This window comes from Ranitomeya variabilis, chromosome 2 (assembly GCF_051348905.1).
Source record: "Ranitomeya variabilis isolate aRanVar5 chromosome 2, aRanVar5.hap1, whole genome shotgun sequence".
NCBI lineage: Eukaryota > Metazoa > Chordata > Amphibia > Anura > Dendrobatidae > Ranitomeya > Ranitomeya variabilis.
The window spans coordinates 542,950,317-543,094,495 of NC_135233.1; the positions used below are offsets into that span (position 1 = coordinate 542,950,317).

The 144,179-nt window shown below is 46.5% G+C and overlaps 2 long non-coding RNA genes across 2 annotated transcripts; one reads left to right on the forward strand and one right to left on the reverse strand.

Annotated features, from left to right (window-relative positions):
• Window positions 1–11,492: 11,492 nt before the first annotated feature.
• Window positions 11,493–66,997, reverse strand: LOC143807009 (uncharacterized). The gene is made up of 2 exons (XR_013221615.1): window positions 66,770–66,997; window positions 11,493–13,635 (listed from the first exon to the last, which is right to left on the reverse strand). It is a non-coding gene; the product is annotated as an uncharacterized LOC143807009 (long non-coding RNA).
• A 3,158-nt stretch (window positions 66,998–70,155) lies between these two features.
• Window positions 70,156–75,992, forward strand: LOC143807010 (uncharacterized). Its single transcript, XR_013221616.1, has 2 exons — window positions 70,156–73,091; window positions 74,320–75,992. It is a non-coding gene; the product is annotated as an uncharacterized LOC143807010 (long non-coding RNA).
• The last annotated feature ends 68,187 nt before the right edge of the window (window positions 75,993–144,179 follow it).

Below are 144,179 nucleotides of genomic sequence, written 5' to 3' on the forward strand. Positions count from 1 at the left end.
ATAGATTCTCCAAAAAAAAGTGACTTATATTACTTTATACAGGCAAACATCTATCTGCATACAGAGAAACAGCAATATGAAACAAAGCACAACATGCCTAACTACCCACTCTGCTACCCAGTGGCTGCATAAGTGTTCTAACATAACACACATGTAAGTACATATGTGCCTCACCGGAATCCACTTATCAAGAGCAATTATCTGCAGGAAGAGAGCCAGGAACATGTGTGTAAGACTCAATGTCCGGAGGAAAATGTCTACTCTTGCCCGGGAGACCAGTGGGGCGGTTCTAGTCAGAACACAGGCTTAAAGCGATAAGCTCCTGTCTGAATACAGAACAGGATAAATGTGTACCTAATGACCTCTAATGGTGACAACTGGTACCACATTGTGAATTAACTTGCTGCAGATTAATGGGCGGAACACCATGAATGGCGTTCTGGAACGAGGCTCGCATAACCTATAGTTCTCGGGTTTATCTGTGAACTTTACAAGTCCTTTTGTAACCAGTTCTCAGCAGGCAAAGAACTTTGTAAAGTCCATGGTGGCTTGGTCAGTGCTGGCAAAAGCCGGTGTGTTATAGTCATGTCTAGTGTGGGGTGAATCACCATACCTGTGGGAAGCTCCTGACTTCGGAGAGTACCTTTCTGGTGAAGAATGTGTCTCTTTAAGGCAGGACGGGAGCTGTACCTTCTGATTGGTGGAACAGTAGCTGTGGTCGACATCTCTGTGCTGGACGTCTCCTTCTTTGTAGTAGTGTAGTTCGGGGTTGGATCGCTGGTAATCGGTGTAGGCTGGTCAATGTACTCTCCGCCTCTTACTCTGCCTGCAAACGTACAGCTTCGGATTCTCGCTCTCCCTACAAATGTGCGGTTTTTGTATCTTGGACTGCCTGCAGATGCACCTTTGCTGCTTCGAGCTCTGCTTGTCTCAGCTTTAGATGCATTTCTTGTTCGGCAAAGGAGGACCACGCTTTGGCCGCTTCGGCATGGGCGACAGCAGCAAGCTCTGCTATTGACGACTTGCTAGAGCTTGCACTTGACTTCGCTTTGAGTGAGGATGTGCTGCTTCGAGACATTGTGCGCTTAGCTGCGTACTGCTGAGTATTTTGGTGGGAAACTGAGTCTATGCATGGGCAGGCTGCCGTGTGGCGGGAACGGTGTAGCACCTGTTGGCGGGCTGCACTCTCGTTCTTCGCCTGTATGGCGGCTGTTGTAATACCCGTATGCAGAGCAGTGTGGGTGGTAGCGGTCCCACACAGTCTGTGGAATCACTGCTTGCGACCGGGCTATCAGTTTCACTGAAGGTGACTAATTGGTACTTACTGGGCCCTGGACTCTTGTTCCCTGCGGCTGTATGGTGGCAGCTGTAATACCTGTATGCGGTGCAGTCTGGGTGGTAGCGGTCCCACACAGTCTGTGGAATCACTGCTTGCAACCGGCAGCCCGTTTTTACTGTTCTGCCTTCCTCGATGTACAGTATGATGCTGTGTGGATTCCAGCATACAGTTAAACCCTTCATCCACTTCTCAATAAACAGACTGTGTGGATTCTTCAGTCTATATTTACTGAGACGATAATGTGAACGATAACGGATGATAATGGATGATAGTGGATGACAACCGGTAAAAACTACAAAGAAATAAACTGTGTATCAGTACTGCCACATCACACAAACAGCATGATACAGAGTGCAATTACATCAGTAACTGGGACATTATAGAGGCTGCAGAGATACAGTACAACACAGGAATGCAGTTATGATGGCAAAGATCATGCTGCTAGCACTACTCTATTCTATACAGAAATGCATCTATCTGTATGCAGTGCAAAAAGCATTGTAAGGATACAGAGCACAATATACACTACACGGTGGCTGCATAATGGCTAGCATGTACAGATTCTGCATTAGACTCTCACCGGGAACCACTGCAATTTGCATATGGTAAGGAGGAGTGATAGTAGTGAAGAGAGAGAGCCAGGAACACACCTGTATCTCTTCAGAAAGCCCGGGACAATATGTCTGCAAAACTCTTTCTCCTTGGAGAGCTGGGGGCGGTTATAACAAGGACACACTGTTTACTTAAAGGAGAAAATACTCATGTATGTAGAAACAGAATAAATGGCACACTAATGACCTCTAAGGCATGTAACTGGTGCTACGCTATGAGTTTTTCTTGCTGCTCATGAATGGGCAGAACAAGAGGATTTACAAGATCTTTACAAGATGGTATTGGGCAGGGCCGGACTGGCCATCGGGCAGTTCTGGCATTTGCCAGAGGGGCCACCCCCTGCCGTGGGCCACTCCCCCTGCAGGATCACCATTGATGTGACAGGACAGAAGCCGCTCAGGAGCAGCAGAAGGAGGCCCGGCCTCAACTGCTCTGTTCATGTGAGCAGCAGCAGTGAGACACAGGAGTCGGCAGTGAAGAGGAAGGGCAGAGGCAAGGTGGAGGGGGGGAAGGGAGGCATTTATTCTCAGACCAGCTCCCAGCTCCTGCTCATGACCAGCGGTGATAATTTACATACCTCTCTAGGTGCCACCAGATCCATATCGCCAGCACAGCTGCTGTCTAGCACCCAGCCAATGAAAACAAGCAGGGGAGCTACAGAAACCAATGAGGAAGTGGGTGTGGCCAGTGCTGTGAGGAGTAAAAGACTGGAAGATCCCAGCACTGAGCTCCTCCAATAGCAGCTCCAGCGTTCCCTCCTCCTGTGCTTGTTGCCAACTTGCCACATGGTGCTGCAGCCGCAGTATAAGGTAAGCAATGCCTTGTGTGGGGTCAGGAGGTGTACAGTGTGGATGTAGCAGAGCCGTGTGTGTACGATGTGTATGGAGTAGAGCCGTGTGTGTGCGCAAGGTGTATGGAGCGGAGCCGTGTGTGTACGAGGTGTATGGAGCAGAGCCGTTTGGGTACGAGGTGTATGGAGCGGATCCGTGTGTGTGTGTGAGGTGTATGGAGCAGAGCCGTGTGTGTGCGGGGTGTATGGAGTGGAGCCATGTGTGTGCGAGGTGTATGGAGCGGAGCCGTGTGTGCGAGGTGTATGGAGCGGAGCTGTGTGTGTGCGAGGTGTATGGAGCGGAGCCGTGTGTGTACGAGGTGTATGGAGCGGAGCCGTGTGTGTACGAGGTGTATGGAGCGGAGCCGTGTGTGTACGAGGTGTATGGAGCGGAGCCGTGTGTGTACGAGGTGTATGGAGCAGAGCCGTGTGTGTTCGAGGTGTATGGAGCGGAGCCGTGTGTGTACGAGGTGTATGGAGCAGAGCCGTGTGTGTATGAGGTGTATGGAGCGGAGCCATGTGTGTATGAGGTGTATGGAGCGGAGCCATGTGTGTATGAGGTGTATGGAGCGGAGCCGTGTGTGTGCGAGGTGTATGGAGCGGAGCCATGTGTGTACGAGGTGTATGGAGCGGAGCCATGTGTGTGCGAGGTGTATGGAGCGGAGCCATGTGTGTACGAGGTGTATGGAGCAGAGCCGTTTGGGTACGACGTGTATGGAGCGGAGCCGTGTGTGTGCGAGGTGTATGGAGCAGAGCCATGTGTGTGCGAGGTGTATGGAGCAGAGCCATGTGTGTGCGAGGTGTATGGAGCGGAGCCGTGTGTGCAAAGTGTACGGAGCGCAGACGCGTGTGTAGGAGTAGCTATGTGTGGCCATTATATGGTACGAAGTATCATGTGCGGTCATTATACAGTATTGAGCTTCATGTGGGGTCATTATACAGTATGGACCATCATGCGCAGCCAATATACAGTATGGAGCATCATGTGCGGTCATTATACAGTATGGAGCATCATGTGCGGTCATTATACAGTATGGATCATCATGCGCAGCCAATATACAGTATGGAACATCATGTGCAGTCATTATATAGTATGGAGCATCATGTGCAGTCATTATACAGTATAGAGCATCATGTGCGGTCATTATACAGTATGGAGCATCATGTGTGGCCATTATAAAGTGTGGAGCATCATGTGCAGTCATTATACAGTATGGAGCATCATGTGTGGCCATTATACAGTATGGAGCATCATGTGTGGCCATTATACAGTATGGAGCATCATGTGCGGTCATTATACAGTATTGAGCACTGTGTGGCCATATTTTTTTGTTTATAATTATTGTATATGAAACAGTGGTATCAGCAGTGCTAAATGGGTGTGGTTGGGATGTGGATATGGGTGTGACTAATTATGAATGGGTGTGGTCAGAGGCGTGGCCTAAAATTTGCCGCGGCGCACGTTGCGTGCCGCAAACTTTGTCCCTCTTTCCCATCTTCAAAAGTTGGGAGGTATGCTGTATATGCACCTTGTGTGTCTGTATATGTACTGTAAGTGAGTGTGTCTGTATATGTACTATATATATGTGTGTGTGTATATTGTAGGGATTTCACTCACTCATGTGCGATGGCTGACACTCAGGAGGCACGTTCTTTAAAAAGTTCACAGGGTTTATCACCTCATAAACCACATGGCAAAATAACAGCAAACAAATAGCCTTTAGTTCAGGAAAAGAAAAACAAAGTGTCCAGTCATTCAGGCTCAGACCTTGTGCCTTAACACTCTCTGGAGGCTAGCACCTCCACACATCTCCTGTGTTAAGCATTTGCCTGTCTTATATAGAGCTAACCACACCCAGTAACCCATCACATGATTAGCCATGTGGTCTGACATCACCACAGGTCCTGGAACACACATATATACAACAAAGAAATACTCCGGGCTACATTACAGCAACAAGGCACTTATGTGGCACATACCTCCCGTCGACTACACACCCTTTAGCCATGCTACATACCTCCCCCCTCTGCCTAAAGCCGTGGGGCTTGACACTTTTCCCTACTAAACAAGGGATTCTTGATAGGGCATCCGCATTACCGTGCAGCTTTCCGGCCCTATGTTCCACATGGAAACTGAAGTCCTGCAGGGCTAAGAACCAACGGGTGACCCTAGCATTTCTACCCTTTGTTTCCCTCATCCATCTTAGTGGGGCATGGTCAGATATCAATCTGAATTTACGACCCAGCAGATAGTACCGTAACGTGTCCACCGCCCACTTTATGGCCAAACACTCTTTTTCCACGACTGAGTAGTTCTTCTCAGATGAGGACAGCTTTCTACTCAGAGAACAGGATGCTCCTCCCCATGTAGCTCTTGGGAAAGGACTGCTCCTACCCCAACATCTGAGGCATCTGTCTGAAGAATAAATTCTTTATTAAAGTCTGGGGCCATCAGAACGGGCTGCTTACATAGAGCCCCTTTCAACTCTTGGAAGGCTGACTCTGTCTCTTCGGACCATTTAACCATCACCGATTTTGTCCCCTTTAGCAGATCAGTCAGAGGCGCAACCACTGTGGCGAAGTTCGGGATGAACCTCCTGTAATATCCCACGATTCCCAGAAAGGCTTTAACTTGCTTTTTGGAGAGTGGTTTCGGCCATGTTTGGATTGCCTCCACTTTCCTGATTTGGGGCTTTATTTCTCCACGACCCACTATATAGCCTAGGTATTTAGCTTCTTCCTTACCCAAGGCACACTTCTTCGGGTTTATTGTAAACCCCGCCTCTCTTAGAGCATCAAACACCGCTTGGACTTTCTCCAGATGACTCTCCCAGTCCGGGCTAAAGATGACGATATCATCTAGGTACGCAGCAGCGTAGGCCTTATGGGGTGCAAGGACTCTATCCATAGCCCTCTGGAAGGTCGCCGGAGCTCCCTGTAGGCCAAACGGCATCCGGACATACTGGAAGCATCCATCAGGTGTCGAAAAGGCCGTCTTCTCCTTGGCTTCCTGTGCCATGGGGATCTGCCAATACCCCTTTGTCAAATCCAAGGTGGATATATATCTGGCAGGCCCAAGCCTTTCGATGAGCTCATCAACGCGGGGCATGGGATAAGCGTCAAACTTGGAGACCTCATTCAACTTCCGATAGTCGTTGCAAAACCTCCACTCTCCATCAGGTTTTGGGACCAGGACAATTGGGCTTGACCAACCGCTCTTGGATTCCTCAATGACTCCAAGCTTCAACATACGCTCCACTTCCTTGGAGATAACTTCTTGACGAGCCTCAGGAATACGATAGGGCTTCACGTTCACCCGCACATGTGGCTCTGTTAGGACCTCGTGCTCTATAACCTTCGTGTGTCCTGGCAACTCTGAAAACAGGTCCCTGTTTTTCTGGAGTAACTCCCGGCACTGCTGTTTCTGGGTCTTCGATAGCGTCTCCGCTATAGTAACCGCTCCAACCTCACCTTCTGGGTTGCTTAACAACGATGGAGTTACTGTCGGCTCTCTCTCTTGCCATGGCTTGATGAGGTTGACATGGTATACTTGGAATGGTTTCCGTCTTCCTGGTTGGTGAATTTTATAATTTACTTCACCAAGTTTCTCGACAACCTCATATGGCCCTTGCCATTTGGCCAAGAACTTGCTCTCCACCGTCGGAACTAACACAAGAACTCGGTCTCCCGGATTGAACTGCCCCACTCTTGCAGACCGGTTGTAGACTCTGGCCTGAGCTTCTTGTGCCTGGAGGAGGTGTTCTTTCACAATAGGCATCACCTTTGCAATCCTCTGCTGCATCAGGGCCACATGCTCAATGACGCTTCTGTGGGGCGTGACTTCGGCTTCCCAGGTTTCCTTGGCTATATCCAGGAGTCCTCATGGATGTCGGCCATATAGAAGCTTAAACGGTGAGAATCCTGTGGAGGCCTGTGGAACTTCACGAATGGAAAATATCAGGTAGGGTAAGAGACAATCCCAGTCTCTACCATCTTTCTCTATAGCTTTTCTCAGCATGCTCTTCAGTGTCTTGTTAAATCTCTCAACAAGGCCATCTTGACTGGGGATGGTACACCGAGGTCCTCAACTGGGAGATTTTCAGGGCTTTGCACAACTCCCTCATCACTTTGCTCATGAAAGGTGTCCCCTGGTCAGTCAGGATCTCCTTCGGCAGACCTGTCCGGGAAAAGACATGGACCAACTCGCGGGCTATACTCTTTGAGGAAGAATTTCTCAGAGGAATTGCCTCAGGATAGCGTGTGGCATAGTCCAGGATGACTAATATATTCTGATGGCCCCGGGCTGATTTAACTAAGGGACCGACCAAGTCCATGGCAATTCTCTCGAACGGCACCTCAATCATGGGCAGGGGCACAAGGGGGTTCCGGAAATGAGGAGTGGGAGCAGTTAGCTGACATGTAGGGCAGGACCTGCAGTAGTTCACTATTTCCCGGTGACACCCAGGCCAATAGAAGCTCTGCACAACCCGTTCCTGCGTTTTTTCCACCCCTAGGTGTCCACCCAAGATGTGTGAATGGGCCATGTCCAACACCTTCCGTCTATATGGACCCGGCACTACCAACTGCTCTACCAACTCCTCCCTTATTTTCGTGACCCGGTACAACAACTCCCCACTTATCAGAAAATGGGGAAATCTTGTGTCTGCCCCCGGCTCCTGTACCACCCCATCAATAACTGTGACATTATTAAAGGCTTCCCTCAGAGTGGGGTCCCTATGTTGGGCAGTCCCAAAATTTTCACCGGTTACCTCTAACTCCAGAATGTCAGATGCAGGGGACACTTCCTCCTCATCCCCAACCAGAACACAAAAAGGAAACCTGTCTGACTCCGGGTGTGGCGACACCCTTCCAGGGTTCATTGGTTCCCTACTCATGCTAGGGAGCTCAGAACCTTTTCCCCACAAATCCCAAAACAAACAGAAATCCCGGACAATAATTATAGGGTGCAACAAGTCCTGCACGACGCCGACTATGTGGGACTCAGTGCCACATGCCGTTTCAATGTCCACCCTGGCCAAAGGGTAGTCCTTTGCATCACCATGTATGCACCGCACTCCAACCTTCTTTCCCGGGAGCAGGTGGAGAGGAAAAGTGGCCCGCACCAGGGTCACTAGGCTCCCCGAGTCTAACAGTGCCGTTACTGCTCGACCGTTCACCTTTACGGGGCACGCTTGAGATCCCTCGTTGGGCGGAGAGTTCACACTGCAGGCTGGATACGCATAGTATGAACAACGGCGTCCCATGCTGCAGTCCATCTGCTCAGTGGTCCTCCAACAAATAATATCACCCGTAGGGACCTTGGGCACCACCTCCCCCGCCCTTTGTGACCTTGGACGTGCCACCCCTTTTTGGGACTCAGCTCCCTTCTGGGACCCCCAGTACGGCATGGGTTGCCTCCCGGAGGAGCCTTCCAACCCTTGGTATCTCTCAACCAGTCCAATCAGCTCGTCGGCATTCTGGGGATCACCCTGGGCAACCCAAGTCTGTATGGACCTCGGGAGGGAATGCACAAACCAATCCATCATCACCCGTTCCACCATCTGTGCAGGTGTACACGACTCTGGCTGCAGCCATTTCTGGACCAGGTGCAACAGATCAAACATTTGAGAGCGAGGCGGTTTGTCCCGGTGATAGGCCCAGCTGTGAACTCGCTGTGCCCTGACAGTCAGTGTCACCCCCAAACATGCGAGAATCTCGACTTTCAATTTGTGATACTCTTTGGCATCCTGCAAGGTCAAATCATAGTACGCCTTCTGGGGTTCTCCCGTCAGGTATGGCGCCAGTACCTCTGCTCACTGCTCTGACGGGAGTTTTTCCCTCTCAGCGACCCTCTTAAACACCGTCAGGAAGGCCTCAACATCATCCCCGGGGGTCATTTTCTGCAATGCGCGTCTTACCGTCTTCCGGACGTGGGTGTCATCAGCCAAACCTGGGGTTGGGGCACTCGTCTTGCCCTGGATGGCGGTTGCCAGAAGCTGCATCTGCTGCCGTTGCTCCTGCTGGTTCTGTTGCATCTGCTGCATCAACAGCCTGTTGGTCTCTTGCTACCGTTGCTCCTGCTGTGACTGCAACTGGACCAAGTGTTTCAGCAGGTCCCCCATTTTCCCCGGCAATGCTTGCTGGCTTACACCAGACTTGACCCAGGACATCCAATAACAGACTCTTCGTCTCCGCTGGGAACGCTGCCCGCACGTCTACCACCAATTGTAGGGATATCACTCACTCAGGTGCGATGGCTGACACTCAGGAGGCACGTTCTTTAAAAAGTTCACAGGGTTTATTACCTCATAAACCACATGGCAAAATAACAGCAAACAAATAGCCTTTAGTTCAGGAAAAGAAAAACAAAGTGTCCAGTCATTCAGGCTCAGACCTTGTGCCTTAACACACTCTGGAGGCTAGCACCTCCACACATCTCCTGTGTTAAGCATTTGCCTGTCTTATATAGAGCTAACCACACCCAGTAACCCATCACATGATTAGCCATGTGGTCTGACATCACCACAGGTCCTGGAACACACATATATACATGGTTATATACAACAAAGAAATACTCCGGGCTACATTACAGCAACAAGGCACTTATGTGGCACATACCTCCCGTCGACCACACACCCTTTAGCCATGCTACAATATGTAATGCTGCAGAATCATGACCCCCCCCCAGGCTGCCCACCCTGTATGTCTGTGACTTACATTTTACTGCCCTGTGTTGCAGATTTGTGGACACAAATATATATTTTTAAAGGGAACATATTACCAGTGTTTTAGTCTTTCAACAAATGCAGCTGCCTTTATCTGCTCTGTGCTGCATTAGGGTATGTTTCCACGTGGCGTATTTGGTCTGGATTTACTGTGGATTGAACGCTGCGTACAGCAGCAGCGTTCAGATGTTACAGCATAGTGGAGAGGATTTTATGAAATCCCATCTCCACTATGCGTACATGGATGCGGGTGACACATCCAAAATTACGCACATGCAATGTGTCTTTATAGACCCCAGCATGTCTATCTTGCGGAGATAATCAGTCTCCACAAGATAAATATCCCTGTCCTATGTATAGGTACGATGCGGTATCACCACATGTACAAAAGGTGGCAGTGTTTTTGGCGGAGCCGGGATCCACTGCGTCCAAAGCGCTGCCAGTACGCAGCGTGGAAACATACCCTTACACCGACATGCATATTGACTCCTGACCCCCTGCTTACCCCCAAACAAATCATTTTGAGTTGCTCCCACGCTGTATTTAAAGGGAACCTGTCACCTCCCCAGGCGCTTAACTAAAATAGCCACTTGTGCAGCACTAATGCTGCATTCTGTCAAGGTGGCTCTTTTATTTGTGGTCCCTTTCAATGCTAAAATAATCATTTTTATAATTTGTCCCTGATACCTAGAATTTGTCCAGGGGGGCAAGTCTTTTCCCCCCGGACACAAATGCCTCCCAGCCGTCACTCAATACTCTGCGCACCGGGCTCCGCCTCCTCTGCCTTCATTAATGTCCCACTGGGGCTCCCGGATTTACCGCCTTGTCAGTGACCACCGCGGTGCATCCCTTGCTTCCCAGACAACCTTCCGCGGTCGAAGCAGTAGCCGCAACAGCGACCACTTTGAGGAAGTCAACACGCAGCAGTCGCCCATGTGTTCTGCTGCGGCCCCAGCGCCTGCGCTGTAAGTTCAAAGGGCAACGCAAACTGCTGATTCTCTCAGATGAGAGAATATACATTGCCATCTGCATTGGCCCTTAGACCGGGGTCACACTTGCGAGTGCAATGCGAGAAACTCACTCGAGTCTCTCGCTTCAATACCCGGCACTGCCGTCAGCACTTGGGAGCGGAGCTTTCAGCTGCATAGAAATACACGCAGCCGCACGCTCCAGTCCCGAGTGCCAGCAGCAGTGCCGGGTATTGATGTGAAAAACTCACATCACACTCGCAAGTGTGTCCCCGGCCTTAGAATGATTCTTGTATTCAGCGTCTGCAGGGTGCTGTAGCCTAGTGTTTGTATCTGCGGTACATGCACACAGCATTTTATTTCAGGTGGCAAAGCTGCTTCAGGAAAGCATCTCAAGTCTGTTACCTGAAGGCGCCATGTTTTTTATGCCACCGACATCTTTTCACGATGGCTTCTGTTATAGTTGCAAGCAACACTGTGCTACTTCTTTTAATGGCCTCAGTTTCCAAGCACTGAAGCAGTTAAAAGAAGTAACAACATATGGAGCAGGTAAAGCAATGTCCTTTTACATTGCTGTGCACCAAGTTCATGTTTAGCGGCAGGTTTGTGGCGCTTTTTCAGGTTGGGGGTGCCTGCCGCAATCCGCCTGAAAAAGATGTGTGCACATATCCTATCCTTACCTTGGTTCTGCAGCACAAAATACATGCATCCCAACATGAAAACGATCTGTCCAGTCTCGTTTTTTAAAAGTTACCTCTGCTGCTTCTGTAAGGAAGGCAAGGCAGCGGTAAACTGGTTAATGAGTCACTACACATGGGCCGGTAATGTGTCCTTGCCCCCAGACTGAAACTTGAGTGATTTTCACTTATGAAAAAAATTAATTAAAAGCTTCTCCTATACATTACAATGCTAATCACGGGCCACGCAGAGTGTACACTGGTGCTATCTGTCAGGATCACACTCAATCGGAGCAGCCTTTGGAAGTGGGGAATCACCAGAAATAATACACAAGACACGTCTTGTATAGTGTATCACTGGGAAGTCTCTGAAGCACGCCTGCCTTCAAGGTGCTATCCCTTCTTTATATAGTTGTATCAGTAGGTTCAGTGGTTATACAAGTTTTGCATGTTTAAACAAAGAGACAAAACAGAAAAGAAAGAAAAAAACAGTTTCGTGGGCGGCAGTTTCACAACAAACAGTACAAAGGCAATTCCACAGACAAGAAAAACAGGATTTCATACTATAGCTAAAATGTCCTTGAATGGACAGGTCAATATTTATCACAAATTCTTTTTAAAATGGTTCATTGAGGTAATCATTTTTGTTCTGCTCTTCACAATCCCCCCTTTGACATATTCCATTCAAAACCTTGTCATATAGACGATCATTTTAGTCATTCTTTTTGTGATATTACAACAAAAAAAAAAAAAAAAACTTTATATTCTCGCATCCATTACACAAAATTTATTTGTGCATACCGAGATACCCTTGAGTACAACCTTGAATAATACATATATAATTACAATAACCATAACTGTATGTATTAGGCTTTGCATAATCCCGGTAACCCACCCACCGATTCCCCTGAACCAATTGGCCGGGTTAAGAAAGGAAAAGGTATCTGACCACCAGCTATCCTTATTTTGGTCATTGTCTTTGTCATACTGATCCCTGAGTCGTTGTACGTCTTCTGATTTAAATCTCATACTCATAGTACTATTCGGGTCTATATAATGACAGCAGGTGGGTCCGATGATTTGACACATACCCCCTTGTGAGGCAGTTAGGTAATCCAATACCAGGGTATGTTGGTTAGTGACTATTATAAGCTGATTCTGTACAGCTATACTAGTATTTAATATGTCCAATATATCCCAAATCTGGTCATCTAGATAATCCGTGGCTCTAACTAATTTATCCCACATCTGTGTTAACATAGGATAAATAAAAATGGTACTAGCAATTTTGTTGGGAATTCCCATTTGTACTATATGCGGCCTCCCCGAGGGACGTGGTGAGTTATCTGCAGCTCTTTTATACAATGTGTGCTTGGGCACGGCTTGCATATTCACTTGTTTATTTGAAATTATGAAAGTAGCCGGGGTTAGGCGTCCTAATGTACAAGTACCCTTTATACCTACGGGAAGCCATTTATATGCTCCTTCTCCGCATATCCAAAATGTACCCTCAGGCAGATCCCACAAAGCTGAGTGCTGCAATACCAATCTGTGAGCCAAATCCACAAAACTAGATACATTCTGAAGCATACACCAAGAGGGTTTTTGTCCCAAGGGGCTACAGTACCCGGCTGCGGGATTCCCACATACATGCATTCCGTTGACATACTCATTGGATTCATTACAAACCAGGTTCCCCGGCTTACTTGTACAACTGTTTGCATCACCTTGGGGGAACAACTCGGAATGTTCCCATTTTCTATTATGTATGTATCTTTCCAATACTGTAGGTTTGAAAGCATCAGAGGAAGGGGTGGTTGTACTGAAACTGAGCTGTAGATTTTCAGTGGGGACCTGTACTAAATCAGTTAATCCAGTCTTATTCCTAGGTACCCATTTTCCTCCCTTGAATGCTAAATATTGTAAGTTGCCTATTTTTCCTGTAAGATTGCCCTGCCACCAAGGAAATTCTACCCATCCCACAACTGGTATGGTGATTGTAGTATTCCATAGTCTAGTATTGCCAGGTTGGTTGTTGGCCAGGTTGTCTGAACAATTAGGCCAAGCGAATATTTCTTCAGCTGACACGGGAACTGCTAGAAAAGGTATACTTGTGGCTGATACTGGTGAATGGGTACAGATCCAACAATCTGCCAGGGGTTGCGTATTATTTAACAAGTCATGCACTAATTTTCTATGATGTTGTACGAATCTATTGTTCAAAGGGGCTAGAGAATTCAGTCTTTCCCATGCCTCCGTTGAGGTTAACATTATTAACATCAATATCATGAGTCTTATACTGCTTTTTTGCAATGGCTTGCATGTATCCATGATGCCTTTCCTTCAAGCTTGACTGCTGTCGGAGTTGTTAACAGGACTTGGAAAGGTCCGTCAAACCTCGGTTCCAGAGTCTTTCTGGTGTGTCTTTTCACGTAGACTTGATCACCAGGTTCCAACTTGTGGCCTCCTTCGAGATTTTCTGGATCTGGAAGGGAAGCAAAAACTTGCGAATGCACTTTAGTTAAACGTTTTTGTAATTCTTGTACATAAGCAGTTAAAGTCTCAGTATTCAACATCAGTTGTTGTGGAAAATAACAACCCAAATTTGCTGCTCTACCAAAAAGAATCTCATGTGGTGACAGCTTAGCCTTCCCCCTTGGGGCGTTTCGGATGGAATACAGGGCAAGTGGTAGACACTCGGTCCAAGGCTTTCCTGTTTCTGCCATGGCCTTCTGGATTTTTAATTTTATTGTTCCATTTAATCTTTCCACTTTACCTGAACTCTGTGGGTGATACGGAGTGTGAAACTGGTTTTCTACTCCCAACATTTTCATAACATTCTGGAATATTTCCCCAGTAAAATGGGTACCCCTATCTGACTCGATCACCTCAGGCATGCCGTAACGGGGTATCAGTTCATGTGCTATTTTAATGGCAGTAGTTTTTGCTGAGGCTTTACGAACTGGATAAGCCTCTGGCCACCCTGAGAACATGTCCACACACACAAGCACATATTCGTATCCATTGTACCTAGGAAGTTGGATGTAGTCGATCTGGAGTCTTTGAAAGGGATACAGTGGTCTTACATGATGCTTGGTTGGGGTTTTAATGGTCTGACCTGGATTGTGTGCCAGGCATATAGCGCATGCAGCACACATGTTCCGAGCAAAATTACCAAAGCCTGGAGCCAACCACCTTTCTTTTACCTTGAGCGTCATACCGTTTGCCGATACATGCGTGGGTAGGTGGAGGTCACTTGCCACTGCGGGGTACCAGGCTCTGGGTAAACACAACAAAGTTCCTTTTTTCCATAATCCTTGCTGATCTTCTGCCCCTTTTTTCTGCCACTGCCCTCGTTCTTCGTCGTCTACCTGTTTCTGAGCTTCCTTCAATCTCTCCTCATCATCTTCAGAGCTATCTAGTGTGTGGGCATGATGTAAGGGTTTACGTGCTGCCTGTTTTGCTGCCTTGTCGGCTTTATCGTTACCCCTGGCTTCCTCGGTGTCGAGTCTCACATGTGCAGCTACCTTTATCACCGCTATTTCTTTAGTTTCTTGTGCTGCCTCCAGAATCTGTCTAATGAGGGAGGCATGTTTAACAGGTTGGCCTGAAGCAGTCATATAACCTCTGGCTCTCCATATTACGCCAAAATCGAAAATAATGCCATGTGCATATCTAGAATCAGTGTATATGTTTGCTGTCTGATCTTTGGCTATTTTTAGAGCTTCAACTAATGCCGTAAGTTCTGCTTCTTGTGCAGACTGATTAGCAGGGAGAGGTTCTGCTTTCAGCACTTCATGCTGAGTTACTACCGCATAACCTGTATGAAATTGTCCATTCATATCTGCATATCTACTGCCATCTATGAAAAGTTCAAATGTAGCATTACAGAGTGGCTTGTCACGTACATTACGTAAGCCCTGAGTCTCTTGTTCCATTAATTGTACACAATCATGCATTGACTCTGATGGGTCAAAGGAGTTGGAGAGTGCAGTTTCCTCAGGTATGGTACCCCCCTCAGACTCTAAAGGGAGCAAAGATGCGAGATTAAGAGTCTGAATCCTGGCAAAGGAAATGTTGGGCGGCAGTAGTAGGGAACATTGGAGACGGAGGTGTCTGGCCATTGAAATATGTTTAGGTTGGACCTGGTTAAGAATGCCATGTACATCATGAGTGGTCTGAACTAGAAGTGGGTGATCAAGAACAATCTCAGAAGCTTTATCTAATAACAGTGAAATTGCGGCTACTTAACACCCTAGGAAAACTAAACTTTTAGCTAAGGTACACTGACTCTAGTTGTATCCTGCATCAGGTGAACGAAACCATGTTGTCCGTCCAAACTTCAAGGTCAGCACACTGTATAACATGACACTCCATCGTGTACATCCGTTATCTGTCCATGCTTACTCGCCTATCTTAGCTCACGTAACAACACCCTTTATCTAATCTAAGATGCACAGGAAAACAAACAAACAAAGTCAGTTTTACAGCTGAACTTCAAAGCTTAGGTGAACACACACCTCCCTACCTATCTTACTTCAAGCAACAAATCAGAGCATCCATGGATGTGACTCTATTATCCTGTGATCTGTGTTACTCTTATCATTATGAATTCTATGGAAACCTGGAGTTAAAAACCACAGGGGGTCTGATAGAAAACAGCAAAAAAAAACAAACAAAAAAAAAAACAACAACTAACAAATCCTATTATCATTGTAATCACATTGCACCTCAGATAAGGCTCTTCTGCCTCCTGTCTAAACCACGCTGGTCTAAAGGCCCCGTCTCACTTAGCGATTTACCAACGATCACGACCAGCGATATGACCTGGCCGTGATCGTTGGTAAGTCGCTGTGTGGTCGCTGGGGAGCTGTCACACAGACCGCTCTCCCCAGCGACCAACGATCAGGGGAACGAGTTCGGCATCGTTGAAACTGTCTTCAATGATGCCGAAGTCCCCCTGCAGCACCCGGGTAACCAGGGTAAACATCGGGTTACTAAGCGCAGGGCCGCGCTTAGTAACCCGATGTTTACCCTGGTTACCAAAAAAAACAAACACTACATACTCGCCTTTCGGTGTCCAGGTCCCTTGCCGTCTGCTTCCTGCTCTGACTGACTGAGCCGCCGTACACTGAGAGCAGAGCGCAGCGGTGACGTCACTGCTGTGCTCTCACTTCTCACTGTACGGCCGGCAGTCAGTGAGAGCAGGAAGCAGACGGCAAGGGACCTGACGGACATCAGATAGTGAGTATGTATTGTTTGTTTTTTTTTTACATTTACGCTGGTAACCAGGGTAAACATCGGGTTACTAAGCGCGGCCCTGCGCTTAGTAACCCGATGTTTACCCTGGTTACCAGTGAAGACATCGCTGGATCGGTGTCACACACACCGATTCAGCGATGTCAGCGGGGCCTCAACGACCAAAAAAAGGTCCAGGCCATTCCGACACGACCAGCGATCTCGCAGCAGGGGCCTGATCGCTGGTACGTGTCACACATAGCGAGATCGCTATGGAGGTCGCTGTTGCGTCACAAAACTTGTGACTCAGCAGCGATCTCGCTAGCGATCTCGCTATGTGAGACGGGGCCTTAACAATTCATTTCAATAACAAAAGAGCAAACTTAGCAAATAGAAGAAGAATAAAAGGAGCTAAAACAAAAGAAACAATGAAAGACCAGAGACCAGATAGAAACTCTATAATCTGAGTTTACATCAAGACCTCACTATCCTCCCTGGTTGTAATTGGCCATTTTGAGGAGTTTGCCCGTGGCTTGGGACAGACTGAGAGAAAATGCCATTATGTCTGTGAAAATGCCTGTGCTCCCTGACATATTGCTAGGCCCTTCACAATTACTTGTGCAGTAACAGTTCCTTGCAATATGTCCAAAGTGACCACATTTAAAACATTTCACAGAATAATATTTCCTCTCCTTCATCGTACCCGGCCATTTGCAGTACCTGGCAATATGGCCGGAGCCAGCACAGGCATAACATGTAACACATGCCAAGCCTGATTTATGGGCCCGGACAGAACATACCTCCCTCTGTCTGGAACTTTTAAACTCTTCCATTACTAAGGATGCACTCTTAACAATGTCACGTTTGAACTTTCTTTGTAATTTAGACAGCACATATCTGTCATTACTTTTTATTATTGGATCAAAATTTGATAAAATATTTGATATATCACCTTTTCCATCACTCCCCCCTTTTTGCCCTGCACAGGGCACAATTGGTCGGGGATCTGACCTTGTGTTCAGAGACAAAGAGAAGGCCGGCACCACATTTGAAAAATCATTGATGATATTTTTCAGACTAGTAATCAGTTGGGAACTAGTATCCAGCTCCACACTGCACTGATTAACAATGGCATCACTGGCTGCTGCCATTTCCTTCACAGCTCTGACCTCAGCCCCAGACTGAATCAGCTGGGCTTCCATATCAACACAATGATTTTTCATTTTCAGCAGTTGTGATTCAAGACTAGCAATCTGCTTTTCTCTGTCTACATTATACTGTTCATTCTCTGCCAGTTGTGTCTGTAAGGCACACACTCTCTGCACATTAGTCACACAACACTGGCAGTGGAAATTTGGGGAATCTGCATTACACAGGGATTCCTCATACACACAGATCAGTTTAGCTAAATGCACATGCTGTCATGCCCACATGCTTGTTCCAATAGGGCAGACCACAGCATTTCTGCTACCCTAGAGACATCAATCAATGCTTGGATCTGATCTATCCATTTCTTGTCTCTGATTATGCCCTTTTTTTTTCTCCTGAATTCCTTCCCATTTTTTTCTACTAAAAGCTTCTGCCCTAGTAACTCCAAACTTACTAAAAATCTTTCTCAGCCCCTTAGTGGCATCTTCACCACTTCTCTCCTTTATGATAGTATAGATATCTAATTCTTCTGGTTCCGACTTTGTTTGCTTATTCCCCATTTTCTTATCCTGAGCTTTCTTGCCCTAGGTGGCGTTTGGGTATGAGAATACCTCGTTACCTTCTTCCTAAGGAGCTAGGATGTCTTTTCTTGCCCTAGGTGGCGTTTGGGTATGAGAATACCTCGTTACCTTCTTCCTAAGGAGCTAGGATGTCTTTTCTTGCCCTAGGTGGCGTTTGGGTATGAGAATACCTCGTTACCTTCTTCCTAAGGAGCTAGGATGTTTAAACTATGTTGATGTAAGAAAATCCTGATTCCTACACCTATAGCAAACAACACAAATGCAACCAGACAGAAAAAGAAAAAGAACATACAACGTATCTTGTCCCAGGCTAATTTATCTGTCCTGGGCTCATACTATCATACACAACGTATTCTTGTCCCAGGCTAATTTATCTGTCCTGGGCTCATACTATCATACACTTATCCGTCACCAGGTTTTTGTCAAAGACAGGGTCAGAGATTGAACCATAGACGCGGAGGTCTCCCCGAAAGGACGCAACCACGTTGCCCAGTGGGACAGTCACTTCTTCTGTTTCAACACCCTGGGCGGCTTATAGGGCTATTCCCAACTTCCACACACCTTTTATTCACACTCACTCTCATTCAATGCCGTACTCCGTGAGGTGATCAATTCCTAAATAGTTCAAGAACCCGAGCTATAGGTATCCTCCTCTACTAGAACTACCCGCTAAAGAACACGACACAGAAAATCTTACGGACAGTGCAGGGCAGATATAAGAGATTTAACAGTGTCTCTTACCTGGCCAGGTTTTTGTTCATCTGCCGTCCATTATCCCAGATTCTCTTTTCGTTCGTGTTCTGCCGGTGTTCTTGAAGGAATACACAGACCTCGGGTCCCCGTTCAGGCGCCAGGAAATGTCAGGATCACACTCAATCGGAGAAGCCTTTGGAAGTGGGGAATCACCAGAAATAATACACAAGACACGTCTTGTATAGTGTATCACTGGGAAGTCTCTGAAGCACGCCTGCCTTCAAGGTGCTATCCCTTCTTTATATAGTTGTATCAGTAGGTTCAGTGGTTATACAAGTTTTGCATGTTTAAACAAAGAGACAAAACAGAAAAGAAAGAAAAAAACAGTTTCGTGGGCGGCAGTTTCACAACAAACAGTACAAAGGCAATTCCACAGACAAGAAAAACAGGATTTCATACTATAGCTAAAATGTCCTTGAATGGACAGGTCAATATTTATCACAAATTCTTTTTAAAATGGTTCATTGAGGTAACCATTTTTGTTCTGCTCTTCACATATCTGTGTGCTGTCCGTGATTGACACAGGTTCATAGACCTGTATAGGTAATTTTGTCTGTGACAACGATAAAAAACAAAAATGTCTCTTATTTTTATTTGGGGACACAGTCTGCAAAAACATATGGGCTTGTGAGCAGCACCATAGACTATAATGGAAAAGAAATAATGAAAACCACAGATAGAACATGAACGTGAGAAACGGACATCTGAATGAGACTTTACTGTCATTACTGTTATAACATGTAAATGACCACTGACCAGCTATATACACCTCAGTCAGCATCCTACGCGGCCTATTCACACAGGAGGACGCACTTCTCTGTGCACACAGTGACTGTTAATATGTTCTGTGCACGTAGAATGTCCTGTTCTCAGGAGCACACGTCCTGTTTACCAGGGCAATATGCTACCAAGAACCTTGATTTTTAAGCCGGCTAAAAATCGTCTCACGTGACTAATAATCATTTTGCTCTTACATCAGGTGATTATTGACCTATTTAAATGAGCCAATAATCAGGAAGATGCACTCTTACAATCACACATTTCATGATTTTTGGCTCATCTAAATTGGCCATAATTCAGTGGCTGTTGGCTATGTAGGTCCGCAACACAAAATGTTTTGATTGTATGCTGCTGACCTGTACTTAGACTGACCTGTACTTAGACTATATAGAGAGCAAGATTACAGAAGTTACAAGACGTGGGCCTGTGAGCTTAAAAATGCCAGGGCTGAATTTCAGTCCCAGTCCGGCCCTGGTATCGGGTTCCAACAAAGCTACATGTGATCTTCCCTTCGGTGCTGGATGTGTGTTGGGGTTGTGGAACAGAGAGGGGCATGATGTTGCACATTTGGTGGGATTGTGACCAAATCAGACCTTTTTGGATGGGGTATTTAACGCATATTATAAGATCTCAGGGGAATTACTCTCTCCCCCCAGATTGCCCTTTTATCTATGCTCCCAGGCCCTATAGGTACACAGAAATGTAGTCTTTTGAGATTCTGCTTGGCAGTAGCTCGTACAATGATACCCAGACACTGGCGGACATCAGTCACTCCATCTATGTCAGAATGGCAGGACGAAATTTCATATATTTGTCATATGAAAGATCTATCAGCAGAAGCCACGGGTGACAACATAAAGATTGTTCGTAATCCTTGTGAGGAAAGCAATAAGGGCACTCACCAGTCTTCAAAAGTCACTTCTTTATTAATAACACCCGTAGAAGCGCAGGCACAGCGCGAAACGGCCGTCGTCCTCCCCTGCTCACACGAGCTTCGGCTCCCTCTCCCCCGGCCATGAATTTTATCTGGAGTTGTTATTAATAAAGAAGTCACTTTTGAAGACTGGTGAGTGCCCTTATTGCTTTCCTCACAAGGATTATGTACATAGAAGTCTTTTTTTCTGAAGGAGCACCCGAAGTCCTAAGTCAGCGGTATATGGATGAGTGGCATCTGGTGGCACACACTGAATAGAGTCTCGTTGATACCGTTGGATGAGGGATTGTGCCGCTCATATTTTGTTTTTCTTTTCGGTAGTATAAAGATTGTTCGGTTGTGTTAACCGTGGATTCTCTTTAGGAACTCCCCCGAATTATTTTCCTGAGAGAAAAGACTTCACAATAATTGCTAATTGGTCACCCCTCCTAGACATTTGTTTGATCCCCACTATTTATCCTTCTGAATAGGGAAAATATGGACTAAAAATTTCCACCACCACCCCTTACTCCTCCCACCCTGTCCTCCCTTTGTATGTCTTATTCCTTTGTATGATCTTTTTCTTCTTCTTCTCCTCCCTCTTCCTACTTTTAAATCTAATAGAATTTATATATCCTTCTTAGGTAGCTATATCACTGCGCAACAAATTTCAGGGAAGTTCTTGTACCCTGAGAAAATTTTATTGTATCTTATAGATTTTGATATGCTGAACACGAATATGTGCTCCAAAAGTCTGTATCATGTATGGTTTATAAGAAACAACAGTTTATAGTCTACATTATGACGTCCGAGACACTACATACATGTGCATCGATGTCAGTAGCAAAAGCAATTGTTCAAAAGTGTTTGGCAGATGACTTTCCTTTATAAATCCGTGTCAGATTCTTCTCTAATAAGATTCCATCAATAGTCAGCCAGCATTGACGTACTCCACTTTCCCTGGTACATTTTCTCAATCAGCGCAATGTCTTGGGGAAATCTTTCACCGTGTTCATCGCTAACGGCACCAAGATTGGCTGGAAGAAAGTCCAAGTTTGAATGTAGAAAATGCATTTTAGTGACATATTACATTTCATCAAATGATATGCTGTGAGCATGTTGTCCACGAGTTGTTCAAAGTTCGGTGCCCTGCTGTTGCCAAGGAAGTTGAAGGTCACATCTTTAAAGGCTCTCCATGCCACCTTGCAAAAGACCATCAAAGCTACTGTCAATCATTATATCTCTGATCAATGGGCCAATAAAAATACCCTCTTTAATCTTTGCATCACTTATTCTTGGAAATTTCTGTCGCAAGTAAGAAAAGGCTTCCGATTCTTTGTTCATTGCTTTGGCAAAATTCTTCATAAGCCCAAGTTTAATATGCAAAGGAGGGAGAAATATCTTTGCTGGATCAACGAGAGGATTATGTTTAACATTCTTCTGTCCAGCAACCAGGTTTTCGCGGAGTGGCCAGTCCTTTCTGAAATAGTGCATTTCTCGTACATGACTGTCCCACTCACAAATAAAACAACAATACTTGGTATATCCAAGCTGCAGTCCAAGAAGAAGTGCAACAACTTTTAGATCACCACATATGTTCCAGTTATAATTTCTATAATTAATGTGGGTCAACAGTAACTCCATATTCTCATATGTTTCGTTCATGTGTACGGCATGTCCAATAGGTATAGAAGGATAGATATTTCCGTTGTGTAGTAAAAGAGCCTTCAGACTTAAAACTGACGAGTCAATGATCAGTCGCCATTCCTTCGGGTCATGTTTGTGTAGCGCCCCCACTGCCGCAGGGCCGAGGGGTACCCGGTACCGGGCCTCTGAGTCTCTGCTCTGGGGTTGTCACGGTGGCTAGGCCCGATCCGTGACCCTGCCGAGGGGCGCACAGTGAATGATGTGACGGATGTAGATGGTGGTGGTGAGGCTGTAGTGGTGTGGTGCAGTAAATAACGAGGACACCAGGTTGCAGTCTCTTTACCTCTTTACTGAAGATCTCTGGGTCCTCAGTCCGGAATATGGTTCACCAGGCTGCGCAAGTCCGGCCGGTCCAATGGCACCTCCAGAGTTCTCTTAGCAGGTGGAAATCTGTGCCTTCCCTCTAGGGCTATGTGTTGCGGTCCTTCCCTGCTGTGCTTACGGAAAGTCCCCACAACTGTTGTGTCTATTTCTTAAGTTCCCTCACAACTCGATTAGATGATGTTCTGCTAATCCTCCGTCCCTCCCTGATGTTACGGTTAGGACGGCACCCGTTTGACGGGTAGGCTCGGAGCTCTTCCGGGACCCTAGAGTCGCCCCTCTCCACAAGTTGCCCCCCAAGACTGCATAGGTGATTTAAGTGAGACAGCCCGCCTTAGACTGACTGTCCTGCCGCTGTTTAGAGTATTGCTTGAAGCTGAATATTGTAATACTCCCTCGGCGTTCCGGCCACCGGTTGTGCGCCTCAGTAGGATGTTGCCTCGGTCTTACAGCACGACTCCTTCTGGTGTTCTCCTTATTGCCTTGATCTCGTTTCTCACTCAGCACAATCTATCTCGCTTCTGATCCTTCCTTGGGCACCGCCGCTATCCTGAGCAGGCACGGTCCCGTTACGTTCGCTCAAGTCGCCAAGCCTCTGTCAGGATCCCACCCCTGACAGAGACCCTACTGTATCTTCCCCCACAACACCCTCTGCCACAAGGTGTTGCCTGGTTCCAACCCAGTCAGCTTTCTGATCTAACTTCCTGCCTGACCCCCAGTTTACCCACTATGGTGGGGAGTGGCCTAGTGAATAGAACCCTTAGCTCCCCCCGGAGGCCCGACTGTGAAATGTATTGGTGTCTGTGATACCTGATCAGATGAACTCCTTCAGTGCCATCAGACGTACCACAGCTCCCCTTAGTGGCGGAGCCACAGTACTGCAACGACCAGGACTCTGGGGCGCTGCACTCCCCCCTGGTTAAACACAGTACTCCGGGACTGGGAAGAAAACAACAATACAAGTTAGCAAAAAGACATACAGTTTGGTTGAGTGCAATAGCAATAAGTATATTTGAACAAAGCTTCCCTTTATGGGAGGTGAGGACACTTGAACGTTACAAACATGGTTAACATTATAAATTACAGGCTATAAATAACTCCTGTTACCCAACCGAGTACTCTACTTAGTGCAAACTTTTGAATAATAAGTTAACGTTGTCCTTAAGGATGTACACTCTGAATCCGCTAAAGACCTTCTTATAATCACATTATAAGGCAATTTAACTTCTACATTCTCCTTCTTTAAATCTGCAGGACCGCCTGTCCTAACGGCACCAGACCTACTGCCTCTCCTTTCTTACAGGACCGCTCCTTTCAGCCCGAGCCTTCTGTCTTTTCAACTACTATACACAGTATAGAACATAACACTACTTTCAGTTTAAGAGCACTGAGCCATCTCTATATGGCTCCTAGGAGGACTCAGGGTTCACCTTCTGTCCTCGTTGTCTATCAACATTATCAAACATTTTCTATATAACATTAAACCTTCTCATTACTTTCTTATTAACACGTATGCAGGACACTACGTCTACCCCTACGGGCCCACTGCATCCTTCTTCTAGCTTTCACCTTCTTTCAGGGAACATTATCAGCATTTCTTTACAATTAACTAGTTGGATACATATAACTTTCTCATACAAACATTATCATCACTTTCTTTTCATCAAAACATTATTGCTACCTGTCTTAAAGCAATATCACCATTTAAGTGCAACAAATAAACATCCCCTTTAAGAGGGGACCAAGTCTCTATGAGGTAGCATATCTTCTCAAGCTACCAGTCCGTATTCAGCAAAGGTTCCAGTGTGGTATCTTCACAAAGAGTTCTTTTTGAAGTAAAACCAGTAGGGAGCACCTTTAATAAGGTGCAAACTATTTACAAAAAGTTTGTATCATGCACTGTTCATGATTGCGGCAGTTCTGAAAACTTGTGCAAAAACTTAAAAAACAAACCAAAAAGAAGCAGAAACAATAGGGATCCCGGGTCAACAAAGGGATCCCCTTTAAAAGTTAACCCTAGACGGGTTTAGCAGCAAAACAGTAAAACAGTAACTATGTACACATATTTAAGCATTCCTGCTTACTCATCTTTCGGTACAGAAGGTGGTTCCCCACCCCTGGCTGGGGCAGCACCCATGCTGGTAGTTGCTCTCTCAGGCGCCATCAGATCAGCCGGTGTCTGGATTTGAAGGCTAATCCTGCTTGCGAGTTCAGTAGCCGCTACAAGGCGTACGGTGGTGATAGGAACAAGGTCTGGCAAATCGGGATCAGTCATGATCGGGGCAACAGGGGGCGCTCTCTCAGGTTCACACCGTCGAACGTTCCGGGCGCACCATCCTTGTGCATTCCGATGACGGGTGTAGGTCACCTGATCCCCCCTTTGTAATGGGTCACCATCTCGACTGCAGCAGGGGGTTTTCACGTTATAACTAGTAACAAAGACATCAGTTGGTAGTCCCGGTTCCTGTATGGAGCCCCATCCCCTCTTCGGGTGGTAGGCCAGTACAGTTCCCCGTTTTACCACGTCTTTCCTGCCGTGCGCAGACTTTCTATGTTGTGTATCATGTTGTTCGGCCTCGTCTCGACCCTTCCAGTGGTGGATTAGACATTGCTTATATTGCTCCCAAGTAAGCACGGCAAGGGTGAGGCCATCCTCCCGGGTTCCATCTGGCCCGGTCCAGGGGGTGTCCCACCGGAGGATCACCCCGTCTAGGCCCACATCTATGGGTTCTCCCATCTTGGTTGGTAGCGGAGGCACTAGCTTCCCCATCGCGTTAGAGGTGAGGATCACCCGCTCCACCAAGAAGGAACGATTATTGCTGGGGTGAGGAGCGGTCACAGGAGCGGGATCAGTCAGGAGAGCAGATTCGGCCAGGGGAGTAGGGGTGCCGTCCATACCTGCGCCTGATGTGATTCCACCAATGTCGCTCCGGTCCGTTGACAAGGACACTGGAATCGGCTGCAGCCCGGACCGCGGCTCTTCCGGAGTCGTCTCTGGATGTGGCTCCGCCCTCCATGGCTCCGTGGCTGGGATAGGTAAGCTCGGCTCCTCCACCGGCGGCTCCGAGGAGTTCAGGTCCTTCACCGGCGGTGGACGCAAGTCCGTCTCTGATGGACAGGGGCAGGCCAGGATCACCTCGCTGTGGTTCGGGCACTTGCTGCTCATCGTCGCTGTCGGGCATTCGGCGGCAACGCATGCACCTGGCTCCGCCATTTCTCCAAGGTCGAGCTCCTCCTTCACCTCGTTCCCGCCGTTGCAAGTCAGGGGGCGGTTCTCCTCTGCTGTTGGGTAGATCGTCCTCTCGCAGCAGGAGTTGGAGGGGGTGGTCGCTACTTCTGGCGCCGCTTTGGTAGTCTCCTCCCATGGCACGCCCTCCTTCTCCTTTGGTGTAGCAATGGCGGCGGTTTTTGGCGGGAACTTCTGGCGGCAAATGGCAATACACAATCCTCTCAATAAAGCACAGTCCAAGCACAATTAATTACAGTTCCAAGGCACACATCACCTGATTCTTCAGGCTTAAGTAGATCCTGTTCGTGACGCCAAGTTTGTAGCACCCCCACTGCCGCAGGGCCGAGGGGTACCCGGTACCGGGCCTCTGAGTCTCTGCTCTGGGGTTGTCACGGTGGCTAGGCCCGATCTGTGACCCTGCCGAGGGGCGCACAGTGAATGATGTGACGGATGTAGATGGTGGTGGTGAGGCTGTAGTGGTGCGGTGCAGTAAATAACGAGGACACCAGGTTGCAGTCTCTTTACCTCTTTACTGAAGATCTCTGGGTCCTCAGTCCGGAATATGGTTCACCAGGCTGCGCAAGTCCGGCCGGTCCAATGGCACCTCCAGAGTTCTCTTAGCAGGTGGAAATCTGTGCCTTCCCTCTAGCGCTATGTGTTGCGGTCCTTCCCTGCTGTGCTTACGGAAAGTCCCCACAACTGTTGTATCTGTTTCTTAAGTTCCCTCACAACTCGATTAGATGATGTTCTGCTAATCCTCCGTCCCTCCCTGATGTTACGGTTAGGACGGCACCCGTTTGACGGGTAGGCTCGGAGCTCTTCCGGGACCCTAGAGTCGCCCCTCTCCACAAGTTGCCCCCCAAGACTGCATAGGTGATTTAAGTGAGACAGCCCGCCTTAGACTGACTGTCCTGCCGCTGTTTAGAGTATTGCTTGAAGCTGAATATTGTAATACTCCCTCGGCGTTCCGGCCACCGGTTGTGCGCCTCAGTAGGATGTTGCCTCGGTCTTACAGCACGACTCCTACTGGTGTTCTCCTTATTGCCTTGATCTCGTTTCTCACTCAGCACAATCTATCTCGCTTCTGATCCTTCCTTGGGCACCGCCGCTATCCTGAGCAGGCACGGTCCCGTTACGTTCGCTCAAGTCGCCAAGCCTCTGTCAGGATCCCACCCCTGACAGAGACCCTACTGTATCTTCCCCCACAACACCCTCTGCCACAAGGTGTTGCCTGGTTCCAACCCAGTCAGCTTTCTGATCTAACTTCCTGCCTGACCCCCAGTTTACCCACTATGGTGGGGAGTGGCCTAGTGAATAGAACCCTTAGCTCCCCCTGGAGGCCCGACTGTGAAATGTATTGGTGTCTGTGATACCTGATCAGATGAACTCCTTCAGTGCCATCAGACGTACCACAGCTCCCCTTAGTGGCGGAGCCACAGTACTGCAACGACCAGGACTCTGGGGCGCTGCACTTGCATCCAAGAGCACCAAACAACCCCAAGTTGTCGTTGCAAAAGGTTAAACTGTTGACATGGTTGAAAAATTGATTATGGTCTTCTTGACGACTGCGAAAAACAGAAACTCTTGTTCCTGGTAATAACAGATTCCATTTTTGTAGCCTTGATTCCAATAATTCTGCTACCTCTTTGACAATTTCAAATCTCTGACCAAGTCATTCAGATCAGCTTGACTGAACAGATGTGGATTAGATGCAGAAGGCTCAAAGTCTGGGTCTTTATTGTCCTCCATTGTCCATACTTTGGGCGGCTTTGGAGCATGAAGACTTTCATTGTGTGGCACTGGTCTTATGGCTGAAGGAAGATTAGGATATTCTATTGATTTCTTGTTCTTTGCTGAACATCCTGTTAAGGCAGAAGTAGCAATCTGTTACATGATGTCTCTGCTATCTAATTATCATTAGGATAGCGAACGGCATTGAAGGTCATGATCCATTCAGCCATGCTCTAATGCTTATTATATGCTAACAGCATATATGAGGTGCCCACTGTTTGTCCAGATCTCCAATTGAACATTCAAAGTATAGTTCATATGCTTTCTTAACAAGTGAAGTAATTTCCTTATTTTGTGCCTTCATTGTATATTCTCCGCATATGTAGCAGAAATTATCACTGCTGTTGAGACACCGACGCAACATTTCAAAATAAATCTTCAGTTTTTACAACGAAAAGTATTCAGGCGAATCACATATATGATAGTAACTAGATGGAGCTATCGCATCGGGAGGGTGGTAATGTCACGATTGGGGGCAGGCTTTGCAGGGTTGAGAATCTCTCCCCCCAATGTGCTCACAGGGGAGGGAGCAAAAGAAAATACTGACATTAGAGCAGGAGATTGCAGAGGATACATTTTGTGAGGTAAAATATTGTTTAAAAACAGTCAGTGAAATGTTTTACCTCACAAAATGGATCCTCTGTGATCCCCTGCTGTAATGTCAGTATTGTCTTTTGATTCCTCCCCTGCACAGGAGATGTGGTATGCTCTGTACACGGTCATCCAAATTATTCACTTCACCTGCACAGAATTTGCATAATAAGTTGCATATGTGTAGATCAGCGATTTATGTTATTTCAGTGGAAAATTCAGAAAAAGTTCATATATGAGCTTTTAGAATTATAACAGAATATTATAATATTTTGTATCATTTCTCAAAAACCTTACATGATAGGAAAAATCTGAAGTCATTTCTGAAATCAGCATGAAAAAAATCTATCAGGAACACTCAAAATTGTCTGGGGGACAAAACCTTGGTAACACAATGTATTCACCAATGTTGTGGTATGTTTCTTGTTTGTTTGTTTGTCTTTTTTTTTCTACTTACCGTATATACTCGAGTATAAGCCGAGAATTTCACCCCATTTTTTTAGGCTGCCCCTCTCGGCTTATACTCGAGTCATTCCCAGGGGTCGGCAGGGGAGGGAGAGCGGCAGCTGTCTAGTCATACTCACCTGCTCCTGGCGCGGTCCCTGCACATCCGTGGTTCTCCGGACGCCGGCAGCTTCTTCCAGCGTTGAACAGTCACATGGTACCACTCATTACAGTAATGAATATGGACCCAACTCCACTCCCATAGGGGTGGAGCCGCATATTCATTACTGTAATGAGCGGTACCATGTGACCGCTCAACACAGGAAGAAGCTGCCGGCGCCCGGAGAACCAGGGACGTGCAGGGACCGCACCAGGAGCAGGTGAGTATAACAGGGTCAATGCGCGATATTCACCTGTCCACGTTCCATCGCCGCTCCGTCTTCAGCATCCTCTGCTGTGACGCTCAGGTCAGAGGGCGCGATGACGTGGTTAGTGTAGTCTACCTGATCGTCAGTGCAGAAGACGCAGCGGCGCCCGGTGGTGGAATGGGGAAAGTTGACTATAGCAAGTGCCGGGGGTCTGAGCTATGAGAGGTGAGTATGTGATTTTTTTATTTTTTTTTTATCGCAGCAACAGCATATGGGGCAAATGTGTCTATTGAGCATCTTATGGGGTCATAATCAGCATTTGTGCAGCATTATATGGGGCAAATGTCTGTATGGAGCATCTTATGGGGCCATAATCAGCATTTCTGCAGCACTGTATGGGGCAAATGTCTGTATGGAGCATCTTATGGGGCCATAATCAGCATTTCTGCAGCACTGTATGGAACAAATGTCTGTATGGAGCATCTTATGGGCCCATAATCAGCATGTGCACAGCATTGTATGGGGCAAATGTCTGTATGGAGCATCTTATGGGGCCATAATCAGCATTTGTGCAGCATTATATGGGGCAAATGTCTGTATGGAGCATCTTATGGGGCCATAATCAGCATTTCTGCAGCACTGTATGGGGCAAATGTCTGTATGGAGCATCTTATGGGGCCATAATCAGCATTTCTGCAGCACTGTATGGAACAAATGTCTGTATGGAGCATCTTATGGGCCCATAATCAGCATGTGCACAGCATTGTATGGGGCAAATGTCTGTATGGAGCATCTTATGGGGCCATAATCAGCATTTGTGCAGCATTGTATGGGGCAAATGTGTCTATGGAGCATCTTATGGGGCCATAATCAGCATTTGTGAAGCATTGTATGGGGCAAATGTGTCTATGGAGCATCTTATTGGGCGATAATCAGCATTTGTGCAGCATTATATGGGGCAAATGTCTGTATGGAGCATCTTATGGGGTCATAATCAGCATTTGTGCAGCATTGTATGGGGCAAATGTCTGTATGGAGCATCTTATGGGGCCACAATCAGCATTTTTGCAGCATTGTATGGGGCAAATGTCTGTATAGAGCATCTTATGGGGCCATAATCAGCATTTCTGCAGCATTGTATGGGGCAAACGTCTGTATGGAGCATCTTATGGGCCATAATCAGCATTTCTGCAGCACTGTATGGGGCAAATGTCTGTATGGAGCATCTTATGGGGCCATAATCAGCATGTGCACAGCATTGTATGGGGCAAATGTCTGTATGGAGCATCTTATGGGGCTATAATCAGCATTTGTGCTGCATTATATGGGGAAAATGTCTGTATGGCGCATCTTATGGGGTCATAATCAACATTTGTGCAGCATTATATGAGGCATATTTTAATATGGAGCATCTTATGGGCGTATTTTGTATGGAGCATCTTATGGGGCCCATCATGAACTGTATGGAGCATTATATGGGGCTCCAGATTCAATATGCATATTCAAAAACACTTAACCTACTGATGTCTCAATTAATTTTACTTTTATTGGTATCTATTTTTATTTTTGAAATTTACCTGTAGCTGCTGCATTTTCCACCCTAGGCTTATACTCGAGTCATTAAGTTTTCCCAGTTTTTTGTGGCAAAATTAGGGGTCTCGGCTTATACTCGGGTCAGCTTATACTCGAGTATATACGGTATATCTCTTTAACATAATACAGAGAAAAGTGTATAAATTATCTTAAATGCATCTGTGATCAACTTGGATATACAAAAGCGGTATTATGATTCTCTGGCTTATTGTATGCAATGAGGTCCTGAGTGGCCAAAATGAAAATTTGTTTTTTATGTTATGTTTTGTTACGTAGAACCAATAAAATCTGATTAAACTTTCGGTCCCCAGGTTGACACACTGCACTACAATGTTGCCGACTTGAACTGTGGCTAATGTCCAAGCGACAAGCAATCCAGGGGGTATTTGGTCCATCACTGCTGGATCGATTAGCACCTCCACTCCCTCCAGAGGAGTACAAGCTCGCATTGGCAATATGAGCACTGTCTGGCCGGGAGGTAAAGTAATCTTAGCAGCCGCCGGTACCATCACTTTTCCCAAGACTCTTCTGTCTTCCGACGTTTCCTGGGCTTGAGCTGCTCAGATTAGCTTCTGGAACACCTTCCGTTGAGGGGTTTATGGGTTCCATTGGTTCAAGAAAGGTCCCTGTGGCTCACTAATCAGTAGTTGTCCCATCTTCTTCAACACGTTCATCCCCAGAGACATTACAGGTCCACAACCGACATCTCCTGTGACCAACACGACCCCCTTGTGGCCTATATCTTTCCCGCATACTTTAATCTCCATCCAGAACACTCCTGCAACTGGAATGGGCAACTGATTGGCCGCTGTTAGTCTTATTACTGGTCCCCACTCTGGTCATGAGACCTCTGGAAAGTGTCGTCTGAAGTAGGCTTCCGGCAGAGTAGTCTCTTGTGACCCAGTGTCGATCAAGCAGTAAACAGCCCGCCTATTCACGTTGGCCCAGACTGTAGGGCTCGCAAGAAACTATATTTTCGGGACTTCCTTTCCCCTTCTTCCATCTTCCCCGCTCTGGGCTGCGTCCCTCTGTTAGGGTGGGCCAAAGCGGTAGTCATGGCTGAGAGCAATCCCTGTACCACACCCTGGCCTCCCATCACAATACAATAATGTCTATCGGTCTCGGCGCCATCAGGGTCCACCCTGGGCTGCCACTGGCTCTTTGTAGATGGTACCGCACAAAGGAAGACACAGTCCAGCTCAACTTTAACAACAACAGCTTTACTTGATTCTGTACGCAGCATATCCACCTTCTTTCCTGCACAAACATCAGGTTTTACAACGTGCAACTTCTCTTCTGTCTATGTCCTTCTCTCTGTCACTAAGCTCACTTCTGGGATGGACCGTACCTTTCGATTCCTCAGTGTCCTCTCTGTTCAGCCTTACACCATTTGGGTGCTCCCTCAGCCATTCCACCCCAGTTCTGAGAGCATCTTCCCACGCAATAAGCTGCCACATGATGAGCGACCTGTCCGTACTGCTTAGCCTTTTCTAGCAACTGCATAGCTCCTGTTATGACCTGGTGGTTAAGAGGCCACACTGATATGATCTGGTGGCTAAAACGCAACATGGGACGAGCTCTGAGGAGGTGGTATCTCTACTGACCGCAGTCCCTAATCCTAACAACAACACTAGTAATAGCCGTGGGATGTTCAAGACTCTCCCTAGACACCTCTTCACAGCCTAAGAATTAACTACCCCTAAGGAATGAAATAGAAAGCTATCTTGCCTCAGAGAAAACCCCAAAAGGAAAGATAGCTCCCCACAAATATTGACTGTGAGTGGAGAGGGAAATGACATACACAGAAATGAAATCAGTTTTCAGCAAAGGAGGCCAATACTAAACTTGATAGACAGAGAGAAAAGGATACTGTGCGGTCAGTATTAAAAACTACAAAAATCCACGCAGAGTTTACAAAAATGAACTCCACACTGACTCACGGTGTGGAGGGGCAAGTCTGCTTCCCAGGGCTTCCAGCTAGCCTGAATATGACATAATGACAAGCTGGACAAAAAGAGACATATTTGCAAAGCAATAGTGTCCAAAGAAAATGGACAAACAAGAACTAGCAGAAACTTATCTTTTGCTGACAAGGACAGGCCATATGAGAAATCCAAGGAGAGAACCAAATCCAACCTAAGACATTGACAGCTGGCATGAACTAAAGCCCAGAGCAGGTTTAAATAACAAACCCAGGCAAGGCGATCAGTGATGGCAGCTGCTACAGCTACCTAACGGAGCAGCAGTTCCACTCGAAACCACCAGAGGGAGCCCAAGGGCAGAACTCACAAAAATACCATTAGCAACCACAGGAGGGAGCTCCAGAACGGAATTCACAACAGTACCCCCCCCTTGAGGAGGGGTCACCGAACCCTCACCAGAGCTCCCAGGCCGATCAGGACGAGCCAAATGGAAAGCACGAACCAAATCGGCAGCATGAACATCGGAGGCAACAACCCAAGAATTATCCTCCTGGCCATAACCCTTCCACTTGACCAGATACTGAAGCTTCCGTCTCGAAAAACGAGAATCCAAAATCTTCTCCACCACATATTCCAATTCCCCCTCAACCAACACTGGAGCAGGAGGATCAACGGAGGGAACCATAGGTACCACATATCTCCGCAACAAGGATCTATGGAACACATTATGAATGGAAAAAGAAGCTGGAAGGGCCAAACGAAAAGACACCGGATTGATAATTTCAGAAATCTTATAAGGCCCAATAAAGCGAGGCTTGAACTTAGGGGAAGAAACCTTCATAGGAACATGACGAGAAGACAACCAGACCAAATCCCCCACACGAAGCCGGGGACCAACACACCGACGACGGTTAGCAAAACGTTGAGCCTTTTCCTGAGACAACGTCAAATTGTCCACCACATGAGTCCAAATTTGCTGCAACCTGTCTACCACAGAATCCACACCAGGACAGTCAGAAGGCTCAAGCTGCCCTGAAGAAAAACGAGGATGAAAACCAAAGTTACAAAAGAAAGGCGAAACCAAGGTAGCAGAACTAGCCCGATTATTAAGGGCAAACTCGGCCAACGGCAAAAAGGTCACCCAATCATCCTGATCAGCAGACACGAAGCATCTCAAATAGGTTTCCAAGGTCTGATTGGTTCGCTCCATTTGGCCATTTGTCTGAGGATGGAATGCTGAAGAAAAAGACAAATCAATGCCCATTCTAGCACAAAAGGACCGCCAAAACCTAGAAACGAACTGGGAACCTCTGTCAGACACAATATTCTCCGGAATACCATGCAAACGAACCACATGCTGAAAAAATAATGGAACCAAATCAGAGGAGGAAGGCAACTTAGGCAACGGTACCAAATCTTAGAAAACCGGTCACAAACCATCCAGATGACAGACATCTTCTGAGAAACAGGAAGATCAGAAATAAAATCCATGGAAATATGCGTCCAGGGCCTCTCAGGAATAGGCAAAGGCAAAAGCAACCCACTGGCACGGGAACAGCAAGGCTTAGCCCGAGCACAGGTCCCACAGGACTGCACAAACGAACGCACATCCCGCGACGAGGAAGGCCACCAAAAGGACCTAGCCACCAAATCTCTGGTACCGAAAATCCCAGGGTGACCAGCCAACACCGAACAATGAACCTCAGAAATTACCCTGCTAGTCCATCTATCAGGAACAAACAGTTTTCCCACTGGACAGCGGTCAGGTTTATCAGCCTGAAACTCCTGAAGTACCCGCCGCAAATCAGGGGAGATGGCAGAAAGAATCAACCCCTCCTTGAGAATCTCAGCCGGCTCAAGAACTCCTGGAGAATGAGGCAAAAAACTCCTAGAAAGGGCATCAGCCGTCACATTCTTAGATCCCGGAATATATGAGACCACAAAATCAAAACGGGAGAAAAACAGAGACCACCGAGCTTGTCTAGGATTCAACCGCTTAGCAGACTCGAGGTAAATCAAATTTTTATGATCAGTCAAGACCACCACGCGATGCTTGGCTCCCTCAAGCCAATGTCGCCACTCCTCAAATGCCCACTTCATGACCAACAACTCCCGATTGCCGACATCATAATTACGCTCAGCAGGCGAAAACTTTCTGGAGAAGAAAGCACATGGTTTTATCAAAGAGCCATCAGAATTTCTCTCAGACAAAACGGCCCCTGCCCCAATCTCAGAAGCATCAACCTCAACCTGAAAAGGGAGAGAAACATCTGGCTGACGCAACACAGGGGCAGAAGTAAAACGACGTTTAAGCTCCTGAAAGGCCTCAACAGCCGCAGAGGACCAATTCATCACATCAGCGCCTTTCTTAGTCAAATCGGTCAGAGGCTTCACCACACTAGAAAAATTAGCAATAAAGCGGCGATAAAAATTAGCAAAGCCCAAAAATTTTTGAAGGCTCTTTACAGATGTGGGTTGAGTCCAATCATGAATGGCCTGGACTTTAACAGGGTCCATTTCAATAGCCGAGGGAGAAAAAATGAAACCCAAAAAAGAAACTTTCTGAATTCCAAAGAGGCACTTAGACCCTTTCACAAACAACGCATTAGCACGAAGGACCTGAAATACCATCCTAACCTGCTTCACATGAGACTCCCAATCATCGGAAAAAAACAAAATATCATCCAAATACACAATCATGAATTTATCCAGATAATTTCGGAAGATATCATGCATAAAGGACTGAAATACCGATGGAGCATTAGAGAGCCCGAATGGCATCACAAGATATTCAAAATGGCCTTCGGGCGTATTAAATGCTGTTTTCCATTCATCACGAGATTATACACCCCTCGAAAGTCGATTTTAGTAAACCAACTAGCACCCTTAATCCGAGCAAACAAATCAGAAAGCAAAGGTAAAGGGTACTGGAATTTGACTGTGATCTTATTGAGAAGGTGATAATCTATACAGGGTCTCAAGGAACCATCCTTCTTGGCAACAAAAAAAAATCCTGCTCCCAGTGGTGACGAAGACGGGCGAATATGCCCCTTCTCCAAGGACTCCTTTACATAACTCCGCATAGCGGCATGCTCTGGCACAGACAGATTGAAAAGTCGGCCCTTAGGGAACTTACAGCCAGGAATCAAATTAATGGCACAATCTCAGTCCCTATGAGGAGGCAGGGAACTGGACTTGGGCTCATCAAATATATCCTGGAAATCCGACAAAAACTCAGGAACATCAGAAGAAGGGGACGAGGAAATGGACATCAAAGGAATATCACTATGTATCCCCTGACAACCCCAACCAGTTACAGACATAGATCTCCAATCCAGCACTGGATTATGTACCTGTAACCATGGAAAACCCAGCACAACAACATCATGCAAATTATGCAACACCAAAAAGCGAATATTTTCCTGATGTGCTGGAGCCATGTACATGGTCAACTGTGTCCAGTACTGGGGTTTATTCTTGGCCAATGGCGTAGCATCAATCCCCCTTAGGGGAATAGGGCTCCGCAAAGGCTCCAAGGAAAAACCACAGCGCTTGGCAAATTCTAAGTCCATTAAGTTCAGGGCAGCGCCAGAATCCACAAATGCCATAACAGAAAAGGACGACAATGAGCAAATCAGGGTAACAGACAAAAGAAATTTAGGCTGTACAGTACTAATGGTAACAGACCTAGGGACCCTCTTAGTACGCTTAGGGCAATCAGAAATGGCATGAGCAGAATCACCACAGTAAAAACACAGGCCATTCTGACGTCTGAATTTCTGCCTTTCTGCTCTAGTCAAAATCCTATCACATTGCATAGGCTCAGGACTCTGCTCAGAGGACACTGCCATATGGTGCACAATCTTGCGCTCGCGCAGGCGCCGATCAATCTGAATGGCCAAAGACATTGACTCATTCAGACCAGCAGGCGTGGGAAACCCCACCATAACATCTTTAAGGGCTTCAGAAAGACCCTTTCTGAAAATCGCTGCCAGGGCATACTCATTCCATTTTGTGAGCACAGACCACTTTCTAAATTTCTGGCAGTATACTTCTGCTGCTTCCTGACCCTGACACAGAGCCAGCAAAGTTTTTTCTGCCTGATCCACAGAATTAGGCTCGTCATACAGCAATCCGAGCGCTTGAAAAAATGCATCAACATTGAGCAATGCAGGATTTCCTGGCTCAAGGGAGAATGCCCAGTCCTGCGGGTCGCCACGCAGCAAAGAAATAACAATCTTCACCTGCTGAATGGGGTCACCAGAGGAACGGGGTCTCAGAGCAAAAAACAATCTGCAATTATTTTTAAAGTTCAGAAATTTAGATCTTTCCCCAGAAAATAAATCAGGAATAGGAATTCTAGGCTCTAATACCGGAGTCTGGACAACATAATCTTGGATACTCTGTACCCTTGCAGCGAGTTAATCCACGCACAAGGACAGACCCTGAACCTCCATATCAGCACCAAAATCCTGAACCACCCAGAGATTAAGGGGAAAAAAAAGACAAAACAAGCTACAAAGAAAAAAAAAAGACTCAGAACTTCCTTTTCCCTCTTTTGAGATGCATTTAACACATTGTGGGCCAGCTGTACTGTTATGACATGGTGGTTTAGAAGCCATACTGATATGACCTGGTGGCTAAAACGCAACATGGGACGAGCTCTGAGGAGGTGGTATCTCTACTGACCGCAGTCCCTAATCCTAACAACAACACTAGTAATAGCCGTGGGATGTTCCTGACTCTCCCTAGACACCTCTTCACAGCCTAAGAATTAACTACCCCATAAGAAGGAAATAGAAAGCTATCGTGCCTCAGAGAAAACCCCAAAAGGAAAGATAGCCCCCCACAAATATTGACTGTGAGTAGAGAGGGAAATGACATACACAGAAATGAAATCAGTTTTCAGCAAAGGAGGCCAATACTAAACTTGATAGACAAAGAGACAAGGATACTGTGCGGTCAGTATTAAAAACTACAAAAATCCACGCAGAGTTTACAAAAATGAACTCCACACTGACTCACGGTGTGGAGGGGCAAATCTGTTGTGAACTATACTTTTTGGCTCCCTCTTGTGGTCACTAGTGATTTGGCACTTGGATTGTCTTTTACCAGGTTGGTGCTCACCTGCTTCGTTAGGCTTGGGGTGTTGCTATTTAAACTTCCTGGATTCTCAGTCCAGTGCCTGGCATCGTTGTAATCAGTTCACTTCTGTTTGCTCCTGTCTTCAGGTCCTGGTTCTTTGCAAGATAAGCTAAGTCCTGCTTTCGTACTCTTGATCATTTGCATTGTTCATATTTTTTGTCCAGCTTGTACAATATGTGATTCCTGTTATTGCTGGAAGCTCTAGGGGGGCTGATATTCTCCCCCCACACCGTCAGTCGGTTTGGGGGTTCTTGGATATTCAGCGTGGATATTTTGCAGGGTTTTTTGCTGACCATATAAGTCTTCTTACTATATTCTGCTATTAGTCAGTGGGCCTCTCTTTGCTAAATCTAGTTCATTCTTACGTTTGTCTTTTCTTCTTACCTCACTGTTATTATTTGTTGGGGGCTTGTATTACTTTGGGGTCTTTTCTCTGGAGGCAAGAGAGGTCTTATTTTCCCTGATAGGGGTAGTTAGTTCTCCGGCTGGCACGAAACGTCTAGGACCAACGTAGGCACGTTCCCCGGCTGCTGTTAGTGTTTGCGCTAGGATCAGGTATATGGTCAGCCTAGTTACCACTTCCCTATGAGCTGGTATTTATGTTTTGCAGACTTTGCTGTAATCTTTGAGGTCCCCTGCCATTGGGATCATAACACAAATCTGCTTCCCAGAGCTTCCAGCTAGCCTGAATATGACATAGTAACAAGCTGGACAAAAAGAGACATATTTGCAAAGCAATAGTGTCCAAAGAAAATGGACAAACAAGAACTAGCAGAAACTTATCTTTTGCTGACAAGGACAGGCCATATGAGAAATCCAAGGAGGGAACCAAATCCAACCTAAGACATTGACAGCTGGCATGAACTAAAGCCCAGAGCAGGTTTAAATAACAAACCCAGGCAAGGCGATCAGTGATGGCAGCTGCTACAGCTACCTAACGGAGCAGCAGTTCCACTCGAAACCACCAGAGGGAGCCCAAGGGCAGAACTCACAAAAATACCATTAGCAACCACAGGAGGGAGCTTCAGAACGGAATTCACAACAAGCTCCCAACCGTCCCTCATTGTGCGGGAATGTCCCGGATTTGATGCTTTGCCCCGCTGTCCAGCGCAGGATGCTCTGATCCTGGGAAGTCAGCAGTAGAAGCTTCCATCACGCCCCCTTTTGTTAGGCCATGCCCCTTCCCTTCCGTATGTTCCTGAGTCTCCCAGCGTCACTGTTCAGAGAGGGAGAGAGAGGGGACACTTCTTTGACTCGAGGTACGTAACAGCCGAACTCAGCCTGGGTGCCAGCGGCAATGTAAGAAGCAGACCAGTGGACTGGAGCTAATAATGCCTGGCTACTAGTAATCGTGTGTGGAATGAGTGGGGCTGAGCAGGGAGGAATGGACACACTCACAGCCTCCCTCTGTTTGCCTCGGCTGCTCAGTGCTCACTGGCAGTAATGCCTTGTGTGGGGTCAGGAGGTGTACAGTGTGGATGTAGCAGAGCCGTGTGTGTGTGCGAGGGGTATGGAGCGGAGCCGTGTGTGTGCGAGGTGTATGTATGGAGCGGAGCCATGTGTGTGCGAGGTGTATGGAGCGGAGCAATGTGTGTATGAGGTGTATGGAGCGGAGCAATGTGTGTATGAGGTGTATGGAGCGGAGCAATGTGTGTATGAGGTGTATGGAGTGGAGCCGTGTGTGTGCGAGGTGTATGGAGTGGATCCCTGCGTGTGCGAGGTGTATGGAACGGAGCCGTGCGTGTGCGACGTGTATGGAGCGGAGCCGTGCGTGTCCGAGGTGTATGGAGCGGAGCAATGTGTGTATGAGGTGTATGGAGCGGAGCCGTGTGTGTATGAGGTGTATGGAGCAGAGCAATGTGTGTATGAGGTGTATGGAGCGGAGCAATGTGTGTATGAGGCGTATGGAGCGGAGCCGTGCGTGTGCGAGGTGTATGGAGCGGAGCCGTGCGTGTGCGAGGTGTATGGAGCGGAGCCGTGCGTGTGCAAGGTGTATGGAGCGGAGCCGTGCGTGTGCGAGGTGTATGGAGCGGAGCCGTGCGTGTGCGAGGTGTATGGAGCGGAGCCGTGCATGTGCGAGGTGTATGGAGCAAAGCAGTGCGTGTATGAGGTGTATGGAGCGGAGCGCGTGTGTACGGAGCGGAGCCGTGTGTGCAAAGTGTAGCTATGTGTGGCCATTATATGGTACAAAGTATCATGTGCGGCCATTATACAGTATGGAGCATCATGTGGGGCCATTATACAGTATGGAGCATCATGTGCAGCCAATATACAGTATGGAGCATCATGTGCAGTCATTATACAGTATGGAGCACTGTGTGGCCATTATACAGTATGGAGCATCATGTGCAGCCAATATACAGTATGGAGCATCATGTGCAGCCAATATACAGTGTGGAGCACTGTGTGGCCATTATACAGTATGGAGCATCATGTGTGGTCATTACACAATATGGAGCATCATGTGCAGTCATTATACAGTATGGAGCATCATGTGCGGTCATTATACAGTATGGAGCATCATGTGCAGTCATTATACAGTATGGAGTATCATGTGTGGCCATTATACAGTATGGAGGATCATGTGCGGTCATTATACAGTATGGAGTATCATGTGCGGCCATTATACAGTATGGAGCATCATGTGCAGTCATTATACAGTATGGAGTATCATGTGCGGTCATTATACAGTATGGAGCATCATGTGCAGCCAAATATACAGTGTGGAGCACTGTGTGGCCATTATACAGTATGGAGGATCATGTGCGGTCATTATACAGTATGGAGCATCATGTGCGGGCATTATACAGTATGGAGGATCATGTGCAGTCATTATACAGTATGGAGTATCATGTGCGGCCCTTATACAGTATGGAGCATCATGTGCGGTCATTATACAGTATGGAGCATCATGTGCGGTCATTATACAGTATGGAGCATCATGTGCTTTCATTATACAGTATGGAGTATCATGTGTGGCCATTATACAGTATGGAGCATCATGTGTGGTCATTATACAGTATGGAGCATCATGTGCGGCCATTATACAGTATGGAGCATCATGTGCGGTCATTATGCAATATGGAGCATCATGTGCGGTCATTATACAGTATGGAGCATCATGTGCGGTCATTATACAATATGGAGCATCATGTGCAGTCATTATACAGTATGGAGCATCATGTGCGGTCATTATACAGTATGGAGCATCATGTGCGGTCATTATACAGTATGGAGTATCATGTGCGGCCATTATACAGTATGGAGCATCACGTGCGGTCATTATACAGTATGGAGTATCATGTGCGGCCAATATACAGTATGGAGCATCATGTGCAGTCATTATACAGTATGGAGCATCATGTGCGGTCATAATACAGTATGGAGCATCATGTGCAGCCAATATACAGTGTGGAGCACTGTGTGGCCATTATACAGTATTAAGCATCATGTGAGGTCATTATACAATATGGAGCATCATGTGCGGTCATTATACAGTATGGAGCATCATGTGCAGTCATTATACAGTATGGAGCATCATGTGCAGCCAATATACAGTGTGGAGCACTGTGTGGCCATTATACAGTTTGGAACATCATGTGCGGTCATTATACAATATGGAGCATCATGTGCAGTCATTATACAGTATGGAGCACCATGTGCGGTCATTATACAGTATGGAGCATCATGTGCAGCCAATATACAGTGTGGAGCACTGTGTGGCCATTATACAGTATGGAGCATCATGTGCAGTCATTATACAATATGGAGCATCATGTGCGGTCATTATTAGGGTTGAGCGACTTTCATTTTTTTAAGATCGAGTAGGGTTTTGGGAAACCCGATTTTGTCCAGAGTCGAGTCGAGTGCAGTCGGCCGATTATCGCTAAAAGTCGGGGATCGACCGAAACACGAAACCCAATGCAAGTCAATGGGGAAGCATAGTCGGCAGTGAGTGGAGGCCAGGAAAACACCTACAGTGCCCATTTTAATGCCAAAAACATCCATTCTTGTTTCTGAAGCTTGCCAATCTTAATTAACTGTATAATAATAGTTGGGCATAGGGAATTGGGGGAAAGTTGTGGGGGGAGTAGGGCTGGCTCAAGTTTTTCGTGGGCCCAGGAAATGCGGACTACGTCACGGCGGTGTTGCAGGGAAAGGTAAGTATTTAAAAGTTGCAAGTGCTGTGATCCTGAGCAAGCAGGGGGGGGGGCCCACTCGTTCGCATTGCCACTGGCACAGGGCCCCTCAAAGTACGGCGGTGTGTTTGCATGGCGGGGGCGCCTCCCACCAGCAGCGACACTTTTGCGTACTCTGAGGGGCCCTGTGCCAGTGACGTCGCCAACGAGTATGCCCCCCCACCTGATGAAGGAACCTGCACTTTCATCTGCACCTTCCTCTTTGTCCCTGTGTAAGGTGGTATAACATGCGGGAAGGGGAACCTTACTTTCAGCAGGGACAGATTCTGGCTGTGTAGAGTACAAGGGGAATGTAGTGGTCTAGGTCAATGTACCAGCAGACTCATTTAGCAGTGGCTGGGCAATGGGCAGGATGAGGAGGAAACAGATATAGGGCCAAAGAATAAAGTAGGCTACATGCAGTTCAAAATTGGTAACAGGACTAAACAGGCGGCATTGCTTTGTTCAGTGGAGTAGCAAACCCAAGAGCAGCAGACACTGTTTCAAGGGCCTAACCACACTAGTAGGCCAAATGCAGTTTAATATCTGATAGTATAGGGCGAAAGCCAGAATGTGGAAGCTCAGCTTTGTTCAGTTGAGGACAACACCAGGGAGGGGCAGACACCTTTAGTAGGCCGGAAAAGCCTATTGCATTTTTTAAAATGGTAATTTGGAGCAGAAGGTTGAAGCTCAGCTTTATTTAGTTGAGGGCAACACCAGGCAGGGGCACACAGACAGACACCTTTAGTAGGCCGGAAAAGCCTATTGCATTTTTCAAAATGGTAATTTGGAGCAGAAGGTTGAAGCTCAGCTTTATTTAGTTGAGGGCAACACCAGGGAGGGGCACACAGACAGACACCTTTAGTAGGCCGGAAAAGCCTATTGCATTTTTCAAAATGGTAATTTGGAGCAGAAGGTTGAAGCTCAGCTTTATTTAGTTGAGGGCAACACCAGGGAGGGGCAGAAGCCGTTAGTAGGCCCTAACCACCATTTTTTTTTTTAAAACCACATAATGAGAGCCGGAAGGTTGAAGCTCAGCTTTATTTAGTTGAGGACAACACCAGGCAGGGGCACACAGACAGACACCTTTAGTAGGCCGGAAAAGCCTATTGCATTTTTCAAAATGGTAATTTGGAGCAGAAGGTTGAAGCTCAGCTTTATTTAGTTGAGGGCAACACCAGGGAGGGGCAGAAGCCGTTAGTAGGCCCTAACCACCATTTTTTTTTTTAAAACCACATAATGAGAGCCGGAAGGTTGAAGCTCAGCTTTATTTAGTTGAGGACAACACCAGGCAGGGGCACACAGACAGACACCTTTAGTAGGCCTGAAAAGCCTATTGCATTTTTCAAAATGGTAATTTGGAGCAGAAGGTTGAAGCTCAGCTTTATTTAGTTGAGGGCAACACCAGGGAGGGGCAGAAGCCGTTAGTAGGCCCTAACCAAAGTTGAAGGCCAAATGCAGTTTAATTTCTGATACTATAGGCCGAAAGCCAGAAGGTGGAAGTTCCGATTTAGACAGTGGAGGACAATTTGAATTAGGGACTGCAGACAGACTTAGTAGGCTGTCCCCTGTGGACCATGCATCCACCACATTAACCCATTGCGCCGTAATGGACACGTAATCTTCCGTGGCCATGCCTACAGGTCCATGCGTCTGTTGTCAGGTGCACCTTTGTACTCACAGATTGCCAGAGTGCATGGACAATGCGGTCTTCTACATGCTGGTGGAGGGTTGGGATGGCTTTTCTCGCAAAAGAAGTGTCGACTGGTTAGCTTGTAGCGTGGTACAGCGTAGTCCATCATGGCCTTATTAATAGTAAATAAAATATATAACTAGGCTCTATGAACTTTTAAATAGGTTCCAGGGGTACACGGGCAGCATTGGTGTGGTCAGTGGAGGAGTATTGCAAGTAGGGGCTGCAGACAGGCTATCAAAGGCCTAAAATAACAAACAGTAGGCAGTCATGGCAGTTTTACATCGGTTACATGGATACACAGGCAGGCACTCCAGGCAGCATTGTGGTCAGTGGAGGAGTATTGCAAGTAGGGGCCGCAGACAGGCTATCAAAGGCCTAAAATAACAAACAATAGGCTCATGGCAGTTTTACAGCGGTTACATGGATACACGGGCAGGCAGCTTGGTGGTCAGTGGAGGAGTATTTAAAGTAGGGACCGCAGACAGGCTATCAAAGGCCTAAAATAACAAACAATAGGCTCATGGCAGTTTCACAGCGGTTACATGGATACACGGGCAGGCAGCTTGGTGGTGGTGAGTGGAGGAGTATTTAAAGTAGGGACCGCAGACAGGCTTCAAAGGCCTAACATAAGAAAATGGGCTGGCTGTAGGCACTTTATAATTGGTTCCAGGGGTACACGGGCAGCAGTGGTCTGGTCAGTGGAGGAGTATTTAAAGTAGGGACCGCAGACAGGCTATCAAAGGCCTAACATAACAAACAATAGGCTCATGGCAGTTTCACAGCGGTTACATGGATACACGGGCAGGCAGCTTGGTGGTGGTGAGTGGAGGAGTATTTAAAGTAGGGACCGCAGACAGGCTTCAAAGGCCTAACATAAGAAAATGGGCTGGCTGTAGGCACTTTATAATTGGTTCCAGGGGTACACGGGCAGCAGTGGTCTGGTCAGTGGAGGAGTATTTAAAGTAGGGACCGCAGACAGGCTTCAAAGGCCTAACATAAGAAAATGGGCTGGCTGTAGGCACTTTATAATTGGTTCCAGGGGTACACGGGCAGCAGTGGTCTGGTCAGTGGAGGAGTATTTAAAGTAGGGACCGCAGACAGGCTATCAAAGGCCTAACATAACAAACAATAGGCTCATGGCAGTTTCACAGCGGTTACATGGATACACGGGCAGGCAGCTTGGTGGTGGTGAGTGGAGGAGTATTTAAAGTAGGGACCGCAGACAGGCTTCAAAGGCCTAACATAAGAAAATGGGCTGGCTGTAGGCACTTTATAATTGGTTCCAGGGGTACACGGGCAGCAGTGGTCTGGTCAGTGGAGGAGTATTTAAAGTAGGGACCGCAGACAGGCTATCAAAGGCCTAACATAACAAACAATAGGCTCATGGCAGTTTCACAGCGGTTACATGGATACACGGGCAGGCAGCTTGGTGGTGGTGAGTGGAGGAGTATTTAAAGTAGGGACCGCAGACAGGCTTCAAAGGCCTAACATAAGAAAATGGGCTGGCTGTAGGCACTTTATAATTGGTTCCAGGGGTACACGGGCAGCAGTGGTCTGGTCAGTGGAGGAGTATTTAAAGTAGGGACCGCAGACAGGCTTCAAAGGCCTAACATAAGAAAATGGGCTGGCTGTAGGCACTTTATAATTGGTTCCAGGGGTACACGGGCAGCAGTGGTCTGGTCAGTGGAGGAGTATTTAAAGTAGGGACCGCAGACAGGCTATCAAAGGCCTAACATAACAAACAATAGGCTCATGGCAGTTTCACAGCGGTTACATGGATACACGGGCAGGCAGCTTGGTGGTGGTGAGTGGAGGAGTATTTAAAGTAGGGACCGCAGACAGGCTTCAAAGGCCTAACATAAGAAAATGGGCTGGCTGTAGGCACTTTATAATTGGTTCCAGGGGTACACGGGCAGCAGTGGTCTGGTCAGTGGAGGAGTATTTAAAGTAGGGACCGCAGACAGGCTTCAAAGGCCTAACATAAGAAAATGGGCTGGCTGTAGGCACTTTATAATTGGTTCCAGGGGTACACGGGCAGCAGTGGTCTGGTCAGTGGAGGAGTATTTAAAGTAGGGACCGCAGACAGGCTATCAAAGGCCTAACATAACAAACAATAGGCTCATGGCAGTTTCACAGCGGTTACATGGATACACGGGCAGGCAGCTTGGTGGTGGTGAGTGGAGGAGTATTTAAAGTAGGGACCGCAGACAGGCTTCAAAGGCCTAACATAAGAAAATGGGCTGGCTGTAGGCACTTTATAATTGGTTCCAGGGGTACACGGGCAGCAGTGGTCTGGTCAGTGGAGGAGTATTTAAAGTAGGGACCGCAGACAGGCTTCAAAGGCCTAACATAAGAAAATGGGCTGGCTGTAGGCACTTTATAATTGGTTCCAGGGGTACACGGGCAGCAGTGGTCTGGTCAGTGGAGGAGTATTTAAAGTAGGGACCGCAGACAGGCTATCAAAGGCCTAACATAACAAACAATAGGCTCATGGCAGTTTCACAGCGGTTACATGGATACACGGGCAGGCAGCTTGGTGGTCAGTGGAGGAGTATTTAAAGTAGGGACCGCAGACAGGCTATCAAAGGCCTAAAATAACAAACAATAGGCTCATGGCAGTTTTACAGCGGTTACATGGATACACGGGCAGGCAGCTTGGTGGTCAGTGGAGGAGTATTGCAAGTAGGGGCCGCAGACAGGCTATCAAAGGCCTAAAATAACAAACAATAGGCTCATGGCAGTTTTACAGCGGTTACATGGATACACAGGCAGCTTGGTGGTGAGTGGAGGAGTAGTGCAAGGAGTGTCTGTCCCAGTACTCCCAAAATATAAATAGATGTTAATGTCTCGCAAAACAACCAAAACAAAAAAAAAAGGTGGCATACTTAGGTACAGGGGTGGGCTCATCTACTGAGTTTCTGACATAGTAATTTGGCAGTAACTATTTAATGGTGCCAATATAGGACACAGACACAGACTACTTTAAGTTGCATCATAGATGTCTACAAATTTGTATTGTCAGTGCCAGACATTGAATGATGTCAGCGAATAGACTAAAGATTGGTGGAGCTGTGCGACATAATTTTGCACGTGGTAGAGCACATTTTGAGCTGGGGTAGGGGGGAACTCTCTTGAGGCCGGCGGGACCGCCCCAGGGCCCCTCATGTTACAACGGTGTGTCTGACGTTGGGTGCGCACCACCACCGCCAGAGACACTACATTGTACTATGAGGGACCCAGTAGCAATGCCGTCAACCAAAAGCGAGCACACCCACCTCTTCAGACAAACAGCAGTCTCACGGGTGCTTGCGCCAAGTCGCGATACCACGGCCCCGTGTGGGGAGTTTTGCCATTTAGGGAGGTGTAAACATGTCGTATGCTGTACAATCAGCTGCAGCAAATTAGACATTAGAAAAGTAATTCACAGGCAAGAGCTTTTCATAGGAAAGCTAGGTGTCGGCCGGGCAAGGTGGGGCAAAAGATTTCGAAATCCAGTTGTGGTTCATTTTAATGAATGTTAGATCGTCAACATTTTGGGTAGCCAGACGAGTCCTTTTTTCGGTTAATATTGAACCTGCAGCACTGAATACTCTTTCTGATAGGACACTTGCTGCCGGGCAAGCAAGCTCCTGCAATGCATATTCTGCCAATTCTGGCCAGGTGTCTAATTTGGAGGCCCAGTAATCAAATGGGAATGACGGTTGAGGGAGAACATCGATAAGGGATGAAAAATAGTTAGTAACCATACTGGACAAATGTTGTCTCCTGTCACTTTCAATTGATGCAGCAGTACCTGTCCTGTCTGCGGTCATAGCAAAATCACTCCACAACCTGGTCAGAAAACCCCTCTGTCCAACGCCACTTCTGATGTGTGCACCCCTAACACTCCTAGTCTGCTGCCCCCTGGAGCTCGTGTGAGAACGATCACGTGCGCTGTGTGCTGGGAATGCCTGAAGCAAACGGTCAACAAGAGTTGATTGTTTGGTTGCTAATATTAGTTCCAAGTTCTCATGTGGCATAATATTTTGCAATTTGCCTTTATAGCGTGGATCAAGGAGGCAGGCCAACCAGTAATCGTCATCGTTCATCATTTTCGTAATGCGCGTGTCCCTTTTTAGGATACGTAAGGCATAATCCGCCATGTGGGCCAAAGTTCCAGTTGTCAAATCTCCGGTTGTGATTGGTTGAGGGGCAGTTGCAGGCAAATCTACGTCACTTGTGTCCCTCAAAAAACCAGAACCCGGCCGTGACACGCAACCAAATTCCTGTGCCCCCGGGAAAGGTTCGGCATTAAAAATATACTCATCCCCATCATCCTCCTCGTCCTCCACCTCCTCTTCGCCCGCTACCTCGTCCTGTACACTGCCCTGACCAGACAATGGCTGACTGTCATCAAGGCTTTCCTCTTCCTCTGGTGCAGACGCCTGCTCCTTTATGTGCGTCAAACTTTGCATCAGCAGACGCATTAGGGGGATGCTCATGCTTATTACGGCGTTGTCTGCACTAACCAGCCGTGTGCATTCCTCAAAGCACTGAAGGACTTGACACATGTCTTGTATCTTAGACCACTGCACACCTGACAACTCCATGTCTGCCATCCTACTGCCTGCCCGTGTATCCTCCCACAAATAAATAACAGCACGCCTCTGTTCGCACAGTCTCTGAAGCATGTGCAGTGTTGAGTTCCACCTTGTTGCAACGTCTATGATTAGGCGATGCTGGGGAAGGTTCAAAGACCGCTGATAGGTCTGCATACGGCTGGCGTGTACAGGCGAACGTCGGATATGTGAGCAAAGTGCACGCACTTTGAGGAGCAGGTCGGAGAACCCAGGATAAGTTTTCAATAAGCACTGCACCACCAGGTTTAAGGTGTGAGCCAGGCAAGGAATGTGTTTCAGTTGGGAAAGGGAGATGGCAGCCATGAAATTCCTTCCGTTATCACTCACTACCTTGCCTGCCTCAAGATCTACTGTGCCCAGCCACGACTGCGTTTCTTGTTGCAAGAACTCGGACAGAACTTCCGCGGTGTGTCTATTGTCGCCCAAGCACTTCATAGCCAATACAGCCTGCTGACGCTTGGCAGTAGCTGGCCCATAATGGGACAACTGGTGTGCAACAGTGTCATCTGCCGATGGAGTGGTTGGCAGACTGCGTTCTGTGGAAGAGCTGTAGCTTCTGCAGGAGGACGAGGAGGAGGAGGAGGAGGGGGTGCGAACGCCTACAGCCAACTGTTTCCTAGACCGTGGGCTAGGCACAACTGTCCCTAAATTGATGTCGCCTGTGGACCCTGCATCCACCACATTCACCCAGTGTGCCGTGATGGACACATAACGTCCCTGGCCATGCCTACTGGTCCATGCATCTGTAGTCAGGTGCACCTTTGTACTCACAGATTGCCTGAGTGCATGGACGATGCGCTGTTTAACATGCTGGTGCAGGGCTGGGATGGCTTTTCTGGAAAAAAAGTGTCGACTGGGTAGCTCGTATCGTGGTTCAGCGTACTCCATCAGGGCTTTGAAAGCTTCGCTTTCAACTAACCGGTAGGGCATCATCTCTAACGAGATTAGTCTAGCTATGTGGGCGTTAAAACCCTGTGTACGCGGATGCGAGGATAAGTACTTCCTTTTTCTAACCAGAGTCTCATGTAGGGTGAGCTGGACTGGAGAGCTGGAGATCGTGGAACTTTCGGGTGTGCCGGTGTACATGGCAGACTGAGAGACGGTTGGAGACGGTATTGTTTCCGCCGGTGCCCTAGATGCAATATTTCCTCCTACAAAACTGGTGATTCCCTGACCCTGACTGCTTTTGGCTGGCAAAGAAACCTGCACAGATACTGCCGGTGGTGCGGAAAATGGTGGCCTTACAGTGACGGAAGGGATGTTGCGTTGCTGACTAGCTTCATTGGCCGAGGGTGCTACAACCTTGAGGGACGTTTGGTAGTTAGTCCAGGCTTGAAAATGCATGGTGGTTAAGTGTCTATGCATGCAACTAGTATTTAGACTTTTCAGATTCTGACCTCTGCTTAAGCTAGTTGAACATTTTTGACAGATGACTTTGCGCTGATCAGTTGGATGTTGTTTAAAAAAATGCCAGACTGCACTCTTCCTAGACTCGGATCCCTTTTCAGGGATTGCAGACTGAGCTTTAACCGGATGGCAACGCTGTGCTCCAACAGGTTTTGGCTTTGACACGCGTTTTGGTCCAGATACGGGCCCGGCAGATGGAACCTGTTGCGATGTTGATGCCTGCTGCGGCCCCTCCTCCACCTCCGCTTCTGAACTACTGCCGCCTGCACCCTGTTCCCCCAATGGCTGCCAATCGGGGTCAATAACTGGGTCATCTATTACCTCCTCTTCGAGCTCGTGTGCAACTTCGTCTGTGTCACTGTGTCGGTCGGTGGTATAGCGTTCGTGGCGGGGCAACATAGTCTCATCAGGGTCTGATTGTGGATCTGTACCCTGAGAGGGCAATGTGGTGGTCTGAGTCAAAGGAGCAGCATAGTACTCTGGCTGTGGCTGTGCATCAGTGCACTCCATGTCAGAATATACTTGTAATGGGCATGGCCTGTTAAATGTTTCACTTTCTAAGCCAGGGACGGTATGTGTAAAGAGCTCCATGGAGTGACCCGTTGTGTCGCCTGCTGCATCCTTCTCTCTTGTTGTAGTTTTTGCTGAGGAGGACAAGGAAGCGACTTGTCCCTGACCGTGAACATCCACAAGCGACGCGCTGCTTTTACATTTACCAGTTTCGGAAGAGGAGGCAAAAGAGCTAGAGGCTGAGTCTGCAATGTAAGCCAAAACTTGCTGTTGCTGCTCCGCCTTTAAAAGCGGTTTTCCTACTCCCAGAAAAGAGAGCGTTCGAGGCCTTGTGTAGCCTGACGACGAAACTGGCTCCACAGCTCCAGACTTAGGTGGAATATTTTTATCCCCACGACCACCTGATGCTCCACTACCACTACCATCATTACCAGCTGACAATGAACGCCCACGACGACCTCTTGCACCAGACTTCCTCATTGTTTTAAAATCTTAACCAAAGTAACTTTATTTGTTGCTGTCAAACAACTTACACGGTGAGCTATAACTTCAGTATGATTTCAATATCCCTTAACAGGTTGGTGAGACCACAAGGAAAATCAGGCACAATGTTACACACTCTGTTTTCTGTGGCACAAAATCACAGAGATGACACACACGCAGGACTGTCACTCAAGCACTAATGTCAATATTAATCTCCCACCTAATTTATTTTTTTTTTTTCTCAGGGAGACTTTAGAAACCAAATAATATTAAAAAAAAAAAAAAAAAAGGCTTTCTATGGCCCACAATTAGAGAGAGAGAGGTGGCACAACCAGGAGTCAAGACTGGCGCACAAGCTGAAAGGGCAATATTACTCTCCCACTGTTTTTTATGTTTTTTTTGTTTTTTTCAGGGAGACTTTAGAAACCAAATAATATTAAAAAAACCAAAAAAAAAAAAGGCTTTCTATGGCCCACTGAATGAGAGGGAGAGAGGTGGCACACCCAGGAGTCAAGACTGGCACACAAGCTGAAAGGGCAATATTACTCTCCCACTGTTTTTTTAGGTTTTTTTTTTTTTTTCAGGGAGACTTTAGAAACCAAATAATATTAAAAAAAAAAAAAAAAAAAAAAATAGGCTTGCTATAGCCCACTGAATGAGAGATAGCACACACAGCAGTGGCACACAAGCCCTGACTGAGGCCAATATTTTTCTCCCACTGATTGATGTAGTGTTTTTGTGTTGAGGTAGAATTTAGAACACAAATCACGGAAAAAATAAATAGGCTTTCTATGGCCCACTGAATGAAAGGGAGAGAGGTGGCACACCCAGGAGTCAAGACTGGCACACAAGCTGAAAGGGCAATATTACTCTCCCACTGTTTTTTTATGTATTTTTTGTTTTTTCAGGGAGACTTTAGAAACCCAATAATATTTAAAAAAAATAAATAAATAGGCTTTCTATGGCCCACTGAATGAGAGGGAGAGAGGTGGCACACCCAGGAGTCAAGACTGGCACACAAGCTGAAAGGGCAATATTATTCTCCCACTGTTTTTTTAGGTTTTTTTTTTTTTTTTCAGGGAGAATTAGAAACCAAATAATATTAAAAAAAAAAAATAAATAGGCTTTCTATGGCCCACTGAATGAGAGGGAGAGAGGTGGCACACCCAGGAGTCAAGACTGGCACACAAGCTGAAAGGGCAATATTACTCTCCCACTGTTTTTTTAGGTTTTTTTTTTTTTTTCAGGGAGACTTTAGAAACCAAATAATATTAAAAAAAAAAAAAAAAAAAAAAATAGGCTTGCTATAGCCCACTGAATGAGAGATAGCACACACAGCAGTGGCACACAAGCCCTGACTGAGGCCAATATTTTTCTCCCACTGATTGATGTAGTGTTTTTGTGTTGAGGTAGAATTTAGAACACAAATCACGGAAAAAATAAATAGGCTTTCTATGGCCCACTGAATGAAAGGGAGAGAGGTGGCACACCCAGGAGTCAAGACTGGCACACAAGCTGAAAGGGCAATATTACTCTCCCACTGTTTTTTTATGTATTTTTTGTTTTTTCAGGGAGACTTTAGAAACCCAATAATATTTAAAAAAAAAAATAAATAGGCTTTCTATGGCCCACTGAATGAGAGGGAGAGAGGTGGCACACCCAGGAGTCAAGACTGGCACACAAGCTGAAAGGGCAATATTATTCTCCCACTGTTTTTTTAGGTTTTTTTTTTTTTTTTCAGGGAGAATTAGAAACCAAATAATATTAAAAAAAAAAAAAAAATAGGCTTTCTATGGCCCACTGAATGAGAGGGAGAGAGGTGGCACACCCAGGAGTCAAGACTGGCACACAAGCTGAAAGGGCAATATTACTCTCCCACTGTTTTTTTAGGTTTTTTTTTTTTTTTCAGGGAGACTTTAGAAACCAAATAATATTAAAAAAAAAAAAAAAAAAAAAAAATAGGCTTGCTATAGCCCACTGAATGAGAGATAGCACACACAGCAGTGGCACACAAGCCCTGACTGAGGCCAATATTTTTCTCCCACTGATTGATGTAGTGTTTTTGTGTTGAGGTAGAATTTAGAACACAAATCACGGAAAAAATAAATAGGCTTTCTATGGCCCACTGAATGAAAGGGAGAGAGGTGGCACACCCAGGAGTCAAGACTGGCACACAAGCTGAAAGGGCAATATTACTCTCCCACTGTTTTTTTATGTATTTTTTGTTTTTTCAGGGAGACTTTAGAAACCCAATAATATTTAAAAAAAAAAATAAATAGGCTTTCTATGGCCCACTGAATGAGAGGGAGAGAGGTGGCACACCCAGGAGTCAAGACTGGCACACAAGCTGAAAGGGCAATATTACTCTCCCACTGTTTTTTTAGGTTTTTTTTTTTTTTTCAGGGAGACTTTAGAAACCAAATAATATTAAAAAAAAAAAAAAAAAAATAGGCTTGCTATAGCCCACTGAATGAGAGATAGCACACACAGCAGTGGCACACAAGCCCTGACTGAGGCCAATATTTTTCTCCCACTGATTGATGTAGTGTTTTTGTGTTGAGGTAGATTTTAGAACACAAATCACGGAAAAAATAAATAGGCTTTCTATGGCCCACTCAGTGAGAGATGGCACACACAGGGATGGCACTGTAGCAGAAATGCCAATCTTAATCTCCCACAAAAAAAAAACAAAAAAAAAAAAAAAACTGTCCTACAATTACTATCTCCCTGCAGTAATGTAAGCCAGGTATGGCAGGCAGCAATAGGAGTGGACTGATGCACAAATTAAATAAAAAGTGTGGACAAACAAAAAAGATAGCTGTGCAGAAAGGAAGGAACAAGAGGATATGTGCTTTGAAAAAAGCAGTTGGTTTCCACAGTGGCGTACACACAGCAATACAGCTATCACGGAGCCTTCTAGGGCAGCCCAATGAGCTACAGCGCTGAGGGGAAAAAAAAAAAAAAATAGCTTCCACAGTCCCTGCACACCGAAGGTGGTGTTGGACAGTGGAAATCGCTGCAGCACAAGCGGTTTGGTGGTTAGTGGACCCTGCCTAACGCTCTCCCTGCTTCTGACGAAGCGGCAGCAACCTGTCCCTAAGCTCAGATCAGCAGCAGTAAGATGGCGGTCGGCGGGAACGCCCCTTTATAGCCCCTGTGACGCCGCAGACAGCAAGCCAATCACTGCAATGCCCTTCTCTAAGATGGTGGGGACCAGGATCTATGTCATCACGCTGCCCACACTCTGCGTTCACCTTCATTGGCTGAGAAATGGCGCTTTTCGCGTCATTGAAACGCGACTTTGGCGCGAAAGTCGCGTACCGCATGGCCGACAAGCACAGGGGTCGGATCGGGTTTCATGAGACGCCGACTTAGCCAAAAGTCGGCGACTTTTGAAAATGATCGACCCGTTTCGCTCAACCCTAGTCATTATACAATATGGAGCATCATGTGCAGTCATTATACAGTATGGAGCATCATGTGCGGGCATTATACAGTATGGAGGATCATGTGCGGTCATTATACAGTATGGAGCATCATGTGCTGTCATTATACAGTATGGAGTATCATGTGTGGCCATTATACAGTATGGAGCATCATGTGTGGTCATTATACAGTATGGAGCATCATGTGCGGCCATTATACAGTATGGAGCATCATGTGTGGTCATTATACAATATGGAGCATCATATGCGGTCATTATACAGTATGGAGCATCATGTGCGGTCATTATACAATATGGAGCATCATGTGCAGTCATTATACAGTATGGAGCATCATGTGCGGCCATTATACAGTATGGAGCATCATGTGCGGTCATTATACAATATGGAGCATCATATGCGGTCATTATACAGTATGGAGCATCATGTGCGGTCATTATACAATATGGAGCATCATGTGCAGTCATTATACAGTATGGAGCATCATGTGCGGTCATTATACAGTATGGAGCATCATGTGCGGTCATTGTACAGTATGGAGCATCATGTGCGGTCATTATACAGTATGGAGTATCATGTGCGGCCATTATACAGTATGGAGTATCACGTGCGGTCATTATACAGTATGGAGTATCATCTGCGGCCAATATACAGTATGGAGCATCATGTGCAGTCATTATACAGTATGGAGCATCATGTGCGGTCATAATACAGTATGGAGCATCATGTGCAGCCAATATACAGTGTGGAGCACTGTGTGGCCATTATACAGTATTAAGCATCATGTGAGGTCATTATACAATATGGAGCATCATGTGCGGTCATTATACAGTATGGAGCATCATGTGCAGTCATTATACAGTATGGAGCATCATGTGCAGCCAATATACAGTGTGGAGCACTGTGTGGCCATTATACAGTTTGGAGCATCATGTGCGGTCATTATACAATATGGAGCATCATGTGCAGTCATTATACAGTATGGAGCATCATGTGCAGTCATTATACAGTATGGAGCATCATGTGCAGGCATTATACAGTATGGAGGATCATGTGCAGTCATTATACAGTATGAAGTATCATGTGTGGCCCTTATACAGTATGGAGCATCATGTGCGGTCATTATACAGTATGGAGCATCATGTGCGGTCATTATACAGTATGGAGCATCATGTGCTGTCATTATACAGTATGGAGTATCATGTGTGGCCATTATACAGTATGGAGCATCATGTGTGGTCATTATACAGTATGGAGCATCATGTGCGGCCATTATACAGTATGGAACATCATGTGCGGTCATTATACAGTATGGAGCATCATGTGCGGTCATTATACAATATGGAGCATCATGTGCAGTCATACAGTATGGAGCATCATGTGCGGTCATTATACAGTATGGAGCATCATGTGCGGTCATTGTACAGTATGGAGCATCATGTGCAGTCATTATACAGTATGGAGTATCATGTGCGGCCATTATACAGTATGGAGCATCATGTGCAGTCATTATACAGTATGGAACACTGTGTGGCCATTATACAGTATGGAGCATCATGTGCAGCCAATATACAGTATGGAGCATCATGTGCAGCCAATATACAGTGTGGAGCACTGTGTGGCCATTATACAGTATGAAGCATCATGTGTGGTCATTACACAATATGGAGCATCATGTGCAGTCATTATACAGTATGGAGCATCATGTGCGGTCATTATACAGTATGGAGCATCATGTGCAGTCATTATACAGTATGGAGTATCATGTGTGGCCATTATACAGTATGGAGGATCATGTGCGGTCATTATACAGTATGGAGTATCATGTGCGGCCATTATACAGTATGGAGCATCATGTGCAGTCATTATACAGTATGGAGTATCATGTGCGGTCATTATACAGTATGGAGCATCATGTGCAGCCAATATACAGTGTGGAGCACTGTGTTGCCATTATACAGTATGGAGGATCATGTGCGGTCATTATACAGTATGGAGCATCATGTGCGGGCATTATACAGTATGGAGGATCATGTGCAGTCATTATACAGTATGGAGTATCATGTGCGGCCCTTATACAGTATGGAGCATCATGTGCGGTCATTATACAGTATGGAGCATCATGTGCGGTCATTATATAGTATGGAGCATCATGTGCTTTCATTATACAGTATGGAGTATCATGTGTGGCCATTATACAGTATGGAGCATCATGTGCGGTCATTATGCAATATGGAGCATCATGTGCGGTCATTATACAGTATGGAGCATCATGTGCGGTCATTATACAATATGGAGCATCATGTGCAGTCATTATACAGTATGGAGCATCATGTGCGGTCATTATACAGTATGGAGCATCATGTGCGGTCATTATACAGTATGGAGCATCATGTGCAGTCATTATACAGTATGGAGTATCATGTGCGGCCATTATACAGTATGGAGCATCACGTGCGGTCATTATACAGTATGGAGTATCATGTGCGGCCAATATACAGTATGGAGCATCATGTGCAGTCATTATACAGTATGGAGCATCATGTGCGGTCATAATACAGTATGGAGCATCATGTGCAGCCAATATACAGTGTGGAGCACTGTGTGGCCATTATACAGTATTAAGCATCATGTGAGGTCATTATACAATATGGAGCATCATGTGCGGTCATTATACAGTATGGAGCATCATGTGCAGTCATTATACAGTATGGAGCATCATGTGCAGCCAATATACAGTGTGGAGCACTGTGTGGCCATTATACAGTTTGGAACATCATGTGCGGTCATTATACAATATGGAGCATCATGTGCAGTCATTATACAGTATGGAGCACCATGTGCAGTCATTATACAGTATGGAGCATCATGTGCAGCCAGTATACAGTGTGGAGCACTGTGTGGCCATTATACAGTATGGAGCATCATGTGCGGTCATTATACAATATGGAGCATCATGTGCGGTCATTATACAATATGGAGCATCATGTGCAGTCATTATACAGTATGGAGCATCATGTGCAGTCATTATACAGTATGGAGCATCATGTGCGGCCATTATACAGTATGGAGCATCATGTGCGGTCATTATACAATATGGAGCATCATATGCGGTCATTATACAGTATGGAGCATCATGTGCGGTCATTATACAATATGGAGCATCATGTGCAGTCATTATACAGTATGGAGCATCATGTGCGGTCATTATACAGTATGGAGCATCATGTGCGGTCATTGAACAGTACGGAGCATCATGTGCAGTCATTATACAGTATGGAGTATCATGTGCGGCCATTATACAGTATGGAGTATCATGTGCGGCCCTTATACAGTATGGAGCATCATGTGCGGTCATTATACAGTATGGAGCATCATGTGCGGTCATTATACAGTATGGAGCATCATGTGCTTTCATTATACAGTATGGAGTATCATGTGTGGCCATTATACAGTATGGAGCATCATGTGTGGTCATTATACAGTATGGAGCATCATGTGCGGCCATTATACAGTATGGAGCATCATGTGCGGTCATTATGCAATATGGAGCATCATGTGCGGTCATTATACAGTATGGAGCATCATGTGCGGTCATTATACAATATGGAGCATCATGTGCAGTCATTATACAGTATGGAGCATCATGTGCGGTCATTATACAGTATGGAGCATCATGTGCGGTCATTATACAGTATGGAGTATCATGTGCGGCCATCATACAGTATGGAGTATCACGTGTGGTCATTATACAGTATGGGGTATCATGTGCGGCCAATATACAGTATGGAGCATCATGTGCAGTCATTATACAGTATGGAGCATCATGTGCGGTCATAATACAGTATGGAGCATCATGTGCAGCCAATATACAGTGTGGAGCACTGTGTGGCCATTATACAGTATTAAGCATCATGTGAGGTCATTATACAATATGGAGCATCATGTGCGGTCATTATACAGTATGGAGCATCATGTGCAGTCATTATACAGTATGGAGCATCATGTGCAGCCAATATACAGTGTGGAGCACTGTGTGGCCATTATACAGTTTGGAGCATCATGTGCGGTCATTATACAATATGGAGCATCATGTGCAGTCATTATACAGTATGGAGCATCATGTGCAGTCATTATACAGTATGGAGCATCATGTGCGGTCATTATACAGTATGGAGGATCATGTGCAGTCATTATACAGTATGAAGTATCATGTGCGGCCCTTATACAGTATGGAGCATCATGTGCGGTCATTATACAGTATGGAGCATCATGTGCGGTCATTATACAGTATGGAGCATCATGTGCTGTCATTATACAGTATGGAGTATCATGTGTGGCCATTATACAGTATGGAGCATCATGTGTGGTCATTATACAGTATGGAGCATCATGTGCGGCCACTATACAGTATGGAGCATCATGTGCGGTCATTATACAGTATGGAGCATCATGTGCGGTCATTATACAATATGGAGCATCATGTGCAGTCATACAGTATGGAGCATCATGTGCGGTCATTATACAGTATGGAGCATCATGTGCGGTCATTGTACAGTATGGAGCATCATGTGCAGTCATTATACAGTATGGAGTATCATGTGCGGCCATTATACAGTATTGAGTATCATGTGCGGTCATTATACAGTATGGAGTATAATGTGCGGCCATTATACAGTATGGAGCATCATGTGCAGTCATTATACAGTATGGAGCATCATGTGCGGTCATAATACAGTATGGAGCATCATGTGCAGCCAATATACAGTGTGGAGCACTGTGTGGCCATTATACAGTATTAAGCATCATGTGAGGTCATGATACAATATGGAGCATCATGTGCGGTCATTATACAGTATGGAGCATCATGTGCGGTCATTATACAGTATGGAGCATCATGTGCGGTCATTATACAGTATGGAGCATCATGTGCAGTCATTATACAGTATGGAGCATCATGTGCAGTCATTATACAGTATGGAGTATCATGTGTGGCCATTATACAGTATGGAGTATCATGTGCGGTCATTATACAGTATGGGGTATCATGTGCGGCCATTATACAGTATGGAGCATCATGTGCAATCATTATACAGTATGGAGCATCATGTGCAGCCAATATACAGTGTGGAGCACTGTGTGGCCATTATACAGTTTGGAGCATCATGTGGGGTCTTTATACAATATGGAGCATCATGTGCAGTCATTATACAGTATGGAGTATCATGTGCGGTCATTATACAGTATGGAGCATCATGTGCGGTCATTATACAGTATGGAGCATCATGTGCAGCCAATATACAGTGTGGAGCACTGTGTGGCCATTATACAGTATTAAGCATCATGTGAGGTCATTATACAATATGGAGCATCATGTGCGGTCATTATACAGTATGGAGCATCATGTGTGGTCATTATACAGTATGGAGCATCATGTGCGGTCATTATACAGTATGGAGCATCATGTGCGGTCATTATACAGTATGGAGCATCATGTGCAGTCATTATACAGTATGGAGCATCATGTGCAGTCATTATACAGTATGGAGTATCATGTGTGGCCATTATACAGTATGGAGTATCATGTGCGGTCATTATACAGTATGGAGCATCATGTGCGGTCATTATACATGTATGGAGCACTGTGTGGCCATAGTTTTTTGTTTAGAATGATTGTATATGAAACAGTGTGATCAGCAGTGCTAAATGGGTGTGGTTGGGACGTGGATATGGGTGTGACTAATTATGAATGGGTGTGGTCAGAGGCGTGGCCTAAACTTTGTCCCTCTTTCCCATCTTCAAAAGTTGGGAGGTATGCAACTGCAGTCCCACTATACTGCACAGCTAGCACTGTTGCTGTTACTCCTTCTGGGCAGCATGGTGGCTCAGTGGTTAGCACTGCAACCTTGCAGCATTGGATTCCTGGGTTGAAACCCCACCAAGGACAACATCTGCAAGAAGTTTGTATGTTCTCCCCATGTTTGCGTGGGTTTCCTCCAGGTACTCCGGTTTCCTCCCACATTCGAAAGACATACTGATAGGGTATTTAGAATGTGAGCCCCATCGGGGACAGCAATGATGTGTGCAAACTGTAAAGCGCTGCGGCATATGTTAGCGCTACATAAAAATAAAGATTACTATTATTCTGATGAGGTCCTGGCCAGGGATACTATATGGATGGGCCTTATACTTCTCCAACGTTGCGTGGCACGGTGTTGCCCGGGGCTAATTTGCCCAAGTGAGCTGAACAGGTGCCCTGGCTCCAACTGAGATCTATAAGGAAGTCCATCCTGCCTTATCCACCATGCCCCTCCTTTTTAACTATTTCCAACACTATAACTACATCTATAATGTACCCCATCTTGTGGCTAACTTTGGGTACTACACTCACCCTACCAGTACAATGACATTACCCAAATATATTACATGGATATACAATGTATATACCTACAGCAGCAATAAATACAACCGGGACGTCACTTAAGGGGTTAGCGAGAGATGATAGACTTTACAACCCCTTACACCTCAGCCCACTAGTTTAATGCGGTGGGGGCAGTCTCTGGTTCGTGCAGCCTTGAACATAATGTCCGGTCTTCCCACAATTGAAACACATCAGTCCCCCTTCAGCACGAAGAGGTCTCACTCCCTGACGAGGCCCAGGAGAAAGGCGAGATCCTGTATCATTTCAGTCTCGGATTGAGAAATCTTCTCTCTGTGGCTCTTGAGCCGGAACAGGGTCTCTCCTGAGACTGGCCCATTCTCTTCATATCTCTTGTATCTCTTTCTGGACCTCTTGGGCACACTTCGGCTCTGCTGCAGGTGGGGTAGGTACTACATTGCTACGGACCATCCCTGCCAGGGCTGCCATCCCCTTCTCCTGCTTTCTTACGCGCGCCTCTGCCCCACCTCTAAAAAAGTCATACGTGGACTAGCGCGCAAATGTTCTCGCAATGCCTGTTTCAACGGTGCATCTCTAAGACCTGACACAAATTGATCCCTCAAAATTTTATCAGTAGGCCCCACTCCCATGGTTCCCGCATCTTCCCTTTTTGCAATGTGCTCATGTACCTCCTGCAACTCGTTGATATATTGCGTCACCGTCTCCCCTTCTCTCTGGACGTGACCAAATAAACGAATGCGCAACTCTCCAACGTTAGTGGGGTCCTCATGTATTTCCTCCAAAACCTGGACCACTTTCTCAAATGTATTCCGCTTATGTGGGGGGGGGGGAACATCACGGAACACCAGGCCTCCCCGTTTAGTGCCATTAACGCTATATCCCCCAGTAACGCAGAGGCCATGGGGTGCATTTGCAGCATGCTTCTGAGTCGCTCAATCCAGTCTCACAACATCATTTTATCTCCCATGAATTTTGGGAGGTTACTGAGCATTTCCCCAGCCGCAGACTGGACTCGGGGCAGGGCCGGCGTTAACGGCAGGCAGACCAGGCAGCTGCCTAGGGCTCCCGCTTCCCCAAAGGCCCCCAGCCAGTGGTGTGCCACTAATAGCGGCACATCACGCAGCTGCTATGAAGCCCGTGGGTCAGGGGGGGCCTGCCTGACGCCAGCACCGACTCCCCCTGCTTCCGCATTGAACTATACCGGAGTCTATGACGCCGGTACACTTCAAAGCAATGATGGAGGAGAGAGCATCATTCCCCTCTGCCTCTGACACTGCGGGTATGCGATGACATCACATCATCGCGCACCCGCTGTGTGTGTCGGGCCCAGGCAGTGCAGCATTTGCACAGGTGATGGCGGCTGCCATATTGGTGGAGCCTGTGGCGGCTGCTGGGCCCGGGAACAGGTGGCTCCGGAGCTGGCGGGGGGCGCGTGGACTGAGCCACAGCGATGCCGCAAGGCTCAGCCATCTGGAAGATCCGGGGTTGAACATGGAGGTGTACGGGACCGGCGGCAGTGAAGTATGTCTGCTGCTCGTGTCACCGTCCTCGGCCCCCAGCGTCCCCGTCCCCCTGTGACAACTGGCCCCCTGTTTCCTCCATGCTCTGCCCTTGCTCCCTGCTGCCCCATGTCCTCGTAGCTCTCCAGGTTCAGATCATTGAGTCCTCCTGCATCCCCTATGCATTCCCTGCCCCTTGTCCCCGTGTGGCCCGTCTGCCCTGCTATCAAGTCACTCCTGCATCCCCTTGTACCCCCGTCTCTCTTGTCCCCTTTCTCACCGTGTGTCCCTATCTACCCTGTCCTCATAATGCCTGTGCCCCCTTCTTCCCTGCTCCTATGTCTCCCCCTGTCTTCCCCTGTCCCCTTGCAGCCCCATCTCCCTGTGCGTCCCTATCTACTCTGCCCTCTGAGTCCCCTTGTGTCCTCTTGTGCCTGTCTCCCTTGCCCCCTAGTCCTCGTGTGTCCCCTTGTGCCATCTCCCCTTCCTCCTAGTCCCTTTGAGTCCCCTTGTGTCTGTCTACCTTGTCTCCTTGTGCTTGTGTCCCTTGTCCCCGTGTGTCCCCTTGTGTCAGTCTTCCTTGCCCACTAGTCCCCGTGTGTCCCCTTGTGTCAGTCTCCCTTGCCTACTAGTCGCCGTGTGTCCCCTTGTGTCAGTCTCCCTTGCCCACTAGTCCCCGTGTGCCCACTTGTGTCAGTCTCCCTTGCCCACTAGTCCCCGTGTGTTCCCTTGTGTCAGACTCCCTAGCCCACTAGTCCCCGTGTGTCAGACTCCCTTGCCCACTAGTCCCCATATGTCAGACTCCCTTGCCCACTAGTCCCCGTGTGCCCCCTTGTGTCAGTCTCCCTTGTCCCCTTATGTCAGTCTCCCTTGCCCACTAGTCCATGTGTGTCTCCTTGTGTCAGTCTCCCTTGCCCACTAGTCCCCGTGTATCCTCTTGTCAGTCTCCCTGGCCCACTAGTCCCCGTGTATCCCCTTGTGTCAGTTTCCCTTCTTCCCTTATGTCAGTCTCCCCCCCACTAGTTCCCATGGGTCCCCTTGTGCCCTTCTCCTCTGCCTCCTAGCCCCCGTGTTTCCCCTTGTGCCTGTCTTCCTTGCTCCCTAGCCCCCTGTGTCCCCCTTGTGCCTGTTTCCCCCCCAGCCCCCTTGTGTCCTTTCTCCTGCCCCCTAATCACCATTTGCCCTTGTCTTTCTCACTGCCCCTGTATGGAGGGATTGCATTTTACTATGAGGGGGCTGCATTATATTCTATGGGGGTTACATTATATTGAATGGCGGGGCTGCATTATACTCTTGTGAGGTAGCTGCATTATACTGTATCGAGGACTATGGGGAATACATTATACTATATGAAGAACTATGGAGTGCATTATACTATGGGGAGTGAATTGTATTACATGGATGACTATGGCGGTGCATTATACTATATGAAGCACTATGAGGAGTGCATTATACTATATGGAGGAGTGAGGAGTGTATTATACTATATGGAGAACTGAGGAGTTTATTATGCTACATGGAGCACTGTGAGGAGTGTATTATACTATATGGAGGACTATGGGAAGTGTATTATACTATATGGAGGACTATGAGGTGAGTATTATACTATATGGAGGACTGAGCAGTGTATGTTAATATATGGAGGACTATGAAGAGTGTATAATACTATATGAAGGACTGAGGAGTGTATTATACTATATGGAGGATTATGAGGGTGCATTATACTATATGGAGCACTTTGAGCAGTGTATTATACTATATGGAGGACTGAGGAGTGTATTATACTATATGGAGGACTGAGCAGTGTATGTTAATATATGGAGCACTTTGAGCAGTGTATTATACTATATGGAGGACTGAGGAGTGTATTATACTATATGGAGGACTGAGCAGTGTATGTTAATATATGGAGCACTTTGAGCAGTGTATTATACTATATGGAGGACTGAGGAGTGTATTATACTATATGGAGGACTTAGAAGTGTATTATACTATATGGAGGACTGAGGAGTGTATTATACTATATGGAAGACTGAGGAGTGTATTATAATATATGGAGGACTATGAGTGTATTATGCTATATAGAGGACTGAGTAGTGTATTTTAATATATGGAGGACTGAGGAGTGTATTATACTATATGGAGTAATGAGGAGTGTATAATACTATATGGAGGACTATGGGGAGTGTATTATACTATATGGAGGACTATAGGGAGTGTATAATACTATATGGAGGACTATGGGGAATGTATAATACTATATGGAGGACTATGGGGAATGCATTATACTATATGAAGAACTATGGAGTGCATTATACTATGGGGAGTGAATTGTATTACATGGATGACTACGGCGGTGCATTATACTATATGAAGCACTATGAGGAGTGCATTATACTATATGGAGGAGTGAGGAGTGTATTATACTATATGGAGAACTGAGTAGTGTATTATGCTACATGGAGCACTGTGAGGAGTGTATTATACTATATGGAGGACTATGGGAAGTGTATTATACTATATGGAGGACTATGAGGCGAGTATTATACTATATGGAGGACTGAGCAGTGTATGTTAATATATGGAGGACTATGAAGAGTGTATAATACTATATGAAGGACTGAGGAGTGTATTATACTATATGGAGGATTATGAGGGTGCATTATACTATATGGAGCACTTTGAGCAGTGTATTATACTATATGGAGGACTGAGGAGTGTATTATACTATATGGAGGACTTAGAAGTGTATTATACTATATGGAGGACTGAGGAGTGTATTATACTATATGGAAGACTGAGGAGTGTATTATAATATATGGAGGACTGAGGAGTGTATTATACTATGGGGAGGACTGAGCAGTGTATTATACTATATGGAGGACTGAGGAGTGTATTATACTATATGGAGGACTATGAGGAGTGTATTATGCTATATGGAGGACTGAGCAGTGTATTTTAATATATGGAGGACTATGAGGAGTGTATTATACTATATGGAGGACTACGAGGAGTGTATTATACTATATGGAGGACTGAGGAGTGTATTATAATATATGGAGGACTGAGGAGTATATTATACTATATGGAGGACTATGAGTGTATTATGCTATATGGAGGACTGTTGTGAATTTGCGTTTTGCTCCATCTAGTGGTCATTAGTGATTTGACTCTGGAGCTTCTGTCTTCTCCTATATGCTCACCTGGGCCGTTAGTTCAGGGGCGTTGCTATATAAGCTCTCTGGACCTTCAGTTCAATGCCTGGCATCGTTGAAATCAGAGCTAATCTGTTGTGCTCTTGTGTACTGATCCTGGTTCCTGCTTGTTAAAGCTAAGTCTCTTCCTTGCTTTTTGCTTTTGTTTTGTTTTGTATTTTTGTCCAGCTTGTTCCAATCTGTATCCTGACCTTTGCTGGAAGCTCTAGGGGGGCTGGTGTTCTACCCCTGGACCGTTAGACGGTTCGGGGGTTCTTGAATTCCCAGCGTGGATTTTTATAGGGTTTTTGTTGACCAAATAAGTTATCTTGCTTTATTCTGCTATTAGTAAGCTGGCCTCTCTTTGCTGAACCTGGTTCATTTCTGTGTTTGTCATTTCCTCTTACCTCACCGTTATTATTTGTGGGGGGCTTGTATCTTGCTTTGGGGTCCCTTTCTCTGGAGGCAAGAGAGGTCTTTGTTTTCTTCTCCTAGGGGTAGTTAGATTCTCCGGCTGGCGCGAGTCATCTAGCGATCACCGTAGGCATGATCCCTGGCTACTTCTAGTGTTGGCGTTAGGAGTAGATATTTGGTCAACCCAGTTACCACTGCCCTATGAGCTGGATTTTTGTATCTCGCAGACTTACACGTACCTCTGAGACCCTGTCCACTGGGGTCATAACAGAGGACTGAGTAGTGTATTTTAATATATGGAGGACTGAGGAGTGTATTATACTATATGGAGTAATGAGGAGTGTATAATACTATATGGAGGACTATGGGGAGTGTATTATACTATATGGAGGACTATGGGGAGTGTATAATACTATATGGAGGACTATGGGGAATGTATAATACTATATGGAGGACTATGGGGAATGCATTATACTATATGGAGGACTATCAGGAGTGTATTATACTATATGGAGGACAATGGGGAGTGTATTATATTATATGGAGGACTATGGGGTGTGCATGTTACAATATGCAGGACTGTGGTGCACATTATACTATGTGGAGGACTAAACAAGCAAAATGCTGCATATTCATCGAGTGATCGAATTGTTTATGCCGGAACAGAAATTATTGTTCTCAGCAGCACATCGCTGGTGTAAACTGTAGATGTGCTGCTGATAATATGATACCATATGGGGACAGATTGATTTAATAGTGATCATTCTGTTCCCATCATTCTTTCTCAGTTGGTGTAAAGAGTCCGGGAAACAAGTGTTGAACGACTTCATTATTGTCGATCACAATCGTTTAGCGGCCTGAACTCAGCACATGAAAATACAACAGAAATGCTTCTGTGTGATGTTCAATATGTTAGCATTTGGGGCCCCATTTTAAGCTTTTGCCTAGGGCCCCATTTTGCCTAAAATCGGCCCTGCCTGGGGGTACACATAGAGGACTGGTCTGCAGCATCTGTGTCCACGGACTGCATCCTGCCGACTGCGCCAAATGTAATATGCAGGTGCTGGGATGCAGTTACACAAATGCTGCAGAGCAGGGGGTAACTATATTTAATTAGTCAACAGTATAGGGAACTCCGCGCAGGGAGATAGCAGGGTAAGAGGGTACAAAACTAAACTGAATAAATGGTTGTTTAACTAACAGCCTCTGATTAACAGTTCACTTATCGTGGCTCCGCAGCCTGTCACTCACTGAAGGTCCCATGGGTAGCAGGATGCTGGTGGCGGTCGGTGTGGTGCATGCTAGCGTCCTCGCCCAGCACACGGTCCTACTTCTGGCGGCAGCAGGAGGTCTCCGGTTTTGCCCGCTGATCCCCTAGTCCATATATCTGTAGAGCAAAAGAATAGAGCTCTCCGCAGGATTCCTCTCAGAGCATGCCTCTTTGAGCAGCCGCCGTCACCTGAAGGGCTGCGCTGCAATGCTCTGCCCAGTGCATGCCATTTACCTCGCCCCAACTGGTCACGCCCCCTTCACCCTGGTTACTGGCTTGCTCCAGTTGCAATCTCGTTTCCCCGAGGAACAAGAGGCTCGGCCCCAGCAGTTTTGGACCCAGCATTTCAGCAGCCCTGGCAGCCCGGTCTTCCCTTCTACTCTACACCTAGTGCTTGCACAAGTGCTGTGACTCATTCTTACAGCACTTGTGCTGATCTTTATGGGGTGTGAAGAGTCCCACTGATCTGATAATACTGGTCTATTCTAAGTATGATTAATCTAAACCTCAAGGCACTGAGTCAGAAATTACTGCTGGCAGATTACTGCTATTTATTCTGTAAAATTGTGAATGCAGTTGTTGGCTGTTAACCCCTTCACCCCGAAGCCTGTTTTCACCTAAGTGACAGGGCCAATTTTTACAATTCTGACCATTGTCACTTTATGAGGTCATAACTCTGAAACGCTTCAATGGATCCTGGTGATTCTGACATTGTTTTCTCGTGACATATTGTATTTTATGATAGTGGCAAAATTTCTTTGATATTACTTGCATTTATTTGTGAAAAAACTGAAATTTGGTGAAAATTTTGCAATTTTCAAACTTTGAATTTGTATACCGTTGCATCAGAGACTCATATCGCACAAATTAGTTAATAAATAACATTTTCCACATGTCTACTTTACATCAGGAAAATTTTGGAACCAAATTTTTTTTGTTAGGGAGTTATAAGTTGACCAGCAATTTCTCATTTTTTCAACAACCTTTACAAAACCATTTTTTTAGGGACCACATAACATTTGAAGTCACTTTGAGGGGCTTATATGATTTAAAATACCCAAAAGTGACACCATTCTAAAAATTACACCCCTCGAGGTACTCAAAACCACATTCAAGAAGTTTATTAACCCTTCAGGTGCTTCACAGGAATTAACGGAATGTGGAAGGAAAAAAAGAACATTTAACTTTTTTTTCACATAATGATCTTTTAGCAACATTTTTTTTATTTTTCACAAGGGTAAAAGGAGAAAATGGACAACTTGTTGTGCAATTTCTCCTGAATACACTGATACCCCATATGTGGGGGAAAACCACTGTTTGGGCGCACGGCAGGGCTCGGAAGGGAAGGAGCGCCATTTGACTTTTTCAAACCAAAATTGGCTGGAATTGAGATCGGACACCATGTCGCGTTTGGAGAGCCCCTGATGTACCTAAACAGTGGAAAACCGCCACAAGTGACCCCATTTTAGAAACTAGACCCTTCAAGGAATTTATCTAGCTATGTGGTGAGCACTTTGATCCCCCAGGTGCTTCACAGAAGTTTAGAACGTAGAGGCATAAAAATAAAAAATCACATTTTTTCCCCAAAAATGATCTTTTAGCAACAATTTTTTATCTTCAAGTGTAAAAGGAGAAAATGGACCACTAAAGTTGTTGTGCAATTTCTCCTGAGTACACTGATACCCCATATGTTGGGGAAAACCACTGTTTGGGTGCACGGTAGGGCTTGGAAGGGAAGGAGCACCATTTTACTTTTTCAAACCAAAATTGGCTGGAATTGAGATCGGACACCATGTCGCGTTTGGAGAGCCCCTGATGTACCTAAACAGTGGAAAACTGCCACAAGTGTCCCCATTTGGGAAACTAGACCCTTCAAGGAACTTATCTAGCTATGTTGTAAGCACTTTGAACCCCCAGGTGTTTCACAGAAGTTTAGAACATAGAAGCGTGAAAATAAAAAAATCAAATTTTTTCCCAAAAAAATGATCTTTTAGCAACAATTTTTTTTATCTTCACAAGTGTAAAAGGAGAAAATGGACCACTAAAGTTGTTGTGCAATTTCTCCTGAATACACTGATACCCCATATGTGGCGGAAAACCACTGTTTGGGCGCACGGCAGGGCTCATAAGGGAAGGAGCGTCATTTGACTTTTTCAAACCAAAATTGGCTGGAATTGAGATCGGACACCATGTCGCGTTTGGAGAGCCCCTGATGTACCTAAACAGTGGAAAACCACCACAAGTGTCCCCATTTAGGAAACTAGACCCTTCAAGGAACTTATCTAGCTATGTGATGAGCACCGTGAACCTCCAAGTGCCTCACCAAAAATTATAACGAGTCGTGATAAAAAATAAAACACATTTTTTTCCACAAAAAATGATCTTTTAGCTACCATTTTTTTTATTTTCCCAAGGGTTATAGGACAAAGTAGACAGAAAAAGATGTTGTGCAATTTTTCATGAGTACGCCGATACCCCATATGTGGGGAAAAACCTCTGTTTGGGCACACGTCGGGGCTCGGAATGGAATAAGTGACGTTTTGGATTGCAGGCTTTGATGGAATGGTCTGCGGGCGTCATGTTGCGTTTGCAGAGCCCCTGATGTGCCTCAACAGTGGAAATCTCCCACAAGTGACCCCATTTTGGAAACTGGACCTCCTAAGGAATTTATTTAGATATGTGGTGAGCACCGTAAACCTCCAAGTGCCTCACCAAAAATTATAACGATAAGTCGTGAAAAAAAATAAAACACACTTTTTCCACAAAAATGATCTTTTAGCTACGATTTTTTTATTTTCCCAAGGGTTATAGGACAAAATAGACAGAAAAAGATGTTGTGCAATTTTTCATGAGTACGCTGATACCCCATATGTGGGGAAAAACCACTGTTTGGTCACACGTCGGGGCTCGGAATGGAATAAGTGACGTTTTGGATTGCAGACTTTGATGGAATGGTCTGCAGGTGTCATGTTGTGTTTGCAGAGCCCCTGATGTGCCTAAACAGTGGAAATCCTCCACAAGTGACCCCATTTTGGAAACTACACCCCTGAAGGAGTATATCTAGAGGCATAGTTTTATAGTATTGATTATAATTCTTTTGGTTTTACTGGTGTATGAATTTATAATGTGGCGGTATGTGTAAGATGTGCGGGGTACATCAGATAATAAACGTGTGTTGTGTCAACAGGGTATAAACTAATTTTATTAATTTGTGGACGTGTGGTATGCTTTGAAGCAATCCTTAATGCAAAGGCCAGGTTTCTCAGGGCAGGTTTCACAATGGTAAATTGTGTCCTTTCGGATTCCCCTCTTGAAACATACTCTGCACCGTTTTTGTGATCGTCCTGTCCTCGCTGTTTGGGGAACCTGTCCTGGGAAATGTTGACCTGGAACAATACGGGCACTATCAGATTCAGAAGTACTGGGGCCCTCACCTCCCTGAGTGCCAAACATTAGGGCCTTGATGACTACCTCCTGAAACTGAAGGAAGGTCCCCCCCTGTGATACAAATGAGACAAGAATGTCTGAATGTATGTGTAGATAGTGATTTCACGTATCTATTGCCATTAACTGAGTAAAACAAGACAAAATGGAAGCGGGAAAGTGCCCTCAGAGTGACTTATTTGTATTGTATGAGAAGATGTGGCATAAACAGCTATGTACGCATGCGCAGCGGCATTCTTGTAGTGTGAGGAAAATATTCTCAAGGGTGAACAACAAGATAAGCATGGAATTTGTACAATAACAGCTCGTGATCTGAAAAATAATAAGTTATATGAGAAAAATGCCAGTACGCATGACGAAACTGAATCCAGTTTTAAGTGTATAAAAAAGGACGGCATTTAGGTGGGGGTAGGGACATTCCAGGAGACTTTATGGACGCATAACTTCTGTGATGATGTGTTACCGAATATTTCCTTCTCATCAGTCGAGTCCCCCGGCAGGGAAGTGATGTTACAATATTTGGTAATTATATAGATGCTTACTTTCTCTATTATATAGATGATGATTATGATCATGTAATGTTAGGCTAGCACTGTTATAATTCATGTGCCTGTAGTACATATATCAAATCATAGCTTAAATTGTTGATTATTAAACTTTATTTCATTATTAATAAAATATAAATTGTTTTACCGAAATAGAGACCTAGTAGTCTTCTTGCCTAATTAGTATATTAGTGAGCGCTACGTAAGTAAGGGGTTTTCCCCTCCCGGAGTGAAAACTCGGTAAGACATAAATTGGCGTAGTCGGCAGGATTTTATGAAAGCAAGTTTTTTTTTGTTAAAAAGAATTTTGTGATAGATAATAGATGGATTTTTGTAAGTTTGATTGTCTAGACAAAGGAAATTGTTAAGTTGCTGGAAGATTATTTCTTTTTGGCGCAAAGCCAATTTTTAGAAATCTTTATAACTTTTTGTCTGAACATAATTTTGAAGTTCTGTTTTTATCAAAGTGATATGTTTTGATTGATAATTCTTCGTGCAAAAAATTAGCATTTGGCATTTTGCCAAGTTTTTGTTACAATGTTTGAGAAACGAAAGGAAAAGCAGGAGGATGTTGTGGACGTGCCCGGTTGGACCGAGGCACCGTATAATATATTGGCACATGAATTGAGCAGTTCTGGACTAGCGGAACAGTGGTCTAGTAAGCTCAAGGGTAGTGAACCCACTGATGTTGTTAATGTACTCAGGGGGGTCCCCGCAAGGGCGGGTGATGCAGTTAACCCCTCGATGTTGTTAAGTTACTCGAGGGTGTCCCTGCCAAGGCAGGTGATGCAGTGTCTCTATTGGGTGTTGGCCACCGCCTATAGAGCAGTTCACAAGAAGAACTCTTTGTTGTTGAAAAAAAAGCTGAACAGAGGTTGATTGAATCTGAAGGAAGACGGGTAGTGCTGGAATGCAAAAAAAATTACTAAAAGATAAGTTGGAACACTATCAGGGTGTAGCAGAAAAAGCTGCTATTAAAGTTGCTTAAAATAAATACCGTAAACGAAAAGGAAAAAAAATAATAAGGACGGAAAATGAAATAATCCGGGAGCAAGCCCGTGATGCAGCTGGTCACCTTCAATTTGGAGATGACGGACAGCCCATTATGGTGGAACGAGGTGTTCCCCATACTTGAACCAGGATCTCAACTGAGGATTATACTCAAAATGAAGTAGATAGCATCTTAACCCAGTTTAAACAAAAACCTGGAGAAACAGAAATTGCATGGTTAGTTAGGATGCATGATTATGAAGGTCCAGGATGAATGTTTTATAGAGAAATAAGATCTCATCTGTAATATCTGTCAATATATTAATTGGTTGTGTATTTGTATAAGTGTGTAATACAGAGCTGGGATAGGCTCTGTGCAGTGTTGTTATTTTGGTCATTTTGAATTGGCAGTACATTATATGAAGCTGTATTTTGTATAAGGCCGTGGTTTTTGTTGTTTGGCCTTGAAGTGCTTTCAAAGTGTCAGTGGACACTGCTGCAGTTTTATTTATATAGAGTTAATGTGTTAATTCCAAAGTGCAAAATAGGCAGGCTGTGTGAGCCTTGTATGTATGTATGTATGTCAATGAGACATTATTCAACTCAGTTTGAGCTGAACTAGGTGGAGTGATTGAGATAAGGGATTTTCTTCTTGTAAAAATCAACTGAAAAGTGAAGGAAAAAAAAAAAAAGAAAAAAAACAATCCCTGAATGAGCATGTATGAATAAGTGATCACATAAGTATCATTACTTATCTAACTGTTGTTGAAGGTCCAAGGACCTGCCCAAGTGGTGAAATTTTTAGGAATTCAATGGAACAAAGGACATAGGAAATCTTGCCTAAAGCTAGACAGACAATAATCAATTTCCCAGTTCCTAATTGGAAAAACATATAAAAATGGAAGGTCATGGTAAGAGCAGTCAATATGCGGAATTATATGCAATTTTCTTAGCTCTGAGTTTTGAGCAAGGACGTGAATGTCACTTGTATACAGACTCTTGGTCAGTAGCAAATGGACTAGCTACCTGGACGATGGGGTGGAAAAAATATGGGTGGCTTATCCATGGAAAAGAAGTTTGGGGGAAAGAGGTGTGGGAGAGTATTGAAGAAATAATGCAAACCACGCCTACCACTGTTTTTTTATGTTGATGCACATGTACCTGCTGATTCACTTGAACGTTTGTTTAATTCTGAAGCAGATAGAGCAGCTGCCATTCGACAAACAACAGCGGAAACCGATAAAGCAAAAGAAACATGGCTTCACGGTACGGCCGTTTGGGCACATCAGAAAAGTGAACACCTGGGAGAAAAAGCCACTTACAGGTGGGCCCAGGAAAGAGGAGTTCCCCTCACTATGGACATAATAAAACAAATTATTGCACAGTGTCCTGTTTGTCAACATTCCCAAAGGAGAGAGGTGCCACACACAGTAATGGGACACATAGGGAGGGGACAATTACCTGCACAAATTTGGAAAATGGACTTTATAGGGCCACTACCAGGGAGCAGAGGGTGTAAGTATGTCTGTACCGCAGTAGACACATACTCAGGCCTGATGGTAGGTTTCCCATGCAAGGCAGCTACACAATGGAGTACACTGAGAACTTTAGAAATCATAACACAGTATTATGGGGTCCCACTTCAAGTACAGACAGATAATGGGTCACATTTTACTGGACAACAAGTCAAAGACTATGCTATGGAACACAACATTCAATGGGTATATCACATGCCTTATTACCCTCAAGCAGCAGGGTTAGTAGAGAGAATGAATGGGTTACTAAAGGTCACCCTAAAAAAGTTGAACCAATCTGACACTTCATTCGGGCAATGGAGGGATAATCTAAGTGATGCCTTCCAGATAATAAACAATAGGCCCATAACTAATTCCATGTCTCCTCTGATGAGGATGTTGACACCCAATCTTACAATACATGAAGGACATGTAGTAGAGACTATTATCTACTGGAAAATACATGAAGAGGCCAGGATCCCTGAAAGGGCAACACCCCTATCAGCCGGACTGGATTTGAGTGCACTAGACAGTCATTCCTTCAGGTAAGGTGGTTCCAATTTCCACTGGATTGGGTTGTCAAATGCCCAAATGACATTATGGCCAGTTGGCAACTCGTTCTAGTTTTGCTCTAAAAGGGGCCATAGTGGTGGGAGGAATTATTGATGCAGATTATCAAGGAGAGATTAAAGTATTGATGTTAAATTTGGGAACAGAGCCATTGATCATTGAGAACAAACAGAAAATGGCTCAGATGTTATTAATACCCGTAAACTTATCTCTGGGGGAAGAAGGTCATGCCCCCACTGAATTAACCGTAAGAGGAGATAAAGGTTTTGGCTCCTCTGAAGTAACTAATGTTGGAGCTAAAATTTGGGTACAAAATGCTCAAGGACCGCCTTCAGAAGCTGAGATAATTGCAGTAGGCAGGGACCGCACCTTGCTGATCATGAGGCCAGGTGTAGAAAAATGGGAGTATATCCCACAGGGAAAAATGTTATTTGCGGGAATAAACGTGTTATGTTCTGATTTCTGCAGATTTCCTTCCTAATCGTATGTGGAATCCTTGGAGGCATATTTTTGGACATCGTTGAAGCATGGACTCCCGGTGTCCAATTAACAAGTGAGCAAGTGCCACCTTTGAGGTCACCTGGTGATTGGAATGTCTACAATGTCACAAAGGATGGAAGGAAAAACTTTAGTGATATACTGGCTATTGTAAATATAACTTTATCTAACACCAGTTCTGTATGGATGTATGGGCCTGTAATTGAAGAACCGGCTCCATACAATTATCCAGGAAGGAAGTATTGACCAAGTACTGTTTTGACCAACGGAACTGGAACTGTAAAGATAACACATGAAGACAATATAGCATGTTGGGAAGCTGAAATGACAGAATTAAATTTAACGACTGGACTAATCGAATCTCGAGTATACGCTAATTATACTTCTAGAAGGTTGAATGATACTAGCTTTATATTTTGTTTAAATGGAACAAAATTGATGGTGTGTTTTAATATGACAGATAAAGTATATTCCACTGATTTTAGGAGGTATTACCCAAATTGGAGGAATTATCTTAGAATAATACAGGTAATGTGTAGGTATGTAGTATTACCATTGATGTTGGGGCTTCCGGGGAATATATTTTTCTGGATGCCAAAATTCAATGGACCTTATGTTGATAACAATAACAAAACTTATGATTTATCTATCTGTGAAGATACTCTGGAAGGCAAAACTTGTAAATTACACTTAGTTTATGCAAAGTTTGCAAAAAATCATATAATCACTACTACGATTATAAGTAATAAAATGGTTAAAATGGGTTCAGTTATAGCCAATGCCACTTCCCATTATTGGTATGACATTTTTCTTGGGTACTCGCCATCCACTAAGAAAATGTTGGACTGGGTAATCCACCCACTCCTAGTGGTCATGATGATAGTTATCATATTGTCAATATGAAACTGTTACATGGCTTACAAAGTGTTCTGTAGGAGACCTAAGGTCCTAATGGTCACCTATGGTAATGGCAAATAGTTACATGATATCAAGGACCGTTTGTGATACAAATGAGACAAGAATGTCTGAATGTATGTGTAGATAGTGATTTCACGTATCTATTGCCATTAACTGAGTAAAACAAGACAAAATGGAAGCGGGAAAGTGCCCTCAGAGTGACTTATTTGTATTGTATGAGGAGATGTGGCATAAACAGCTATGTACGCATGCGCAGCGGCATTCTTGTAGTGTGAGGAAAATATTCTCAAGGGTGAACAACAAGATAAGCATGGAATTTGTACAATAACAGCTCGTGATCTGTAAAATAATAAGTTATATGAGAAAAATGCCAGTACGCATGACGAAACTGAATCCAGTTTTAAGTGTATAAAAAAGGACGGCATTTAGGTGGGGGTAGGGACATTCCAGGAGACTTTATGGACGCATAACTTCTGTGATGATGTGTTACCGAATATTTCCTTCTCATCAGTCGAGTCCCCCGGCAGGGAAGTGATGTTACAATATTTGGTAATTATATAGATGCTTACTTTCTCTATTATATAGATGATGATTATGATCATGTAATGTTAGGCTAGCACTGTTATAATTCATGTGCCTGTAGTACATATATCAAATCATAGCTTAAATTGTTGATTATTAAACTTTATTTCATTATTAATAAAATATAAATTGTTTTACCGAAATAGAGACCTAGTAGTCTTCTTGCCTAATTAGTATATTAGTGAGCGCTACGTAAGTAAGGGGTTTTCCCCTCCCGGAGTGAAAACTCGGTAAGACACCCCCGTATTGCCTGTAGATCGGAACAGCACAAAAGCATTGTACATTGCCACATGCAGCTGTACCACTGGGAGAGAGGGCCTTGAAGAGTGGGATGCTGGTGTAAAAGTTGTCAATGTAGAGGTGATAACCCTTATACAGCAGTGGGTGCAGCAATTCCAACACAATTTTCCCACTCACCCCACTGTGGGTGTACCCTGAGATACTCTCGCACAGTTTGTACAGCTTTATTCCGTAACTGGACCTCTTACAGGTACTGTCGGAATTGTAGCCTCCCTTTGAAGTGAATGAGAGATTCATAAATAGCGATGTCCCTCTGGGGTGTGTACGCCTCAGCAAATATTCTGCTGAAGTGTTCAATCACTGTCCGAATTTTATATAGACGATCAAAGTTTGGATCGTCTTGAGGAGGACACTGTGCATTATCACTGAAATGCAAAAATTTTTGGATCCCTTCAAATTGTGTCCTTTTCATGGCCATGCGGAATACCGGTGTACTGTAGAGAATGTCAGTACTACAGTATTGCCGAAGCTTTGGCTTTTTGATTATGCCCATATGCAGCACAATTCCCCAAAATGTCATAATCTCTGCAGCATTTACGGGGTCCATCTGGCATGTGATGACGTGGGATTTTGGGTGAAAAATTGTTGGGCATGCAGGTTCGTCTGGGCCACCATAAGATTTATTATTTCATCACTGAAAAAGAATTTGAAGAAGTCAATTTCAGTGAGGCCAGTCGTGTCAAACTGGATTCCTGAGCTGCTGCTGAAATCCGGAATGACGGGCTGAAAATTTTCAGGGGTGCAATCCATACGGGATCGATTGCTGCAGGAGTTGCCTGGGTCCTATGGCGCCTTGTTGGGGGTCCTTCCTCACCAGAGGAGGAGGAGGATGAGGAGGAGGAGGAATAGAGGAATGTGGGATCTTCCTCACTGGCTGTATCCGTGTCAGACGCAAGGATGGCGTAAGCCTCCTCTGGTGAATAGCGCCTTGTTGACGAATGAGCCATTTTTTTTTCACAAACCCTGGGGATGTGTGTGTAAGTGGTGCTTTTACACGTGTAATGTGTGGGGCTTGTGTATAGGGTACTCTTTATTATAACCAATTAGAGAGAAAAAAACAAGTAGTGAGAAAAAATGTAGAAGAAACAAGAAAAAAAGATGAAAAGAAAAATCAGATGTAAAAAAATAAGTTTGTATAAAAAAACTATAAACAACAACCCTACGCAACTAAATCTTTTTTTTTTTTGCAAAAGGAAAAACGAACGCCACTAACAGTGTGACGTACGTTCCCCTAATGAGCGCGCTAAAAATTAGGCGACACAACTAATTATTCTTTTTACAAAAGAAAAGCGAACGCCACTAACAGTGTGACGTACGCTCCCCTAATGAACGCGCTAAAAATTAGACGACGCAACTAATTATTCTTTTTACAAAAGAAAAAACTAACGCTACTAACAGTGTGACGTACGCTCCTCTAATGAACGTGCTAAAAATTAGGCGACGCAACTAATTATTCTTTTTACAAAAGAAAAGCGAACGCCACTAACAGTGTGACGTACGCTCCCCTAATGCACTTGCTAAAAATTAGACAACGCAACTAATTATTCTTTGTACAAAAGAAAAAACGAATGCCACTAACAGTGTGACGTTCGCTCCCCTAATGCACTTGCTAAAAATTAGGCGACACAACTAATTATTCTTTTTACAAAAGAAAAGCGAACGCCACTAACAGTGTGACGTACGCTCCCCTAATACACTAGAGATTATCCGGCGATAGCAGATTTTTATATGCAAAAAAGACGCTACCTCCCTACCTATAAAACTACTCTGTACGATTTTTTTTTTTCTAAAAGATGATTGGTCGTCACTAACGCTGTGATGCCGGCTACACTAACACGCTACCACTAAACTACTCTGTACAATTTTTTTTTTCTCTAAAAAAAAAAAAGACCGGTCGTCACTAACGCTGTGACACCAGCTTATCTACGTCTAAAACTACACTGTACTAACTACTATTATAATATTTTTAAAAAAATAATAATAATCGGACATCGCTTAAACTGCGTAGTCCGCTACACTAGCTAGCCAAAAAAAGAAAAAGTCCTGTGGCGCAGTCTCTGATCAGCAGCGATACTGATCAAAGAGCTGCGGACACAGGAAGAGCACGAATGCTCTGCACGGGACGCCGCGCACAGGAAAAAAAAGCGCAAAAAGTGCGCTAAAAATTTAATTGGAAGGGGGTACTGGAACAGGGATGGAGGGACGTCACCAAACACTGACGCCGGCTACGCTACCTTGTTACGTCTAAAACTACACTGTATCAACTACTATTTTTTTTCAAAAAAAAAACCAAAAAGGGACGTCGCTTAGACTGCAATGTCCGCTACGCTAACTAGCTAAAAAAAAAAGTCCTGTGGCGCAGTCTCTGATCAGCAGCGATACTGATCAGAGCGCTGCAAACACAGGAAGAGCACGAATGCTCTGCGCGGGATGCTGCGCACGGGAAAAAAAGCGCAAAAAAGTGCGCAAAATAATTCAATTAAATTCAGCAGAGAGCACAAGCATGGAGCTGGAGCAGCACACAGCACAGGAGGGCAGGAGATCGCCGGGTTGATCACACTGGCCACTAATGGATTCCTTCACTCAGGTCAGACAGAGGGGCTTGGACATCCGCTCTGCACGCCAAATCTGAGCGAAAGATGGCGTGCAGGGCGGTGTTCGGTATTTTCAATTAACCCCTTTGGCTCTGATTGGCTAGAAGCTATTGTTCAGCCAATCAGCGCCATAAGGGTTAATCACGTGAGGTGACGTGACGATCACCCCACCTACTGTGACAGCTGTGATTGGTGCGACATCACACAGCACCAATCACAGCCTGTCACATGCTTTTTTTTTTTTTTAACTTTATTGTCATGTCGCTGTTCAGCGATCGCTGATGCGGGGGGGCGGTGCAGCCCCCCGGGGCTACGTGCAGAGATGGTCTGCTGTCAGGGACAGCAGCCATCGGAACCCGATCACGGCGCGATGCCACGCGGTGACCGGAAAATGGTGGCGCCGTACTAGTACTGCGGCTGGCACAAATGCAGTGCCCGCAGCGCAGTACTAGTACGGCGCATGGCGCAAAGGGGTTAACAGCCTGTAAGCAATGGTGAGTGTGATGGTGTGATATGCTATGTGGGGATCATTTTTGTGTATATTTCTATTTTACTTAAGGTACCTTCACACTGAACGATATCGCTAGCGATCCGTGACATTGCAGCGTCCTGGCTAGCGATATCGTTGAGTTTGACAGGCAGCAGCGATCAGGATCCTGCTGTGCCATCGTTGGTCGGAGCAGAAAGGCCAGAACTTTATTTCGTCGCTGGATCTCCCGTAGACATCGCTGAATCGGTGTGTGTGACGCCGATTCAGCGATGTCTTCACTGGTAACCAGGGTAAACATCGGGTTACTAAGCGCAGGGCCACGCTTAGTAACCCGATGTTTACCCTGGTTACCAGCGTAAACGTAAAAAAAACCAAACACTACATACTTACATTCCGGTGTCTGTCCCCCGGCGCTGTGCTTCTCTGCACTGTGTAAGCACCGGCCAGCCGTAAAGCAGATTACAGCGGTGACGTCACCGCTGTGCTTTCCGGCTGGCGCTTACACAATGCAGAGAAGCGGACGCCGGTGGACAGACACCGGAATGTAAGTATGTAGTGTTTTTTTTTTTTTATGTTTACGTTTACGCTGGTAACCAGGGTAAACATTGGGTTACTAAGCGCGGCCCTGCGCTTAGTAACCCGATGTTTACCCTGGTTACCAGGGGACTTCGCATAGTTGGTCGCTGGAGAGCTGTCTGTGTGACAGCTCTCCAGCGACCACACAGCGACGCTGCAGTGATCGGGATCATTGTCTAGATCGCTGCAGCGTCGCTAAATGTGACGGTACCTTTACTTTCATAGTGTTCTCTTGTAGAAGGAGTTATTTGCTAATTGATGAATGACTGTGGTTGCCATCTGATATCAGTACTGTATTGTTGTCTTTTCACAGGGTCAGTGAATAAACCTATTTGCTAATATGCTAATGACATATTGAACTAGCTTGTTGAAACAATGACCCCCTGTAGTGCCTTATTCCCCGAGGCACCTCTGTCAGGTCTGGGAGTCCTGAAAACCACCCCAACCTGTCTGACTATGCCTGGACATAAGGAGGAGGCTGGGGAGGACATGAGCTGAGAAATCAGTCCCGTGTGGCATGATGATGTGGACACAGCATATCAGAGAAAAGAAAGAGTATATGGACTATGCTATCCTCTGCTGGATTGTTGGACTTTTATCCTGTTACTGAACTGCATTCGTGTTCTGGACACTATCTTATCCTTTGTGTGGTGGATCGTATATGGACCTTTCGTGTTTTTGCCTAAATAAAGCTTTTGGAATTGTTCACTATTCTCTTGCTCTGTTGATTGTGTGGTATCGGACCCTGTGACAACTGGTGGCAAGCAGCGGGATCAACAGAGCGTAACCTAATGGAGAACCACCCACAGAGTGAGTACAGAAATTGGACTGTATCCAGTTTACAGGAGAGAGCCAGAGACCTGGGCCTGAACTACCAGGGACTGACTAAAGAGGCCTTAATTGACCTACTGGTGGGTGCCAGCCCGGCCACCTCCTCCCATATGTCTGAGGGACGAGCACTGGAGACGAGGACCCCCACCCCAAAAAGCCAGTGTGTGGTGTGGTACGAAGAAGAGATGGCTGTTCTGGGCCCAGGCATCTCTCAGGAGTACAAGGAGGAGGCTGCCCACCGAGCACAGCAGAGACAAGAAGCAATGGAGCTTGAAAGAGGGAGTAACGCAATGTGGAATGTAAACCCAACGATCTGGGAGCCTGTAAGCATCACCCGGACAGAGTTTAAGCCATTTGATGAGGCTTCCGGAGATGTGGAGGGGTTCTTCAAGGACTTTGAGCAGCAGTGTGCTGTGATAGAGGTGCCCCACTCTGGCTGGATGCGTTTGTTAGTGGGACTCCTTAACGGTAGCCTGGCGGAGGCTTAAAGAACCATTGACTCACAGCGGAATCGGGATTATAACATTGTAAAGCAGACTATCCTGGATTACCATGCTATCACCCCAGACTCATATAGGGCCAAGTTCCGAGACCTCCCATGCACTACGGGGGGATCGTTTAGGATGTATGCACATAAGATGTCCCAGGCATGTCTGAGATGGCTGGAAGCAGAAAACGCCTTTACTGTGGAAATTGTTATACAGGCGTTCCTTATAGAACAATTTCTTGCCAAGTGCCCGGCAGAGGTACGGGAATGGGTCCGGGAGCGCACGCCGTGCATCGTGGATAGAGCTGCAACCCTGGCCGATGAAGCCCTTATTATCCGACCACAATGGAGGAGGCTTCTGGATAATGAACCACGGCTATTTCCCGCACCCCGTCCCCCTCCGATTATATCTGACCTTCCACCTAATCGCAAGCCAATGACAATCACGCCTCACAATCCTGGGCCCCAACAGTTCCGACCACGACCTGGGGGTATTACAGAGAGGAGATGTTATGGGTGTGGGCAACCTGGCATTTGCAGTCTGGCTGTCTCTCAAGGATTCGGAGGGAGCCCCATGCAGCCCCACCTCGTCCAGTACATCTTGTGCACTCCATCCCGCCTGAGGAAGAGCTACCACCACCCCCACCAGAGTGGACCACTGACCACGGCACCATAGTTACCCCTCCTGGAGTGTACGGACTCCAGCCTTTGTCCATCAGAAATACAGAGCAATGGCATTGCCACCTACAGGATGTCTTAATTGATGGATACAAAGTGTTGGGATTTAGAGACACTGGGCATTCCTGACTCTTGTTGACCGCCGTGTGGTTCGACCCGAGGCAATTCACCAGGGCCCAGGAATTCCCATTGTCCTGGCGGGGGGTGTCCGCAAATATATACAGTGATCTTTGGTACGTTTGGATTATGGTTTTGGAGAAAAACTGTGTTGGATTGGAGTTATGGGAGGGTTTCCTGCAGACATCCTCCTTGGAAATGACATTGGGGAGTTACAAAGTCATTTTGTGGGAGCAGAAAGTCCATGGGCCTCTCCCTCTTCTGAAAGAACAATTGGAGGGAGATATCGCAGATACCGGAACGCCCATCATTCCCTACGTTCTAGAGTTCAGAGACCATCTCACCCAGCTAGCTACCTTGGCTAATAAACATCAGCGAACGGCCTAGTCCAGTCAAAAAGCCTGGTATGACCATAAAGCCAGGACCCGAGGAATTTATGGACAAATGCTCATGATTATTGCAACCCCTGCCACTGTACAAGGAACTATAAACTATTGAGCAATGTGGACTAAAGTGAGCAGCCAGAGGTCTCTGCAGACCTCATAGCGTGCTCACTTATTATGAGGGGGGAGAGGTTGTGATGGTGTGATATGCTATGTGGGGATCATTTTTGTGTATATTTCCATTTCACTTATTTTCATGGTGTTCTCTTGTAGAAGGAGTTATTTGCTAATTTATGAATGGATGTGGTTGCCATCTGATATCAGTACCGTATTGTTGTCTTCTCACAGGGTCAGTGAATAAACCTGTTTGCTAATATGCTAATGACATATTGAACTAGCTTGTTGAAACAATGACCCCCTGTAGTGCCTTATTCCCCGAGGCACCTTTGTCAGGTCTGGGAGGCCTGAAAACCATCCTATCCTGTCTGACTATGCCTGAACATAAGGAGGAGGCTGGGGAGGACATGAGCTGAGAAATCAGTCCTGTGTGGAGTGATGATGTGGACACAGCATATCAGAGAGAAGGAAGAGTATATGGACTATGCTATCCTCTGCTGGATTGTTGGACTTTTATCCTGTTACTGAACTGCATTCGTGTTCTGGACACTATCTTATCCTTTGTGTGGTGGATCGTATTTTTGCCTAAATAAAGCTTTTGGAATTGTTCACTATTCTCTTGCTCTGTTGATTGTGTGGTATCGGAGAAGGACCCTGTGACAATGAGTATAAGATAGAGTAAAGAAATATTAGATCATTTTCACTCATCCAATATTCTCATAGTAATATAGAAATCCATTATAAACAAGTACTCATTATAGTCTATGGGCATGCTCACATGTCCAGCTTTTTTATAGGTAAATTGACGCTATCCGTGAGGCATCATAATGCTGTCCACTTTTCACTGTCAAATAGGTAGAAGTTGGAAAATGTTGATCTTTTTCAATGCTTTTTAAAAAAAAACACACTTATGGTAAAAATGCACATCGTGACCCAAAAAATGATAAAAATCGTTTAAAAATCATTGACCAAAATGTATCCATATAAGGGGATAGAAATGATTTCTCACTGCAGTTTTTGAAGAGAAACACATCTTATGAGCCCAGTTTCCTACATGAACCAGACACCTACTGTAAATAAATTCTAGAAGAAAAGCTATAATATCTGATGGCATCACAAAATGTGTCAACTGAAGGAAACTACATTTTAAAATGCACTCCTCTTAATATATTGCAATCATCATATTATACGGCACTGTGTACTTACAATTACTCATTTTTCCCTTCTGCCCTTCATTTTTCCCTTCTTCCCAGTTAATTATTTTCTTTTCTATTAGGTCTATGACATCACGTGCGTAAAAACAGACTAGCGGAATCCTTCTAAGCGCTATGTAAAAACAGGAAGCCTCTCTTCCATGCATGAGTCATCATTAGAACTACAATTCTACATCACGTGATATACAGTAGAGCTAATGGAAAAGAGAAGAATTAGCTGGGTAGAAAAGCAAAATGAGCAATTGTACACAGTGATATACAACATGATGATTCCAATATGCTGTATTAAGAGGAAAAAAACTTTAAAAAAATGTTCATGAATAAATGAGATTCCATGCTGTCAACATAGCATTTTTACACTATGTAGGTCTGTTACTGTTTTACAAATTGCATTTGATAATGTTATGTGTGCATGTGGATTACATCCATTTTTTTGCTGTTGAAATGTAATAAAAACCCATATGAATTTTTTATATGCGAATATTTGGCCATTAAAGTGTATGAGGAAATCTCGCAAATAAAACACATATAATTCCCAAGATTTCAAAAATTCAACACACCTCAATTTTTTATTGTATTAAAAAAGTAAACAAGTCCAAGAACGGTAAAGGATCCAGCTTCCAGAATATAATTTTTTCATTTAATCCATTTAAAAAGTGAATAAATATACAAACTTTGCAAAAGGTTGAAGTGAACACTTTCTATAAGAACCAACGCGTTTCAAATGTTTACAACGTTCTTAGTCCTGGATCAAAATACGTCGGTTTTTATGAAGGGTTTTCCGAAAGTTAAAACTCTCTGTTCCCCTGTACTTTATACACTCTCCCCTGGTCCAGGGCTGAATCTCTGGTGCCACCCATGGTATCTGTTATTGTCTGCAGCGCTGACTTCACATCGACAGCGCTGCAGACAATTAGTGAGCTCAGCAGCTTATGATGCCAACTCAAGCAGAGTCACTGAGCTAAGTTACTGACTGCAGCGCTGTCATTGATGTAATGATGAAGTCAGTAAGGATTTACAGCACTTTTACATGGCGATATTTTGCATCAGTATTTGTTAGCAGACTTCAGGAGTGGATCCAAAACACAGAAGACGTGAAAGTCATTCAGTTATTATTTTTCTCAGTGTTTGCTCCTGTCTGTTCTTTTAGCTGACAAATACTGATGTTAAATACTGGCCAAAATACTCACTGTGTGAATGAGGTGAGGAAGCTGCTTGTAATCCTCCTGTAATATAAGTCCTTATTCCAATGATGAGTGCACACTTGCTTTTCTTCTCTGCTCCATGATATTCAGCAGAGCAGGAGCAACACCCGGGGGAAAACTGTGGCTGGCAGATGTCCGGCCCTATGACACAGTGACATGTGATGGACCCTGACTCCCAAACAAAATGAATCACACAGACACACACAAAATAAATGCACAAAGCATTGTAATTAGGTGTCAAACGTTCTCAATTTTATTTACATTCACATGACAGCAAAATGGCACAACTCCCAACTCACGAAGAGTCACCCTCCAGCACTCAGGAGAGGAAAATCCCCCTGTGGTGGAAACCTCTAGGGAACCATGGCTGGAGGATTGCCCTTCCCTTGGGCTTAGAGAGTTAGTGCCGATATATAACAGATGTAACAAGTTTTAACATTTGTAGATTTTACCAGATTTACAGAGAACAACATTACAAATATATACTGTAAATGTGATAAACCGAATGTGGGAGAGATCTGGCTGCGATATCGGTCAGCACATTAGTTGTTAGACTCAATTTAGTTGATCTGATTGCCAAGATGAATGAACCATTTCTTCCTTGCAGATCCAGGTCCACGTCTCATAAATTTAGACTTTAGGTTACAGGGATTGTTCATAATGGATAACCCCTAATAGGAGAAATACCCCCTCCCCTCTTCTCCCATCCTAATTTATCACCCATTAAAGTCATAGGTGCTTCCATGAACTCCCAAAGGAGAGCAGCTCTTTGCAGAGGGTAACAGAAGGGGATCCTGTGCTGGGGACCCCCCTCAGTTAGCTTCCCATGCCCTGGGGGTGTCTAAAGCAGACAAACCCTTTCCCTACTAGAACCTCCAAATTTCAGCAAGGTCGGCACATTACGTGGGGTGGTCAAGCTCAACGTCCTCAGGCGCATCAGTAATGGCGCTGATCGTGGCAGCGCGGCCTTCTATTATGGAATCTTCTTTATCACACTTGTTTATGACCTCTTAACAGTTGTCATGGTTACTACAGGGGCTATTACTGATGCAGGACCCAAGTATTAACCCTTTCATCATTGGTAATTCACTTCATTATAGAGGCAAATAACTGTACTTGTTACCAAGCAGGCGACTATCATTATGGCTTCCCTTAGGCACCATAAGAAATACAGATTAAACATGCAAGTGTTTCAGGAGTGTTTTGCACTTTTTAAATCCAGAGATTTGATTTATAGCTAGCAGTTTACACAGAAAAAAATAAGGGGAAATTACTTGTAAAATAATATTATAGGGAATTACATTAAAAGCATTTTCCTAATGTACAGTTCACATAATTACATAGGTTGAAAAAAGACCTAGGACCATCAAGTTCAACCTATCTTCAAAGTTATATATTTTATATTGCTAGATTATTTATAATTCACAATGTCATGTTTGTTAAAAAAGCATCCAGACCTTTTTTACATGTCGTTATAGTAACTGCCATTACTAGCTCTTGTGGTCGGCATTCCAGTCTGATTGTTCTTACTATAAAGAACCCTTTCCTATTTAGCTGCCATAATTGTCTTTCTTCCACGTGTAACAAACAGGCTCGGACTGGCCCACAGGGTAACAGGGGAATCCCCCGGTGGGCCCTTGTGCAGATCTGGGCCCCCAGCCCCACTGTATAGGCAGTACTTGGTATAATTCACTTGATTCACTCTGTACAGAAAAAAGCAGCATCAAATCATTCATTAACCAAACTACCCAGTTTATTATTATATAGAGATATAGGTAAATTTGTGAACTAAGGTAGTATAATATTTGCATGCAGGTGAAAAGTGCCCCCCCCCCCCCCCCCAAAGTCAATGTTATTGGTGGGCTCTTGTCACCCCAGTCCGAAACTGTACACCTGTGTATATTTTTTGCATTTCATCAGGTGTGCACACCATTTTTTGTATTGGTCTTTTCTTCTCTCATATGATCTTGGGGAACCTCTCCACTTCTAACATTTAAATCTCCAGATTTACAAGTTTTTCTTGATGATGCTGGATGAGTGTGGAATTTATTATACATTCCTCATGTATGTAAACTTAAGATGTGTCCATAAAGACTGCTATTTACAACAGTAGGACTGTGATAAATAAGCCACCATGGTGTGGAATCGATGGTTAAAGATTAACAAGACATGCCTTACTTATTAACTAAGTAGATAACACCATGGAATGGAAACATTGGCTCAAAGGGAATAGTTGTCAACATTCTGTACTACATAACGAATAAATACCGTAGATTATGTTTTATTCTCCTGTTTGGTACGTCTTGTAATTTACTAAAATATGCATACTAAGATAAAGTAAATTTTTCACATTGTGTTATAGCCGCTGTAAGTGTAATTTTATGTCTTATGCTACATCCGATGCTTTGGCCGATCATTCAGCTGGCCCTCCCAGACACAGGAGCACTCATACGCCTGTGTTCTCTGAGAGTGCTGTCACCAGACATGCATGGCAGCGGCTTATCTCTGGGAGACAATACAATTTGCAAAACCGAAATTGGACATGCCAGATCGGTATTTCACCTGACAATAAATAAACCGAGACTCCAATAGCATTAGACGATTATTACGATATCGACAGGTTTGACCGACATTAGTCTAATAGGTGTCAGGGCCTAAATGGTGGGTTCATGCATTCAAGTTTTCCTGCTATCTTCTGAATCTGTTTCATATAGAACAATATCAACAATAAGAGTTTCCTAAGTGGGAAAATAATGGCACGAAAAGAAACAGATGTAATAACAGATGAGTAACATTGTTAATGCATTTCATTATCTATGTTACACTGTTCCTGAAAAATGTTACAGCCAAGAGGCAGAAACTTAGGGGGATTGGAGAGGTGGTCACATTAGACAACGCTAGTAAATGATGCATGGTATATTGGGGCCATATTACATTGCATTGGTGGCCTTGAGTATTAATTTACGCCCCTGCATAGAAATACAGTCTCAATTCTGTTAATCATTAAAAAAAAAAAAATCAACGACCTAATCTACATACAAATTGTTACCAGATTACCTAAAAGGCTTTAGCACAGTGGGAGAATGTGTGTACTAAAAGCTGATTACAAATCACTAAAGCATGCACTATACAAAAACAAGGAATACTGGGAAATTTCAGCTCTGACCTGCAGAATTGTGAATACAGCTTTGAATTGTAAGGGCTTGCTCGGACGAATGCTGTACAACGTTTTATTGGATAGTACTCGGCCCAATTTTATACTATGGGGCAGTACAGATCTGCAATGTTATACTATGGAGCAGTGCAGATCTGCAATGTTATATTATGTGGCAGTGCAGATCTGTGATGTTTCACTATGGGGCAGTGCAGATCTGTGATGTTATACCATGGGGCAGTGCAGATCTACGATGTTATACTATGGGGCAGTGCAGATCTGCAATGTTATACCATGGGGCAGTGCAGATCTGTGATTTTATACCATGCGGCAGTGCAGATCTGTGATGTTATACCATGGGGCAGTGCAGATCTACGATGTTATACTATGGGGCAGTGCAGATCTGCAATGTTATATTATGGGGCAGTGCAGATCTGTGATGTTATACTATGGGGCAGTGCAGATCTGTGATGTCATACCATGGGGCAGTGCAGATCTACGATGTTATACTATGGGGCAGTGCAGATCTGCAATGTTATACCATGGGGCAGTGCAGATCTGTGATTTTATACCATGGGGCAGTGCAGATCTGTGATGTTATACCATGGGGCAGTGCAGATCTACGATGTTATACTATGGGGCAGTGCAGATCTGCAATGTTATATTATAGGGCAGTGCAGATCTGTGATGTTATACTATGGGGCAGTGCAGATCTGTGATGTTATACCATGGGGCAGTGCAGATCTATGATGTTATACTATGGGATAGTGCAGATCTGCAATGTTATATTATGGGGCAGTGCAGATATGCATTGTTATACTATGTGGCAGTGCAGATCTGTGATGTTATACTATAGGTGTTGTGAATTCCGCTCTTGGGCTCCCTCCGGTGGTTGTAAGTGGCACTTTTGTGAATTCTGCTCTTGGGCTCCCTCCGGTGGTTTTAAGTGGTACTGCTGCTCCTTGGATTTAGCAGTCAGCAGCTGCTTCCACTGATTGTCTTTCTGGCTCGGCTATTTAACCTGGTTCTATCCTTCAGCCTGTGCCAGTTATCAATGGTTCCTGCTTGGATTCACATCTCTGCTTGGATTTCCCTGATATTCTGACCTGTTCAGCAAAGATAAGTCCTTGCTTTGTTCTTTTGCAGTTCACTTGTTGTGGACTTAATCGTTCTGCACTTTCTATGTTTCTTGTCCAGCTTGTCAGTATGGATTTATTCAGTTAAGCTGGAAGCTCTGGGAAGCAGATTTACCCTCCACACCTTTAGTCAGGTGTGGAGATTTTTGTAAACTCTGTGGTGGATTTTTCTAGTTTTTAATACTGACCGCACAGTATTCCGTCCTGTTCTATCTATCTAGCTATACTGGCCTCCTTTGCTACATCCTGGTTTCATTCTGCGTATGTCATTTCCCTCTCCACTCACAGTCAATATTTGTGGGGGGCTGCCTATCCTTTGGGAATTTTCTCTGAGGCAAGATAGCTTTCCTGTTTCTATCTCTAGGGGTAGTTAGTCCTCCGGCTGTGACGAGGTGTCTAGGGAGTGACAGGAACATACCACGGCTACTGCTAGTGTTGTGTTAAGCTCAGGAACTGCGGTCAGTACAGGTACCACCTCCTCCAGAGCACTTCCCATGTTGCTCCTAAACCACCAGTTCATAACAATAGGGCAGTGCAGATCTGTGATGTTATACTATGGGGCAGTGCAGATCTGTGATGTTATACTGTGGGACAGTGCAGATCTACGATGTTCGATGTTATACTATGGGGCAGTGGAAATCTACGATATTATACTATGGGGTAGTGCAGATCTACAATATTATACTATGGGCAGTGCAGATCTGTGATGTTATACTATGGAGCAGTGCAGATCTGTGATGTTATACTATAGGGCAGTGCAGATCTGTGATGTTATAGTATGGGGCAGTGCAGATCTGTGATGTTATATTATGGGGCAGTGCAGATCTATGATGTTATACTATGGGGCAGTCTACGATGTTATACTGTGGGGCAGTGCAGATCTACGATGTTATCTCTGGTGACATCAAGCCCATGGCTTAAGGTACCTTCACACTAAACGACTTTGCAACGATAACGATAGCGATCCGTGACGTTGCAGCGTCCTGGATAGCGATATTGTTGTGTTTGACACGCAGCAGCAATGTGGATCCTGCTGTGATATCGCTGGTCATTGCTGAAAGTCCACAACTTTATTTGGTCATCAGATCGGCGTGTATCGTCGTGTTTGACAGCAAAAGCAACAATGCCAGCAATGTTTTACAATGGTAACCAGGGTAAATATCGGGTTACTAAGCGCAGGGCCACGCTTAGTAACCCGATGTTTGCCCTGGTTACCATTGTAAATGTTAAAAAAAAACAGTACATACTCACCTTCTGATGTCCGTCAGGTCCCTGGCCGTCTGCTTCCCGCACTGACTGTGAGCGCCGGCCGGCCGTAAAGCACAGCACAGCGGGCCGGCGCTCACAGTCAGTGCGGGAAGCAGACGGCCAGGGACCTGACGGACATCAGAAGGTGAGTATGTACTGTTTTTTTTTACATTTACAATGGTAACCAGGGTAAACATCGGGTTACTAAGCGCGGCCCTGCGCTTAGTAACCCGATGTTTACCCTGGTTACCCCAGGACTTCGGCATCGTTGGTCGCTGGAGAGCTGTCTGTGTGACAGCTCTCCAGCGACCACACAGCGACGCTGCAGCGATCGGCATCGTTGTCGATATCGCTGCAGCGTCGCTTAATGTGAAGGTACCTTTAGTAATGGAGAGGAGTCTACACCTATCCAGTACTAATCCTATAGTTATATTGTAAATAAACACACAGCCAGAATAAAGTCCTTTAATTGAAAGAATGACACAGACTCATGTCATCACTAGGGATGAGTGAATAGCTTTGAATAAGCACTTATCCGAATAGCTATAGAGCTTACCGAACAGCTGCCTCGGTAACCTGGAGCGCTGTATGACAGTCACAACACATGCATGAAGAGCCTGTTTGTTGGGCTCTCCATGCATGTTTTGTGACGGTCACACAGCCGCGACACAAACAGCCGCGACACAAGCAGCTGCGGCACGAAACAGCTGATTATCAGGAGCGCTTCAGGTATCCAGGTTCTCGATGCAGCTATTCGGTAAGCGCTATAGCTGTTCGGATAAGGAGTTATCCAAAGCGATTCGCTCATCCCTAGTCATCACCCATTCCACTGAAGCCATAGTCTCCTGCAACAAAACAAAAATAAAAACAACCATATCCCTCACATGTTCATTGTTCTGTCCCGCGTCATAATCCATGTCTGGGGATAAACAGTTTTCAAACTGGACGGTGTCAAGATTTGACTGTCCAGGCTACTGGTGAATGAGCAGTGACGTCACCAAGGTTTCCGCCCATCACTGAGGCTGCGATCCAGACGAGCCCCTGAACTGCAGTGACCTTGGTGATATCACTGCTAGGAAAGTGAGAAAAAGTCTCACGGTGGAGCGCTGATCACCCTGAGGTCACCACAGTTCAGGGGCCAAGCTGGGAAAGCAGTCTCAGTGTCTGCGGTAACCTCAATGACTTCACCGCTAGTTACTGATGCTGCACTCGCATTAGGTCATTCCTCAGTGATTCTCAGCTCAAGAGTTGTGGATAATTATCTAGGCCGAGTTAAAACATTGGTTGTCTCCATGAACCTGGAGCCAGGGAAGGCCATGTGCGATAATGGTGCAAACCTGGTGGCAGCACTACACTGTGGCAACTTCATACACATGCCTTGTATGGCTCGCGTCCTCAACCTGGTGGTACAGCAATTTCTCCACCACCAATCCCATCCTGGATGCGCTGCTGCACAAAGAGCGATCACTGTGTGTTTGCTTCCATTGATCGCACCCTGCAGGTCATCGACTTGCACCGCTACAGAGGTTGCAATGCTCCAACATGGTGGAATTAGACTCTGCACATGTTGCAGCGACTGTGGCAGCAGCAAGGAGCTCTGATGCAATATGTTCCTTTGCACAGCCTGGCCCAACACAATATGGACGTAGTACAAATCACGCTTGGGGAGTGGGAACAGATGAAGGACCTCTGAACCCTTCTGTACAGTTTTGAAATGGCTACTAAGATGGTTAGGGGTGACAATGCCATCATCAGCATCACTATTCTGGTCATCTACATGCTGGAGCACACTTTCAATAGTCTGCGGGATGAGGTGGTGTACCCTGAAGAAAAGGTGGTAGCAGAAGAGGGTGCAGAAAGGATAGCATTATCTCTAAGTTCCAGCCTGTCGTTGCACAGGCGGGTGCCATGGGAGGGCGGATCACAGAAATTGAGGGGGCTCATGGTCCCAAATAAATTGTTAGTGAAGGCGCAGAAGTCGAAGAAAACAAATGAAGGAGGACAAGGAGGAAAAGGTGATGGGCACCTAACAGTCAGGAGATGAACAGGATAATGATCACCTCTCTGTTGTTCATGGTTGTTGGGAGGGAATAGAGGAAGCCACCTTGAGTGTTACTCCCCCATCAACACACCATGGATTTGGACGTCATGGAAGAGCCCAACACATGAGTGCCTTCTTGCTGCATCTTCAAGATGTTGCCCCCATTTCTTAGGATTTGAATTAGTGCTAACTACTGGGTTGCCACTCTGATAGATCCATGGTACAAGAGTAAATTTAGTCAGATATTTTCCCCCCTGGAAAGGGGTGCGTGCATTCTGGAGTGTCAAAACACGCTTGTAGACAATCTTAAGAGTGATTTTCCCCAAGACAGCATTGAGGCACACAGTTTGCATAGTAGTTCTGGACTTCCAACACCGAGAATGTCAAGGAGTCACCGCAAAAACATTAGCAGCAGCATAAGTGGCATAAGCAATTTATGTGAGTCATTTCACACACATTTTTTAGACCAGCATGTGCACCAGCAGACTACAAGTCTGACACGATGTGAATGACTGGAGAGGATGGTGCTGGAGTGTCTCGACCTCAATATCAATGCCATCAGGAGGAATTTGGATCCTTTTGCATTTTTGTCTTCAAAAATAGAAGAGTGGCCTGAACTCACCTGTCACACCTTGGAGGTTTTAACATGCCCGGCAGCCAGCGTTATCTTAGAACGTGACTTCAGCGCTGCTGGTGGTGTCCCGATGGATAAACACATCCAGCTGTCCTCTGAAAGTGTAGACCGTCTAACTTTCATCAAGATGAACAAGTCATGGATCTCCAATGACTCTTGCACCCTAGTTGCAGACTAGGCAGACTTAGCGGTGTTGTTGTTTTAGTGTCATGCATTGATCTTGCGTAATTGCAGTCTGTGACACCTTTTTTTGTGGCTTCAGTGACTGTTGCTACTGCTGCTGATGTTACAAACAATTTTTTGAAATGTGGAGACTCCAAGTTGGGTTTCCATCTGGTGGGTTGCCTGTTGTGGAAGGTGTGTCAGAAGCCTATTATACAGTTTCCACGCTGTGGAAATTGACGTCACTTTAGTGGTGTGTGACAATAATTTTTTGAAATGTGGAGAATACAAGTTGGGTCTCCTTAATGTGTGTTGCTTGTAGCAGTAGGGCTCCCATACAGGCAGGCCTGCACTTACTTTCAGTCAACTAAATGTGTTACTATTCTTACATTTTTCTACCAACAGAATTCTACGAAACTGATGCTTGTGCCACTTGAGCGTGGCAAGGGAAAAAAACTGTTTCAGCTGTTGCATGAGGTATCAGGGCTCCCAGCAAAAAAAGGCTTACACCACTCTCTTACCCACCTTGTCATAATTGAAACTTCAATTCAAAGCTCTAAATGCTGGCACAGACCCTGGTACCTCATGCTTGGCCCATGGCTGACTGCTTCCGTGCCATTTTAAAATGTTCTACTGTGGGTCAATTGATCAGTCAACTACCTATGTTTCTTTCCTTACATTTGTATAAAATTTGTGGTCTACCAAGATAATATTTGGGCCACCTTAGTGTAGCTGGGCAAAAAAGCAGTTTGAAGTGTTGCATGAGGTATCAGGACTCCCAGCAAAGTAGGATTACACCGGTCCCATGGCTACCTAGTCTTAATTGAAACTTCAATTCAAAGCTGTAAATGCTGGCCCAGACCGTGATACGTCATGCATGGCCCATGGCTGACTGCTGCTGTGGCAATAAACTTTCCTACATCCATGATCGTTTTATTACTAACAAACTTTCCTTCCTCACTATCACCGAAACCTGGCTCACCCCCTCTGAAAACACACCAAAAACAGGCAGAGATGCTTACCTGTCTAAATGGGCCTCAATACAAATGCACAAGCAGGGTGCAGCGGACCCAAATAAAATAGCAAATGCACAGGTGCAATACCTAATGAAACAGCCAGCCTTCAATCAGGGATTGGCCGTGTGGTACACCAATGCACTAAGATACATACTCTGTATGTGGCGTGTTCACACAAGGAATGCAGAGCATCTGGTTCTCAGCCTATTAATGACGCCCTATGGCGGGCTGCCCAGTGCTAACTATAATGCATCCTGTGTGAACAGAGGCCACAGTGTACAGAACCATTTGGGCCCAACTGCACCCTGCAAAAAATACAATGTGCAAAACAAAACATATAAATATATGTAAGGTATTAGTTGATATTCTGGCCATAATATGTAAGCTGGCAACCCGCATCAAGGGTCCTTATGTTTTGCCAGTCCTACTCTAACATGAAAAACACCAAAAAAGGAAAAATTCAAGAAAACACACCAAAAACAGGCAGAGATGCTTACCTGTCTAAATGGGCCTCAATACAAATGGCCAAGAAGGGTGCAGCGGACCCAAATAAAATAGCAAATGCACGGTTGGGTCTCCTTCATGTGTGTTGCTTGTAGCAGTAGGGCTCCCATACAGGCAGGCCTGCACTTACTTTCAGTCAACTACCTGTGTTACTATTCTTCCATTTTTCTACCAACAGAATTCTACGAAACTGATGCTTGTGCCACTTGAGCGTGGCAAGGGAAAAAAACTGTTTCAGCTGTTGCATGAGGTATCAGGGCTCCCAGCAGAAAAAGGCTTACACCACTCTCTTACCCACCTCGTCATAATTGAGACTTCAACTCAAAGCTCTAAATGCTGGCACAGACCATGGTACCTCATGCTTGGCCCGTGGCTGACTGCTTCCGTGCCATTTTAAAATGTTCTACTGTGGGTCAATTGATCAGTCAACTACCTATGTTTCTTTCCTTACATTTGTATAAAATTTGTGGTCTACCAAGATAATATTTGGGCCACCTTAGTGTAGCTGGGCAAAAAAGCAGTTTGAAGTGTTGCATGAGGTATCAGGACTCCCAGCAAAGTAGGATTACACCGGTCCCATGGCTACCTAGTCTTAATTGAAACTTCAATTCAAAGCTGTAAATGCTGGCCCAGACCGTGATACGTCATGCATGGCCCATGGCTGACTGCTGCTGTGGCAATAAACTTTCCTACATCCATGATCGTTTTATTACTAACAAACTTTCCTTCCTCACTATCACCGAAACCTGGCTCACCCCCTCTGAAAACACACCAAAAACAGGCAGAGATGCTTACCTGTCTAAATGGGCCTCAATACAAATGCACAAGCAGGGTGCAGCGGACCCAAATAAAATAGCAAATGCACAGGTGCAATACCTAATGAAACAGCCAGCCTTCAATCAGGGATTGGCCGTGTGGTACACCAATGCACTAAGATACATACTCTGTATGTGGCGTGTTCACACAAGGAATGCAGAGCATCTGGTTCTCAGCCTATTAATGACGCCCTATGGCGGGCTGCCCAGTGCTAACTATAATGCATCCTGTGTGAACAGAGGCCACAGTGTACAGAACCATTTGGGCCCAACTGCACCCTGCAAAAAATACAATGTGCAAAACAAAACATATAAATATATGTAAGGTATTAGTTGATATTCTGGCCATAATATGTAAGCTGGCAACCCGCATCAAGGGTCCTTATGTTTTGCCAGTCCTACTCTAACATGAAAAACACCAAAAAAGGAAAAATTCAAGAAAACACACCAAAAACAGGCAGAGATGCTTACCTGTCTAAATGGGCCTCAATACAAATGGCCAAGAAGGGTGCAGCGGACCCAAAAAAAATAGCAAATGCACGGTTGGGTCTCCTTCATGTGTGTTGCTTGTAGCAGTAGGGCTCCCATACAGGCAGGCCTGCACTTACTTTCAGTCAACTACCTGTGTTACTATTCTTCCATTTTTCTACCAACAGAATTCTACGAAACTGATGCTTGTGCCACTTGAGCGTGGCAAGGGAAAAAAACTGTTTCAGCTGTTGCATGAGGTATCAGGGCTCCCAGCAGAAAAAGGCTTACACCACTCTCTTACCCACCTCGTCATAATTGAAACTTCAACTCAAAGCTCTAAATGCTGGCACAGACCATGGTACCTCATGCTTGGCCCGTGGCTGACTGCTTCCGTGCCATTTTAAAATGTTCTACTGTGGGTCAATTGATCAGTCAACTACCTATGTTTCTTTCCTTACATTTGTATAAAATTTGTGGTCTACCAAGATAATATTTGGGCCACCTGAGTGTAGCTGGGCAAAAAAGCAGTTTGAGGTGTTGCATGAGGTATCAGGGCTCCCAGCAAAAAAGGCTTACACCACTCTCTTACCCACCTCGTCATAATTGAAACTTCAATTCAAAGCTCTAAATGCTGGCACAGACCCTGGTACCTCATGCTTGGCCCATGGCTGACTGCTTCCGTGCCATTTTAAAATGTTCTACTGTGGGTCAATTGATCAGTCAACTACCTATGTTTCTTTCCTTACAGTTGTATAAAATTTGTGGTCTACCAAGATAATATTTGGGCCACCTTAGTGTAGCTGGGCAAAAAAGCAGTTTGAGGTGTTGCATGAGGTATCAGGGCTCCCAGCAAAGTAGGATTACACCGGTCCCATGGCCACCTAGTCTTAATTGAAACTTCAATTCAAAGCTGTAAATGCTGGCCCAGACCCTGATACCTCATGCATGGCCCATGGCTGACTGCTGCTGTGGCAATAAACTTTCCTACATCCATGATCTTTTTATTACTAACAAACTTTCCTTCCTCGCTATCACCGAAACCTGGCTCACCCCCTCTGACACAGCCTCTCCAGCTGCACTTTCTTATGGTGGATTCCACCTTTCCCATACCCCCTGCCCCAGCAGCAATCATGGCAGAGGAGATGGTTTTCTCCTGTCAGAAAACTGCTCCTTCACCAAAATCCTACTACCACCCTCTATTACCCTCCCTTCTTTTGAGGTGCACTCTGTGCGCATCTACTCCCTCTCCAACTGGTTGTCATTTACCACTCCCCAGGTCCAGCCACTACCTTCTTCGACCACTTCACCACCTGGATGCTTAGTTTCCTCTCTGCAGACATCACCACTATCATCATGAGCGTCTTCAACATCCCCATTAATAGAGAACTGTGTGCACTACCTAAGGAAGGTGCCATAGTAGGATCCCACACCATGAAGTAATACAAAATAAACTAACTCAACTTAAGGATTAATTTTTTGACTTTTAATGTAGTCAAGGCAAAACATTTCGGCCGCATTTGGCCTTTATGAATTACAAACTATACAGGAGTGTCAGGGATTCGTGGGAATCCTGTGGATTTTAGTGGTCACTTTCACAAGAGTATGGGGCATTTAAAGATGAAACATGCAGCGGACGTTGCGTCTTTCTCCAGGCACGTGCACACGTTCAGGTCCCCTGGCTTGTTTACCATTGGCCTCACTAAAATCCACAGGATTCCCACGAATCCCTGACACTCCTGTATAGTTTGTAAGTGATAAAGGCCAAATGTGGCCGAAACATTTTGACTTTACTACATTAAAAGTCCAAAAATTCATCCTTAAGTTGAGTGCCTAGTTTATTTTGTAGTATTTCAACATACCCATTGACGCTTCCATCTCAGCTGCCACTAAACTTGTATCTCTCACTTCCTCCTTCGGCCTCACTCAATGGTCTTCTGCAGCCACTCACAAAGATGGTCACACATTGGACCTCATTTTCACCCATCTCTGCTCCCTATCTAACCTCTCTAACTCACCTCTCCATCTTTCTGACCACAACCTACTTACATTCTCTTCCCTCTCCTCTCCTTGTCCACAATCCCCACTCCACAAACTTACACACCCTCCCAGAAATCTTAAACACCTTGATTACACTCACTTTTTGAATCTCTCCTCCATCTTACAGACATTACATTGAGTTACATTGCTGTAAATGGTATAAAATACTGCTGCTTGTGTGAATAAAGTAGAAAAGTGACTTGCTCACAACCTGTGTGCATTCTTTTCTCTGAGCACTTGTTATTTGAGGGCGGAACCTCTGAATTTGGCCTCACTGGTGATCCGGCATATCTGAGTTTGGGTCAGAATGAAAACAGCTGCGACAGTTTTGGCGGCCAACGTGGGGCCAAATTCAGAGATTACACCCTCAAATAACAAGCGCTCGAAGAAAAGAATGCACTAGGGTTGAGCGAAACGGATCGGACAAATTCAAAAATCGACGACTTTCGGCAAAGTCGGGTTTCATGAAACCCGACCCGATCCTAGTGTGGGATCGGCCATGAGGTCGTCGATCTTCGCGCCAAAGTCACGTTTCGTATGACGCTTTAAGCGCCATTTCTCAGCCAATGAAGGAGGACGCAGAGCGTGGGCAGCATGATGACATAGGGTCTTGGTCCCCACCATCTTAGAGAAGGGCATGACAGTGATTTGCTTGCTTTCTGCGGCGTCACAGGGGCTATAAAGGGGCGTGCACGCCAACCGCCATCTTACTTCTGCTGATCTTAGCATAGGGAGAGGTTGCTGCAGCTTCGGCAGAAGAAGGGACATAGTTAGGGAGGGAAGATTAACCTCCAAACTGCTTGTGCTGTAGCGATTTCCACTGTCCAACACCACCTTTGTTTTGCAGGGACAGTGGAGGCTATATCTTTGTACATCAGCTCTGTAGCTTATTAGGCTGCCTTATAAGGCTCCCTGATAGCTGCATTGCTGTTTGCACCGCTGCTGTGCAAACCAACTGCTTTTTTATAAGCAAAAATCCTGTTGCTCCTTTCTGCACAGTTATCTTGTTTATTTGTCCACACTTTTGTGTGCAGCAGTCCTTTTTATTGCTGCCATACTTGTCCTGAGATCATTGTAGGGAGATGGAAATTGTACTACAGTCCTTGTATTTTTTCCATATATCAGCCAGCCACTTGCTGCCACTTACATTGCGTTGTTTTATACACTGGGCCTGAGTTTGAGTTCAATCTCCCCCCCGAAAAAAGTGAGATTCAAATTCTCACCAAGTGGATATACCTCAGTCCTCTTAGTTTGTCGTATATCAGCCAACCACTTGCTGCCACTCACATTGCGTTGTTTTATACACTGGGCCTGAGTTTGGGTTGTCTCCCCCCCAAAAAAAGTGAGATTCAAATTCTCCCAAAGTGGATATACCTCAGTCCTCTTAGTTTGTCGTATATCAGCCAGCCACTTGCTGCCACTCACATTGCGTTGTTTTATACACTGGGCCTGAGTTTGTGTTCAGTCTCCCCCCCCCAAAAAAAGTGAGATTGAAATTCTCACAAAGTGGATATACCTCAGTCCTCTTAGTTTGTCGTATATCAGCCAGCCTCTTGCTGACACTCACATTGCATTGTTTTATACACTGGGCCTGAGTTTGGGTTCTGTGTCCCCCCAAAAAAATGAGATTGAAATTCTCACAAAGTGGATATACCGCAGTCCTCTTAGTTTGTCATATATCAGCCAGCCACGTTCTGCCACTTACATCGTGTTGTGTTATACACTGGGCCTGAGTTGTGGTGCAGTCTCCCCCCATAAAAAGGGAGATTCAAATTGTCACAAAGTGGATATATGTCAATTCTGATAGTTTGTCGTATATCAGCCAGCCACGCTCTGCCACTTATATTGTGTTGTTTTATACACTGGGCCTGAGTTTTGGTTCAGTCTCCCCAAAATAAAAAGGGAGATTTAAATTCTCAACAAGTTTATATATACAGTTAGGTCCATATATATTTGGACAGAGACAACATTTTTCTTATTTTGGTTATAGACATTACCACAATGAATTTTAAACAAAACAATTCAGATGCAGTTGAAGTTCAGACTTTCAGCTTTCATTTAAGGGTATCCACATTAAAATTGGATGAAGGGTTTAGAAGTTTCAGCTTCTTAACATGTGCCACCCTGTTTTTAAAGGGACCAAAAGTAATTGGACAGATTCAATAATTTTAAATAAAATGTTTATTTTTAGTGCTTGGTTGAAAACCCTTTGTTGGCAATCACTGCCTGAAGTCTTGAACTCATGGACATCACCAGATGCTGTGTTTCCTCCTTTTTGATGCTCTGCCAGGCCTTCACTGCAGTGGTTTTCAGTTGCTGTTTGTTTGTGGGCCTTTCTGTCTGAAGTTTAGTCTTTAACAAGTGAAATGCATGCTCAATTGGGTTGAGATCAGGTGACTGACTTGGCCATTCAGGAATATTCCACTTCTTTGCTTTAATAAACTCCTGGGTTTCTTTGGCTTTATGTTTTGGGTCATTGTCCATCTGTAGTATGAAACGACGACCAATCAGTTTGGCTGCATTTGGCTGGATCTGAGCACACAGTATGTCTCTGAATACCTCAGAATTCATTCGGCTGCTTTTGTCCTGTGTCACATCATCAATAAACACTAGTGACCCAGTGCCACTGGCAGCCATGCATGCCCATGCCATCACACTGCCTCCGCCGTGGTTTACAGATGAGGTGGTATGCTTTGGATCATGAGCTGTACCACGCCTTCGCCATACTTTTCTCTTTCCATCATCCTGGTAGAGGTTGATCTTGGTTTCATCTGTCCAAAAAATGTTCTTCCAGAACTGTACTGGCTTTTTTAGATGTTTTTTAGCAAATTCCAGTCTAGCCTTTTTATTCTTGATGCTTATGAGTGGCTTGCACCGTGCAGTGAACCCTCTGTATTTACTTTCATGCAGTCTTCTCTTTATGGTAGATTTGGATATTGATACGCCGACCTCCTGGAGAGTGTTGCTCACTTGGTTGGCTGTTGTGAAGGGGTTTCTCTTCACCATGGAGATTATTCTGCGATCACCCACCACTGTTGTCTTCTGTGGGCGCCCAGGTCTTTTTGCATTGATGAGTTCACCAGTGCTTTCTTTCTTTCTCAGGATGTACCAAACTGTATATTTTGCCACTCCTAATATTGTAGCAATTTCTCGGATGGGTTTTTTCTGTTTTCGCAGCTTAAGGATGGCTTGTTTCATCTGCATGGAGAGCTCCTTTGACAGCATGTTTACTTCACAGCAAAACCTTCCAAATGCAAGCACCACACCTCAAATCAACTCCAGGCCTTTTATCTGCTTAATTGAGAATGACATAACGAAGGGATTGTCCACACTTGTCCATGAAATAGCCTTGGAGTCAATTGTCCAATTACTTTTGGTCCCTTTAAAAACAGCGTGGCACATGTTAAGGAGCTGAAACTCCTAAACCCTTCATCCAATTTTAATGTGGATACCCTCAAATGAAAGCTGAAAAGTCTGAACTTCAACTGCATCTGAATTGTTTTGTTTAAAATTCATTGTGGTAATGTCTATAACCAAAATAAGAAAAATGTTGTCTCTGTCCAAATATATATGGACCTAACTGTACCTTCTACCTTGTTTTACAGTACCATATAACGGTTGTTATTTTGGTAACATTTTCCCAAAAATGTGGAAGTCTGTTGGAGGAGGCCGTGGGCGGTCGTTGCCAACTGGTACTGATGTTGGTGGTGGAGCATCTGGTGGTAGTGGGAAAAGCAAATTAGCACCTAAGGCTGGAGGTGTTGAGCCAGCGTCATCGTCTGGCTAGACAAGGCCCCTTATCTTGGAGTAGGAAAACCGCTTTTAAAGCCGGAGCAGCAGGAAAAAGTTTTGGCTTTCCTTGCTGACTCAGCCTCTAGCTCTTTTGCCTCCTCTTCAGAAAGTTCAAAATATAAAAGCAGCGAGTCGTCAGTGGATGCTCCCGGTCAGGAACAAGACGTTTCCTTGTGTCCTTCACCCAAACCAAAAGTGAAGGATGCGTCAGGCGACACCACAGGTTACTCTATGGAGCTCTTTACACATACCATGCCTGAGTTAGAAAGGGAAATTGTTAACTGCCCATTACAAGATGAATCGGACATGGAGTGCACTGATGCACAGCCACAGCTAGATTATTATGCTGTTCCATTGACTCTGATCACTACATTGCCCTCGCAGTGTACTGAGCCAGAATCTGACCCTGATGAGACTATGGTGCCCCGTCCCAAACGCTATAGCACCTTACACGGTGACACAGAGGAAGGTGCACATGACTTTGAAGAGGAGGTGATAGATGACCCAGTTGTTGACCCAGATTGGCAGCCATTGGGGGAAGAGGTTGCCGCTGCCAGTAGCTCAGAAGCTGAGGAGGATGATCTGCAGCAACCATCTACATCGCAACAGCTGTCATCTGGCAGGCCCGTATCAGGCCAAAAACGTGTGTCAAAAACAAAAACAGTTTTAGGACAGCGTGGCCATCCGGTGAAAGTAGCACAGCGTGCAATGCCTGAAAAGGTATTCGATAGAAGGAAGAGTGCAGTGTGGCAATTTTTTAACCAAGATCTGAATGATCAGTCAAAAGTTATCTGTAAGAAATGCTCAAAGACCTTTAGCAGAGGGAAGAATCTTCAAAATTTAAATACAAAGTGCATGCACTTGCAAGCCTGGACTAACTACCAAACGTCACGTACCGTTGGTGCACCTGCTCAGAATGAAGGTAGTCAGCAACGCTACATTGCTTCCCTCTATGACTAATCTCGTTAGAGATGATGCCCTACAGGTTGGTTGAAAACAAAGCTTTCAAAGATCTGATGGCCTACGCAGTACCACGCTATGACCTACCCAGTCGGCACTTCTTTGCGATAAAAGCCATCCCAGCCCTCCACCAGCATGTCAAAGACCGCATTGTCCATGCACTGAGGCAATCAGTCAGTGGAAAGGTGCACCTCACAACAGATGCATGGACCAGTAGGCATGGCCAGGGACATTACGTGTCCATCTTGGGACAGCCATAGTGGGACAGTTCTGCCTAGCCCACGGTCTAGGAAACAAATGGCTGTAGGCATTCACCACCCCTCCTCTTCCTCCTCCTCCAAAAGCGAAAGCTCGTCCACAGAGCGCAGTCGCACGACCACTCCATCCGCAGCTGCCAGTGTTGCACACGAGGTGTCCCATTATCGAACAGCTAGTGGTAAGCGTCAGCAGGCTGTGTTACAAATGAAGTGTTTGGGTGACAACAGACACACCGCTGAAGTACTGGCCGAGTACTTGCAGCAAGAAACTCAGTCATGGCTGGGCAGTGTACATCTTGAGGCAGGCAAGGTAGTCAGTGATAACGGAAGGAATTTTATGGCTGCCATAGCCCTTTCAGAACTGAAAGACATACCTTGCCTGGCTCACACCTTGAACCTGGTGGTGCAGCGCTTCCTGAAAAATTATCCGGGGTTACCAGCCCTGCTCCTGAAGGTGCGAAGACTTTGCTCGCACATCCGCTGGTCGCCCGTACACTCCAGCCGTATGCTGAACCATCAGCGATCGCTGAATCTTCCCCAGCACCGCCTAATAATCGACGTTGCAACAAGGTGGAACTCCACACTGCACATGCTTCAGAGGCTGTGCGAACAGAGGCGTGCTGTAATTTATTTGTGGGAGGATACACATACATGGGCAGGCACTTGGATGGCAGACATGGAGTTGTCTGGTGTGCAGTGGTCGACGCTACAAGACCTCTGTCAAGTCCTTCAGTGTTTTGAGGAATGCACACAGCTGGTAAGTGTAGACGACGCCATCATAAGCATGAGCATCCCACTAATGCGTCTGCTGATGCAAAGTTTGACGCACAATAAGGAGCAGGCATCTGCAGCCGAGGAGGAGGGAAGCCTTGATGACAGTCAGCGATTGTCTGCTCAGGGAACTCTCCTGGAAGAGGTGGCGGACAAAGAGGAGGAGGAGGAGGATGATGGGGATGAATATTTATGGGAGGAGGATGCTTCTCAGGGGGCAACAGAAACTGGTGGCGTTGCAAGGTCAGGTACAGGGTTTTTGCGGGACACAAGTGATGCTGATTTGCAAGAAAGTGCTCCTGTCAGGACTCTGAACATTTTTTATTACCTTTTTGTGCATTACTGCCCTTTTCCAAGATGGCGTCTTTGGTCTCATGTGCACTGTGTCTTCCTGCTATAAAACTCCACCCCAGCCTTCAGTCTGTGCTAGAGTATTCTGCCTTGCATCCAGCTCCTGACCTCTGCTGACTATATTCCTGCTCCTGTGAACCTGTGGGGTTATCCTGCTACTCTGCTCTGAGTTCCTGCTGCATAAACCAGTTCCAGTAATCCTCCTTCTGCTGCTCGTGTTTGCTTCCATCTGGCATTTGCTGGACATGTAAGCTGTTTCTGCTCTGCAAGAACCTGAGACTATTACCAAGACCTCCCTGGTTGAGCTAACATATTATTTGAACTGCCTTATAAGCATATCTATCTGTGTTGTGATCTAAGCAAGGACTTATTCGTGTCAAGTATCCTCAAGAATAATTGTGCTTCATAGACTTTCTGCGTGATTGCATTTTCCTCTGAAGTTTCCTATAGACTGCTGAGCTGCATTTGATATTTGCACCAAGTGTTGTGGACTTGAGTTTCTCTCTGCACCTGTTTGAATCACCGTGTGATAATATAGACTTTACCACTTATAAAACTGCGTACTGTAGTTGTCTTGTTCCACGCAAAGAGTCTCCTGAGTTATCCCCTATAATTATTACAGGATACTCTAGCCTAAAAAAAAAAAAGGAGACTGCTGGAACAATGACTGCAGAAAGCAGACTAGAGCAGGTGTTTTCCATAATTAGATCACTGCAGAAAGATGTGGAAGGTCTGCAAAAGAAGTTTGGAAGCTTTGAACTCAATCAACAAGTGTTTGGACAGACTTTGCAGGACTTAAGCACCCGCATGGCAGCCCAGGAAAACAAATTTGCTGGCATAGAGTCCCAGTATGGACGGGCTTTTCAGGACATAAGCACGCAAATAGCTGCACAAGCGACTTTTCCCTCTGGGCAACCGCCACCAGCTAGCCCACCTAAGTTGCCCCCATTCAGATTTAATGGTGATCGCGACAAATTTTGTGGCTTTGTGAATCAATGTATACTATATTTTGATGTGCATGCTGACCGTTTTCCTAATGATAGATCCAAAGTATTGTGTGTAATAATGCTGCTGACCGCACGAGCGCTCGCCTGGGCGAATCCGATGATTGAGTCTCGTGACCCACGGTTAAATAACTTGGATGATTTCTTGGCCGCTATGGCATTAATGTTTGATGATCCTAATCGCCGTGCAACCGCTGAATCTGCTTTATTGTCTTTATGCCAGGCAAAACGTTCTGTTATTGAGTATGCTACTGAATTCAGGAGATTATCAGTAGATACCAATTGGGACAGTTATGCACAATTGCCTATTTTTAAAAGGGGTCTGTCTAGTATTGTAAAAGATGAACTAGCTCACTCTGAGTCACCACAAGAGCTAGAGACATTTATACAGCATTGTGTACGCATTGACTTTCGCCTTACTGAGCGTAGGCAGGAGAAGTTTGCTGCATGTAACCGTATTTCAAACTTTTCCCTTCCTTCCAAAGAGCCTGCAGGTAAAACATCTCGGGAGGTGGAGGAGGTGCCCATGCAAATTGATTCCGCTCAGAGGCGTGAGATCAATGAGCGCCGGGAGCATCGCCTTCGTGAAAGTCTATGTTTCTACTGCGGCCAGTCTGACCACTTCTTGATCAATTGTCCTAAGTGTCCTAGACGGCCTAACAAGGTGCTAGCAGCAGTAGGGGAGTATGACAACTGTGATGATGAATCTGACATCTGAATGTAGCCTGCCTTTAAACGCTGTATTCCATTCACTTTCTATGACTTCACCCCCCAAGGAGCTTAAAGAAAAGAACTCTCACTGTTCTCTCCCTATTAAGATCCTGTGTTCAGGACAGTGGATTTCCAGTGCAGCTATGATTGACTCTGGTTCAGGTGGCAATTTCATGGATATCGCATTTGCCAAGAAACATGGTATTGAAATTTAGCAAAGAGCCTCTCCAATTACCATGGAAACAGTGGATGGGTCACCTTCAATCTCTGGGCCTGTGGATCAGGAGACCGTAGCCCTTGAAATTTTGTTGGAGCCTAATCATCAGGAGCAACTTTCTTTCTTGCTAATTTCTTCTCCTCATTTTCCTGTGATTTTAGGCATTCCTTGGTTGCGTTCTCAGAACCAAATTATCAACTGGGAGACCAAGGAGATTATCTTTCCAACAAGGAGCAACTCAGCGTTAACAGAAGCTGTCCCTGAGTCCACGGCTACGGAACCACATGTACAGGTATTTTCTTTACCTCCAGCATATAAAGAGTTCTCTGACATCTGTGACAAGAAGAATGCAGATCAGCTTCCTCCACACAGGCATTATGACTGTCCCATTGAGTTGCTTCCTGGGGCAGCTATTCCTTTTGGTAACGTATACCCTTTGGTGGCACCTGAGCTTCAAGCCTTAAAGGAGTATATTGATGAAAATCTGGCCAAAGGCTTCATACGTCCTTCTTCCTCACCAGCAGGGGCACCTATCTTTTTTGTAAAGAAGAAGGATGGGACCCTGAGACCCTGTGTTGACTATCGGGAACTCAATAAGGTAACCGTACAAAACCGTTACCCTTTGCCTCTGATTCCCGAATTACTGGAAAGAGTCCGCCATGCTAAGGTGTTCTCTAAACTGGATCTTCGTGGGGCTTATAATTTGGTGCGTATTCGTCCAGGGGATGAGTGGAAGACAGCATTCAGATGCCGGTATGGACACTTTGAATCTCTTGTGATGCCCTTCGGGCTTTGTAACGCCTTTGCAATGTTTCAACACCTTGCTAATGACATTTTCAGAGATTTGTTGGACCAGTTTGTAGTGATCTATTTGGACGATATACTAATCTTTTCTGACTCTCTACAGGAACATGAAAAACATGTCAAAACTGTTTTAAAGTCTGAAAGAGAACCATCTGTATATTAAGCCAGAGAAATGCGAGTTCCATCGTTCTGAGATACAGTTCTTAGGTTATATCATCTCTCCCCAGGGGCTGAACATAGAATCTGGTAAGATTCAGGCTATCCTTGACTGGCCAGTACCCAAGAACGTTAAGGAGGTCCAACGTTTTATTGGTTTTGCAAATTTCTACAGACGCTTCATTCGAAATTTTTCTGATATTGTCCGTCCCATTACTTCCTTGACAAAGAAGGAAAAGCCCTTTAAGTGGTCATCACAGGCTCAAGAAGCTTTTGATTGGCTTAAGATCTGTTTCACATCAGCACCGCTGTTGATAAACCCAAATCCAACAATTTCTTTCATTGTGGAGGTGGACACTTCTGATAATGCTTTGGGGGCTATTCTCTCCCAAAGAACTGGAGAGAAGGGTCTGCTACATTCTTGTGCTTTCTTTTCCCATAGACTAACCTCTGCAGAGAAGAATTACGACGTGGGAGACAAGGAATTGCTGGCTATTATTGCGGCTTTCAAAGAATGGAGGCATCATCTGCAAGGAGCTGCACAACAGATCATAGTGCTAACTGACCATCGCAATTTAGAGTTCCTTAGATCTGCTAGATGTCTTTCTCCTTGTCAGGCTCGTTGGAACTTATTTTTAAATCAATTTAACTTTGTTATCTCGTACCGTCCAGGTTCTCGTAATGGGAAGGCTGATGCTTTATCCCGAATCCATGCTGCGGATTCCGTACCTGGAGCCCTGTCCAAGACCATTCTATCTGATGCCAATTTCATCTGAGTTATCCACGATCAGGACTTGTGGAAGGAGTGCAGGGAGGCCTATGACGGTGATGTATTTCTGGCCAACCCACCTGTGGATATTAATCTTGTCTTTAAGGGTGGCATGTGGTTCAGAGATCGACGTATCTACGTCCCTGAGGTCGTCCGTCTGCAGATCCTCAAGTTGGTACATGACTCCAAGTTGGCTGGTCACAGGGGGGTACAGAAGACACAAGAGTTCCTGAGCCGATTCTTCTGGTGGCCAACTTGCCTGAAAGATACCAAGGAATATGTTCTCTCTTGCGAGGTATGTGCTCGTTACAAGACTCCTCATGTGGCACCTACGGGTCTTCTACAACCATTACCTGTTCCGTCCCGCCCTTGGGGGTCTATATCAATGGACTTTATTGTGGAGCTGCCTACATCGGGTTGCATGAATACAATCATGGTGGTAGTTGATCGCCTGACTAAAGCTGCTCATTTTGTTCCGTGCACCGGCCTCCCCTCAGCTAAAAATACAGTGAACTTGGTTATACAGAATATCTTTCGGTTGCATGGGGTTCCGGATGAGATCATCTCTGACCGTGGAGTGCAGTTCACTTCAAGATTCTTGAAGGGGTTTTGCTCTGCACTCAATATTAATGTCTGTCTGTCTTCCGCTTATCATCCCCAGACAAATGGTCAGACTGAGCGTACCAACCAGACGCTGAAACAATATCTAAGATGCTACGTCAGCCATCTCCAGGATGATTGGTTGGAGTTGCTGCCGTTAGCCGAATTTTCATATAACAATTCTCAGAGCGCCTCCACTAAATTTACACCTTTCTTTGCCAATCTGGGTTATCATCCGTGTATCTTACCTAGGTCTCCAATTAATTCTCCGGTTCTGGCAGTGGAGGAAAGACTGACTGCGATGAGGCAAAATCTGAAGGTTCTGAAGGAATCCCTGACCACAGCTCAAGAACGTTATAAGAGATCGGCTGATAGATTCCGTAAACCTACACCCATGTTCAAGGTAGGAGATTCCGTGTGGTTAGCAACTAAGAATATGAAGTTAAACGTTCCTTCACAAAAACTTGGACAGAAATTTATTGGCCCTTTCAAGATCAACGGTATTGTGAGCTCTGTGGCCTGCCGGCTGAAGCTGCCTAGGACTATGAAGGTACACCCAGTTTTTCATGTATCTTTACTAAAGCCTGTATCTCCTAATACCTTCCAGGGACGTGTTGTGCCACCTCCGCAGCCTGTGGTGATTGATGGGCAAGAACAATTTGTGGTGGAGGAAATTGTTGATTCCAGGATTCGCAGGAATCGGCTCCAATATCTGATAACATGGCAGGGATATCCCTGTGAGGAAGACTCTTGGGAACCTGTGGAAAACATCAATGCCCAACAGAAGATTTCTCGTTTTCATCAGAGGTTCCCTGAGAAACCAGGTCCAGGATCGTCCTGAGGCCGCTTCTAAGGAGGGAGTAATGTCAGGACTCTGAGTATTTTTCATTACCTTTTTGTGCATTACTGCCCTTTTCCAAGATGGCGTCTTTGGTCTCATGTGCACTGTGTCTTCCTGCTATAAAACTCCACCCCAGCCTTCAGTCTGTGCTAGAGTATTCTGCCTTGCATCCAGCTCCTGACCTCTGGTTACTCCCTGGCTATATACCTGCTCCTGTGAACCTGTGGGGTTATCCTGCTACTCTGCTCTGAGTTCCTGCTGCATACACCAGTTCCAGTAATCCTCCTTCATCTGCTGCTCGTGTTTGCTTCCATCTGCATTTGCTGGACATGTAAGCTGTTTCTGCTCTGCAAGAACCTGAGACTATTACCCAGACCTCCCTGGTTGAGCTAAGATATTATTTGAACTGCCTTATAAGCATATCTATCTGTGTTGTAGACTAAGCAAGGACTTATTCGTGTCAAGTATCCTCAAGAATAATTGTGCTTCATAGACTTTCTGCGTGATTGCATTTTCCTCTGAAGTTTCCTATAGACTGCTGAGCTGCATTTGATATTTGCACCAAGTGTTGTTGGCTTGAGTTTCTCTCTGCACCTGTTTGAATCACCGTGTGATAATATAGACTTTACCACTTATAAAACTGTGTCCTGTAGTTGTCTTGTTCCACGCAAAGTCTCCTGAGTTATCCCCTATAATTATTACACACTGGAGCAAATACCTGTGGTGAGGACAAAAATTGCTTCCGTATATACACTCATGATCGAACCCAAGTTAATATGACAGTGTAAAAAAATGGTGTTGAAGGTTGTAAAACATCTATCAGTAAAATAGTAAGGAAAGAAAGGGGTAAATATACATTTCGTATAAACGGAAAACAAATGAATAATACTTGGTGCGCCTATAAAGCTATGTTGGGACTTTTGAATTTATACCAATGTATTCAGACCCCTGGTCGCATTTGTGTTCTCCCAGAAGGAGTATTCTTAGTTTGCGGACATTGTGCCTACAGGTATGTGAGCCCAGACATAAGAGGGGTTTGCACTCTTGCCAAACTAACACCAGTCACTTTCATAATTCCTCATAGTAAAATAGACAGAGCAGCAGTCCCAATTCACACTTTGTGTAGAAGGGCTGCAGGCAATAAGCTCCGTCCAAATGGTAGGCCACATTTAGTAGAAATGGGGATAACAAATAAGATATTCAATAGTATGCTAATATACCCCTTCATAACACAAATGTGGGATAAGTTAGTGGAAGCTACCGATTACCTGGAAAATCTGATCATCCAGGTAATTGGTAGCTTCCACTAACTTATCCCACATTTGTGTTATGGACCAGCTGACTAAAGTAGGGAGAGCCACGTGAGCCTTCCCATGGTCCATGAGCTGGTCTAATAGCTGAGAGGCCTAACGCACCTGGGCCTTCCTACTTTAATCAGCTGGTCTAATGGGTGAGAGAGCTGAAAGAGCCTTCCCATAACACCCTGCAGGTCTACCGGGTGAGAGAGCCACGAGAGCATTTCCACTACACCTTGACAAGCTAATTCTGACTTGCAAGAGTGTGGCCTGTAGACAAGGTCTAGGCACACTGAGAGGGCATTTGCAGAAAGGTGAGCAGTCTGGAGAATAAGTTGAAGCCATGGGCAACTTGTTCTGTGTGCAATCAGGGCCCCCAATTGGATCCAAAATAGCTATACATATAATAGAAGAGAGAGAAGGAAAATAAGCAGTGAAGAATATGGGACCAATATTGAAAAAGACAAACATGCCAGAGTGTGGATGTTTGGATGTACAAAAATGACACAGACAATGGAAGAAAATAGCAAGTGAATAAATGGTGTTGTGTAGCTGAGAAAGTGTAGCAGTATGGATGTAAGGTATATTATGAATGTTTTGCTGCACAAAAGTTTAAGACTATGACCACCACATGACTGCTACCGGCCCACCTCTGTATAATCAGGGACCCAGACAAGACAGATGGATTTGTAGACACTGTGGTCAGACAAACCCAGACTGGAAAGATACTTGTGTCACCTGTGCTACCACCCAAACTAAGCGAATTACACTGAATCCTGTCCGGACAAGATCAAATGTAGTGACAGAGGAAGCTGACACAGTAGTGGTAGTGGGGACATTGACATTTGGGGAAAAAGCTGACAGTAGTCCTGAGATGGAAGAAGTTGTAGGACATCATGACACCCTCACCGAACATCTGGTCACGTCCACTACCAGCCAACTCTCCACATCAGGACAAAGGAGGGTGACTAGAGTAAGACAGACACAGGAATATTATCCCTGGAGCCCCTATGACCAGCTAGCTATGTTGAAACAGCTGCCTGACCCTGAGAACCAACCTTTCACATTTTACAGACAAATAAAGACAATACAACGGACGTATAAGTGCACCTGGGCAGATCTAGAGAGTTTGGTGATTGCGAAGGCAGGTGACGTACTAGGACACTTAATTAAGACACATACAGATGTGACAAAGGATCAAGCATGGGGCATGAATGATCAATCTACACGGTCTGGGGAGATGTACTGTGAATCAATAAAACAATGGTCTACAGTGAAACAATCAGAGTAGTCTGTACTCCTGACTGACGTGACACAGCAAAAAGGACACTAAGCAGACTGATTTTCCACCTCTTTTGCCTTCAGACTGGGAAACTGGCAACCCTATGCCCCGTGACAAATGTGTACCCTGCTCTTGTCCCCTCAGGACCTGGTCCTACTTTGATGACGACCATAACAATGCCGGGGGGGGGGGGGTAAGAGGCAGAATTTTTGAATGACTCTAGGGCAGCCAAGACTGTGGTGCACAAAGACTTAATAATGCCAGACATGATTACTAACGAGATTGTGGAATGTGTGGGGGTAGAGGAACAAGTGACAGAAGCCAATATGTCTAAATAAATAAAACTAAAATTACAAGATAGCCAAGATTTGCTTACAAAGCTTATTGTTAGTGAGAATACTCCTATTAATTTGCTGGGAGCAGATGTGCTGAGTGCTATCCAGGCCACCATACAGTACTCTCCTGAAGGTATTACAGTCACAAGTCCCCTCTCAGATAAGCACTTGTATAAGATTGCAGAAATGGTGTATATGACAAAGCTGTGAAAGTGGTGTAAGGAGGTGGCGGGGACCCTTGGTTGCTCCCTTTCTCCTTCCCTGTATTTGGTCCCCCATGCGGTACCCCGACTGTGAGTTATGCATTAACGTGTATTATCTTGTAATGTTTCCTGTATGTATTAATGTAATGTGTTATGGTTATGCTGTGCTGTGTTTGTCCCAATGTTTTACTGCTGTACCATGTGATGTGCAGCTTAGGGATAGTAAGGGGTTAATCCAGGGGGCTGGGTCAGCAGCCTCAAAAGGGACAGGCTGGAGGGCAGAGCTTGGCCAGGCTTGGTCGTGGCAGGTTGTGCTCCCCTGCTGGGAGCATACCGTACCCCCTGGAAGGAACAGAGCTGCCAGTGGACTGTCAGGCAGCGGGCACAAGGACTGTGTGTGACCCACAAGGGACTTTTTGCTCCTGAAAGCCGACTGGGAGCCGTTGCCTTCGCTGCTGCAGCCGTTACCGTGAATAGGGACAGTTCAGGGATTGTTACCTTTCTTCTCTGCCTCACCCTTATTAAACAAGTTGCCACTGTTTGGCCCTAAAGAGTGTGACATGTGGTGCATCCATATCAGCATGGAGAGCAACCACACATCTGAGGTAACCCACTGTGACTCAGGGCTGGGACTAGAACTGTCTATTCATGTGCAAGGGGCCCGGGTGCTCACTGACTGTCACCTAGTGAACTCGCCCATGACTAACACCCCGTATCATCTTTTTACATTTGGCGTAGTCGGCAGGATGGAACCCAGCAGCCCTGAAACCCTAAACTGTCAGAGAAGGATCCAGGGTCTACGACCTGGGAGGGAGCAGCTGAGATGGCATTCCCGGAACATTTCCCCATTGGAACCGGACGAGAGACTGACAGTGGCTTTGAGAAGACTCACGAGCTTTGTGAAGTGTTGACCGCCATGAAGGAATTGAAGATGGTGACTGACAGTGATTGTGAATTGTTGACCGCCGTGAAGGAATTATAAATGGCGGTTGACAGTGACTTATAGATGTCGCCGAACACTGACCGGGAAACGGAGGTCAGTGGCGCAAAAATGAAGGAATGTGCCGCCTTTCGTGGGCATCATGCAAGAGATTTGGCACCGGAGGAACGAAGGCCGCCTCCCCTTGTGAAGGATGCCTGCTCGAAATGGGTGCAGGTGAAGAGAGCGCTCCCCCACAGCAGAACTTGGAGAAACGGGTGGAGCCGCAGGAAGTGACTCCACCCACGATCGAGAGGAGCCTGACAAAGACAGACTACCTGTTGATGGACAAGATGCCATTGCTGGACACGATGGAAAGGCCCAGCACAACTTTCCACAGCGGCATCGGCCGCCAGGAATAGAGGCGATCCGTGGCTTGGGTGGAGACAAGCCTGCGTTTCGAGGCCTGGTGGTCGAAGGAGCTGGAAGAATGGCACCCATTCTGGCAGCTGGACAAGCAGCCATTGGAGACCGAGGAGTCCGAGGGATTGGCGGTGCCCCGACGGGAACCGGAAGGAGTGCGGAAGTCTCTGGAGGCTGCCTTGCGAGGAATAGTGGTGGCTGCGATCCCCAGCACCAGCGGCCATGCCACAGAACTGTCACCGGAAGCAGCAGTGAGTAGGAAGTTACCGCCCGGCCATCCGGTCCCCTCAGCCATCATCGCCGGAGGCCCCTTGTCTCCCGACTCCACCGTCGTCCCTGGTAACGATGGCCCCTGCATCCTCCCAGCCCACGCCTGTTCCGGCTGATACCAGTGACGCCTATGTTGAGGTGCCTACTGTGGCAGAGGCTCGGTGGATCCGAGGAGTCATCCATGAGAAGAAACGGCGGGAACGTTCCGTTGTGCAGGAACTGCAGTGCCCCGGTGGAGGGAATGTGTCTGGCCGGATGACCAGCGGAGTGATCCGGTATTTTGATTCTTCGAGGGGTTATGGCTTCATTATGGAAGACGGTATGAGGGAGAAAGTGTACGTTAATGCTGGATCTGTACCTTGCAAAGGCCCCATACAGGAATGGGACCATGTAGCGTTTATAAAGGAGTCGGAACCTCGGAGGCCATATGCGGTGGCTGTACAAATTGTGTCCCCTCCAGAGGAACGACTGGAGCATGCAGCCTGCTGTGATCTGTTACCCGTTGCAACGGCCGCAGCGCCTGCCGCCAAACAGAAGGAAGCAGCTCCTTAACTGTGTGAGGTGGCCGCAAATACAGCAGCAGAGGGGACACGGAGTCGAAGGAACAGTGGAGACTCCTCTTCCAGTGGGTCCTCGTCCCACACCTATATTGTTGTACAGGGCCCGCATGCGGCCGATTACACCAAGCAGCGGCCGTGCATTGACTGACGCGGCTCCTTTTAGAAACAAATGTGTGTGTTGTGCAGGTTGCACCTGAAAAATGCAAGGAGACTGTTCCGCGTCTCTTAAAGGGCAAGGAGCTCAGTACAGCATCAGGACTGAGGTGCCAGTGGTGGCCAATCCGGTCATGGCTATGAGACTTTGTTTTTCCCCTCCTCCCAGTTTATTTGCGCATGTTTGTGCACCCCATGCTGGATCATGGGCCTGAAAACCCTATGAGGGTTGGCTAGTAGGAACTGTGCGTGTAGCTGCAAAATGCAAATACATTTATATAATTTATACAATGTGATTTTCTGGATTTCATTTTTGATATTCTATCTCTCAATGTTAAAATTAACTTACCCTTAAAATTATAGACTGTTCATGTCTTTGTCAGTGGGCAAACTTACAAAACCAGCAAGAAATAAAATACTTATTTCTCCCACTGTATATAGTACAAAAAAGATGAAGACAGCACTCCTTTTTAGAAAAAAATATAGTGCTTTATTAGCTAATAAACCACTATATTTTTTTCTAAAGATGCATGCTGTCTTCATCTTTTGTACTATATTGCCTGGAAGGTCGGGCACTCATTTTTCACATACCGCTTGCTAGTGCTGCTTTTCAACGTTTATTTATATATACATATGGCAGTGAGGCCATGAAACTACATACAGTATATGGGGCAGTGGGGTTATCATACTATATATATGGGGCAGTGGGGCTTTCATACTATATATATTGGGCAGTGGGGCTATCATACTATTTATATGGAGCCATCATACTATATACATGGAGCAGTGGTGCCATCATGCTATATATATGGAGCAGTGGTGCCATAATACTATATATACGGAGCAGTGGTGCCATTATACTATATATATATGGAGCATTGGTGCCATCATACTTTATATATGGAGCAATGGGCCATCACACTATATATATGTGAAAGTGGGGCCATCATACTATATATGTAGGGCCACCATACTATATATTTTGGGCAGTGGGGCCACCATACTTTATATATGGGGCAGTGAGGCCATCATACTATACAGTCATGGCCGACTGAAGTGTTGGCACCCATTTCCACAGAATGAAGTTTTCCCAGAAAGTTATTGCAATTTCACGTTTTGTTATGCACATATTTATTTCCTTTGTGTGTATTGGAACACAAAAACTGAAAAAAAGGGCAAATTGGACATCATTTCACACGAAACCTCAAACATGGTCTGGACAAAATGTTTGGCACCTTTCAAAATTTGTGGGTAAACAACTTTATTTCAAGCATGTGATGCTCCTTCAAACTGACCTGTAGCAAGTAACAGGTGTGGACTGTCATGATTCTGTCCTTCCCTGTCCCTCAGTCTAGGAGAACCCTAGGCTATCCCTGTTCCACAGATTACCCTTGACTTGATAGTGGAGGTGCTGGGGTCTCATACCTTGCTATGCTCCTATATGCACGCTAATCTGCCCCACCCCCACCCAGGGAGGTATGGGACAGAAGTGTATAAGATTACACAAACCTGACAGACAGGGGAAATAGGGATAAAAGAAAACTACAATCATACAATCACATTCACAAAACAACCAAGTGGAAATTAAAGGAACAGTAGGAGGGACAAACCAAATGGGAAAGAGGATTAGGATAAACACGCAGTTCCAAATCCACGCAGATATCTCCTGTAAACACCACCAACCAATACTAATTCAGACTACTCCTTTACCACCAAACCATGAAGTTGTAAATTACCATCAGCAATTCCCTAGTGCAAAAGGTGATCATATATACCTGAGACGAGTGGCCAATACAGAACTGCTGAGACAATTCAGGACAGAGAGCTCCAGGAGCTAGATATACCTGATTAACCCTGGCAATAACAGAACAAGAAGACCTGCTCTGCTAAAAGGAAGGTGAAGCAGATCTAATACATTAGGTGTTTGTGTAACCAGATGCGGTGATCTTCTGACCCCACTCTGGTCGTGGTATCCCTGTGACATGGGCAATATGAAAATCACACCTGAAATCAGATGAAAAGGGCATACGTTGATTCAATCTTTGCATTGTGTGTCTATGTGTACCACACTAAGCATGGAGAACAGAAAGAAGAGAACTGTTTGAGGACTGGAGAACCAAAATTGTTAAACAACATCAACAATCGCAATGTAACAAGTCCATCTTCTTTGATCTTGATGTTCCTTTGTCCACGGTGCGCAACATAATGAAGAAGTTTACAACCCATGGCACTGTAGCTAATCTCCCTGGAAGTGGAAAGCAGAGAAAAATCGATGAAAGGTTGCAACGCAGGATAGTCTGGATGGTGGAAATCCATGTCTGCATCACACATGACATAGAGGTGAAGAGCAGGAATGTATGAAGCGTGATCTGTCTACTCAGAGTTTTCCTCGATCGGTCTAGGATGTTCTTTCAACAACACTGCATTCAACCCCATGGCCTTCTTTCTGCCAAAGTCCAGGTAGGTTAACCCCAATTTTCCAACTTTTAATTTTTATGCCCTTAAATCACAGAGATATGTCACACAAAATACTTAATAAGTAACATTTCCCACATGACTACTTTACATCAGCACAAATTTGGAACCAAAATTTTTTTTTTGTTAGGGAGTTATAAGGGTTAAAAGTTGACCAGCAATTTCTCATTTTTACAACACCATTTTTTTAGGGACCACATCACATTTGAAGTCACTTTGAGGGGTCTATATGATAGAAAATACCCAAGTGTGACACCATTCTAAAAACTGCACCCCTCAAGGTGCTCAAATCCATATTCAAGAAGTTTATTAACCCTTCAGGTGTTTCACATGAATTTTTGGAATGTTTTATAAAAATGAACATTTATTTTTTTTTCACAAAAAATTTACTTCAGCTCCAATTTGTTTTATTTTACCGAGAGTAACAGGAGAAATTGGACCCCAAATGTTGTTGTACAATTTGTCCTGAGAACGCTGATACCCCATATGTGGGGGTAAACCACTGTTTGGGTGCATGGCAGAGCTCGGAAGCGAAGGAGCGCCGTTTTACTTTTCAATGCAAAATTGACTGGAATTGAGATAGGATGCCATGTGGCATTTGGAGAGCCCCTGATGTGCCTAAACATTGAAACCCCCCACAAGTGACACCATTTTGGAAAGTAGACCCCTAAGGAACTTATCTAGATGTGTGGTGAGCACTTTGACCCACCGAGTGCTTCACAGAAGTTTATAATGCAGAGCCGTAAAAATAAAAAATCATATTTTTTCACAAAAATTATCTTTTCGCCCCCAATTTTTTATTTTCCTAAGGGTAACAGAAGAAATTGGACCCCAAAAGTTGTTGTGCAATTTGTCAGGAATACGCTGATACCCCATGTGAAGGAGTAGCCGCTTCTTTCCGTCAGTCCATATCTGGTTGGTGAAGGAGCAGCCGCTTCCTCCTGTGTGTGTGTCCATTTCCACCACATTATAGATAAGTCCACATGGTGACACAGCAAGTATGACTGCAAGAATTCCTTCAATTTCAGCCAGTAATTACTTGCTCTGTTAATCCAGAGAAAGGTGAAAAATAACCCCCAGGACTAGTTGTTGGATAATCCTAATATCAGGGGAAAAAATTATTTCCTGTCCCCAAAAATGGCAATTGGAATAAATCCCTGGATGGCTAGTGCTCGAATCTACGTCGATGTTACGTGGTGGAAGCTCGGTAGGTTTGTCACAGTCCAGTAAATTAGAAAGTCCAGTGTAGTTTTATTGTCCGATTAAAGGTTCATTCCTTGATGTTGCTGGAATGGGGCTGATTTTTGTCAGCCTAATACTCCTGGAAGCAGAGAAATATACACGTGTCACGCTGCTGCAATGCAGGTAGGTGCAGGCTCCACTAGATGGCAGTAGAGTGGAAGCAGGACTGCACCTAAACAGAGCCTGCCTGCAGTGCAGCAGTGAGGCTACCACAGGTGGCAGCAGAATAGTCAAAACAATCCGGGTCAAATCCTAGACTGTAGCGCAGTACCAAAGGAATAAGCAAACTCATGGTCAGAGAGTCAGTAACGGTCATGAGCGGATAAGCCAAAAGACAAAAGACAGAAGCAGGTCAGGATACAAGCCAAGTCAAAACCAGGGGGCCAGCACACTAAAGGGAAACACGGCGTCAAGACGGCAATAGGGGAAAACAGAGACATGGGCTCAGACAGCAAACGCAGAAGGACAAATCAGAGCAATCAGAGTCAGCTACAGCAGGACTAGGCAAAAACTATAACTGACATCGCCTGCAGGAAGCAACGGCGATAAATAGCCAATCTGAACCCAGACAGAGGCTGAGAAAGGTTAACCCTTGACATGACCAGAATGGGAAAAAGGGAAAACAGGACTCAAAACCCAGTCTGGATCATAACAACACGTCTGAGAATCAGCTCCTCACATACAGTATATACTATATACAGGGGGTGAGGGGGAACGTCCCCCTCTTTTACTGCGGCATACAGAGCTAAGGTACTATAATCTTTAATTATTTCTATTGCACTGTCACATTATATTTATGACGTCAGCAGGATTTGTGCAGATATACAGAACACAGTCGAGCTATGGATGCTATTAGCACTCAATTACTCTATTTACTTTTTGTACTCTACCTTCCTGGTCATCTTTTTATGCCGTATATGACATCATATTATAATACTGTTTGCGTAGTTATTCTCTAGCAGTTATGATGCCACTGAAATAGGTGTAATCTGCTTACCTCATTGTTGCTCGGAGCAAACTAAGATTTCTACCTCATTTGATGCCTGCTCTGTGAATCTTACTTTCTATTTTATTGGTTGAGTACATGTAGGAGTTCCCCCTACTGGGTATCTTTGTGTATTGTGGATCCATGCCTAGAGGATCTGTGGATCTATTGTATTGTATTGTGGATCTGCCTTTTAATAAGTTTTTAATTCTATGTAATGTTTCAATAAACATTTAAGTTGTATATATGGATCTCTTCGTTTAAGCCTAATTGTTTATTACAGTTTGGCTATTTGTTGTTCTATAGTTATTGAAGTGCCATATTCTGGTGATTTGGACATTTTTTGAGTTGTTATATACAGGGGGTGTGAGGATAAGGTGTATATTTTCGGTTTGACTGCTGACTGTGAAAAATAAGATGGTACCTGAGTGCTGACAAACCAATGTAATATGCAATGGGGCAGTGGAGATGAGTGATTTTTTTTTTCATTGACTGAATCTGCGTGTGAAAAATATTGAACACATGTATCGAACACAACAATAGATGCTTACTGTAAGTTCAAAAGAAAAATGTGGGAATTATATGCACCAAATGTGTTAAACACCTGTTGTATAGGAGGAATTGGAAGACCATTTTAATATAAAAATCAAAGAAAAGAACCCGAACGTGAAGTCAGAATAAAGGGTTCTGGCTGTCCCCTGCTTCCTCTGTCTCGGTCTTGTGACCGAGTAACTTCCAAAATGCGCGTCGGCGCGCCTGCCGTCCTATTTCACCACCGATATCCAGGTAATTGATTCTACTAGCCTGCATGTCCCTGCCTATTGTTATATGCACTTGACCTATAATGGTCACAGCGATTAACCCTAATCACTACACTTAGTCTCATTTGGCATTTATGTGATCAAACTGTGATATCAAGCCACTCACATTAATATATTTTTTGTTTTAGCATTTGCACTTTGCACTTTACATTCTCCACTTTTTTGAGGTTTTCACTAGTGTTGAGCATTCCGATACCGCAAGTATCGGGTATCGGCCGATACTTGCGGTATCGGAATTCCGATACCGAGATCCGATACTTGCCGCGTATCGGATACCGGAATCGGAAGTTCCCAGGATTCAAACTGCACGAATTCAGCCAATGAGGAATGATTCTGAGTGTGGGCACATCCTGTTCAGCATGGTGGGCATGAAACTACTGGCAAGGCTGTGATTGGCTGCTGAAATGATGTCATGCTGCAGTTTAAAAGTCGCTGGCGCCATTTTGCGCTCACTCTGCTGTGAATTCAGTTAGTGACAGGATGCTGTTTGCTGACTGAGGGCCAGTTTAGAGATAGCGATTTGCTTCATTGTTCTTTTCCAAGGCTAATTTAGCAACCGCTGTGTTCACCTACTAATCACCTTGCTTTTGCCTTGCAGCGCTGTTTTCACAGCGATCTGCAAGGTCTCTGTGTGTGTGTGTGTGTGCAGCCCACTCTCTAGTCTGTGTGCAGGCATAGGCCATAGCTGGTTGTATTCAGTTCAGGGAGGGTGGTTCACTGCCTCATACTGTTCTATTTTTTTTTTTTTTCAAGTAGTGCAGGCTGCTGCACATATTTTCAAAAAATTCCTTTCCACCCATATCCAGCTAACTTGTGGAAAAACACTACATAGGACAACGTAGAGGAGTGTTTTTGGGCCTTGCAGCGCCGTTTACGGCTGTCTGCACGGTCTCCGTGTGACTGCAGCTCGCCCTGTAGTTTGTGAGCAGCCATAGCCGGTTGTATCCAGCTCAGGGTTCTTCACTGCGTCATACCGTAAAATCAATTTTCCTTTTGTTTTAAGTAGTGCAGGCTGCTGCACATTTTTTCAAAAAATTCCTATTAGTGTCTTTCCACCCGTATCCAGCTAACTTGTGGAAAAACGCTACATAGGACAACGTAGAGGAGTGTTTTTGGGCCTTGCAGCACCGTTTACGGCTGTCTGCACGGTCTCCGTGTGACTGCAGCTCGCCCTGTAGTTTGTGAGCAGCCATAGCCGGTTGTATCCAGCTCAGGGTTCTTCACTGCGTCATACCATAAAATCAATTTTCCTTTTGTTTTAAGTAGTGCAGGCTGCTGCACATTTTTTCCAAAAATTCCTATTAGTGTCTTTCCACCCGTATCCAGCTAACTTGTGGAAAAACACTACATAGGATAACGTAGAGGAGTGTTTTTGGGCCTTGCAGCGCCGTTTACGGCTGTCTGCACGGTCTCCGTGTGACTGCAGCTCGCCCTGTAGTCTGTGTGCAGCCATAGCCGGTTGTATCCAGCTCAGGGTTCTTCACTGCGTCATACCGTAAAATCAATTTTACTTTTGTTTTAAGTAGTGCAGGCGCTGCACATTTTTTCAAAAAATTCCTATTAGTGTCTTTCCACCCGTATCCAGCTAACTTGTGGAAAAACACTACATAGGACAACGTAGAGGAGTGTTTTTGGGCCTTGCAGCGCCGTTTACGGCTGTCTGCACGGTCTCTGTGTGACTGCAGCTCGCCCTGTAGTTTGTGAGCAGCCATAGCCGGTTGTATCCAGCTCAGGGTTCTTCACTGCGTCATACCGTAAAATCAATTTTCCTTTTGTTTTAAGTAGTGCAGGCTGCTGCACATTTTTTCAAAAAATTCCTATTAGTGTCTTTCCACCCGTATCCAGCTAACTTGTGGAAAAACACTACATAGGACAACGTAGAGGAGGTTTTTGGGCCTTGCAGCGCCGTTTACGGCTGTCTGCATTGTCTCCGTGTGACTGCAGCTCTCCCTGTTGTCAGTTCAGCCCCCAAAAAATAAATAAATAATAAAGTTCACCAAACACACCACTTTACATTTGTGTAGGCCACATTAGCTCATATTAAAGTCTAGTCCACACTTTAGAAAATTAGTGTTTCTTATACCTGTTAGGAGCTGTTCAGGAATAAGCACACAAAGCCGTTAGTACTTTTCTGCTTATCTTTATCAGTTAACCAAGATGAAGAAGGCAGGGAGTAAGGCACGTGGGCGTGGGCGCGGAGCAGGGAGAGGACGTGGGGATTCTGTGCCTGCTGCGGGCACCGGTGACTCATCAGCACCCACTTTCAGCAGGGAACAGTCGTTCATGCGCAGCTTTGTCGGAGAGCGCCGTACACCGCTGCTGCGTGAAGACCAAATTGAAGCCGTTGTTGGATGGATGGCAGCTAATGCATCGACTTCAATTAGTGCCACATCCTCTCAGACACAGAGCACTGGAGAGCACCCATCTGTCTCTTCACCACCTGCCAAATTGCCCAGGCAGACAGAGAGCCCAGGACAGGAGCCGTCTCTACTTCTGTTCTCTGAATCTCTTGGCTTGGAAACAGGGGGCCAGCCAAGCAGCATTGGAGAAATGGAAGAAGAGGCAGGGTGCAGTGATGCCCAACAGCTTTTTCTCTCTGAGTCTGAAGAGGCGGGTGGGCCAGTGCCTCCGGTCACCACATCGCAGGATGCATCCGCTGATGACACTCAGGTGCCACTTTCTGGTGCGTGCTCTGCTGCTGAGACTACCCAGGAGGAGCAGTTGGTGGCATAGGGTAGTGTAGATGATGAGGTCCTTGACCCATCTTGGTGTGAGGGACAGGAAGGTGGTGGGAGCAGCTCTGAGGAAGAGATTCCCCGAACGGGCCAAAGAGGGAGAGGGAGGGGGAAGACTGCGGATCCTGCAGCCTCCACTTTGGCACCCGTTAGGAGCATGTCTCTTTCAAAAGCCAAAAAGGGCGCTCCCAAGACTTGCAGTGCCTGGTCCTTTTTTGACACAGTTGCAGATGACATTTGCTATGTCAAATGCAAGGTGTGTCATCACAAAGTCAAAAGAGGTCGAAATGTCAGCAACCTCAATACCTCCAACATGTGGAAACATGTGCGGACCAGGCACGTGGCGGAGTTCGAAAAACACACTGAAGAGCTAGGCCAACCAACAGCGGCAGCTACCACCTCTTCAGCTCGTGTTGCCTCTTCCTCCAGCTCAAACGCAGCTGGTTCGGCTTCCTCCCAGGATCGCCGTGGAAGAACCTCTGGCCCTGTTGTCCAGAGACCCACTGTAATTCCACCCGCAGCAGCACGTTCCCAGGCATCCTCACTAGGGTTGAGCGAAACGGGTCGACCATTTTCAGAAGTCGCCGACTTTTGGCAAAGTCGGGTTTCATGAAACCCGACCCGACCCCTGTGTGGGGTCGGCCATGAGGTCGGCGATCTTCTGAATCTGGTATCGGAATTCCGATACCGAGTTCCGATATGTTTGCGATATCGGAAATCGGTATCGGAATCCACATTTAAGTGTAAAATAAAGAATTAAAATAAAAAATATTGATATACTCACCTCTCCGACGAGCCCTGGTAGTAATCGGCATCTTCCGTTCCTAAGAATGAGTGCGTTCAGGGCCTTAGAAGACGTCACGGCTTTGTGATTGGTCGCGGCGGCCCACGTGACCGCTCAGCGACCAATCACAAGCCGTGACGTAATTCTCTCAGGTCCTAAATTCCTCATTCTAGGAATTTAGGCCATGAGAATTACGTCACGGCTTGTGATTGGTCGCTGAGCGGTCACGTGGGCCGCCGCGACCAATCACAAAGCCGTGACGTCATCTAAGGCCCTGAACGCGCTCATTCTTAAGAAGAAAGGCTGCCGGAAAGAAGCCGAGGGTGAGTATATTCCTATTAGGTATATACTCACCCTCGTACGTGCCCTGCTTCTTTCCGGCAGCCTTCCTTCTTAAGAATGAGCGTGTTCAGGGCCTTAGATGACATCACTGCTTTGTGATTGGTCGCGGCGGCCCACGTGACCGCTCAGCGACCAATCACAAGCCGTGACGTAATTCTCATGGCCTAAATTCCTAGAATGAGGAATTCAGGACCTGAGAGAATTACATCACGGCTTGTGATTGGTCGCTGAGCGGTCACGTGGGCCGCCACGACCAATCACAAAGCCGTGACGTCATCTAAGGCCCTGAACGCGCTCATTCTTAGGAACGGAAGATGCCGATTACTACCAGGGCTCGTCAGAGGGTGAGTATATCAATATTTTTTATTTTAATTCTTTATTTTACACTTAAATATGGATCCCAGAGCCTGAAGGAGAGTTTCCTCTCCTTCAGGCCCTGGGAACCATAGTATCCCATTGCACTGCATTGTGTTTCGCGTTTCGGCCGACCCCGACCCCAACTTTTTTATAGGATCGGCCGATTTCACTCGACCCGACTTTTGAGAAAGTCGGGTTTCGTGAAACCCGACCCGATCCTATAAAAATAAAAGTCACTCAACCCTAATCCTCACACTCCCAGCCCAGTCTACAGCCATCGGTAGTACAGGCATGGGAGAAAAGGTGGCCTTTCTCATCAAACCACCCACGAGCACAGGCTCTGACTGCAGGCATTGCCAAACTTCTGTCACTGGAAATGCTGTCATTCAGGCTGGTGGAGACTGACAGCTTCCGTGACTTGATGTCATTGGCAGTCCCACAGTACAATGTGCCCAGCCACTTTTACTTCAGCAGGCAAGCTGTCCCTGCCCTGCACAAGCATGTGGAGGGACACATAAAACACGCGCTACTGAACGCCGTCAGTAGCAAGGTCCACCTCACCACCGATGCGTGGACCAGTCAACATGGACAGGGGCGATACCTTTCCCTCACAGCCCATTGGGTTAATGTTGTTGAGCCGGGTACAGATCGTGCGAGTGGCGCAGGACGTGTCCTGCCCACTCCAAGGATTGCAGGAATCCAGTCTGTATGCATTGACTCCTCCTCTTACACCAGTTCCTCAGAATCATCGCTGCAGGAGCCGTCACAGTCCACCTCCACATGGACCCGTGAACGTTTACCTGTTACGACCGACATGAGCACAGCCGTGGCCAAACGTCAACAGGCCGTCTTGAAATTAATTTCTTTGGGGAATCGAAGCCACACAGCGCAGGAGCTCTGGAATGCCATCAAGCAGGAGAGCGATGTGTGGTTTGTGGCAGCGAATCTCCAGCCAGGCATGGTAGTGTGTGATAATGGCCGAAATCTGGTGGCAGCTCTGGGCCTCGGCAACCTCACTCACATCCCATGTCTGGCACATGTGCTCAATTTGGTCGTGCAGAGTTTTTTGAGGGACTATCCGGATCTTGATGTGCTGCTGCACAAGGTCCGCCTAGAGTGTGCTCACTTGCGGCGTTCCAGCACGGCAAAATCGCGCATTGCGGCTCTGCAGCGCCGATTCCGCCTTCCGGAACATCGCATCATATGTGACCTACCTGCCAGGTGGAATTCCACGTTACATATGTTGGAGTGGTTGTGTGAGCAGCAAGCAGTAATGGAGTACCAGCTGCATCAGGCGCAAAGAAGTCGCACTCCGCGCCGTTCAGACTTCACAACCACAGAGTGGGCCACTATGAAGGACGTCTGCCAGGTTTTGCATCCCTTCGACTATGCCACGCGGATGGCGAGTGCAGATGATGCACTAGTCAGCATGACTGTCCCCCTTATCTGCCTGCTTGAAAAATCACTGCAAGCGCTAAGGGATGATGTTGTGGAAGAGGTGGAGGATGAGGATTCACCATTTCCATCATCTTCTGGACAGTCAGCGCCACGTGGTTCCTCACAAACGCGTAGGCAGGGGACACTTTGTGAGGAGGATGAGGAGGAGTCAATGGAGGAGGAAGACATCCGTCCAGAGGAGGGAGTTACACAATTGTCCAGTAGTCAGGGTGTACAGCGAGGGTGGGGTGATGACGAGCGGGCAGAGATCACGCCTCAAGCAGGGGACAGCGTTTCTTGGCCAGTTGGCAGTCTGCAGCACATGGTGGATTACATGCTGCAGTGCCTGAGAAACGACCGCCGCATCGCCCACATTCTCATCATGTCTGATTATTGGGTGTTCACCCTCCTCGATCCTCACTACCGGGACAACGTAGATAGCCTCATCACACCGTTGAACCGGGAGCGAGAAATGCGGGAGTACCAAGAGACACTGGTGAATTCCATCATCTTCTCCATTCCAACTGAGAGAAGTGCTGCTAGTGCATTACAAAGCAGCTCAGTGCGACCAGGCAGTGGAGGAGGCTCTGCACAAAGAGGGAGCAGAAGCAGTGCCTCTGCCCAAGGCAAGACCAGTATGGCCCAACTGTGGCACAGTTTTGTGTGCCCGCCACAAAAGTCTACACCATCACAGACAGCTCCAGTCAGCAGGAGGCAACGGTTCCGTCAGATGGTGACAGACTACATGTCTTGCCCTCTTGCTGTACTCCCAGACGGCTCTTCCTCTTTCAAGTTTGGGTCTCAAAGCTGGATACATGGCCAGAGCTAAGCCAGTATGCATTGGAGGTGCTGGCTTGCCGTGCGGCTAGTGTACTATCGGAACGCGTCTTTAGTGCTGCAGGTGGTGTACTAAATGACCGTCGCATGCGACTATCCTCCGATAACGTTGACCGGCTTACTTTCCTGAAAATGAACCAGGCCTGGATCTCGCAGGAATTGGCCACTCCTCTTCCTGATTAAATAATTAGGTGACTGTCTACAGTATCCAGGTCTCCAGTTGTGTTCATCTTTCTACCACCTGAACTTTAATTCCTGGGCTCCAACACCGCCAGTTGAGGCTCAGAAGTGCCGTCTGCACAGTCAAAACATACGACCCAGTGTTATTGGGTGTCAGTAACGTCAGCTGATCCCCAGCTGTGTAGCCGGCAATGTGTCCTGCGACCGCCACGCTGACACAACAACTGAAATGTAAGGGAACCTGTTGTGAATTTGGTTTCTGGGCTCCCCCGGTGGTCACTGGTGGTACTGAACTTGTGTGCTTCATCGCCTCTGTTCACCTGTTTCCATCAGGATGTGGGAGTTGTCTATTTAGCCTTGCTCCTCAGTCATTTCTATGCCGGCCAACAATGTTACCAGAAGCCTTTCTGTTGCATGTTCCTGCTCCTAGACTACTATCAGCTAAGTTGGACTTGTAGTCCTAAGTTTGTTTTGCATTTTTGTTCCAGTTCTCTGTGATTGTTAATTTCTGAGGCTGGAAGCTCTTGTGAACTGAAATTGCCACTCTGGTGTCATGAGTTGATATTAGAGTCTTAAAGTAATTTCAGGATGGTGTTTTGAAAGGGTTTTCAGCTGACTGTGAAGTTCCCTTTTCTGTCTTCCTACTATCTAGTAAGCGGACCTCAATTTGCTAAACCTATCCTCATACTTCGTATGTCAATTTCCTCTGAAATCACCGACAATATATGTGGGGGCTACTGTCTGCCTTTTGGGGAAAATTTCTCTAGAGGTAAGCCAGGTCTGTATTTTCCTCTGCTAGGGTCAGTCAGTTCTCCGGCTGGCGCTGGGCGTCTAGGGATAAAACGTAGGCACGCTACCCGGCCACTGTTATTTGTGCGGTAGGTTTAGCTCACAGTCAGCTCGAGTTCCCATCTTCCAAGAGCTAGTCCTTTTTGTATGCTTTACTACGTTCTCTTGCCATTGAGAACCATGACAGGAACCTGTCCCCCCCCCCCCCAAGGCGTTTGTTACTGAAAGAGCCACCTTGTTCAGCAGTAATGCTGCACAAGGAAAAGGTAGCTATTTTTGTTTAGCTCCTTGCACACGCAGAACTTAACACTTATAAAATGTGTTCACTGATACCGTAAAACCGTCCCGGAGGTGGGACTTTCCTTCGTAATGTGACGCAGCACAGCCGTCATTCTTACCCCCACGGCGCCGTGCGCCAGCTCCTCAGCGTTGTTTGATTCTGTCTCAAAGCCTGCGCTGTTATGTTATCCCTTGGCCAGGCACACTTAGCGCTGCCCCTCTTCTGACATCATTTGGTGTCATGCTGACTGCGCCTGTGCGGCCGCGCTGGCCGAGATCCCGCCTCGCAGTGTCTTCTGATTTAATCACACTGCGGGCCAGGGATCCATGGGCATGCGCAGTGCATATCTTCACCTCCGCCTCTCACTCATCTCCCTTCGCCTTCTTCAGACTGTGCGCCGTCAGCTGATCCCTAATAGCATGCCACGGCCGTGACACCGCACAGTCTGAAGAAGCCGGAGGGAGGGGAGTGAGAGGCGAGGATATGCACTGCCCATGGCCACGGATCCCAGGCCCGCGGTGGGATTACATTAGACGACACTGCGAGGCGGGATCTCGGCCAGCGCGGACGCACAGGCGCAGCCAGACTGACACCAAATGATGTCAGAAGATGGGCAGCGCTAAGTGTGCCTGGCCAAGGGATAACATAACAGCGCAGGCTCCGGGACGGAATTAAACAATGCTGAGGAGCCGGGGCACGGTGCCAAGGGGGTAGGAATGACGGCTGTGCTGCGTCATATTACGAAGGAAAGTCCCACCTCCGTGACGGTCTCACGGTATCGGGGGACACATTTTATAAGTGTTTAGTTCTGTGTTTGCAAGGAGCATAATGAAAAGAGCCACCTTTTCTTTTGCATCCTTTGTGCTGCACAAGCTGGCTCTTTCAGCTACAAATGCCTTGGGGGGGGGTTAAAGGTTCCCTTTTGACTTTCTCCAATCAGGCTTCGGCCTATACTGTGTTCCTCTGCTCCTCCTGCTGTCCCTGGGCTCCAACACCGCTAGTTGTTGCCTGGTAGTGCTGTCCGCACAGTCAACAGTCGCTCCTCTGTTATTGGGGTTCAGTAACGTCAGCTGTTCCCCAGCTGTGTGTGTGGCAATCCCTCCTCTCTCCTCCACCTCCTGCTGTCCCTGGGCTCCAACACCACTAGTTGTTGTCTGGAAGTTCTGTCCGCACAGTCAACAGTCGCTCCTCCGTTATTGGGGTTCAGTAACGTCAGCTGTTCCCCAGCTGTGTGTGTGGCAATCCCTCCTCTCTCCTCCACCTCCTCCTCCTGCTGTCCCTGGGCTCCAACACCGCTAGTTGTTGTCTGGAAGTGCTGTCCGCACAGTCAACAGTCGCTCCTCTGTTATTGGGGTTCAGTAACGTCAGCTGTTCCCCAGCTGTGTGTGTGGCAATCCCTCCTCTCTCCTCCACCTCCTCCTCCTGCTGTCCCTGGGCTCCAACACTGCTAGTTGTTGCCTGGTAATGCTGTCCGCACAGTCAACAGTCGCTCCTCTGTTATTGGGGTTCAGTAACGTCAGCTGTTCCCCAGCTGTGTGTGTGGCAATCCCTCCTCTCTCCTCCACCTCCTCCTCCTGCTGTCCCTGGGCTCCAACACCGCTAGTTGTTGCCTGGTAATGCTGTCCGCACAGTCAACAGTCGCTCCTGTTATTGGGGTTCAGTAACGTCAGCTGTTCCCCAGCTGTGTGTGTGGCAATCCCTCCTCTCTCCTCCACCTCCTCCTCCTGCTGTCCCTGGGCTCCAACACCGCTAGTTGTTGCCTGGTAGTGCTGTCCGCACAGTCAACAGTCGCTCCTCTGTTATTGGGGTTCAGTAACGTCAGCTGTTCCCCAGCTGTGTGTGTGGCAATCCCTCCTCTCTCCTCCACCTCCTCCTGCTGTCCCTGGGCTCCAACTCCGCTAGTTGTTGTGCAGCGCCCCAGAGTCCTGGTCGTTGCAGTACTGTGGCTCCGCCACTATGGGGAGCTACGGTGCGTCTGATGGCACTGAAGGAGTTCATCTGATCAGGTATCACAGACACCAATACATTTCACAGCTGGGCCTCCGGGGGGAGCTAAGGGTGCTATTCATTAGGCCACTCCCCACCATAGTGGGTAAACTGGGGGTCAGGCAGGAAGTTAGATCAGAAAGCTGACTGGGTTGGAACCAGGCAACACCTTGTGGCAGAGGGTGTTGTAGGGGAAGATACAGTAGGGTCTCTGTCAGGGGTGGGATCCTGACAGAGGCTTGGCAACAAGAACGAACGTAACGGGACCGTGCCTGCTCCGGGTAGCGGCGGTGCCCAAGAAAGGATTAGAAGAGAGATAGATTGTGCTGAGTGAGAAACGAGATCACGCAAAGGAGAAATACCAGTAGGAGTCGTGCTGTAAGACCGAAGCAACATCCTACTGAGGCGCACTACCGGTGGCCGGAACGCCGAGGGAGTAGAATAACATTCAGCTTCAAGCAATACTCCAAACAGCGGCAGGACAGTCAGTTTAAGGCGGGCTGTCTAACACATATCACCTATGCAGTCTTGGGGGGCAACTTGTGGAGAGGGGCGACTCTAGGGTCCCGGAAGAGCTCCGAGCCTACCCGTCAAACGGGTGCCGTCCCAACCAGAACACCAGGGAGGGACGGAGGATTAGCAGAACATCATCTAATCGAGTTGTGAGGGAACTTAAGAAACAGACACAACAGTTGTGGGGGACTTTCCGTAAGCACAGCAGGGGAGGACCACAACACACAGCGCTAGTAGGAAGGCACCGATTTCCACCTGTGAAGAGAACTCTGGAGGTGCCATTGGACCGGCCGGACTTGCGCAGCCTGGTGAACCATGTTCCGGACTGAGGACTCAGAGATCTTCAGTAAAGAGGTAAAGAGACTGCAACCTGGTGTCCTCGTTATTTACTGCACTGCACCACTACAGCGTCACCACCATCGTCCACACCTGCTATTCACTGAGCGCCCCACGGCAGGGTCACGGACCGGGGCCTAGCCACCGTGACAACCCCGGAGCAGAGACTCAGAGGCCCGGTACCGGGTACCCCTCGGCCCTGCGGCAGTGGGGGCGCTGCAAATTTGGCGTCACGAACAGGATCTACTTAAGCCTGAAGAATCAGGTCATGAGTGCCTTGGAACTGTGATTTACTGTACTTTATTGCAAAGACTGTGGATTGTCACTTGCCGCCAAAAGTTCGCGCCAAAACCGCCACCATTGCAGCGTCACAGGGAGCGCAGAGGGAGAAGAAGGGCGTGCCATGGGAGGAGACTACCAAAGCGGCGCCAGAAGTAGCGACCGCCCCCTCCAACTCCTGCTGCGAGAGGATGACCTGCCCAGCAGCGGAGGAGAACCGCCCCGTGATCTGCAACGGCGGGAACGAGGTGAAGGAGGAGCCCGACCTCGGAGAAATGGCGGAGCCAGGTGCATGCGTTGCCGCCAAATGCCGGGCAGCGACGATGAGCAGCAAGTGCCCGAGCAACGGAGAGGTGATCCCAGCTTGCCCTCACCCATTAGAAGCGGACTCGCGTCCACCGCCGGTGAAGGACCTGAACTCCTTGGAGCCGCCAGTGGAGGAGCCGAGCCCACCTATCCCAGCCACGGAACCATGGAGGGCGGAGTCACATCGAGAGGTGGCTCCGGAGGAGCCGCGGTCCGGGCTGCAGCCGATTCCAGTGTCCTTGTCAACGGACCGGAGCGACATCGGTGGAATCACATCAGGCGCAGGTATGGACGGCGTCCCTACTTCCCTGGCCGATTCTGCTCTCCTGACCGATCCCGCTCCTGTGACCGCTCCTCACCCCAGCAATGATCGTTCCTTCTTGGTGGAGCGGGTCATCCTCACCTCTAACGCGATGGGGAAGCTAGTGCCTCCGCTACCAACCAAGATGGGAGAACCCATAGATGTGGGTCTAGACGGGGTGATTCTTCGGTGGGACACCCCTTGGACCGGGCCGGATGGGACCCAGGAGGATGGCCTCACCCTTGCGGTACTTACCTGGGAACAGTATAAGCAATGTCTGATCCAACACTGGAAAGATCGGGACGAGACCGAACCACCTGACACACAACGTAAGAAGTCTGCTCCCAGCAAGAAAGACGTGGTAAAGCGGGGAACCGTGCTGGCCTACCACCCGAAAAGGGGATGGGGCTCCATACAGGAACCGGGGCTAACAACTGATGTCTTTGTTACTAGCTATAACGTGAAGACCCCCTGCTGCAGTCGAAATGGTGATCCGTTACAAAGGGGGGATCAGGTGACCTACACCCGCCATCGGAGTGCACAAGGATGGTGTGCCCGGAACGTTCGACGGTGTGAGCCTGAGAGAGCGCCCCCTGTAGCCCCGATCATGAATGATCCTGATTTGCCAGACCTTGTTCCTATCACCACTGTACGCCTTGTAGCAGCTACCGAACTCGCAAGCAGGATTAGCCTTCAAATCCAGGCACCGGCTGATCTGATGGCATCTGAGAGACCACCTACCAGTACGGGTGCTGCATCGACTGGGGGACAAGGATCACCCCCAGGCTTAGAAGGATAAACCTCGATACCATGAATATGTAAATAGTTCTTTGACTGTTTGTTTGTTTCCTGATTTTTGCTGCTGAACCCGTCCAGGGTTAACTCTTAAGGGGATCCTTCTGTGGACCTGGGATCCCTATTGTTTTGCTTTTGTTGATTTTTCTAAGTTTTGGTACAAGTTTATAGTTGAAAAGAACTGCTGAAATCATGAACAGTGCATGATCCGAACTTCTTGTACATAGTTTGCACCTTATTAAAGGCGCTCCCTACTGGTTTTACTTAAAGAAGGACTCTTTGTGAAGATACCACACTGGAACCTTTGCTGCGTATGGACTGGTAGCTTGAGAAGGCGTGCTACCTCATAGAGACTTGGTCCCCTCTTAAAGGGGATGTTCATTTGTTGCGCTTAAACCGTGATATTGCTTTAAGACTGGAAGCAATAATGTCTTGACCAAAGAAAGTGATGATAATGTTTACATGAGTAAGTTATATGTATTTAACTAGTTAACTGTGAAGAAATGCTGATGATGTTCTCTGAAAAGAAAAAGTGAAAGATAGAAGAAAGATGCAGTGGGCCCGTAGGGATAGACGTGATGTCCAGCATGCATGATAGAGAGAAAGATAATGAGAAGGCTTAATGTTCAATAGAAAATGTTTTAATAATGTTGATAGATAGTTAGGATAGAAGGTAAACCCTGAGTCCTCATAGGAGTCATGTAGAGATGGCTCAGTGCTCTTAAACTGAAAGTAATGTTATGTTCTATACCGTGTATAGTAGTTGAAAAGGCAGTAGGCCCGGGCTGAACGGGGCGGTCCTGCATAGAAAGGAGAGGCAGTAGGTCTGGTGCCGTTAGGACAGGCGGTCCTGCAGATTTAAAGAAGGAGAATGAAAAATTTAAATTACCTTATAATGTGATTATAGGAAGGTCTTTAGTGGATTCAGAGTGTATGTCCTTAAAGGCAATGTTAAATTATTGTTCAACCATTTTGCACTTAGTAGAATACCCGGTTGGGTAAGAAGAGTTATTTATAGCATGTTGCTATGATATTTAACCATGTTTGTAACGTTCAAGTGTCCTTACCTCCCATAAAGGGAAGCCTGTTCAAGTATACTTATTGTTATTGCACTCAACCAAACTGTATGTCTTTTTGCTAACTTGTATTGTTGTTTTCTTCCCAGTCTCGGAGTACTGTGTTTAACCAGGGGGGGAGTGCAGCGCCCCAGAGTCCTGGTCGTTGCAGTACTGTGGCTCCGCCACTATGGGGATCTACGGTGCGTCTGATGGCACTGAAGGAGTTCATCTGATCAGGTATCACAGACACCAATACATTTCACAGCTGGGCCTCCGGGGGGAGCTAAGGGTGCTATTCATTAGGCCACTCCCCACCATAGTGGGTAAACTGGGGGTCAGGCAGGAAGTTAGATCAGAAAGCTGACTGGGTTGGAACCAGGCAACACCTTGTGGCAGAGGGTGTTGTAGGGGAAGATACAGTAGGGTCTCTGTCAGGGGTGGGATCCTGACAGAGGCTTGGCAACAAGAACGAACGTAACGGGACCGTGCCTGCTCCGGGTAGCGGCGGTGCCCAAGAAAGGATTAGAAGAGAGATAGATTGTGCTGAGTGAGAAACGAGATCACGCAAAGGAGAAATACCAGTAGGAGTCGTGCTGTAAGACCGAAGCAACATCCTACTGAGGCGCACTACCGGTGGCCGGAACGCCGAGGGAGTAGAATAACATTCAGCTTCAAGCAATACTCCAAACAGCGGCAGGACAGTCAGTTTAAGGCGGGCTGTCTAACACATATCACCTATGCAGTCTTGGGGGGCAACTTGTGGAGAGGGGCGACTCTAGGGTCCCGGAAGAGCTCCGAGCCTACCCGTCAAACGGGTGCCGTCCCAACCAGAACACCAGGGAGGGACGGAGGATTAGCAGAACATCATCTAATCGAGTTGTGAGGGAACTTAAGAAACAGACACAACAGTTGTGGGGGACTTTCCGTAAGCACAGCAGGAAAGGACCACAACACACAGCGCTAGTAGGAAGGCACCGATTTCCACCTGTGAAGAGAACTCTGGAGGTGCCATTGGACCGGCCGGACTTGCGCAGCCTGGTGAACCGTGTTCCGGACTGAGGACTCAGAGATCTTCAGTAAAGAGGTAAAGAGACTGCAACCTGGTGTCCTCGTTATTTACTGCACTGCACCACTACAGCGTCACCACCATCGTCCACACCTGCTATTCACTGAGCGCCCCACGGTAGGGTCACGGACCGGGGCCTAGCCACGGTGACAACCCCGGAGCAGAGACTCAGAGGTCCGGTACCGGGTACCCCTCGGCCCTGCGGCAGTGGGGGCGCTGCAGTTGCCTGGTAGTGCTGTCCGCACAGTCAACAGTCGCTCCTCTGTTATTGGGGTTCAGTAACGTCAGCTGTTCTCCAGCTGTGTGTGTGGCAATCCCTCCTCTCTCCTCCACCTCCTCCTCCTGCTGTCCCTGGGCTCCAACACCGCTAGTTGTTGTCCGGAAGTGCTGTCCGCACAGAGCCAAATACCTCGCCAATGTGTTAGTGGGGTTCAGTAATGCCTGCTGCTTCCCTGCTGTGTATACGGCAACGTGTCATGCGACCGCCACGCAGGCACAACAACTTAAATTTAAGGGAACCTGTCCCCCCCCCCCAGGCGTTTCTTACTGAAAGAGCCACCTTGTGCAGCAGTAATGATGCAAAAGGAAAAAGTGCCTCTTTTCGTGGTGCTCCTTGCACATGCTGAACATAACACTTATGAAATGTGTCCCCTCCCACCGTTAAACCGTCTGGTAGGTGGAACTTTCCTTCGTAATGTGACGCAGCACAGCCGTCATTCTTACCCCCTTGGCGCCATGCGCCGCCTCCTCAGCGTTGTTTGAATCTGTCCCGGAGCCTGCGCTGTTATGTTAGCCCTTGGACATGCACACTTAGCGCTGCCCGTCTTCTGACATTATTTGGTGTCAGGCTGGCTGCGCCTGTGCGGCCGCGCTGGCCGAGATCCCGCCTCGTAGTGTCTTCTGATTTAATCCCACTGCGGGCCTGTGATCCATGGACATGCGCAGTGCATATATTAACATCCGCCTCTCACTCATCTCCCTACGCCTTCTTCAGCTGATCCCTAATAGCATGCCACGGCCGTGACGCCGCACAGTCTGAAGAAGCCGTAGGGAGGGGAGTGAGAGGCGAGGATATGCACTGCTCATGCCCATGGATCACAGGTCCGCAGAGTGATTACATTAGATGACACAGCGAGGCGGGATCTTGGCCAGCGCGGCCGCACAGGCGCAGCCAGCCTGACACCAAATGATGTCAGAAGACGGGCAGCGCAAAATGTGTGCATGGCCAAGGGCTAACATACCAGCGCAGGCTCCGGGACAGATTCAAACAACGCTGAGGAGGCGGCGCATGGCGCCAAGGGGGTAAGAATGACGGCTGTGCTGCGTCACATTACGAAGGAAAGTTCCACCTACCGGATGGTTTAACGGTGGGAGGGGACACATTTCATAAGTGTCAAGTACAGCGTTTGCAAGGACCATAATTAAAAAGAGCTAAGTTTACCTTTTCCAGCATTAGTGCTGTACAAGATGGCTCTTTCAGCTACAAACGCCTTGGGGGGGTTAAAGGTTCCCTTTCAACTTGCTCCACTGCAGGCTTCAGCCTACACTCTGCTCCTCCTGCTGACCCTGGGCTCTAACACCGCCAGTTGGCGCCCGGGAGTGCTAGCTGCACAGAGAAAAACACCAGCCAATGTGTCAGTGGGTTTCAGCACCGCCAGCTGTTCCCCTGCTCTGTAGCCGGCAACGTGTCCTGCAAACACCACGCAGACACAAAGCTGCCGCCAGTGCAGGCTTCGGCCTACACTCTGCTCCCTCTCCTCCTGCTGACCCTGGGCTCTAACACTGCCAGTTGGGGCCCGGAAGTGCTGGCTGCACAGAGCCAAACACCTCGCCAATGTGTCAGTGGGGTTCAGCAACGCCAGCTGTTCCCCTGCTGTGTAGCCAGCAACGTGTCCTGCAAAAGCCACGCAGACACAAGAACTGAAATTGAAGGGAACCTGTCCCCCCCCCCAGGCGTTTGTATGTATAACAGCCACCTTGTACAGCAGTAATGCTGCATTTGTACAAGGTGGCTCATTAAGTTACTCTCCTTGCACACGGCGAACGAAACACATCTAAAATGTGTCCTCTAAGACCATTAAACCGTCCCTGAGGTTGTAATGACACGCTGCAACCCCCTTGGTAGCGCTGCCCGTCTTCTGGCATCCTTGGTTGGCTGGCTGCGCCTCTGCTGCCGCCCTGCCCGACACAATGCCCCTCGGTGTCTTATTTATTTTGACTGCGAGGGTGTGAGTGATGGGCATGAGCAGTGCATATCTTCGCCAGTCCCTCATCTCCTTCCGCCTTCTTCAGACTGTGCGTCCTCATGGCTGTGGCATGCGATAAGGGATCAGCTGACGCCGCACAGTCTGAAGCAGGTGTAAGGACACGAGTGTGAGAGGCGAAATATTGACTGCGCCAGGCCATGAATCCCAGCCCCGCAGTGTGAATAAATGAGAAGACACTGCGGGGCTGGTATTCATGGGCATTGCGAACCGCAACGGACGACATTAAATGAAGTCAGAAGACGGGCAGCGTTAACAGCGCAAGGCCAAGGGATAACACGACAGTGCAGACTCCTGTGCAGCAAATACCGACGCTCAGGAGGCCGCGCCCAGCACCAAGGTGGGATTCTTGACAACTGTGCTGCGTCGCATTACGAAGGAAACTCCCGCCTCCAAGACAGTTTTGACTGTATAAGGGGCTAAATGTCATACGGGTTTCATTCAGCGTGTGCAAGGAACAAAATTTAAAAGAGCAACCTTTGACTTGTGCAGCATTACTGCTGGCCAAGGTGTGGCTCTTCTAGTTTGTGACCCCTGAGGGGGGGTTAAAGGTTACCTTTAAAATTGGTTCAATTAGGCTTCGGCCTACACTCTGCTCCCCCTGCAGAGCCTGGGCTCTAACACTGCCAGTTGGTGCCCCGAAGTGCTGGCTGCACAGAGAACAACACCCGCCAATGTGTCAGTGGGGTTCAGCTGTTCCCCTGCTGTGTAGCCGGCAACGTGTCCTGCAACAGCCACGCAGACACAAAGCTGCCGCCAGTGCAGGCTTCGGCCTGCACTCTGCTCCCTCTCCTCCTGCTGACCCTGGGCTCTAACACCGCCTGTTGGTGCCCGGTACTGCTAGCTGCACAGAGCCAAACCCCTCGCCAATGTGTCAGTGGGGTTTCAGCACCGCCAGCTGTTCCCCTGGTGTGTAGCCGGCAACGTGTCCTGCAAACGCCACGCAGACACAAAGCTGCCGCCAGTGCAGGCTTCGGCCTACACTCTGCTCCCTCTCCTCCTGCTGACCCTGGGCTCTAACACCGCCAGTTGGGGCCCGGAAGTGCTGGCTGCACAGAGCCAAACACCTCGCCAATGTGTCAGTGGGGTTCAGCAACGCCAGCTGTTCCCCTGCTGTGTAGCCGGCATCGTGTCCTGCAAAAGCCACGCAGACACAAGAACTGAAATTGAAGGGAACCTGTCGCCCCTCCCCCATGTGTTTGTATGTTTTACAGCCACCTTGTACAGCAGTAATGCTGCATGTGTGCAAGGTGGCTCATAAACTTATTCTCCTTGCACACGTGGAACAGAACACGTCTACAATGTGTCCCCTGAGACCATTAAAACGTCCCTGAGGTGTGACTTTCCTTTGTAATGACACGCAACAACCCCCTTGGTAGCACAGCCCTTCTTCTGACATCATTGTTTGGCTGGCTGCGCCTCTGCAGCCTCCCTGCCCGACACAACGCCCCTCGGTGTCTTATTTATTTTGACTGCGAGGGTGTGATTGACGGGCATGAGCAGTGCATATCTTCGCCAGGCTGTCACTCATCTCCTTCCGCCTTCTTCAGACTGTGCGGCTTCATGGCCGTGGCATGCGATAAGGGATCAGCTGACGTCGCACAGTCTGTAGCAGGTGTAAGGACACGAGCGAGAGGCGAACATATGTACTGCGCCAGGCCATGAATCCCAGCCCCGCAGTGTGAAACACTGTAAAGACACTGCGGGGCTGGGATTCATGGGCATCGCGAACCGCACCAGCCGACATGAAATGATGTCAGAAGACGGGCAGCGCATGGCCAAGGGATAACGCAACAACGCAGACTCCTGTACATCAAAATGCGATGCTCAGGAGGCCGCGCCAAGCACCAAGGTGGTATTTTTGCCAGCTGTGCTGCGTCTCATTACGAAGGGAACTCCCGCCTCCAAGACAGATTGACTGTATAAGGGCCAAAATGTTGTACGTGTTTCATTCAGCTTGTGCAAGGAACAAAATTAAAAGAGCAACCTTTGACTTGTGCAGCACTACTGCTGCATAAGGCGTGGCTCTTCTAGTTTGTAACACCTGAGGGGGGGTTAAAGGTTACCTTTAAAATTGGTTCAATTAGGCTTCGGCCTACACTCTGCTCCCCCTGCAGAGCCTGGGCTCTAACACCGCCAGTTGGTGCCCCGAAGTGCTGGCTGCACAGAGAACAACACCCGCCAATGTGTCAGTGGGGTTCAGCACCGCCAGCTGTTCCCCTGCTGTGTAGCCGGCAACGTGTCCTGCAACAGCCACGCAGACACAAAGCTGCCGCCAGTGCAGGCTTCGGCCTGCACTCTGCTCCCTCTCCTCCTGCTGACCCTGGGCTCTAACACCGCCTGTTGGTGCCCGGTACTGCTAGCTGCACAGAGCCAAACCCCTCGCCAATGTGTCAGTGGGGTTCAGCACCGCCAGCTGTTCCCCTGCTGTGTAGCCGGCAACGTGTCCTGCAACAGCCACGCAGACACAAAGCTGCCGCCAGTGCAGGCTTCGGCCTGCACACTGCTCCCTCTCCTCCTGCTGACCCTGGGCTCTAACACCGCCTGTTGGTGCCCGGTACTGCTAGCTGCACAGAGCCAAACACCTCGCCAATGTGTCAGTGGGGTTCAGCACCGCCAGCTGTTCCCCTGCTGTGTAGCCGGCAACGTGTCCTGCAACAGCCACGCAGACACAAAGCTGCCGCCAGTGCAAGCTTCAGCCTGCACTCTGCTCCCTCTCCTCCTGCTGACCCTGGGCTCTAACACCGCCTGTTGGTGCCCGGTACTGCTGGCTGCACAGAGCCAAACACCTCGCCAATGTGTCAGTGGGGTTCAGCACCGCCAGCTGTTCCCCTGCTGTGTAGCCGGCATCGTGTCCTGCAAAAGCCACGCAGACACAAGAACTGAAATTGAAGGGAACCTGTCGCCCCTCCCCCAGGTGTTTGTATGTTTTACAGCCACCTTGTACAGCAGTAATGCTGCATGTGTGCAAGGTGGCTCATAAACTTATTCTCCTTGCACACGTGGAACAGAACACGTCTACAATGTGTCCCCTGAGACCATTAAAATGTCCCTGAGGTGTGACTTTCCTTTGTAATGACATGCAACAACCCCCTTGGTAGCACAGCCCTTCTTCTGACATCATTGTTTGGCTGGCTGCGCCTCTGCGGCCGCCCTGCCTGACACAACGCCCCTCGGTGTCTTATTTATTTTGACTGCGAGGGTGTGATTGACGGGCATGAGCAGTGCATAAGTTCGCCTGTCCCTCATCTCCTTCCGCCTTCTTCAGACTGTGCGGCTTCATGGCCGTGGCATGCGATAAGGGATCAGCTAACACCGCACAGTCTGTAGCAGGTGTAAGGACACGAGCGAGAGGCGAACATATGTACTGCGCCAGGCCATGAATCCCAGCCCCGCAGTGTGAAACACTGTAAAGACACTGCGGGGCTGGGATTCATGGGCATCGCGAACCGCACCAGCCGACATGAAATGATGTCAGAAGACGGGCAGCGCATGGCCAAGGGATAACGCAACAAAGCAGACTCCTGTACATCAAAATGCGATGCTCAGGAGGCCGCGCCAAGCACCAAGGTGGTATTTTTGCCAGCTGTGCTGCGTCTCATTACGAAGGGAACTCCCGCCTCCAAGACAAATTGACTGTATAAGGGCCAAAATGTTGTACGTGTTTCATTCAGCTTGTGCAAGGAACAAAATTAAAAGAGCAACCTTTGACTTGTGCAGCACTACTGCTGCATAAGGCGTGGCTCTTCTAGTTTGTAACACCTGAGGGGGGGTTAAAGGTTACCTTTAAAATTGGTTCAATTAGGCTTCGGCCTACACTCTGCTCCCCCTGCAGAGCCTGGGCTCTAACACCGCCAGTTGGTGCCCCGAAGTGCTGGCTGCACAGAGAACAACACCCGCCAATGTGTCAGTGGGGTTCAGCACCGCCAGCTGTTCCCCTGCTGTTTAGCCAGCAACGTGTCCTGCAACAGCCACGCAGACACAAAGCTGCCGCCAGTGCAGGCTTCGGCCTGCACTCTGCTCCGTCTCCTCCTGCTGACCCTGGGCTCTAACACCGCCTGTTGGTGCCCGGTACTGCTAGCTGCACAGAGCCAAACACCTCGCCAATGTGTCAGTGGGTTTCAGCACCGCCAGCTGTTCCCCTGCTGTGTAGCCGGCATCGTGTCCTGCAAACGCCACGCAGACACAATAGACCTACAAATGCCTCCAGTGCAGGCTTCGGCCTACACTCTGCTCCCCCTGCTGACCCTTTGCTCCAACACCGCTAGTTGGGGCTCTAGGAAGACAAGCTTGAATAGGTCCCCATCCTGGTTCCAGCACCGTCAGCTGGTTCCGGGCAGAGCCTTTGGCTTAGGTGCCTCCTTCTGGGTATCCGAGTTCCACCAACGTCAGGTAATCCTTGGTAGTGCTTTCAGGCACGGGTACCTCCTGCTTAGTAACCGGGTTCCAGTAACGTCAGCTGGTCCTCAGTAGTTCCATTGGCTCTTGGACCTTCGGCTACCCATCCGGGTTCCAGTACTGTCAGCTGGTTCTCGGCAGTGTCTTTTGCTCTTGTACCTTCTGCTCCCCATCCTGGTTCCAGTACCGTCAGCTGGTTCCGGGCAGAGCCTTTGGCTTAGGTGCCTCCCTCTGGGTATCCGAGTTCCACCAACGTCAGGTGGTCCTTGGTAGTGCTTTCAGGCACGGGTACCTCCTGCTTAGTAACCGGGTTCCAGTAACGTCAGCTGGTTCTCGGTAGTTCCATTGGCTCTTGGACCTTCGGGTAGCCATCCGAGTTCCAGTTCCATCAGCTGTTTCTCGGCATTTTCTCAGCCTTCTTGTACCTTCTGCTACATTTCCAAGTTCAAGACCCTAAAGACGACGACCCGGAAGACCACCCCTAAGATGACGACGACACCAGAGACGACAACCACTGAGATGACGACGACCCTGGAGACGATGACCCTGAAGACCACCTGTTGTGAATTTGGATTCTGGGCTCCCCCGGTGGCTACTGGTGGAATTGAACTGGTGTCTTCATCTTCTATGTTCACCTGTTCCCATCAAGATGTGGGAGTCGCTATATAACCTTGCTGCTCTGTTAGTTGCTTGCCGGTCAACAATGTTATCAGAAGCCTCTCTGTGCTTGTTCCTGCTCCTAGACAACTACTAGATAAGTTGGACTCTTGTCCATGTTTGTTTTTGCATTTTTGTTCCAGTTCACAGCTGTAGTTTCGTTACTGTGTCTGGAAAGCTCTTGTGAACAGGAATTGCCACTCTGGTGTTATGAGTTAATGCCAGAGTTTTAAAGTAATTTCTGGATGGTGTTTTTGATAGGGTTTTCAGCTGACCATGAAAGTGTCCTTTCTGTCTTCTGCTATGTAGTAAGTGGACCTCAAATTTGCTAAACCTATTTTCATACTACGTTTGTTATTTCATCTCAACTCACCGCCAATACATGTGGGGGGCCTCTGTCTCCTTTCGGGGTATTTCTCTAGAGGTGAGCTAGGACTAATATTTTCCTCTGCTAGCTTTATTTAGTCCTCCGGCTGGTGCTGGGCATCTAGAATCAACGTAGGCATGCTACCCGGCCACTGCTAGTTGTGCGTTAGGTTTAGTTCATGGTCAGCTCAGTTCCCATCTTCCAAGAGCTAGTTCCTATATATGCTTATACTATGTTCTCTTGCCATTGAGATCATGACAGTTTGACCGGCCCTCAAAGTGTTAATTGTTTGGGCTGAAGCAGGAGAAAAAGAAGTGTTGAAGGGAAATTTTTTTTTTTTTTTTCTTTCCCCTCAGAGTTTTGCTGCCTAGCCCTTAATTGCTGTCTAGCTGCTTCTTACCTCCTCTTAACCCTTGAATGGCTCTGTGTCCACCTGTTTGTAATGGATCTTCAGAGTGTAACTGCAGGTTTGAATAATCTCGCCACGAAGGTACAAAATTTGCAAGATTTTGTTTGTCATGCACCTGTATCTGAGCCGAGAATTCCTTTGCCGGAATTTTTCTCGGGGAATAGATCCGGGTTTCAGAATTTTCGAAATAATTGCAAATTATTTTTGTCCCTGAAATCTCGCTCTGCCGGAGACCCTGCACAGCAGGTCAGGATTGTGATTTCCTTGCTCCGGGGCGACCCTCAAGACTGGGCTTTTTCATTGACACCAGGGGATCCTGCGTTGCTCAATGTGGATGCGTTTTTTCTGGCCTTGGGGTTGCTTTATGACGAACCTCATTTGGAGCTTCAGGCAGAAAAAACTTTGATGTCCCTATCTCAGGGGCAAGATGAAGCGGAAATTTACTGCCAAAGATTCCGTAAATGGTCTGTGCTTACTCAGTGGAATGAGTGCGCCCTGGCGGCGACTTTCAGAGAGGGTCTCTCTGATGCCATTAAGGATGTTATGGTGGGGTTCCCTGTGCCTGCGGGTCTGAATGAGTCCATGACAATGGCTATTCAGATCGATAGGCGTTTGCGGGAGCGCAAACCAGTGCACCATCTGGCGGTGTCCACTGAGAAGTCGCCAGAGAGTATGCAGTGTGATAGAATTCTGTCCCGAAGCGAGCGGCAGAATTTTAGACGGAAAAATGGGTTGTGTTTCTATTGTGGTGATTCTACTCATGTTATATCAGCATGCTCTAAGCGCACTAAAAAGCTTGGTAAATCTGTTTCCATTTGCACCTTACCGTCTAAATTTATTCTATCTGTGACCCTGATTTGCTCTTTGTCATCTATTACCACGGACGCCTATGTCGACTCTGGCGCCGCTTTGAGTCTTATGGATTGGTCCTTTGCCAAACGCTGTGGGTATGATTTAGAGCCTTTGGAGACTCCTATTCCTCTGAAGGGGATTGACTCCACCCCATTGGCTAATAATAAACCACAATACTGGACACAAGTAACTATGCGTATTAATCCGGATCACCAGGAGATTATTCGCTTTCTGGTGCTGTATAATCTACATGATGATTTGGTGCTAGGATTGCCTTGGCTGCAATCTCACAACCCAGTCCTCGACTGGAGAGCTATGTCTGTGTTGAGCTGGGGATGTAAGGGGGCTCATGGGGATGTACCTGTGGTTTCCATTTCATCATCCATTCCCTCTGAAATTCCTGAGTTCCTGTCTGACTATCGTGACGTCTTTGAAGAATCCAAGCTTGGTTCGTTACCTCCGCACCGAGAGTGCGATTGTGCCATAGATTTAATCCCGGGTAGTAAATACCCAAAGGGTCGTTTATTTAATCTGTCTGTGCCTGAACATGCTGCTATGCGAGAATATATAAAGGAGTCCTTGGAAAAGGGACATAT